At 36.7% G+C, this 137,707-nt stretch overlaps 2 protein-coding genes and 2 long non-coding RNA genes across 5 annotated transcripts; 2 read left to right on the forward strand and 2 right to left on the reverse strand.

Annotated features, from left to right (window-relative positions):
- Positions 1–5,387: 5,387 nt before the first annotated feature.
- LOC126828161 (uncharacterized) lies at positions 5,388–16,192 on the reverse strand. Of its 2 annotated transcripts, XM_050557758.1 has the most exons (6): positions 16,106–16,192; positions 12,035–12,485; positions 10,737–10,842; positions 9,583–9,793; positions 7,981–8,088; positions 5,388–7,356 (listed from the first exon to the last, which is right to left on the reverse strand). In XM_050557758.1, the coding sequence occupies exons 2-6, from the start codon at positions 12,468–12,470 to the stop codon at positions 7,168–7,170; spliced, it is 1,050 nt and encodes a 349-aa protein (XP_050413715.1). In that variant the 5' UTR covers positions 12,471–12,485; positions 16,106–16,192; the 3' UTR covers positions 5,388–7,167. The 2 variants fall into 2 exon arrangements, with proteins under 2 accessions (XP_050413715.1, XP_055958075.1); XM_056102100.1 differs by lacking the exon at positions 16,106–16,192 and having other exon boundaries at positions 12,035–12,575.
- Positions 16,193–19,036: 2,844 nt separating this feature from the next.
- Positions 19,037–74,395, reverse strand: LOC126828606 (serine/threonine-protein phosphatase 6 regulatory ankyrin repeat subunit A). The gene is made up of 5 exons (XM_050558481.2): positions 74,258–74,395; positions 52,110–52,337; positions 37,966–38,163; positions 23,538–23,610; positions 19,037–22,976 (listed from the first exon to the last, which is right to left on the reverse strand). The coding sequence occupies exons 4-5, from the start codon at positions 23,558–23,560 to the stop codon at positions 19,736–19,738; spliced, it is 3,264 nt and encodes a 1,087-aa protein (XP_050414438.1). The 5' UTR covers positions 23,561–23,610; positions 37,966–38,163; positions 52,110–52,337; positions 74,258–74,395; the 3' UTR covers positions 19,037–19,735.
- Positions 74,396–76,159: 1,764 nt separating this feature from the next.
- LOC126828608 (uncharacterized) lies at positions 76,160–87,680 on the forward strand. Its single transcript, XR_007683173.1, has 4 exons — positions 76,160–76,251; positions 83,018–83,169; positions 85,016–85,138; positions 85,440–87,680. It is a non-coding gene; the product is annotated as an uncharacterized LOC126828608 (long non-coding RNA).
- Positions 87,681–113,163: 25,483 nt separating this feature from the next.
- LOC126828607 (uncharacterized) lies at positions 113,164–122,026 on the forward strand. The gene is made up of 3 exons (XR_008788675.1): positions 113,164–113,220; positions 118,636–118,730; positions 121,562–122,026. It is a non-coding gene; the product is annotated as an uncharacterized LOC126828607 (long non-coding RNA).
- Positions 122,027–137,707: the final 15,681 nt, after the last annotated feature.

The following is a 137,707-nucleotide window of genomic DNA, read 5'->3' on the forward strand; positions in this document are numbered from 1 at the left end:
TATTCATATTGATAATATTTATCAAAATATAAATATAGATTATATTTATATTGATAATATTTATCAAAATATAAATTTAGACTATATTCATATTGATAATAGTTATCAAAATATAAATATAGACTATATTCATATGGATAATATTTATCAAATGTAAATTATATAACAAATATAGATTATAATTCTATAGATACTATATTAAATAAGGATACTATTTATCAAATGTAAATTATATATCAAATATAAATTATATAACAAATATAGATTATAATTCTGTAGATAATATATTAAATATGGATAATATTTATCAAATCTAAATTATATATTAAATATAAATTATATATCAAATATAAATTATATAACAAATATAGATTATAATTCTGTAGATAATATATTAAATATGGATAATATTTATCAAATCTAAATTATATATTAAATATAAATTATATATCAAATATAAATTATAATTCTATATATAATATTTATCAAATATAAATTATATAACAAATATAAATTATAATTGTATGGATTATATTTATCAAATATAAATTATATATATTATTGATTAATTTAATAGGCCTATAATAATACACACAATTGTAAATAAATACAGATTAGATTATTTGTATTCATCCTTGGGTCTGACAATTTTACATCATATTGTTATTGTTTAATTTCTAATTTACCAAACAGAATATTTACATTTAGTTTATAAGTTATATTTATAGCACGGCTTTCATGAGTTAACAGGTTTAAACATCGAGGCCGTATAAATGACTTGTAACATTGACACCTACTCAACATGCGTGTTGTTATTGCACAGAAAACCCACCCCACTTCTCTATATGATTTCTACTAAAACTAGTGTAAACCAGCAAAAGAGTGCAATAACATTGAACATGTCTAGTTATTGCTCGGTTAAGCCCCACCCAATCTACTAGAGGGAAAACAATCTGCTTGTTCAACGAAAAGAACAAAGGAAGATTTCCTGTCCATGTAACAATCGGTTTTAATGCATATCATTACCTGTACCTATTTAATTATTTGGTTTTCTGTGTGGCCAATTTTTATTATTTTATTTGTTATTATTGTATACCCATATGACAAGCACCTTAGACATAGGAAGGCCATTTATCTTTGTTATCTATCAACTAAAGGAACCAGGGGATTGGATGGCTGAGCGCATACCCGCTGTATCATAAGGTCTGTCATTGAGTCATCTGGCGTGGTTTTGATTCCCTGGTTATACGTGACAAGGAGTAGGATCGCCTGTCCAACCTTGCTTGTCCTACCTTGCTTGTCCTCCCTTGGTTCCCCCCCCCCCCCACTGCTAAAGACCCCCACACCAAATAAAATTGAACCATATGTTAGTCCCGAAATAACCTAGTTTTATCGAGTTGACCTTAAACCACCACCACCCCCCCCCCCCCCTTCCACCCCAAGGAACCACATTCCAGATACTCAAAGTTTAAATTGACAGTTCAAACCAAAAGCCAAATGTAACAAAATAGTCATATTTTCGTTTTTTATATGAAATACATAATTTGTAAGTACCCAATTTGTGTTTATCTTTAGTAATTTGTTAAATTTGCAAACTTTTACTTACTATCAGTATTTATTTTTTGCTTTTTTCTGAGACCAAAGTTTAAAAGTGAGTGCCATTTTTGTTAGATTTATACAGCAGTTAGTGAATATATTTCGTTACCTTGGTAACATAGATCATGTGATATATGAATATAAAACTAAAGGTGAACTTTTCAACAATCTAATAAAAGTATCTCGTTTCATCTTATCATGACTCTGATATATCCAGATGGCGGCTGTTCAGAAAGCTAGACACGAGACTTGATTGAGTTTAAAAATAGATCAGATGGCAATGATTGTAACGGCTGTGTTTTAATTAACTATTTCACTGGGCTTATGAGAGAGGTCACCACTTATCGCTGGGTGTATGAGGGAGGTCACCACTTGCCACTGGGTGTATGAGAGAGGTCATCACGTATCACTGGGTGTATGAGAGAGGTCCCCCCTTGTCAATGGGTGTATGATTGAGGTCCCCATTATTCACTTATCACCAGGTGTGTGAGATTGGTCATCAGGTGTATGGAGGAAGCCACCACTTGTCACTGGGTGTATGAGAGAGGTCCCATAACTTGTCACTGGGTGTATGAGGGAGGTCCCCACTTGTCAATGGGCTTATGAGAGGTCATCACGTATCACTGGGTGTATGAGGGAGTTCCCACTAGTCAATGGGTGTATGAGAGAGGTCCCATAACTTGTCACTGGATGTATAAGAGAGGTCACCACTTGTCACTAGGCGTATGAGAGAGGTCACCACTTGACTCCCCCCCCCCCCAACTCTTGGCGCCGCCACCGATCGGACATTTCGGGGAAACGGGTAAAGTAAAAAAAAAAATATTTCATCTAGTTGGCAAAATAAAGTGCCCGAAGTGTAATAAAACGGTAATTTTACTTTTCTTTTAATTGAATACCACGAAATTGTACTGAATTAATTATGGATTAAAACATTTTGTCTGGAATCACTCTACTTTGTGCGACATTTATCGGGCTTCGATTATTATAAGTGAATGCAGCTGCAACAGTCTGATTGGATGGTTGGAATTCAGGTCGACATATAGTGGGATTTCGGTTACAAAACCATTAGATAACTCACGGGCTAGAGAAGCAGAAAAACGCATTTGCGGTAGTTAGTTTCAAAATTTTCTCCTGGAGGGTGAGGCCCCCATACCCCGAGACGATTGATTGGTTGTTGGGGATTCAGGCCAGCCACCCAAAGGTGGGCTATATTGAACCATATTGACTTTACTTTATTAACAGACCGAAACAGCAGGAAAACGCGTTTACAGCAGTTAAATTTTCAAACTTTTCTGCTGGCGGCCCCGTCTCCGTGGACTGTAAACGATTGATTGAAAGTCGAGTCAGCCATCTTAATTAGGCTATATTAGACCAATTTGAAGTTGCTGTATTCACAGGATGAATAACAGGAAATTGTTTCGGCCGTCAAATTTTCCAAAATTATTACTTGTGGGAGGGGGGGGGGTACACCGGCCCATTCTGCCCCCCCCCCCCCCCTAACTGTCATCGAGCCCGTGCGCCACCCCGGTCTGACGGGGGTATAACGTGCGAAGCATTGCATGCGCATGGGCCGGAATCCGCTCAGATGTGATGGGTACTTCATAGTTTTTTATCTTGGATTTAAACAAACTCGTCAGTAGCAATACATGAAGCATTAAATTAGTCAGAAGAATTGGAGTAAAACTGTATTTATCGCAGTGAGTAAAGCGCAGGCTCATTCTTTCACATGTAGATCTCGTTTCAATTTGGTGTTTGTTTTGTCAGCGTGGTCACCCTTGTCAGTCAGTGGTGCAGCAAGTCGTTAGGATGGGACGTTGACGTGCACGTACAAGAATCCTTGTCAGTTGGAATTCGATGGACCAAGGCGGACAGAATTTACCTCACAGTACACTGTATGACGTAATTTTGTTTTTTTAATCACGGTGATTTCGTTGATTCAAGTGGCGTGGTTTCGATTCCTAGCTTGAACGTGACAAGGTGTAGAACCACTTGTCCAACCTCGTGAGTTTCCTCAGAGTCCCCCGGTTGCCTGCCACGGCTAATGACCCCTACGCGCAAACGAATTCTTGAAATAATGTCCTAGTTTGTGTCGAGTGGACGTTAAACTCTCTCTCTCTCTCTCCATGGAGGGGGGGGGGGGGTGGCCGAATCATACGGTCTGTTATTGAGTCAACTGGCGAGGTTTCGATTCCCAGGTTGTACGCGACGAGGAGTAGGGTCGCCTGTCCAACCTCGTGGGTTTTCTCCGGGTCCTCCGGTTTCCTCCCACTGCTAAAGACCCCTACGCGCAAGCGAATTATTGAAAAAAAAATGAACCATGTGTTAGTCCCACAATGACCTAGTTTATGTCGAGTGGACGTTAAACCCATCTCTCTCTCCCTCTCTTCATGGATGCTTTTGTAATCCAATATTACACGAGTCGATATTATTGCCAATAACACTACCTAGAAGTCAATAATTCTCTTACAGTGTTCAATCGTTTGATGAGATGACTCCCAACCTATTCCAGTATTTTATAGCCTATTTGAATCATTCCAGCACTCATTCGTCTACCAGAATGGCCATCAAGATAGAGGTTGGCACAAATCAATCGGGTAGAAATCATTACTGTTTCCAGTGATCAGAATAAAGATGGCGAGATGACGACAAACTGTCATAAATCTCTAGGGATAGACATTACTGTCTCCACAAATGGCAAGTTTGTCCGTTTTCCCGAAATACTAATAATTTCTGTCGTGGTTTCCATTCCCCGTTTTTATGTGACAGGGAGTAAGTTTGTCTGTCCAACCTTGTGGGTTTTCTGTGGGTCTCCCGGTTTTCCCCCAACAGCTTAAGACCCAAACGAGCAAGCGTATTATTGAAATAAGATTGAAATGACCTAGTTTGTGTCGTGTGGAAGTTAAACCTCCCCGTCTATATATATATATATCACACGCCCTATTCATTGAGTCAAGTAACGTGGTTGCGATTCCCCTCTTGTACGTGACAAGGACTAGGGTCGCCTGTCTAACCTCGTGGGTTTTCTTCGGGCCGCCGTTTTCATGCCGCTGCTAATTAAAGATCCCTACATGCAGCTGAATTATTGAAATCACATTAAACCACATGTTAGTCAGAATATGACCTAGTTTTTTATCCAGTATAAACGTTAGCGTGCACGGAAAAGACCCGTTGGCAGTAAGAATTCAATTACTACCCGGACATACACCACTTTCTCTTATCAATCACTGTATGGTGTAGGCCATAGTGCCGCTGCCCGGGCAAAAATTTCCCTCATAGCACAATGTATGGCGCATGTCCGTCTTCATTAGTCCGGTTCGTACAGAACAGTAGGAAGATATTATTTCATTAATATACATTTTTAACCGTTGAAATTCGATATAATACCATAGTGTCGCTGCCCATGCAAAATTTCCCTCATAGCACACTGTTTGAACATTAAACCACAGTCCATTTACTGTGTCGAGTGGACGTTAAATCTCCCTCTCTCTCTCCCCCTAGTCGGTAGGGTGGTACTAACCGTACTATAACCAAGGTCCACACTCGACACTGGTGTGCATTTGGAAATCAAAAATTCAAGCAAACGACAACGACGCTATCCGGGTCGACGCCACACAGAAACAATCTCTCGGACTCGTTCCTACTTCACCCCTATTGCTCGTTTCCCTTTTTTCAATTTTCATACTGACGTCAAAATAGCCTGACGTCATTTCCAGTATGTTATCCCGACATCATTCGTTTAAAACTTCAATTCGTTAAACGGTAAAAAATATACTGAGACAAGCCAAGTAAAACAAATATTGCCTTTCTATTTATATTTGGGAGAAACTTTAATAATGACGTCTACGTGTATAATTGATAGAAAAACGTATACTGAGACGTAATGAAAACATACCACTGATTTGACAGGAAGGGCTGGCGAGACATAATACATCTGAAATGTTATTGTTGGTATGATTGTTGGCTGGATAAAGTTATCCACACAAGAAAATCAACAACAATCCACAGGGGCCACAACAAAAGGTACAAACATCAAATGTCAGTAGCCGCGCTAGATCCAACAGTACGACAGTTAACACAATCTGATTAAAACACAGATTCTATTTCGTTTCGTTTTTTATAGTTTAAAATTTTGTTTTACTTGTCTTCACAACACTAGTATCTGGAAGAGTTGTTATATAACCCGCGTTCTGGATGATGTGAGGGATTTGCCAATGGAGCGGTCTGTTACCACTTTTTGGCGTCAGGTGCACAGAACTGTGTGTAACCCACTAGAAACATCAACGGGAATTGAATTGGTTAATCAGTTGTCTGACGTCATTGGGTCAAAAACTACTCGTATGACCTCTGACGCAACCTTTCACAACAACCGGCCAGATCTTCGTGTAGTAGAGACCATCGAAAGTATAAAAAAACGAAACGAAATATAGATCTGTATTTTAATGAGATTGAAGTGAACACAGATGATTGATGAACCCTTGTGGACTCACAGCTTGTGGACTCACAGCTTGTGGACTCACAGTATCAACAGTACCACCCTTGCGCCTTGTGGACTCACAGCTTGTGGACTCACAGTATCAACAGTACCATCCTTGCGCCTTGTGGACTCACAGCTTGTGGACTAAAAGGTATCAACAGTACCATCCTTGCGCCTTGTGGACTCACAGTATCAACAGTACCATCCTTGCGCTGGTGCTGGTCTTGTCGAGCCCGGGCTTGTTTCATCTCAATTGGACTCTGTCTCCTGGAAACGATCATCCTGCCGTCTCAAGATGGCTTCCAGATCTTCTGACGGAGGATATTGTAACAGTGCAGTCTCTAGAAATTTGGCGTCTTTCGTAATTGGTCTTCCACCAATCAAAAAATGAGTTCAATCCTACACGTGGCATCTTAAGAGTTGCAGGTACTTTTGGAAGATATAAATAATTTTGTTAATTCACCATTATCTTCACTGAATAAATTACTAAGAAACGACAATATTGGATTTCTCTTATATTCAAGATAATAAACCAACCAACAGAAACCATTTTTACAATATAATGATTCTATCTAGCTGTTCAGTTGTCAACTCTGGCATATGGGTGTGTCTTCTACTGCTTTCAGAGTATGGGTGTGTCTTCCACTGCTTCCACAGTATGGGTGTGTCTTTCACTGCTTCAACAGTATTGTAGGACTTGTTCTGGCCATAGCGTCTTAGAGCCACATTTTATACCCAATGTCTGCAGCTTATATCGTGAATTTCAACTTTCCTATTTTTTGTTTGAGACAATTGTTCCGTGGGCGGGTTTAAGTGATCGCGATCTATTTTATTAAAATACAGATCTATATTTCGTTTTGTTTTTATACGTTCGATGACCTCTACTACATGCAGTAAAGGCAAGTAAAACGAATTTTTGAACTATAATAAACGAAACGAAATAGAATCTGTGTTTTAATCAGATTGGATCTGATGTTGCTATATTCAGGATTACCCGATAGTTAGTGTTTCCCTCAAACGAGATTTTCAATCAACCATTTATAAAAAGTGATGAGTTTTCATTGAGTCTCGGTATATATTATAATATATTTCCAGTTTTATTTAGTACTCGTATTAATGTTTCTAATTGGACGAGAATGAGGCATCCATGAGTTGACTGCCTGCACCTTCCGATGAGCCCGATATAATTTGTGGTTTCCATGGGGACTGTCGCTATGGTGACTCAAACTTCTAACATCCACGGATCCTTTCCTCTTCTTGTCGAAGTCCATAGTATTGCTCCGTATCTGTAAAAAATTAAAATATAATTCATATATTATGAAATACACAAATTGAACGTAAACACTAATCTGATTTATATGGCTGCTCCAGGACGGAGTATGGAACATCCATTTCTTCAGATACGAACGTCTACGTCTGATGGAGTGTGCATATACCGCGAACGTAACTAACGTGCGAAAATTAAATGGCAGCTAGCTCTGCGGGTGGGTCTGTCGTTCAGATTGCATATACTGGTGCATTTTTAAGGGATTTACTGTGGTGGGTCCTAAGTAAAAAGTTGTTAGAGGGTGATTTAATACATTCATTCATACGTATCTCACTGGTCAAAGGGCTTCCGCCATTCCATCTAGAACCAGCCTTAAATGCCTCTGTGGCTGAAACGTCGGCCTACCAAAACGATCATTTTATGACTAACATAAATATGGTCTAATTTTATTACGATTATTCGCTTGCGAGTTGAGTCTTCAGCAGTGGTAGGAAATCGGATGACCCGTAGAAAACCACGAGGTTGGACAGGCGAACCTACTTCTTGTCACGACAGACCTTATGATCCAATGTGCACGCGTTAACCCATTCGGCCATCCAACCCCACCTCTACTGATACAGAAACGATTTGAGATTTTTCTTACCTGAGCAGCTGTAAAGTTATTATAGTTAGTGACGTTTGGTTGATGAACCAATTCTTCGTTATAGTTGGTAACGAGGCTGCCATTTGGTTGATGAGCCATATCATCGTTCTGTACAATATATATTAAAGCGATAATTTCATATTTTCTAAGAAAGTCAAAACATAATTATTTCTATATGTCTGCTCAATAGTTTGTCAACTCACTATTATACGATCATAGGTATTATTCTCCCCCTTAAAAATCCTTTGACCCCGGAAATAATAACACAATTACCTCCCATGCTTTTCTATTCCCCCCCCCCCCCCATGGAATAGCTATCCTCAAACGTTTGAATTTAAAGTTGAAAATAATATTTTTGCGAATTTCTCAACTAGCAAAAGTGAATTATAGGATTAATAGGATTATTCTATAACAAGGTCTGACTGTTTATAGATACCATCTATTTTTAGGCTTTATTTTAATAAATTTTAAAAATATAACTTAAAAATATGAAATTGCAGCTTTAAAGGAGCTAAACCTCTAACTCAATATTATCCATTTTAAATCAAAATTTAAACACCAATTAGAATTCAATACTGGTCCATTTCAACTGCTGTTCCATTTGGACTGTTCACTAACATAGGGGTCTTTAGCAGTGGGAGGAAACCGGAGGACCCGGAGAAAACCCACGAGGTTGAACAGATGACCCTACTCCTTGTCACGTGCAACCGGGGATTCGAAACCACGCCAGATTACTCAATGACAGGCCTTATGATAATACAGAACGCACTGCTAACCATTCGCCCCCCCCCCCCCATATGTGCTTTAGACCCATTTTCATCTACTTTAAGGTTCCAAAGAGCTAAATCGCTTATATTTGGGACCTAGAAATAAACACAAGTGAGTCAGAACACATAAAATAATGTAATATGAAAGTAAATCAATTTCTGTCTTTACTTTAATTTCAAATCAGTTATGTTCAGCGAAATACGCCTTAAGTCTCAATCGAACGACAACTCTAGCGTCTGGTTATTCCAGTCTACATAGTATTTATTGCTTATGTTCTCAAGATAAGAATATGCGTCACCATCTAGCCTCGTTCTTCAAGTTCCTTGTTAGGAATGGGCCTGAAACGCATTCTGGTACACGATTCGTGTACCATTGGTAAAATTTTTACTTTGTCTAATATTGGATATCAGAAGCCCATCTTTTCTCGATAAAATCACAACATCAATGTTGATTTAATTTGAGAAATAATTTGTGTTTTCATTGTCGAAGGCTTTGGATGATATTGAGTTAGAGACATAGCTACTTTAAGAGTACTAAAATAAAATTATTGAGGGTCTTTTGAAAATTGTTTTTTTTTTAATAAACTGACATTGATGCTGGTTGTGATTTTTGTACCATCCTAGAGACTAGTCACTTTTCATTGTCAGTCATTCTGTCATGCACCACTGATAAGAGGAAACCACACTGGGAAATCCCGAGGTACTTTCTCGGTGTTTTCCCGCGCGATTTCGACGTCTCATGGAAACGGCGCCATTACATTTGAATTAGACAGACTCTTTCGCCGTCGAAAACGCGCTGCGTAAATGCGTACATTTATAAAAGGTCTTAACTTACCGGAATATCAGATGCTTTTCTGGGAACAACATAGCGACCACTCTCCAGATCAACTAAAACGTCGCCGCTGTCGTAAAACGTATGTTCTACGTTACTGTGAAATATTCTTACATCTCCGTTGGATATCTTCCTGTGCATTCTGTCAGTTTGGACAGCCTGTTGCTCTTTTTCTACCGGACGACGTCTTCCACCACAAATAGGTGTACCACATCTGTCTCAAAAAATATTTATACAAATAAAAAAAGTAAACTTCTATTTATTGACACAGATTCTATTTTTACTACACTACTTTCGATCGCCTTTATTACATGAAGATCTGATCGGTTGTAGTGGAAGGTCGCGTCAGGGATCATAAGACCGGATTTTGACCCTATGACGTCAGACATTTGATTAACCAATAAGCGTTGATGTTTCTATTGTGTTACCCACAGTTCCGTGTGCCTCACGCTAAAAACTCGCCGTAACAGACCGTTTCATTGGCTAATCCGTCACACCACCTAGAACTCTTCCAGATCTTAGTGAAGTAAAGACGTGTAAAACGAAATTTTGAACTATAGAAAACGAAACGAAATAGGATCTGTGTTTTAATCAAATTGTCATTTTTATTAAAACCAAAACACAAGAAAATTAGAATTTTAAGGAAATTGTATTTAAAATCCCAATACTGGGAAGATTTGACAAATAAGATCGTGGAAGGAGGGTGACGTCACAGATCCTATTGCCAGAAATATTAGGGTACATTCTTGGTAAAGTAACAACTCCTGCCAAGATGAGAAGTTTGTTATTTTGAAGGTTTGGACAACTATGTGAAAAACAGAGTATGGTCGACGGGGTCTCCAGGAACCGCCAATCACCACAATACGTTCATGAAATACGGTTAGGGAAGGTATTGGACATTTTCAGCTTTATTAGTGGTTGTTAGCGCGATATTTCGCCCTGGGTAACCCTAACCCTATTCCCATCCTCTAAGCATTTAGCTTATATTCACTGAAGTTGGCATATATTTCCCTCTCCGTAATCGTGGTGATCCTATTAGGTCTTATCCTATATTGAGGTCAGTTGTAACAAACCTGCACGTACCAGATCGTGGACTCAATAGGCTAGATCTAGGTTACCGGAATCTGCCGAGGTTTGCCGAGTGATGAGTAACTTACCCACAGAGATGTGTTATAAACAATAGTAAACCAATGAGAGCAATCAAGCCCAATAAACCACCCAATACAGCTACTATCAGTTTGATATCTTCAGTTTTTATAGCTTCTACAAATATATACAAAAATATAGAAAACAAAATGATTGTACTATTCTACACTTCAAGTTTGGCGTCATCAGAGTCATCGTGGAACTGTGAGGCCCGTCAACTGATCCGCAGTTGTCCAAGGAACAAGCATGCAAGTTTTATTTCGATCGTACTTGAAACGGCGGTTTTTGAAACCCAGATGAGGAGCACTCTAGGCCCAGTTGCTGATCCAAAAAGGGCTATAAATAGGACTAGAGTATGCTCAGGGGCCACTAAGGAAACTAATGTTCTCAAGTAGTTTGTCCCCCCCCACCTTTTTTTTTAGTTTGGGGCCCTTTTCAGCTTTTCAGTCTTGAAATTACGTCGTTTTGGATGAATTCTCGCGCTCGAAGAAGAGAGCCCCCACCCCCTTACGGGGCCATACTCAAAGGCCTCCGGTTCCTAGTCCGTTCCTGACCAAACCGCTTTGATTTATGTGAAAATGAAGTAATATGTTAGGTTGTGATGGAGGCAACCTCTGTATGGTTAAAAGAGGTCGAGTCATTTTAAATTGTTAAACGGTTAGTCATATTTTATATCAACCAATAAGCTAGCCTGCTTTACAAAAGCATTACGCTTTAAATAGAGCTCCAAATTGGACCAAATATGTTTACATAACGTTACGTCATAGCAGACTATTGCAGAAAAACTAATTGCTTGACAAACGAGGCTATCAATTTGGATAAAATGTAAACAATATTGTTTTGAGACGAACAACAATTTCACCGTTTTTTAATACCTTAAATCACTGTCCAAAGTTTTAGGAAAGGCCCCTGATTAAAAGAAGGACTGTCATGTTTCAGTGCTTGGGGATAGATTTGATTGAACAGGAAGAATACACACACTCCCTCAAAAGCTCAAGTATCAGAAGCCAATCCAGCAATGACCAAAGAGGGATTTCTCGGGCAATTGCTTCAGGAATATGATTTTATATAGAGAATCTGCTTTATCCCGAGCTCAAATTATAGAGATAAATAGATTGGAAGAATCCGGTTTCAGTACGAATTGAGAGATGAGAAGTTCCCACACTCCGAGGTAGGGCCAGGGGGCAGATATTCCTAACTCTATCCATAACTCTAACACACAAGATATCCGATAGATGCAAGATTCCCGCAATCAACTTGATTTCCTCCTTACTCTGTAACCAGACATCCTCAAATAAATTTATCCTACCTTTCGTTTCCGGAATATTGACGGTATTGTGTACTTGGGGTCGAAGGTCAAGAGGAGAGCATGAAGGGGGGCTGTCAACCCATTGACCTTTGGTGACGTCACAGTCAAGTCTTGACGCACCACGCATAGTAAATCCACTGTTACAGGTATAAATGACGTCATATCCGGTAAATGTAAATAAGGAGTTGCTGACAGCAGGGGGTTTAGTGCAGGCGATAAGAAGTGTTGTTATCACAGTTGTGGTAGTTGCCATGGTTGTCGTTGAGGTCGGCTCTGTTGTTATGGTAACGATGCCATCTGTTGTCATGATAGCTGAAGATGTAGTATTTAGATCGAGGTAATCTGTGGTTAATGGTAGATTGGTTGTGATAGATGTGGTGTCCTGTGACGTCAGCGACGTCAAAAATATTGACGGCGTCACGATCGTGGTATCCATTGTATTTACGATTAACTAAAAAAAGAAAAAAATTAAAAGTTAAACATACATTATGCAAGAGCTAAATCTGTTTATTACAGATCTTTCTTTAGGCCTGAAATGATATCTAAATTATTAATTAGACATTAATTAATTAATCCAGACCATAATCAACTCTCTATGACATCGCTAGCCTGCGATCTTTAGTGGATTATGAGCCGATTTACTGCATAACTTTCCTTCATGATTTAACGATTAAATGGATAATCGAGACTAGTAATGATGATCGAAGCTAGGTGGAACTTTCAATCGCTCGGTTCTCGGTTCATAGTGAATCAATTTGAATGAAATTTTAGGCAAATTTCCTTTACATTATCTATTTCAGTGCCAACTCGTTATCTAATCTCCCATAATGTATCTTTAATAATGTCAAATTTAAATGTAGTAGTAGAACAGGGAGATCTGGTCTTTATGATATGGAATGGAATGAGGTTTAACGTCCTACTGTTCTGCTCCGACTAAGCTACTGGAGACGGGCATTAGCCATGGAGTGTAATAGGAGGGACATTTTGCCAGGACAGCGCCATTACGGCCTACTCTTATGTCGATTTCCAATTATAAAGGGTTATTTAACGTACAGGCCTATGTGTACACGTGACCTCGGTTTTCCCAATCTAATTAAAATACAGATCTATATTGCGTTTCGTTTTTTTATACTTTTGATGGCCTACACTACATGAACATCTGACAAACTGTATTCGAAGGTCGTGTCAGGGGTCGTATGAGCGGCTTTTGACCCTATGACGTCACACATTGATTAGTCAATCAGCGACAGCGTTGACGTTTCTAGAGGTTTACCCACAGTTCGGTGCTTGACAAACCAAGAGGTCGCCGTAACAGATTGTTTCATTGGCTAATCCCTCACTTCAATCAAAATGCCGGTTATATAACAACACTTCCAAATCCTAGTGTAGTAAAGACAAGTAAAACGAAATTTTGAACTATAAAAAACGAAATGAAATAGAATCAGTGTTTTAATCAGATTGTCGGTTTTTCGTACCATCTGAACGACTGTTATAAGATTGGAAGATCGTAAGCAGATCGGCCAAACACAGGGTCGTTTTGTTATCAAGCGAATTATTGAAATAAAATTAAACCATATGTTAGTCCTAAAATGTGTCGAGTGGGCGTTAAACTCTCTCTCTCTCTCTCTCTCTCCCTCTATTTCATGATTAAATCATGAATGGAAGCTGAACAGGAAATCTGAACATAATCCAATAAACATCGCTGGCTAGCGATGACATCGAGAGTTGATTAAGGCCTGGATAAGTTAATTATTGTCTAATTAATAATTTATATAACATTTCGAGCCTATACAAAGACCTGCAATAGGCAGATTTAGCTCTTGCATAATGTATGTTTAAAATAAATACTACTTCACCATTAACTACTGTGTTATCAATCTGATTAAAACACAGATTCTATTTCGTTTCATTTTTTATAGTTCAAAATTTCGTTTTACTTGTCTTTTACTACACTAGGATATCGAAGAGTTGTTATCATTGACGTGTTCTGGATAATGTAAGGGATTAGCCAATGAAACGGTCTGTGACAGCGAGTTTTTGGCGTGAGGTACACGGAACTGTGGATAAATCACTAGAAACGTCAACGCTGATTGATTAATCAATGTATGACGTCATAGGGTCAATAGCCGCTCTATAACCCTGACGCGACATTCCTTTACAACCGGTCAGATTTTCATGTAGTGTAGGTCACCGAACGTATAAAAAAAACGAAACGAAATATAGATCTGTACTTTAATCAGATTATTGTGTTACAAAACAGTTGTTTATAAAAGTTGAAGGCAGCTTAGAATTACATAGTAATAGTGCACGTACAGAATCACGGAATCAGAATTACATAGTAATAGTGCACGTACAGAATCACGAAATCAGAATTACATAGTAATAGTGCACGTACAGAATCACGGAATCAGAATTACATAGTAATAGTGCACGTACAGAATCACGAAATCAGAATTACATAGTAATAGTGCACGTACAGAATCACGAAATCAGAATTACATAGTAATAGTGCACGTACAGATTCACGGAATCAAAATTGGTAGATTGCGGGGAAAGTGAAGGTTGCATGGAACACCTATAGGGTGTAATTGAAACAGGGGACTTCCCATTAAAATAATTACTGTTGTCTCTTAATTTCAGCCATTTTGTTTTACAATGATTAACATTATCATTGACCATTAGGAGAGAGAGAGAGAGAGAGAGAGAGAGAGAAATGATGTTTAACGTCCACTCGACACAAACTAGGTCATTTCAGGACTAACATATGGTTTTAATTTTATTTACATAATTCGTTTGCGCGTAGGGGTCTTTAGTAGTGGGAAGAAACCGGAGGACCTGGAGAAAACCCACGAGGTTGGACAGGCTACTCTATTCCTTGTCACGTACAACCGGGGATTCGAAACCACGCCAGTCGACTTTACGATACAGCGCGCGCTAACCATTCAGCCATCCAACCCCCATTGACCATTAGGATAGTTTGAAAAACAACTATACCAGTCGATTTGAAGATAAACTTTTGCACACTAACATAAAATATGAAATAAAATGGGGTTTAACGTCCTACACATTTTCACTAACCTTGATACACAAGACGAGCATATCATCAAATCAGACTTAAGTTTAAAAATTTACTCAATTTTCAATCACTGTTTATGAGAAATATCTTTAATCCAGAAACACTAAGCCTTGTACATAGTTTCTTATTGATGTATTTGATACATTAAAACAACAAACGTTTTATAAATGGCTATAGTTTAGTTAAAATGAGGGGAATAATTTTGAGTAAATACTTAACTTAAGTCTGCGAATGTTTTGTGATCTCGGGGCCAGATCTCAGTACAAGGGCGTAATCCCCCCCCCCCCGCCCTCTCTCGTCAGGTTTATCCTACCCCCCCCCCCCGCCCTCTCTCGTCAGGTTTATCTAGGTGTGGAACGTATTTTACAAACATTTTTTGTTAGCTATTTTGTAGCCCCTTATCCTGGCTTCAGCTCAGACAGCCCCCCTATTAATCCGTCACTGATGTGGGATTGTGGGCCCCGTTTGCTCCAAGGATATTAAAAATACTTACGCATGACATGAAATGAGGTTTAACGTCCTACTGTTGTACAATGACTGGGATACTACAGAGTCCTATGTGAGAAATGTTTGCCCGGACAGCGGCACTGCGGTCTACTCTTATTTCGAATTCCAATTGCCAAGGGATCTTTTACGTACACGCCGATGTGTACACTGGACGTCGGGTTTATGTACCATCTTTGTCAGCCCCTCCGTCCTGCACCACTGACAAGAGGAAGCCACACGGGAGCGTTGTCTGCTATTGAGTCAACTGGCGTGGTTTCAAATCCCCGGCTGTACATGTACGTGACAAGTAGGATCGCCTGTCCAACCTCATGGGATTTCTCCGGTTCCTCTGGTTTCCTTCCACTGCTAAAGACCCCTACGAGCAAGCGAATTATAGAAATAATATTAAACCATACGTTAGTCCCCAAATGACCTAGTTTGTGTCGAGTGGGCGTTAAACCTTATTTCTCTCTCGATCTATCTTTCGAAAAGAAAAACAAAATACTTACAAGATATTCCTTAGAAATCCACTCTCAAAAATTATATTTTAGTCCAGTTTCTTTCCCTGTACATCGTGATTACTTTCATCAAGTGAAATGAAGAGCGCGCGAGAGAGTTCTAATTCATTATTCCGGTCTCGTACTCATGTTAATGTCCATCATAACAAAGTATATCGGTACCACGTGGTTCCGTTATTTCAATCGATCACTTTTAAAGTAGATATCAATAATACTAATATCGATTATATCTTAGAATTATATCACAGAATCTCCCTATCTTGTTTATAATCTGTAAAAGTTACACAGTTTTTAATCAATTCCACCATATACACGACACATTGACTTATTAAGGCCAGCGTTGTAGACTCCTTGATTACTTTCTACGATGGAGAGGTTGGGTGATTTCAACTCGCTAATTCGTTTTCCATCAGATATAAAATCCCTTGATTTTAAAACAAGTATCTAAATAAAGTTGTGGATCCATAAATTTGTTGAAGAAATGAAATGGGGTTTAATGTTCTACTGTTCTGCTCCGAACTGGGCGAATGAAGACGGGCATACATCATACAGTGTGATATGAGGGAAATTTTACCCAGACAGCGGCACTACGACCTACTCTTATATCGAATTCCAATTGTCATTTACATGCAAGCCAATATGTACACGGGACATCGTTTTTTCTTCCCATCAGAAGGACTAGACAGCTGTCCTTGTCAGGCTCTCCGTCGTGGATCACAGACTAGGGAGAACCACGCCGGAAAATCTAGATGAACTTTCTCGGCCAATGTAGAGATCGACCTTCAAGTTAGCGAGCCAGCGTCTTACCCATTTTGTTGAAGAGGACGTTTCCTTCAGACAATCCCTTCACTTGGACTCGTGCTTTATCCTACACAGATTCAAGGAGCTAGAAAAATTTATTTGGCTGGGTCCGCCTGAGGTTCTTTCTTTTCTCATATCTATCTGTGGGGAATAATGGGGGTTTCAAAATTCCTGTTATTCGCCCCAGTGCCGGATTAACCTTGTGGGGGGCCCGGGACATACCAACTGTGCGGGGGCCCCATTGTTGTTTGTTCAAATTGTTCGAACTGACCGCGGATCGTACTAGTATGTACTCCGCCCCTTTGAGTGCCTGGCGCCCCCAATATCCCTTACTGCCCAGGGCCCAAATCCTTGCCCCTCAGCCCAGGTACTGGTTGGCTCCGTCCGGGATAAAATATTAGTATGACCCAGAATTGTGGGGGCCCCTAAATGTGGGGGTCCCGGGACATTTGTCCCACTCCCCCCCTCCCTAAATCCGGTACTGATCCGCCCTTGTTGGGAGTTGACAGAACGTATAAAGGGACATAATGTAATTGAGGATTTGGGGCGTGTCATCATCAATATGAAATATCGGTAGGCCTATTATAATCATCATAGTTATCGGTATTATAATCATCACCATCGTTATCGGTATTATAATCATCATCATCGTTATCTTCTTTATGTGACATTCAGTAATTTATTGCACTGTAACACACTAAACACTATATGGATAACAATTACTGATTTATTAGCAAGATAAAGTCCTCGATTTCGGTTATGCTGGCGAAGAAAGATTTCAGAAAAAACCCTCGAAGAAAAACCTTTATCTTCTTTAAGTGGCATTCAGTAATTTATTGCACTGTAACACATTAAACACTATTTATGGATAACAATTACTGATTTATTAACATTGAACGTTTCGACGATGATACCCTCGTCTTTATCAAGCAAATGATAACATATATATAAAACATCAAGTATTTATATATAGTAAAAAGAAGCCATAAATATAGAAAGTATATATAACAAGCACTGGTCAAAGCAATGATGACAAACCCTAAATGGTTACAGTAAACCGAAGCCATCATTAATTACATATCTAAAGAACTGGAAGCAAGTGTTAATTGATAATCAGTATTGCTTATAATAACGAACAAGTGTTAAACAATCAATGAGGTATGCAGTGTAAAGCTTCACTATCTTGCATATATATTATATATAATAACGAATGGTAGGATGAATAGACGAAACGTTATATCGTGTATGTAAATAAATAAATAATATACATGATTCTTATATTAAATAAAATAATGATTCAATCTAATTACCACAATCCTGATTAACATAATGAACTACTAGAAAATGATTCTATCCTATGCATGGGGGAGGTAGACTCCTACATCTCTGTTAAGGGCCGGGTTGTGTCGTCTGATCTGAATGCTTTCCATGATTTTCCTTGTCTTCTTTACATGTTGGTTCGTGTTCAGTACTTCTACTTCTGACCATTGAATTCTGTGTCTTTTGTTGTTCCTTACGTGTTCGGCGACTGCAGATTGGTTGTCTTTGGATAACGATAGGTGTTCCTTAATTCTGATGCTTAACGGCCTTTTAGTTTCCCCTATATACTGGTTTTTACAGGGACAGGTCAGTTTATATATGCATCCTGTTGGTAGTGGCGAATTTGAATGGGGGGGGGGGAGGGGTCTTCCCGTTAGCCTTTAACAATTGTTTTATTGTGGGCCCAGTGGTGAAACTGGCGTCTATCCCTGCTCTACTTAGTAATTTTCTTATTTCATATGATGTCTTGCCTATAAATGGGATGGAGATTCTCACTGCAGTCTCTGGTTTAGGTGGGGGTTTAAGTGTCTTCTGATCCTTGTTGATTGTATTTTCTGTCAGATGGACTGGGTATTGGTTGAGTTTGGTGAAAACCTCTTTCAAGTGCTGTATTTCGGGCTATACCCGAAAATACCGAAAAACACCATGTTATACTGAATACCGGAAAACACCAGAAAAACACTAAATCCCGGAAAACACACTAAATACCGGAAAACACCCTAAATAGGTAACTTGGAGCCTGGTTCTCTGGAAAACACCGGAAAACCCTACCCCCCCCCCCCCCCCGCAAACAGAGGACCAGGCTCTGGGTTACCTATTTAGGGTGTTTTCCGGTATTTAGTGTTTTTCCGGTATTCAGTATAACATGGTGTTTTCCGGTAGTTTTCCGGTATAAAGTATTGTCGCTGTATTTCTGCTTCTAGTTGCGGTGGATCACAAATTTTAAGGGAGCGACGTGTCAGGGTTGGGTGGGGTTGGATGACCGAATGGTTAGCACGGCCTGTCATTGACTCAACTGGCGTGGTTTCGAATCTCCGGTTGTACGTGACAAGGAGTACGGTCGCATGTCCAACCTCGTGGGTTTCTCCGGGTCCTCCGGTTTCCTCCCACTGCTAAAGACCCCTACGCGCAAGCGAATTATTGTGAAATAAAATTAAACGATATATTAGTCCCGAAATGACCTGGTTTGTGTCGAGTGGACGTTAAACCCATATTCCCTCTCCCTTCTTATCTTGAGTAGGGTGGTTAGATGAATGGTATATATACTGATCGGTATGGGTAGGCTTCCTGTAAATTGTGGTGGTAATTTTATTGTCTCCTCTTTTCACTAGCTCATCAAGAAAGGCTCTTAGCATTACAAATGCGTCGTCGAGGGGTTACATAGAGGGGTTATCAGCATTGTAATCATCAACATCGCTATCGGTTTAATATTCATCATCATCATCCCTATTGGTATAATAATCATAATGATCGTCATAGGCAGTATAATCATCATAATCATCATCGTGGGTGTTTATCACCGTTAGGAAATATCCTGGGTTTTTTTAAATATTGCCTTAGTTCATGATCCGTATTGAGAGTAAAATACTGGTAGTTATATTGACTATAATCATCATCTCTATCTCTATCTATATCATAACCATCATAATCATCATCATCAAAATCATTACAACCATCATCAATATCATCTATGTTGTAATCTTTAGGATGAAGAACATCTTTTAGTAGAAGAAAATCCTTTAATTCACGAGGTAATTCTAGATCCCTAACCTTCTCCTTTATTCCCAATCCAAGATTCTGTCTGATGAATCTTCTACACAGTGACTTGAGAGATATATTACTACAGAAACTAATGAATTCTTCTCTGCCTTGTGAATGGGTAGTGTGATCTTCCCCATCAAAATTCAAAGTTGTTATAATTCCCCACTCTTGGGCACCACTAAGATATAACAGTTTTCTCAGTTTATCTCTATCTGAACTACTCAGTTCAGTAAGATCAATTTGATTATAGCGACTCTCACCTGAAGACGTAATGAGAGTCTGAACACAACAGTTTTCAGCAACCAAATATCTAATAAAACGAACAACGCGGAGTGGTTCCCAGAAGAAGGGAAAACGTAGGGCTGTTTGGATAATCGTGTTACCATCGATACAGGGTAAATTGAGAAGACCAGTATTACCATTAGATAGAAGTAATTTAAAACAAGTCAAATCAAACACACTCTGATAAATATCAAGATATTGTAGAGCAGATCTTCCTGAATAGTCTAACATGGTAACTATGGCACCAGCTTGAAGTAGTTTCCTTGTAAGAAATCTGTCGTTTTTCATTGCAGCCATCATTAAACTAGTTCTACCTCCATTATCGGGAATATTTACATCTATTCCATCAACACCAAGTAAAATATCAATACAAGCCATGTATATTGGATATATCTGTCTACAATAATTCTTAACAACATCATTTACCTGTCTCTTGTTCAAACCATCTTTAAACATAGTAAATCCAATGATACACAGATGGAGAGCCGTATGACCCTGGTTATTTTGTGTATTGATCTCTAGTCTAGGATGATGTGTCAACAGTTTTAAATATTTACTGTTTAATAAAAAGGCAGCTATCATAGTAGGTGTGTTGGTTTTAGAACAGGGATGGTTGATGTCTAGCTCGTTATTTAACAACCATTTAAACTTGTTTATAGAATAATCATAGTTAACACCAGCTAAAAGATGAAGCATATTTTCTCCTTCATCTGTAAGACCATTAACAATCAACTTACGCCCGATGTAATAACTGAACACCCCCGACCTCTTACATTTTAAAATATCATGGAATAACTTAACTCCGTTGTTACCTGACATCAGATCTGAATCTGAATCTACTAAAAGTTTAAAGACGTATGTTGAATTGATCATGTGATATTGAACACAATAACTAATTGCTGTTTTACCCTTATTATCAGTTAAACTTAGATCAGAATGTGGAATTAACAGTTTTAATATACTGATATTAGTTTGGAATTGTATATGGTGCATTAAAGCCGTTTGTCCCAGCTTGTTTTGATGGTTCACATTACAACCAGCATCTAATAACATGTTAATCAATTTACATTTTAATGGAACATAGAGGTCCTGTTCTGTCACTTTATCCAGATTAATCACGGGCACGCCGTCAGAATTGTCGTATATACCGTACATACCGAAACAGAACAACGGGGTTTTACCATCATAATCAGGTTGGTTTATCTCTAATCCTGTTTTTATTAAAGTATTAACGACCTGTAAACATTTCTCTTCAAATTTAACATAGGAATATATATAACCCACAACATAGTGAAGAATGTTGGATTTATATCTGTCAACATGATATATATCTACTCCGTGTTTTAACAGATACATTACAACTTCATACAACCCTCGTCTAGCAGCTATAAATATAGGTGTGTGTTTATCATCATCCTCCTGGTTGACATCTACACCAGCATCAACTGATTTAAATACACATTGTATCAACAAATCACGTCTATCTGGCTTGTGATATCTATCATAGTTATATAAAAGTTGATTTATCAGGTTTCTCTTATATCTATCAACACCATGTACATCTACCCCGTGTTCTAACAGATACATTACAACTTCATACAACCCTTTCCTAGCAGCTATAAATATAGGTGTCACTTTATTATCATCCTCCTGGTTGACATCTACACCAGCATCAACTAATGTAACTACACATTGTAAAAACAAATCACATCTATCTGGTTCGTCATCACTGTCATAGCTATATAAAAGTTGATGTATCAGGTTGTTCTTATATCTATCAACACGTTCATAGCTATATAAAAGTGGATTTAGAAGGTTTCTCTTATATCTATAAACAACATGTACATCTACCTCGTGTTTTAACAGATACATTACAACTTCATACAACCCTCGTCTAGCAGCTATAAATATAGGTCTATCATTATATACATTCTCCTGGTTGACATCTACACCAGCATCAACTAATGTTTCTACACATTGTAATAACAAATCACATCTATCTGGTTCGTCATCACTGTCATAGCTATCATAGTTATATAAAAGTTGATGTATCAGGTTGTTCTCATATATATCAACATGATATACATCTACCCCGTGTTTTAAGAGATACATTACAACTTCAAACAACCATTCTCTAGCAGCTACAAATATAGGTCTATATACATTCTCCTGGTTGACATCTACACCAGCATCAACTGATTTAAATACACATTGTATCAACAAATCACGTCTATCTGGTTTGTCATCACTGTCATAGTTATCTAAAAGTTGATGTATCAGGTTGTTCTTAAATCTATCAACATGATATACATCTACCCCGTGTTTTAACAGATACATTACAACTTCATACAACCCTCGTTCAGCAGCTTTAAATATAGGTCTATCTTTATATACATTCTCCTGGTTGACATCTACACCAGCATCAACTAATGTAACTACACATTGTATCAACAAATCACGTCTATCTGGTTCGTCATCACTGTCATAGCTATCTAAAAGTATGTTTAACAGGTTATTCTGATGGCGATCAACATAATGTACATCAACAATTCCATGTTCTAACAGATAAACCATAACTTTATAAAACCTGTTACTAGCAGCTATAGGTAAAGCTTTCATCTTATCTTGTAATGATAATCTTTCTACGACTTCCTGTATATTTCCATACTCTTCAGCTTGACGTAGTTTAAACCGCAACCTAAAATATATTAAAGATGTTGTTTTAGTTTTAAAGATGATATAAATACAATAACAATGTAAAAATTCAACGTATTCTGTCTTATTAATCACGAATTAATCAATACATCTATATTATAAAACAATTCTTATATTTGAAATATGTAATTGTCTAAATATACATGAATTATTTATACCGTTTAGTTAGAGAGAGAGAGAGAGAAATGGGGTTTAACGTCCACTCGACACAAACTAGGTCATTTCGGGACTAACATATGGTTTAATTTTATTTACATAATTCGCTTGCGCGTAGGGGTCTTTAGCAGTGGAGAAAACCCACGAGGTTGGACAGGCGACCCTACTCCTTGCCACGTACAACCGGGGATTCGAAACCACGCCAGTCGACTCAATGACAGACTTTATGATACAGCGCGCGCACGCTAACCATTCAGCCATCCAACCCCCCCGTTTAGTTAGAGTGTTATTACAATTATATGTATGGTTAACTATATCTTACCCCAGTCAACCCTGATGTATAGACAATAGGTTAGTGTTTATATATATATATATATAATATACTAACCTCTCTTCATCAGATTCATCCATCTTATTTCTCTGTTGGTTAATATCGAGTGGCCGTTATTATGTCAACTTCACTAAAATACACAAATAAATATAGACTATTAGTTATGTACATATATATAACATACTTGTGTACAGATTCTACAGTATACCAACTAAACATGGGATCAAAAACAAACCATCAACTTTCACTCTCCTATCAACCATCTTGTTTAACTGTTGTCTGTATGAAATATGTTGAAGTGTTGGTCCATGTCTACAAAAAGAAAACTTATTCTGTCTGATTTTTCCTTTCAAATAATTCAATTAAATCAAAGATAGGTTGCCAGGCAACGAAACATACGCCCAAAGCAGCTAAATCGTCCGAGCAGTCAACATGAGATGTCGCATATTTTTACTTTTGTTGGTAATGAAACATTTATAATACGCTAAAATCTGATTAAGATTAACAACTCATTTTCAGGAAATCATTAGAATTTGTTTGGTTTTTATAAAGTTCTGCCAAATGCTAGCGGTTAGTATACGAAACATTTAATATCATGAAATGAGCTGTTCAAGTTATCAAAATTCATTGAAAATCAATATACTTGTTCGTCTCAAAGACCTTAAACTCTGTATATCAATCTGAAGTCAATCCGATGATAACTTTAGCCTCTAGAGCGTCACTAGATTTTTCAAAGTGATCAAGGGTCATAACTTTGGCAGTAATTATCGGAAATCGTTGAAAATCACAAGGATTCTTCGTCTCATGACCTCAAACAAAGCCATAACTATGGCAGTAATTATCCAAAATTGCTGAAAATCAATTTCTTCGTCTCATGACCTTAAACACTGTGTATAAATTTAAAGTCAATCGGATACTAACTTTGGCCACTAGAGTGTCCACAAGAATTTTGAAGTGATCAAGGACAATAACTCTGACAGTATTTATCGGAAATCACTGAAAATCAACAGTGTGTATAAATTTAAAGTCAATCAGAGAGAGAGAGAGAGAGAGAGAGAGAGAGAGAGAGAGAGAGAGAGAGAGAGAAGAGAGAGAGAGAGGGGGAGTTTAACGTCCCATGTCATTTCGAGACTAACACATGGTTCAATTTATTTCAATAATTTGCTTGCGCGTAGTGGTCTTTAGCAGTGGGAGGAAACCGGAGGACCCGGAGAAGACCCACCAGGGAATCAGGGAATCGAAACCTCGCCAGTTGACTCAATGACAGACCGTATGATACAGTGCAGGACTGGGGCCATTACATTGCCAATGTAATTAATTACATCATAATTACTTTCTCAATTTTAGCAATGTAATTAATTACCATTACCCATTACATTGAAAGTAATTAATTGCCATTACCCATTACTTTATGAGTATATAAATAAAACAAACATTTTTCATAGAAATTAAAAAGAAAACCTAATTTTTCTGCAATGAAGCGCCTACAAAATCAAACTCCATAATAATTCTCGATTCACAATAATAGATATTTGTGTATGAATTGTTATTTCTATATATTATAACATTCAAGAGACGGGCAGTGGTGACAACTGATGTTTTCACTGTACGAATTGAAAGTATAGTTAATTAACATTATTTTTTTTAAAAGTTATTTTATAAAATTCTTTATCAATCAATCCAAATAGTTTTTCTATAATAATTGTATTGCTGATGAATTATTCAGCATGACTCTAAAACAATATAATATATATGTTTTATATTATGTAACCATAAAATGATGAGATACTTGAAGACCATTGTTTGGTATTTCACTTGTTACCTTGAGATTAAGATTAAAGTGTAGTAAGACTATTGTCTTTTAATTGATTGATTGACTATGTGATTGCCTGCAAATTAGCACTAATCTTTGATTACAATATACATCTATTCAGAAATCAACATTGTACATAATAAAATTATAAAAGAAAATATTTAATGCCTTCTTATTCTTATTATAATTTGTAAAAACTGATCTAAATCTTTTTTAAAAATTATAATGAATTGGATTTGTGTCAGATACATTTAATTTATTTCTTTGATGCTATACAATTTGAGGCTAGTTATATTGGAAATATTTATATGTGCCATAAAATGTAATTGAAATGTAATTGACCATTACATGATTTTTCGAATGTAATTAATTACATTTCCATTACTTGTTACTTTAGAAATCTTCCATTACTCATTACATGGCCATTACTTAAAAAATGTAATGATTACCTTCCATTACCATTACCCCAGCCCTGATACAGTGCAGCGCGTAAGTGCTAACCATTCGGCCATCCAATCCCCCAAAGTCAACCGGATATTAACTTTAGCCTCTAAAGCGTCCACAATATTTTTTGAAGTGATCAAGGGCTATAACTTCTAAACTAGCTTTGGTGGCTCGAGCATCTTTATTTCATAAAATCGACAGATACATAACTTGATTTTTTGTCTTATTATATATACCTTGTTTTAATATATCTTAAAATGTTATTTTCTAAAATAAAGGTAACAATTATTTTCGTGATAAATTTATGTAGGCTTTTATTCGCGCTAGGAATATGTTTGCTAACTTATTTCGTATCCAGGTGCTGAAATACAGGTGAGAGATTCCGCTGGGTACATTCTACAAGCCTTGATTATAGGGTCAGATCTAAATATTAAGGTCGCCTGCAGATTTCGTCAAGGTCACAAGATGTAAACAGATGTAGTAAGATTGTCCAGTTTCTATTGGGCTAAAAATCATGTTCACTGCTCTCTTATTATTTGTCCCCTTGCTATAGTTATTACTTTAGATGATCTGAGTATTTATTATTTCCCCTTGCTATAGTTATTACTTTAGATGATCTGAGTATTTATTATCCCCCCCCCCCTTGCTATAGTTATTACTTTAGATGATCTAAGTATTTATCATTTGTCCCCTTGCTATAGTTATTACTTTAGATGATCTGAGTATTTATTATTTCCCCCCCCCTTGCTATAGTTATTACTTTAGATGATCTGAGTATTTATTATTTCCCCCCTTGCTATAGTTATTACTTTAGATGATCTGAGTATTTATTATTTGTCCCCTTGCTATAGTTATTACTTTAGATGATCTGAGTATTTATTATTTCCCCCCCTTGCTATAGTTATTACTTTAGATGATCTGAGTATTTATTATTTCCCCCCTTGCTATAGTTATTACTTTGGATGATCTGAGTATTTATTATTCCCCCCTTGCTATAGTTATTACTTTAGATGATCTGAGTATTTATTATTTCCCCCCTTGCTATAGTTATTACTTTAGATGATGTGAGTATTTATTATTTGTCCCCTTGCTATAGTTATTACTTTAGATGATCTGAGTATTTATTATTTCCCCCCTTGCTATAGTTATTACTTTAGATGATCGGAGTATTTATTATTTGTCCCCTTGCTATAGTTATTACTTTAGATGATCGGAGTATTTATTATTTCCCCCCTTGCTATAGTTATTACTTTAGATGATCGGAGTATTTATTATTTCCCCCCTTGCTATAGTTATTACTTTAGATCATCTGAGTATTTATTATTTCCCCTCGCTATAGTTATTACTTTAGATGATCTGAGTATTTATTATTTCCCCTTGCTATAGTTATTACTTTAGATGATCTGAGTATTTATTATTTCCCCCCTTGCTATAGTTATTACTTTAGATGATCTGAGTATTTATTATTTCTCCTTGCTATAGTTATTACTTTAGATGATCTGAGTATTTATTATTTCCCCTTGCTATAGTTATTACTTTAGATGATCTGATTATTTATTATTTGTCCCCTTGCTATAGTTATTACTTTAGATGATCGGAGTATTTATTATTTCCCCTTGCTATAGTTATTACTTTAGATGATCGGAGTATTTATTATTTCCCCTTGCTATAGTTATTACTTTAGATGATGTGAGTATTTATTTAGAATCTAGTGTTGAAGAGTTGTGTTGCTGCCTATTGTGTAATAACTGTGTTATTGAGTAACATCTAGTGTCTAGTGGTGATGAAGAGTTGTGTTGCTGCCTATTGTGTAATTGATGTGTTATTGAGGTGGTGTTGGGTTATATTTACTTATTATGTGATTAACTTTGCTGGACTGAAGAAAGAGACACCCCATAACCTATTATTGGCCATCACAGGTCAATACTGGGTATCAGAAAGTAGGTGTTGTTATTTTTATACTAGATACAAGTCTATTTTTACTTTACAGGGCTAGGGCACGTAATTGTTGCCGAGGATTGTGGGTTGTTAGGGTTAGCATTAGCGCTAGCCCTGTTTACATCTCGTGACCTTGACGAAATCAGCAGGTGGCTTTAAATTATTTAAATCTAACTTTCATTATATGCAATATACATTAAAATGAATACAGGACTTGATAACGGTGGTATAAAAACTGGTTTTCCCCTTACTATAAATAGATAGTTAGTTACACGTTGCAATCGATTGAATAACACCGATTTAGAAATTGTTCTACTATTTATTTAGGTTATATTTTCCCTAGATGTCATCCGCTGGTGTATGTGGCAGGATATGCTTCCTCTTTATATAACATCTGATAACACTTCTATATTGAGCTCATATTGCTGATAAATTTGGTTGTGTTGTGTCGAGATCAAACCAGCCCTCACTAACCAGCCCTCCTTCACTAAGAATACTCACTCAGTAAACCTCGACAGATTCCGTTAATCTACATCTAGTCTCAGCTGTATGACGGTAAGTGATATGTACCTACGCCTATGCAATTGCGATGCGACACCGGTTTACTTATTAGGCAAAACTTGCCGCTTTTAAAAAGAAGTTATCAAAATTGCGTCGTTTGAAGCGTGTTTAGAATTTTCAGTGCAAAGTTGTCCTTGTTTGAAGAAAATCGGATAAACTTGAAAGAAGAACAGCTTCAGACTTTGAAATATTTGTATGATAAAACATTCTTCAAAAGCTAGTCATGGGCAATCCGGGAACTTGAAAGTAGTTCCAATAGCAGACTTCGTCATACAGCCAAGGCCAGATGTAGGGTAGTACACTGTAATCTGCTGAGGTTTGCTGAGTGTAAGAATACTTACCTTTCACTAACTAGGAATCAAGCCAGCCCTCACTACGATATGGGCTAATCCAAGCCTTCGATAAATATTAGTAACCCATTTCTTTGCTCAAAATAAAAATGCTTTTATCTCTTCTAAAGTATGTAATCATGAATGTACCAGAAAATAACAAGTAGATTTAAAGAGCCATAGAAACCTACTTTTCGGTTATGTATGACACAATAACAGGAATTTCGTTAAGATCCTTATTTTGACGTTAAACACTTGCCCCACCCCCACCACTCTTTAATTTAGCCAGTGCAGGCTAACCAACTTGTATTAATTTCAATTCAAACCAGTGGCTGCCAGGCAGGATACGCCCACATTTTCGAGAGATAGATAGAGAACATGCTAAAAAGAAAGTGATCTTTCGTACAATCAGGGGCCATAATTCAGGAAGTTACGGTCCGATATGCGCGAATATCGAAAGGAACCACGATCTTTGGGTTATATAAACTTACATTTCAAGTTTCAACAAAATCAGATAAAGATAGGTTGCCAGGCAACGAAACATACGCCCACAGCAGCTAAATCATCCTGGCAGTCAACAAGTGTTGTCGCATATTTTTTTACTTTTTTTGGTAATGAAACATTTATAATACACTAAAATCTGATTAAGAGTAACAACTCATGATGTAATTATCAATCTGAAGTCAATCGGATGATAACTTTAGCCTCTAGAATGTCACAAGATTTTTCAAAGTGATCAAGGGCCATAAATTTGGCAGTAATTATCGAAAATCAATGAAAATCAATAGGATTCTTAGTCTCATGACCTCAAACACTGTGTATAAATTTAAAGTTAATTGGATATTAACTTTGGGCTCTAGAGTGTCCACAAGATTTTTGAAGTGATCAAGGGCCGTAACTCTGGCAGTAATTATAGGAAATCCCTGAAAATCAATAGGCGTCTTTGTCTCATGACGGGGGCGACGACAATATACGCCCACATTTCAATGTGGGCTTATAAAAAGGCGATTTTTCGGAAAATCAGGCGCCATAATTCGGGAAATTACATTCCGATGGGCGCAAATATCGAAAGGAACCAAGATTTTTGGGTTATAAACATGCATATCAAGTTTCATCAAAATCGGTTCAAAATTGTGACCTCTCTATAGGGACCACAAGCTAAAAACGTGATTTTTTGTACAATCAGGGGCCATAATCCATGAAGTATCGATCCGATTCATGCCAATATCGAAAGCAGCTGAGATCTTTTGGGGATAAACCTATATTTCAATTTTGGTCAAAATCGGATAAGAATTGTGACCTGTAGAGAGTCCACAAACAATTGTGGATGGACAGACATCCAGACATACAGACGGACAGGGGCGACGATAATATACGTCCACATGAAAATGTGGGCATATAAAAACGTTTTAATATATCACCGTTATACCCTAAGGATGGTTGAGTTCGATTTTCGTCAAAATTGGGCCAAAACTGACAGACAAAATGGCCGCCCCTCGTTCTCAAATAGCGTAAATCATCTGAGCGGTCGACAAGAGTTGTCGTATATTTTTCTTTTGTAGGTAATTAGGGGGCATTTAACAGACAATTTCATACAGATGACATTATAATTTTCGTCGTTTGAGGGTTCACAAGGTTCTAAAAACTAAAACAAGGGCTGTAACTCTGGAAGTAATCTACAGAAATTGTTGAAATTCGACAGACTTTTTCGTTTTACTAATTCAAATAATACATATCAATTTCATACAGATCGGATGATAACTTTTGTCATTCGAACATTCACAAGGTTCAACAAAGTAAAACAAGGGCCATAACTCTAGAAGTAATTGACAGAAATTGCTAACATTCAATTGGCTTCACTAATTTAAATGATGCATATGAATTTCATACAGATTGGGTGATAACTTTTTCGTTCAAGTGTTCACGAGATTCAACAATGTGAAACAAGGGGCATAACTCTAGATGTAATTAACGGAAATTGCTGAAATTCAATAGGCTTCTTTGTTTTACTAATTTAAATGATGCATATAAATTTCATACAGATCGGTTGATAACTTTTGTCGTTCACAAGGTGCAACAAAGTGAAACAAGGGCCATAACTCCAGACGAAATTAACGGAAGTTATTGAAATTAAATAGGATTCTTCATCTCACTAATGCAAACAACATATATCAATTTCAAAACAATCAGATGATAAATGTAGTCTGTAGAGTGTTCACAAGAAATTGTGGACGACGGACGGACGGACTGACCGACAGACGGACAGGGGCGATGGCAATATACGACCACATTTCCATGTGGGCGTATAAAAATCATGTTTTTAGCTTGTGGACCCTCTAGATGTCACAATTATTATCCGATTTAAAATAAAACGTTCGAATAAATCACTGTTACACCGTAATGTCTATTGAGTTCGAATTTCGTGAAAATCGGGCCAAAACTGCCAGATAAAATGGACACCCTCGTTTGCAAATAGTGTAAACATCTGGTAAATCAAGGTTGTGGACCCTCTAGAGGTCACAGTTTTGATCCGATTTCGATGAAACTTGAAATACGTGTTTATAACCCAAAGATATTGGTTCCTTTCGATATTCGAGTATATGGGATCAAAACTTCCTGAATTATGGCCTTTGATTGAATAAAAAAATCACGTTTTTAGCTTGTGGTCTAAGTAGAGGTCGCAATTTTTATCCGATCTAAAAAAAGCGTGAGATCTTGGTTCCTTTTGATAATCGCTGATACCCAAATTTAACTTCCTGGATTATGGCCCCTGATTGTTCGAAAATTGGCATTTTTAGCTTGCAGATTCTCTAGAGGTCACAATTATTTTTTCCGATTTTAAAAACCGTTTTAATATTTCACCATTTCACCATTCCACCATAATGAAGGTTGAATTCGAATTTCGGGAAAATCGAAATGAATCTGCCCAACAAAATGGCCGCTCTTTGTTCGCAAATTGTGTAAAACTATGCAATACGAAGGTTGTCGACCCTCTAGAGGTCACAATTTTTATCCGATTCTGATATCTTTATATCACAAAGATCTCAGTCCCTTTAGATATTTGCGCATTTCAGATCATAACTTTCTGGATTATTGCCCCTGATTGTACAAAAAATCCCATTGTTTTAGCTTGTTCTCTATCCATCTCTTGCAAAATGTGGGCGTATCCTGCCTGGCAGCCACTGGTTTTTATGTATGATGAGTAACCCCTCAAAACCCCACTGCCACAATTTTAGATCAATCGACCCATTTTTAGGGTGTAGAAAATAAGGGTCTTAGTACGAAATTCCAGCAATGATGTTACATATCACTGAAAAGCCTGTTGATGGCTCTCTTCAAATATATAAATAATTTTCTGGCACATTCATATTTACTTACCTTACAAAACGATCAAAGTTGGGTGGTACAAACCCTATCAAATGACAAGGGTAGGGGTATTTAAAGTAAAAATACGGGTCTTAAAACGAAATTACAGTAATCTTGGTACGCATCATTTAAAAGTCTATTCCTTGGTCTTTTCAAATATACTCAGCCAAATTAAAAACTTGACACAGATGAATTTCAACAAATTTTTTTTTCTGGTAAGTCAAATAAATTTTAAAGTGTTTCTAACGATAATAAGTAGTAAGAAGCCTTTAATTTCATAAAATTGCAAAGTCACGTGACTTTTGAGCATATAAAGATGAAAAACCTGAAAAACACGTGCAAACACAAACTCGTGAGGTCAATCGATGCAAATTTGCTTAAACTGAACACGCACACTGGAAAAACAAATTAAAATTGTTATTTTCATCTTTGTTAGAAAATGCAGCGCCTTTCAAATGTAGAACGTCTACGTGCTATAGGTAGGCTCTATGCTGGTCAGTCTGTGGTCACTGTTGCAAGAGCCTTTAATTGTTCACGCCAGACAATAATTAATCTTAGAATGAGAGTGCTTCAAACTGGAACTATTGCCGACCGCCCAAGGGCGGGAGAGCCACGTGTGACGTCACTCCAGGAAGATCAAGCAATACGATTACGTCATCTTAGAAACAGATTTGTCACTGCAACCTCCACAAGTAGAGAGATGTTTGGTAGAAGGGTAACTGCACAAACTGTTTGAAATCGCTTGGAGGCTGCTGGTCTTCGAGCTCGGAGGCCCTATAATGGACCAATATTGACACCTCTTCATCGCCGTAACTGACTTGTGTGGGCCACAAGACACATAAGATTTACTCAAAGACAGTGGAATTCGGTTGTCTTTAGTGACGAATCTCGATTCACTTTTGAGATTTGCCGATGACAGGGCCCAAGTGTACCGCAGACAAGGTGAACGTTACGTTCAAGTATGCATCAGAGAAGTTGACCGATTTGGTGGCGGCAGTGTCATGGTTTGGGGTTCTTTTTGTGCACATGGACGTTCTCCTCTTGTTGTTGTCCAAGGGAACTTAAATGCTGTCCAGTACAGGGATCAGATTTTGCAACCTGTTCTTCTGTTTATGCAGAGACATGGGCCTGGAGTAACGTTTCAACAAGACAATGCTCGACCCCATACAACAATTGCTACCCAGAATTTTTTAAGAAATGCCGGTGTCCAAGTCCTGGATTGGCCGTCGCTTAGCCCCGACCTTAATCCTATTGAACACATCTGGGACGAACTGGGTCGATGTGTTCGTCAGCAAGTGAATCCACCACTGACGTTGCAGGACCTTCAACATGCTCTTGCTGAGCAGTGGCGACGTCTTCCTCGGGTAGTGTTTACTAATGTTCTGAGATCCATGAGAAGACGTTGATTGGCAGTACGAGACGCTAGAGGAGGTCACAACCGTTACTAAACACTTTATTCCGATTGTTCTCCAAGTCTGTGAATTTCATTTTGGGGGGTACTGTGACATCACGAATGTTATCAATGACAAGGACTTTCGGCGAGACGTATTCTTGCTTTCTGTTGATGTCAAGGTCGTCTTCGTTGCACAACATAAGCCTCAAATAGTTGCCTTAAACCAAATATTAAAAATCTAGTCCCAAAAATCCTGAGTGTCAAGTTTTTAATTTGGCTGAGTATATGTAAATAATTTTCGGACACACTTATATATACATACCTTGAAAAAAGATTAAAGTTGAAGTAAGAATGCGGGACTTAATCCAAAATAATTATATCTATACTGAAGATTGAAGTCAATCCTTTCTTTAGTTTATACCTTTATTTTTAGGCACAATGCAGGTACATTTTTTTTAAAAATTGATCAAAGTTAGTTAGCCTGCACTAACTGAATTCGAGTGGTGGGGTGGGGCGAGTGTTTAATGTCAAAATAAGGGTCTTAATACGAAATTCCAGTTATTGTGTCATACATCACCGGAAAGTAAGTTTTAATGGCTCTTTGAATATACTTGTTATTTTCTGGCACATTCATAATAACACACTTTTGAAGAGATAAAACCCTTTTTATATTGAGCAAAAAATTTGTCACCATCAAACAATAACCTAGTTACTAAAAATAGACTAGTTTCAATTTATTTTATTTATCAAGGGCTCGGGTTAGTTAGCCCATACGGAGCATGTGATTTCACTGAAGTCATGGTCATCCAGCGAATTCCTTATTATTGTATGCTCACTTGATTGTCCCTTTTTGTCTGGTGAGTGGTCTTATTGTACGGTACACTTCAAGCGGAAGTACTAAATTTCCCCGAGGTCCGACCTGGGCGGAAATGAAAAATCGCGGACGTCAGTTAATCAATCCGCTCTGGCCACGCTCAAAATTCCGCTCTAAAATTCCTCCGCGAATTTAAATAAACCGCCGACCTCCGCGATTATTTTAATCCGCCGCCCACCGCGAAATTTTAAAAAGTCAGACTTTCCACGCATGTACAGTCGGCACATCCATAGCTGGTTTGAAATGGGTTTATTTATCGTGCGATTCCACGGCAGTGATATCGTAGTCGAATATCCGCATGCCAAAAGAAAGATTGTTAATTTAACACGGTTAGACACGCAGATTTAACTGGCTTATATTGAAAAATAACAAAAATCAAACAGGCTTTTAAATAATAAAATTAACAGAATTATGGCTGTACCGTACATTACTTCATCAATATGTTCGACATTTTCTTCTATTTCAAACTCATTCAAATTACGAAAATTTCAAAATTTACACACATAGATGCTGGTCTTACCGTTAGCGAAAGTTTTGTCCATCGAAATAGCCATTTCCATTCGGACAAATATGTCACACAATGCATTTTAAATTTATAAATCACACCCGAACAAGTAATATATGCCTTCATCTCCTGTTTTCAAGCACACATAGCCAGAAGTCACCGTCAACCTTGCTGAACACATGTATCAGTCGGCACCAAAGAGTCTGGGTCAATGCATACTGTCAGTCAAGATTCCTAATTAATTACGTGAATTCACACGTGTCATCAAAAGGAATTGATAATTGACTAAAATAGAAGCCCCTTTAACAACAAATTGTTACCATGTCGTATTCTTGTAAACAATACTTTCTATTAATTTTATTTACGATAAAACTCGGGATTTAAAAATGTGGATATAAAAGATAATTCAATTTTTGAATCGGTACAGACTTAAAGGTTAGCGTATGCGCCGTGTGAAAAGAATACTTAATCATCATATTCGCAGGTGACATATTCTGTTAAAATCATTCGTTGAACCGGTGGTGATATTTTTTTTAATTTGGCACAAAAACCATCCCTTATATCACACCGTGCCCCTTTAAGTCGGACTTTCCATGCATGTACAGTCAGCACATCCGTACATGTAAATGTTTTAAAATAGCTAGGTTTATTTATAGTGCAATTGCACCGCAGTCATCATATCGTAGTCGAATATCAGCTAATACGGCATGCAAAAAAAAGATTGTTAATTTAACACGGTTAGACACGCAGATTTTGCTGTCTTACATTGAAAATATAACAAATATCAAAAATTGGCAGGCTTTTATATAATATAATAAACAGAGTTATGGCTGTACGATTCATTACTTCATCAATATGTTCGACATTTTTAAGACATTCAAACTCGTTCAAATTACGAAAATTTCAAAATTTATACACATAGATGTTGGTCTTACCGTGGGTGAAAGGTTTTGTCCATTAAAATATCCATTCCCATTCTGACAAATAAGTTTCACAATGCATTGTAAATCGGTAAATCACACCTGAAGTATTATATCTTCGGATTTAAATCACAAATGAATTAAATGCACACCTCGCCAGAAGTCAACGTCAACCTTGACGCAAACATGTACATAATACCATGACGACCTATTCATTTCGGCACCAAAGAGTCTGAGTCAATGCATACTGTCAATCAAGTTTCCAAATTATTTGAATTCGCACGTGTCATCAAAGGGAATTGATAATTGACTATAATAGAAGCCCCTTTAACAACAAATTGTTACCATGTCGTAGTCTTGTAGACAATACTTTCATTCTGAATTGTCAGTAAGTAATCATTACCCAAAATAGTTGACTTCATTAATAAAGAATAATTACAATTGGGACGCGAACAAACTGGATTTTCACACTAAATAGGTGCGGTTGTCACGGCTAAATTACTAACAGGCTACGATGAATTAGGGTTAGGTTAGGGTTAGGGTTTCGATATCTTTATTTAGGGTTAGGGTTCATTAGTCCACCGATATCTATCATTAGGGTTGAGTTAGGGTTAGGTTTATTGATACCCACATTATAGTATTTCTTATAGCGGCGGACTAGTGAACCCCTATCGGTGATAATATTTTTAATTTGGCACACAAATCATCCCTTATGATGTTCACTCTTTGATCAGTTACTATTAATCTAAGTTCTGTCCGGACAAGATTCCATTCATAAGATCTGGTTGTTAGGTGTTTTATTAAAGGTTCTTCGATATGTTCATTGATAATTATTGGAAAGAAACCGAACCGGATTATTATTTAGGATATTTATCGTCAACTGTATAAATACGGTAAGCAGTTTGTGTGTTGCACTTATAAGTTAAAGTATAAAAAGAAATATTTGAAGGGGCTATTTAAGACATGATATTTTTAAGCCTTATACCTGTAACTGAAACGATTTGACGTGTTGATCTGTTTTCCAATGTGGGGAATGGGGAATCTGTAAAGTCAAATACGAAACTGAAATAAGTAAACTATCTTCCAGCTTCTATCCAATATGACTTTTAATTTTGGGGACATAAAGTACGTATGTATATATTGAATGTTGGGAGCCGAATCGTCATTTTAATTGAATTACCGTTAAAGGAGAAAATATTCCTTCCTAGCAATTTATGCTAATTCGTTTATTTCTACGAATATCATTAAATTGTTGTTCATAATTAAAACGGATAATAAATCAGTCTATAAAAAAACAGCATATTTTAAAACACCCACGTGCAAATCGCTGCCTTCTATATATGTTTATTGTCGTCCATTTTCAGACATTGTTATCAGAATTCACGAAACATGGTTTCATTGTCTGCTTGTCGGATCAACTAATGACATAGAAAATTGCTATGTGTCTGTGCTTTATGGTGTGATTCACGAATTAAATACCGATGTAGATGTACATTATAAATGAATAGAACATAACGGACATTTTAGGATATGAATACAATAATACATTGGTACACTTTAGTTAATAATCAAAACGGAATTTGAAAAGAGTATTATGAATATATGAATTACCGGTGAACTAAAACGACTAATATACTCGTGATATCGTTCCATTAAATATTTGTTTCTTTCTAATAACGTTGTGGCAATATGGACTAAATTACTCTGACTATTTCAAATCACTATGGACTATAATCCGCCGCGAATTTGATATTTCCACCGACTATAATCCGCCGCGAATTTAATATTTTCGCGGGCGATAATCCACCGCGAATTTTATATTTTCGCTGACTTTTTTCCGCCCAGAACGTCTCTAATTCCGCGGAGTGTATATGGGTAAAACACCGCGATTTTTGAGCGGAAAAAACGCCCACAAGGACTATTTTCATACTTCCGCCTGAAGCGTACTGTATGGTAGCTATTGTAGGACAGCCTTGATCTCGGCTGATTGACTCGACCTACTTGAAATTGCTGAATCGGCACTTTCTTCAGTCGATAAACCAATATTCAATCGTAGTCGTAGACGAATGAATTCACGGCGACGCGTATATTATATTTTGTGACTTACTATGTTGAACCACCAAACACTCAAGACGAGCTGTAGTAGCGACGTGTTGATAGTTTGGTAGCTGTACGTCACACTATTCATTCACGTGACCTTTATAAAACTCCTCATTTACAACAATATATCATTATGATTTGACTAATCAAGTTCTAGAGCATGTGGTAAACATACCGCAGTATATCGATATACCTATATATTCTGTTTGACGTTTCTACAAACTTTTACTATAACAACTCACCTATTTACTTGAACAATCTTTTAGTTGTCTCTTGATGTCTTCCCCTCTCTTAATGGCGATTTCTTCCTGCTTTCAGTTCATGCAAGGGAGATCAGTCTTTTTTAATGAAAAGTCCTACGGATGCAGACCACTGTTAATTCTGGTCTCTTTGCCCGGCTCCACTTTTCCCCAAATTTTCGTTGGGCTGAACGCTTTTCACTACAGAGAGAGAAAAAGATAGGTTGCCAGGCAATGAAACATACGCCCACAGCAGCTAAATTTTCCGGGCAGTTAACAAGTGTTGTCGCATATTTTTACTTTTTTCGGAAATGAAACATTTATAATCCACTAAAATCTGCTTAAGAGTAACAACTCATGAAGTAATTATCAGAAAATGATTAGAATTTGTTTGGTTTTTATTAGTGTTGAAAATCGGATCGAGATTTGTGATCCGAATACTATTCGGATAATTCAGAGACGTGAAATTCTGGAACAAAATTACATCAAAAGTTCATATACCAGTACTCATAATTTCTTACTTGTTTCAATGTTTATGAGTGTCTGTGTATTGTTACGTCACTTAAAACAAGGCCAGAAATAACCTATTCATGAAATACGCCCCGTCAGCAGAAATTATAGAAAACGTCAATGTACAATTAATAACATGATTTATTACAGTGAACGGTAAACAACAATCACAAACATGGTAATACGAGAGAATCATACAAAAACATACGTAACGGACTTGTAATGGACATTAAATATTAGACAGTATTATTAATTATATATTAAAGAATCAGTTCATAACACACATGTTTCGTCAACACACATTCCGATGTCACGTGGGTCGAACTATTCTGGAATCTGCGTTGATGCTGGAATCTTCTACTCTATCGCGAATTACTTACTATAATCATGAAACGAACTTGATACGAGTTATCAACGACGATTTAGACATATTACCGAACATTCACACGGTAAAAAATAATGCAATAACTTATATCTAACTATGCAATGAAAGAATTTACACACGAAACTTCACAACAAAACTCCACCATGCCGCTGGTTGCCATGCCTCTGCCGCAACCCCAGCATCACGTGGTCACCAGCACGCGCTCGTCTTGATTAAAAAGTCTCTAAATTCTGCAACAATGCTAGCAGACGAATCACACCACAACTTTAGTAACAACAATGAACTGATTATTCATTATAATCATAGAGACAATTATACACACATAACAATATCATGTAATACATGACACCTCCCCCCTTTAAAAAAGTTTAAATGTAATGTAAACTTTAAATGTAACACTTAATTTACTCTAGATAAGGTATCAGGTATAACATTATCTCTACCTTTTATATGTTTAATAACAATGTCGTATTCTTGTAACATTAAACTCCATCTGAGCAACCTCTGGTTCTTATTTTTCATTTTATGAATAAAAGTAAGTGGGTTGTGATATGTACATACAATTACAGGATATAAAGTTGTTCCCAAATAGAAATCAAAGTGTTGCAGAGACAGTATTAATGCCAAGCATTCTTTTTCAATGGTAGAGTAATTCTTTTGATATCTATTAAATTTCTTTGAAAAATAACATATAGGATGTTCAATGTCATTTACATCATTCTGAGACAAAACTGAACCTGCACCTATATCACTTGCATCTACCGAAAGTTTAAACTGTTTAGTAAAATCTGGTGTGATAAGAATTGGAGAGGTAATTAGTATGGCTTTAAGTTTATCAAACGCTTTCGCACATTGATCAGACCAAATAAATTTAGCATCCTTTTTTAATAAATCTGTCATGGGATTAGCAATAACTGAAAAATTTGGACAAAACTTCCGATAATAACCAGCCATACCTAAAAATCTCATCATTTCTTTCTTATTATTCGGCTGAGTAAAATTTACAATAGCTTCAACTTTTGCTTTAATAGGTTTTACTTGTCCTTGACCTACAATATGGCCTAAATATTCTACAGTAGCATGACAAAATTCACTTTTCATGAGATTTACAGTTAATTAAGCATCAGATAATTTCTTAAATAAAGCATCTAACTGATTCTTGTGCTGTTCCCATGTATCACTATAAGTAATAATGTCGTCAATATACCCCTCACAATTTTGTAAATCGGCAATAATTCCGTTAACTAATCTTTGAAAGGTAGCTGGTGCGTTTTTCATACAAAACGGCATTACTTTATACTGAAAAAGACCATCTGGTGTTACAAAAGCTGATACCCTTTTAGCCCTTTCCGTTAATGGAACCTGCCAATATCCCTTTAAAAGATCGAATTTACTAACAAATTGTGCATCACCAATTTTATCAATACAATCATCTATTCTAGGGATAGGAAATGAATCAGTTATTGAAACAGAATTAACTTTTCTAAAGTCTGTACAAAAACGATATGACTTATCAGGCTTTGGAACTAATATGCATGGTGAACTCCAGTCACTGTAACTGGGTTCAATAATGTCATTTTCCAACATATACTTAACTTCATTTCTCAAATGTTCCAATTTAAGAGGATTTAAACGGTATGGGTGTTGTTTAACAGGTACAGCCCCATCCACGTCAACATCATGATATATAGCCTCCGTTTTACTTGGAACATCAGGAAATAAATGTATGTATTTATGTATTAAAGATTTTAACTCATCTTTTTTAACATCACTTAAATGATTAAGTTTAGTATCAAAATTTGAAAGTATAACAGAATTCTTTAATTTAATATCACATTGTATAGGTTCTATAACTTCTTGTTCATCATTCGACTGAACAGCAGATAAATTAGCAACAGGTCTACTAATGTTTGAAGTTTCTCTCTCAATATATGGCTTTAACATGTTAATATGACATAACTGGTTTTGTTTTCGACGACCAGGCGTTTTAATAACATAATCTAAGTCACTAACTTTAGATTCAACTTCATAAGGACCGTGATATCGGGCCTGTAGCGGACTACCAGGAATAGGTAAAAAGGCAAGCACCTTGTCACCAGATTTAAAAGTACGATTCTTGGCTTTCTTGTCATACCAGTATTTCATTTTGACCTGGCTATTTTTAAGATTTTCTTTGGCAATTTCACATGCTGCTTTAAGTCTTTCTTTAAAACTAACAACATAATCTAACATATTGATATTAGTATCATCACCTAACCATTTCTCTTTAAGTCTTTCTTTAAAACTAACAACATAATCTAACATATTGATATTAGTATCATCACCTAACCATTTCTCTTTAAGAAATGTAAGCGGTCCCCGCACTGAGTGGCCAAATACTAATTCGAATGGGCTGAATCCAAGGGACTCCTGAACGGCTTCTCGAGCGGCAAATAAAAGAAGATGGACGCCTTCGTCCCAATCTCTTTTGTGCTCTAAACAATATGACCGAATCATATTTTTTAAAGTTTGGTGGAAACGTTCAAGCGCCCCCTGCGATTGAGGGTGATATGCACTAGATTTAAATTGATTAATATCTAACTGATGCATGACTTGCTGAAACAAATTAGACATAAAATTACATCCTTGATCTGACTGTATAGATTTAGGTAAACCAACTAATGTGAAAAATTTAATTAAAGCTTTCACTATATTTGGCGTTTTAATATTTCTAAGAGGAATCGCCTCTGGAAAACGAGTGGAGGCACACATAATTGTTAAAAGGTTTTCATTGCCTGTTTTTGTTTTAGGAAGTGGTCCCACAAAATCGATAAGTACTCTACTAAAAGGTTCTTCAAATGCTGGGATAGGATACAGAGGCGCAATAGGAATTTTCTGATTAGGCTTTCCAACAACCTGACAGTTGTGACATGACTTGCAAAATTCAACAACATCCTTTTTCAGATTCGGCCAATAAAAATGGTTTAAGATCCTTTGGTAGGTCTTGTTAACTCCCAAATGACCAGCCATGGGCAAATCATGGGCTAAACTTATAACCTCTTGACGATATAATTTTGGCACAACAATCTGATGAACAACCTTCCACTCATCACTAACATTCGCATCTGGCGGTCTCCATTTCCTCATCAAAACATTATCATTTTTATAAAAACAAATAGGGACATTCTCCACCTCGTCTAAAGATAAACACTGACCATAACAATTGACAAGATCAGGGTCATTTCCTTGTTCAATAATTAATTTAGAACGACTTAAAGGGTCTGGACCTAAACCTTCAAGATTATTAGGGTGAAAAGAGGTACTGTCGTGTAAAATAGGAACTTGGTCCTTATCAAATGAAGCATCAAACTGAATATCAGGAATATTCGCCATAAAAGTGTCCTCTAACACATAAGAATCTTCATTAATAGACATATCCTCATTAAGAGATTTCTTTTCAGACATCTTACTCATAGCCCTAGTAACTGCACAAGCCGGGTAAGTAAATAAATCAGAATCCTGATTATCGTGAACAGGCTTTTCAAAAGAAGGATTATTTGATAGAATCGGGTTAACAATAACTTTATCACCCGCTAAGTCATTCCCTAGTAATAAATCTATACCTTCTACAGGAAGAGTAGGTCTAATACCCACAGTAACACGCCCAGAAACTAAATCTGACTTTAAGTTAATATCATGAAGAGGTACACTAACAAAGCCTAAATCAACACCCTGAATAAGAACATTAGCATCTACAGAAGACTTTGATGAAAAGGGTAAAACTTTTTCTAACATCAAACTTTGTGAAGCTCCTGTATCACGTAATATCCTAAGGGTTTTTAAATTGGCATCGTCACCTACAAGTGACACTAATCCTTCAGACACAAAAGGCTTAAACTCCTCAATAATAAATTCAGACGCAGCATTATCAACAATCTTTTCAGGGAAGTTTAATTTAATTGGCGCTTCAGGGCTTTTTAATGAAACACAAGCACTGGATTTTAAACTAGTATTTTTATTTTATTTTCTTTGAAGAATCCAGCACTCTGAAATAATATGCCCTTTTTTATGACAATAAGAACATACGGGTATTTTATGATGATCCACCCCTTTATATGCTTCTGGCTTAGGCCTAACAGTGCTATCACTATTTGACTTGAGCTTATCATAAGTTTGAGGGTTAAAGGGTGATCTACTCTGTATTACTTTATTTGGGGTATAATGAGAGGTAGCGGCATGGGGAGATTTGTCTAGCCTTTGGCTACTTTTAGTAGAAATTAAATCATGTGTGAGTGAATAGTCATCAGCCATTGTAGCTGCTTCACTTAGTGTGCTTACTTTATGTTCGTCTAGAAATGTTCTAATATCAACATGTATACAATGTTTAAATTCTTCTAGTAACATAAGTTGTCTAAGTTTACTAAAGTTTCTATTAATTTCTTTAGAATCAAGCCACCTATCAAATAAGTGTTCTTTTACTCTGGAAAATTCTACATGTGTTTGTTCATTAACTTTGATTGAATTTCTAAATTTTTGTCTATATGCCTCTGGGACTAAAGCATAGGCATCAAGAATTGCATGTTTGACTGTATCATAATTAGAACTTTGTTCAAGGGACATAGCTGAAAATATTTCTCTAGCTTTACCTAATAATACACTTTGTAATAATAGTGTCCAATTTTCTTTTGGCCATTTTAAACTAGCAGCTATCTTTTCAAAATGTAAAAAATACTGATCTATTTCCTTTTCTTGAAATTTAGGAACTAATCTGATATGCTTTGCTGCATCAAAATGATTTAATAATGACTGCTGTGTGGAGTGTGACTGATTTGCCAATTCAATTTCTTTTATCTTAATTTCCTTTTGAATTTCTAATTCTTTAATATGTACTTCTTGCCTTTGTTGTAATTCTAGTCGTTTTAACTGATGTTGAAATTCTAACTCTTTTAATTTTAAAACATCTACATCACCTGGTATCTCACTAATTAAATCTAAGGCATCTTCATCAAAAATATTATTATCAACCAAGGTTTTAAGTACTGCATTTTTAATTATGTTCTTTCTCATAGATTGATTTACTTTAACTTTGAAATGAATGGCAAGTTCTAACAATTCAACCTTCTTTAATCCGTCAAACTCCACTAGAGTTGGTTTTGACAAAAATGTTTAGACAGTAAACACCATATTGACTTTCTACTTTCTGCTGATTTATAAATATACCAAAACACAAATCTGTGTATTATAAATTTCGTTTACATAAGAAATTTAACTAATATCATAAATATATACGGATTATCCCGGACTTAAGCCCCCAATTTCTGTTACGTCACTTAAAACAAGGCCAGAAATAACCTATTCATGAAATACGCCCCGTCAGCAGAAATTATAGAAACATCAATGTACAATTAATAACATGATTTATTACAGTGAACGGTAAACAACAATCACAAACATGGTAATACGAGAGAATCATACAAAAACATACGTAACGGACTTGTAATGGACATTAAATATTAGACAGTTTTATTAATTATATATTAAAGAATCAGTTCATTACACACATGTTTCGTCAACACACATTCCGATGTCACGTGGGTCGAACTATTCTGGAATCTGCGTTGATGCTGGAATCTTCTACTCTATCTCGAATTACTTACTATAATCATGAAACGAACTTGATACGAGTTATCAACGATGATTTAGACATATTACCGAACATTCACACGGTATAAAATAATGCAATAACTTATATCTAACTATGCAATGAAAGAATTTACACACGAAACTTCACAACAAATCTCCACCATGCCGCTGGTTGCCATGCCTCTGCCGCAACCCCAGCATCACGTGGTCACCAGCACGCGCTCGTCTTGATTAAAAAGTCTCTAAATTCTGCAACAATGCTAGCAGACGAATCACACCACAACTTTTACAGTGCTAGGACTATCTAGGAAAAAGTGCTAAATTTTGGATGTTTGGGTTTGGTCCTCCGGTTCACTGATTTTAATTGCTTGGTATGCTGATCTAAACAACATGTCCGTCTTGAGTAGCATTGCCCTAATATAAATTACATAAGCATTGACAACTATTAACCGGCCAGTGGGAGTATCAAATAACTTAACATTTTAATTTCTAAAATAAAAATCTCATTTCATATAAAGTCTTTGATATCAGTTGTTTAGTCTTCCAAAAATCAAGTTTTATCATGCTGAGCTATTTTTGTACGCCCATATTTTCAAGTGGACGTGTATTGAGTCGCCCCTGTCAGCCCACAATTTATTTGTGGACATGCGGTTCCTTTCGATATTGGCATTCTATCCAATATTAAAAGCTGTTTTAACATATCACCATATCACCATTCCACCCTTATGATGGTTGGGTTCGAATTTCATGAAAATCGGATTGAAACTGCCCGCTCCTCGTTCGCAAATAGTATAAAAGTATATAATACCAAGGTTGTGGACACTGTAGAAGTCACAATTTTTTTATCCGATTTTGATCAAACTTAAAATATATGTCTATATTCCACGGATTTTTGTTTCTTTCCATATTCGCACATATCGGTCCGTAACCTCCTAGATTGTGGACCCTGGGTGTAACAAAAATTACAGTTTATACCCGATTTTGAAAACCGTTTAAATATACACCGTTACACCCTGGGTTTGAATTTTGTGATAATCGGATCGAAGGCTGTGGTCCCTCTAACGATTTGTATCCGGTTTTGAAAAAAACTTAATATTATATGTTTATGTATCAAAGATCTCGGTTTGATGTTCGCGTATATCGGGCCTAACTTCTTGCCTTGTGGCCCCTATTGTACGAGAAATTGTAAGAATAATACTACGAGTTCTTGATGTGGAAATTTACACGGAAATATTTATTTATGGCTAGGGATATGATATCATATCTTTCTTATCTAAATTACATCCTGGTTATATATAATTGAAATTAAAGATGGCAAAATAAAACTACATTTTTATGCTAACGTTTTCACCGCGATAGCGGCTCTTCGGGCATTTATTAAACAATAATGCAATTAACAATAGTCTATGACGTCACAATGTCATAGTTACATTATTATACAGGCAAGGGTAGTAATTTCTTAGCCTACAGGCTACAAATATTCAATCCCACCACTTTCTTTATTTTATTTCATTTCATTTAATTTAGTGTTTTTCCTTTATATAGACTTAATAGCAAAAACAACGACCTCTTGGAGGCAAAAGAAAGCTATTTTATTGAGAAGTACCACCCGAAACTTAATTCTAATTCTAAATAAGAGAATAATTAAATTAAATTAAATAAAATAAATTGCTTGAACAAAGCTCTTTTCCGGTAACACAGGAGCATATTTCTGACGTCAATGAAAATAATTCGCACACTTTTTTGTTCTTTTTTTTTTTTTTTACAAAATTAATCATATAATTCAGATCTAAATTAAATTCAATTCGGAAAAACGAGATTATTTAAATTACTTGTATCACTTGAGAATCTTAATTATGAAGGTTTTATATTTGACAATAATCAGCTTCGCTCTACTCAGGCAATGCCTGTTACATATTAATGTAACTATGACATTGTGACGTCATAGACTATTGTTAATTGCATTTAGGAGATAAACACCTCCTGTTTCGCATTTAGAGGGGTGTTATTGTCCAATAGACATGTCCTGAGATCATTAGGACCCAAGACGCATTAGCAAATCGGTTTTAGTGACGTAAAAACCAAAGAAATCAATTTTGACGCAATGAAAACGTCGTGACGTAGCGGGGTAACTGGCTGCTCATGTTACATTTGGCTCACTTATCGTCTGGTTGCTATAGTAGCCGTATGAGTATAGACACACAAAAAAAACCCCTAAAATTCTCACTTCATTTTTTAAAAGTACTTTTTGAAACAAAATTTATGTTTTTGTAATAGATTTTTGAATATTTTGTTGTTTGTAGCTGTTACCTGACAAGGGGGTGGCGTTTCAAGTTCATCTTCGGACATATCTCCAAATTTTTCATCTAATGTACCGAGATCAAAATTGAGTGTCTCCATTGTGGTTATCTCCATTAAAGTAGTGCGCATAATATTAATACGCAGTGATTTTTCTATATATATATATAATATATATAAGCAGGATCTAATTTAGATAAGAAAGATATGATATCATATCCCTAGCCATAAATAAATATTTCCGTGTAAATTTCCACATCAAGAACTCTGTGGTGACAGAGAATATAAGTAATATTGTTATAATACATTATTAAAGGTGTACTGTTTTGTTGACATTGACAATAAATTCGCGTTAACAAAATAGTTTATAAAGTCTAGTATTGATGGCGATATTAGCGACCTTTGATTTTGGCTTGCTGTCGTACTGTTGTCTTTTCGCCTCAGAAGTTGATGTAGTCTCTACTTTCAAGGTCACTTTTCGACTTTCGTGTTTTGAAGGGGCGAAAAGTAGAAATTATGAATCGTAGTTATAGGCTTCCATAAGATTGTAAGACAAAATAAACATTTTACCATTGGTTCACGAATGCCTTTAAGTGCCATTTATAACAAGGGACTCGAAGGACGGGGCTAGATATATTCCACAAGTAACTCAAACGGTTATGTCATATTCCTATCTGGAGAGCATGCGCAATAAATACTAAATCAGTTTATGTACATTCATATTACATTATTATTTGTGTTGCGAACCATTTGTGTCAATTTCTAGGTCCTAAATATTAGCGATTTAGCTCTTTTAAATAACAAATACATGTAGATTGTTTTGGGTGACCTTTTCCCTGTATGTAAATAATCAGTAAATGTTCATATTTTTGCACCAAAATAGATAATTTTGGATCAAATTTTCTTTTACTGATAATTGATAAGTTCGTAAATAGTATTGTACGATGGATCAATAGGCCATTAATATTTCGATATTGACCCCTTTCTATAGAAATCAATATATAATTGGCAAGAGTTATACAATCGTAATGTGCTCAACAACCCTTGTTTTACTTATGAATATTTATCTCCCCAAGAAAAAGTTCCAAAATCATTTAATTGGTTAACATCAAATTGGTCAATATCAAAGTATATGGGTAAATAATGTAAGATATTTTATACCCTGGCTTAGACAAGCTGCTGTAGATATTACATCAAATTAATAAGCTTATTATTACATTATGTAATATTTGAATCAAATTTTTTTAATTTTATTAAATTGTTATTAAATTTGTTTATTTCTGTGTTTAATTTGATTAATTTTTCTTATTCTCTTATTCAAATTTCATAGAATATGATTCCAAACCCATCTAGCTTTAGTTTTACATTCTAAATATAGAGCAGTGTAATATGACACTTATACAATAAACCATCTGAATAGATAATAATTGGGCTACAATTTATTGTCTTTGAGAGGTTGATGACAGGATTCTCTTCAACAAATCTTTGAGGTCACATTCCCAAACTTGAAGAAATCTGGCTGATTTCTAGTTGGTCTTAAGACTGTTTAGTAACAACAATGAACTGATTATTCATTATAATCATAGAGACAATTATACACACATAACAATATCATGTAATACATGACAGTATGCCGAGTATGAAATCGTACTTTCGATTTGCAAATTGTTTGAGCCGCGAAGAAAAAAAACGTGCCTACTTTTAGCCGTAATTATTAAGACTATCTATGACATCGGTCTGACATCCCAAAAAATCAATGAGGTGAAGGAATTTGTATAGTATAACTACTCCTGTTATTCGCACCCTCCCACTTATCATTTTGCTCAATCAACACGAATGAAAAAAGTAAAATAAAACCATGTGCCATTTATTCCGGCAAGGTCGTTTGCCTCATTCTGATAATCTACTACTATTGAACCAATCAGTGAGTGGGAATATGCGTGACCTAGGTCGTTATGAATAAATTTCATTGTGGGAAGTCAAAACACGGTCTAAACTAGCGCAAGGAATGAATGAATATTTTTTTTATTTAGACTACTGTTTTCGTTGCACTGCATTAATAATTTTATTAGTTACTATCACTAAATAATACGCATAATGTTGACATTTATGCTCAGAGCTGCTTACGTGATCAATTGCATTGGGGAAAATTTCAAAGTAATCAGACGTAAAATGGCTAAATATAGAGCATACGGAATGTCAGAATATATTTTAACGAATAGTAAACGGATAGTAAAATGATTCGGATAACCCTTATTTTGTAATCGTTAACAAATATCCGAATAGTAGTTTCAACACTAGTTTTTATAAAAGTTCTGCCCCATGCTAATGTTTAGTATACGAAACATTTAATATCATGGATTTAGCTGTTCAAGTCATAAAAATTCATTGAAAATCAATATAATTGTTCGTCTCAAGATCTTAAATCTGTGTATCAATCTGAAGTCAATCGGATGATAACTTTAGTCTCTAGAGCGTCACAAGATTTTTCAAAGTGATCAAGGACCAGAACTTTGGCAGTAATTATCAGAAATCATTAAAAATCAATGAGATTCTTCCTCAAACACTGTGTAAAAATTTAAAGGCAATCAAATATTAACTTTAGCCTCTAGAGCATCCACGAGATTTTTTGAAGTGATCAAGGGCCATAACTTTGGCAGTAATTATCGAAATTAACTGAGAATGAATAGACTTCTTCGTCTGATGACCTTAAACACTGTGTATAAATTTAAAGTCAATGAGATATTAACTTTAGCCTCTAGAGTGTCCACAAGATTTGTCAAAGTGATCACAAGGGCCATAACTCTGGCTGTAATTATCGTAAATCGCTGAAAATCAGAAGACTTCTTCGTCTCATGACCTTAAACACTGTGTATAAATTTAAAGTCAATCGGATATTAACTTTGACCTCTAGAGAGTCCACAAGATTTTTCAAAGTGATCAAGGACCAGAACTCTGGCAGTAATTATCGGAAATCACTGAAAATCAATAGGATTCTTCGTCTCATGACCTTAAACACTGTGTATAAATTTAAAGTCAATCGGATATTAACTTTGGCCTCTAGAGCATCCACAAGATTTTTCAAAGTGATCAAGGGCCATAACTCTGGCAGTAATTATCGGAAATTGCTAAAAAATCAATAGGCTTCTTCGTCTCATGATCTTAACCACTGTGTATGAATTTAAAGTCAATCGGATATTAATTTTGGCGTCTAGAGCGTCCACAAGATTTTTTGAAGTGATCAAGGGCCATAACTCTAGCAGTAATTATCGGAAATCACTGAAAATCAATAGGCTTCTTCGTCTCATGACCTTAAACACTGTGTATAAATTTAAAGTCAATCGGATATTAACTTTAGCCTCTAGAGCGTCCACAAGCAATTGTGGACGCCGGACCGACGGACGGACGGAGGCGACGACAATATACGACCACATTTAAATGTGGGCGTATAAAAACACTCTGACAGACATTTCTAGTGGTGGGGTACCCCTGACAGAGCTATGTAACTGCCAGACATTTGTAGTGGTGGAGTATCCCCGACAAGAGTTATCTAATATTTAGACCAAAGCTAGGCTAGATTAGCTCAAATCTGTACCACCTAAAACAGCTTTGAAGTTGTTGAGTACCACCACAGGAGTCATGAATGACCACTGTCAGACAGTTTGTGCGGTGGGTTACCCCTAACAGACACGCCCCAAAATGCCATGCCCCTCACTAGGCTAACATCGCAAGCACTGTTCCCGTGTTTTAAAAAATTAAATATTTAGCTAGGATACGTAGAATACTAATACCTAGCACGTATGGAAGAGGCGATAAACTGCGGTTGCAAGAAATTGATTTTTGGGAAAAAAACGTTTTATGGGGCTAAAAATGAGTTTTTGAAAAAAAAAATGGTTCCTGCAACCACAGTTTATCGCCTCTTCAATACGTGCTAGGTATTAGTAATCTACGCATCCTGGCACAATTTTAAAATTTTTGGACCACGGGAACAGTGCCGGCTAATCTATCCTAGTTTGAGGGCGTGGAATTTTGGGCATGTCTATTAGGGGTAACCCACTGCACAAACTGTCTGGCAGTGGTCATTCATGATTCCTCTCGTGGTACTGAACAACTCCAAAGCTGTTTTAGGTGGTACAGATTTGAACTAATCTAGCCTATCTTTGGTCTGGAAATTGGATACCTCTTGTCAGGGATACTCCATCACTACAAATGTCTGGCAATTACATAGCTCTGTCAGGGGTACCCCACCACTAGAAATGTCCGTCAGAGTGTTTTTGTAATACCTGAAGATGTAGGGGACATTGCTGTGCAATTTTCATGTGGTACACTGTTGAGCTAATCTAGACTAGTTGGGGGGGGGGGGGCATGGCATTTTGGGCGTGGAATACCACACCCACCACCAGAAACCCGGCAGACTTACATACTGATGATACCAGATATACATACATTGATACCATATAGGAGAAAATTGGTACACTTTTCAGCTAGGTTACCCCCCTGGGTTCCCGCTCTATTCACTGCTTCTTTCAAAGATGTAAATAATTTTTTGGCACATTTATATTTACTTGCCTTAAAAAGTGAAAAAAAGGGGGGGGGGGGGTATTTGAAATAAAAATGCGGGGCTTAATCCAAAATTCCGTAGATCTATACTCAAAAGTAAAGTTAATCCTCTTTTGAAATGTATTTATTATATTTTTGGCAGAATGCATATATACTTTTTAAATTAAAATTGATACAAGTTTGGCAGCCTTCACTGGCTGAATTAAAGATAGTAGTGGGGGTGGGACGAGTGTTTAATGTCAAAATCCGTGTCTTAATACAAAATTCCAGTTATTGTGTCATACATCACCGGAAAGTAGGTTTCTATGGCTCTTTGAATCTACTTGTTATTTTCTGGCACATTCATGATTACATACTTTAGAAGAGATAAAAGCATTTTTATTTTGAGCTAAGAAATGGGTTACTAAAAATAGACTACTTTCAATTCATTTTATTTATCGAAGGATTGGATTAGCCCATACCGAGTACATGATTTCACTGAAGTCATGGTTATCCAGCGAATTTGTAAGTGACGGCCAGCTTGATTCGCAGTTAGTGAAGGGTGAGTATTCTTAGTGAAGGATGAGAAAGTGACGGCTGACTTGATCTCGGCTGAAGGGTAAGTATTCTTAGTGAAGGACGAGATAGTGAGGGCTGGCTTGATCTCAGTATTGATATATCATTATGATTGGACTAATCAAGTTCTAGAGCATATGGTAAACCTATCGCAGTTTATCGATATACCTATATATTCTGTTTGATGTCCCTACAGTCTTTTGCTATAACAACTCACCTATTTACTTGAACAATCTTTTAGTTGTCTGGTGAAATATTTCTTCCCCCTCTCAATGACGATTTCTTCCTTCCTGCTTTCAGTTCATACAAGGGAGATAAGTCTTTTTAATGTAAAGTCCTATGGATGCAGACCACTCATAATTTCCCCATTGACTTCAATGTTAATTCTGGCCTCTTTGCCTGGCTCCACTTTTCTCCAAATTTTCGTTGGGCTGAACGCTTTTCACTACAGAGAGAGAACAAGATAGGTTGCCAGGTAACAAAACATACGCCCACAGCGGCTAAATCGTCCGAGCGATCGACAAGGGTTGTCGCATATTTATTCCTTTGTAGGTAATTGGTGGCCTTTACAAGACAGTTCCATACAGATCAGATTATAATTTTTGCTGTTTGAGGGTTCACAAGGTTCTACAAATTGAAACAAGGGTCTCAACTCTGGAAGTAATCTACAAAAATTGTTGAAATTTGACAGGCTTTTTCGTTTCACAAATTTAAATGATGCATATAAATTTCATACATATCGGATGATAACTTTCATCAATCGAGCATTAACAAGGTTGAACAAAGTCAAACAAGGGCAATAACTCCAGGAGTAATAAACCGAAATTGCTGAAATTCAATAGGATTCTTCTCTTTACTAACTTAAATGATGTACGTAAATTTCATACAGATCAGCATATAACTTTTGATGTTAGAGCATTCACAAAGTTCAATAAAGTGAAAAAAGTGCCATAACTCTAGACGTAATAAACCAAAATTGCTGAAATTCAATAAGCTTCTTCGTTTCACTTATTTAAATAATGCATATAAATTTCAGAAAAATCGGATGATAACTATTGGCGTTAGAGCTTCCACAAGGATCAATAAAGTGAAATAAGGGCCATAACTCTAGACATAATACACAGAAATTGCTGAAATTAGGCTTCTTCGTTTCACTAATTTAAATAATGCATATAAATTTCTGAAAGATCGGATGATAACTTTTGGTGTTATAAAGTGAAACAAGGGCCATAACTCTAGACATAATACACAGAAATTGATGAAATTCAATAGGCTTCTTTGTTTCACTAATTTAAATAATGCATATAAATTTCAGAAAGATAGGATGATAACTTTTGGGGTTAAAGCGTTCACAAGGTTAAACAAAGTGAAACAAGGGCCATAACTCTAGAAGTAATAAACGGAAATTGCTGAAATTCAATAGGCCTCTTCGTTTCCCTAATTTAAAAATTTCATATAAATTTCACAAAGATCGGATGTTAACTTTTGGCATTACAGCGTTCACAAGGTTCAACAAAGCGAAACAAGGGCCATAACTCTAGACATTATTAATGGAAATTATTGAAATTCAATAGGCTTCTTCGTTTCCCTAGCCTGTATATTCATGACCCAATTCGAAGAAGGGATACTCAACAGAAGTCCCATCAAACCACTTGTTTGGTGGCGATATATTGATGATATATTTTTTCTGTGGCCTTCCACCTTAGAGAATCTCACTAGATTCATGGAAGGGATCAACTCTACAATACCTAGCATCAAATTAACACTAGAACACAGCTACACAAGTATCAACTTCCTAGATGTCACCGTTTATCAAGACGAATTGCAGCACCTTCAAACACGCCTCTACCAAAAACCCACTGACAGTTTCTTCTATCTCCATTACAACAGCTGCCATCCAGAACCCTTGAAAAGAAGCCTCCCATACAGCCAAGCTTTAAGAATTTGCCGTATTTCAAGTACGCCAGAAGACCGCCATCATTCGCTAAAGATCTGCCGAAAAAACTTCTTGAAAAGGGGATACCCATTAAATTTAATAGCATCGTGCTTCGACCGAGCCAGATCACAACCCCGAGCGTACCTATTAGTCCAAAAAGAAAAAAGAACTCAAGACGCCATCGTATTTAGCACCAAGTATATCCCAGGATTCAACCACCACAAACTCATCAATAATCAACTCAGTATAGTTAAATTAAACATGGAAACTAAGTTCATAGCTGACAGGAAAATCGTTGTATGTTACCAACGAAACAATAATATAAGAGACATGCTTATCAAATCAGACATCGCCCTCAGGAAAACCAGCCCAATAGGATGCAAGAAGTGCGGACTGAATTGCACATTATGCCGACACCTCAAGGAAAATACTTTTATAAAATCCAAAACTAACTCAAATATTTTCAAAATTAACCAACATCTAAACTGTTTTACCCCGTACGTAATCTATGCGATCATTTGCTCGTTCTGTGGTTCACAATAAATAGGGCAAACGAGCGATAACTGTAAAAAAAGATTCCTCAATCATCTTAGTGATATCAGAACGAATAAGGAGACCCCCGTCAGCAACCATTTCCAGGAAACCAATCACAAACCTGACGTCATTATTCTCAGCACAACGTCACGTAATTTGAATAAACGGCTAAGACATGAAGAAAGCCTCATCCAATTCTTAGGCACTAGCTACCCAGGAGGCATTAATGATCATTCCTAGGAAATAAGATTTTTTTTCAACATGCCTGTCAATCACTGCAAAGAATGCGGCCGCCGGTACCAATGGTGTTCTAATTTATACAGACACCTTTCTAAAGATCACAACTACAGCAAGACACACAGATTCTTGAAGTAAAGAAACAGTATACAACAGACCGCTCACTTCAAAAATTCGGGCACGACATCCATCCATCTTGCGTGCCGGCCAAACCTAGTGAGTGGGTCCCTCCTTTTGAGGCTCGCCCACGTCCTCCAATCATCCGAGTTGAATCCAACACCGAGGACACAGCCATCACCTTGAGCCCGGTCAAGGAGGATACCGAATTCAAAGACTTAGAAGAATTTTTTCATCAACTAAACAGCACGGAAGAATCCACAACATCAAAAACAGAGACACCACCAACACCGACAGTGTCAGATCACGATGTGATATCCAACGAATATCACCAGTTGAACTTTAACCAAATTTTAGAAGAATTTAATATATCTTTCTGATGAATAAGAACTGTTCCTGCATAATTTAATATTAAGAACTCTAATTCTTTAGATATTGTTTAACTTTTCAATTATTAATTTCAATTTTTAAATCAATTTGTATATGATAAATTTGTTAATCATCTGTATCAATCATATCATCCCATCATGTTACCGCGAATCGAGCGGTATATATACATTTTTATTCAAAAAACTTTAGATTTTATTATCAAAATTCTCTTTTATATGTAAACCTTCTTGAATAATCAATAACCAGCCCAAACTAAATGATCATGATTAATCAAATTCACTCAAACAATCCTAAATACTCACGTTACGTCACAATCAATTAGTATAAATACCGCCCGCTTCGCTTCATCCAACTCATTTACTGAGGAAGGATACCGTAGTCCGAAACGTTTAATAAATACCACCTATACTTCTACTAGGAGTTCATCTTTTTTACTGGTTTGAGGGGCTACTATTCTACTTATTTCTACTTTATCCTGCAACCCCTTGTGTATCGCTGAGATCCCAGTCTAGATGTCCTTCAGATACTAGCATCCTGCTACTTTAGGACCTATTGTACGAGAGTTGTTGTCGTTTTCTACTAAATATTTAAAATATAGTAAAAAATTCTGGACGAATACAACTGGCTGATTTCCAAACATTTTTAAAATCCAAAATCAAAACTATAATTAGGGGTGGCATCTTACATTTTCTTTTTCATCAGATGATTTTATTTTTTCCAAACAATGACTGATTTAGTATGTATTATCAAATAGTAATGAAAATGGTACAAAAGTCCATGCCTTACCCCATCATTTAATATTTTTTATTTTTAATTGATAAATTCAACGTTATTATCTGATTTAAGGCAAAATGTATGGTTTGCATGAGAATGTGTACTTTTAAGAATAAGATTAATGTTGTAATCGTTATTTTTTGGTGGGGTCTTTTTATTAATAAACACCTGTCATTGCATAGGCCTATATCCCCTTTTCTTTAAAAAAAATAATACTTACATTTTAGGCCTATATCATACTTTATTTGTTTAAAATATACTTACAGTATTGGCTTATATCTTATTTTTTAAAACAAATAACTATTTATATTATAGGCCTATATCACATTTTCTTCCTTACTATTTACAATGCTGTTTTTCAATCGTAATTTCAGAGAGAATAAAATCACAAATTTATTTGTAATAAAATATAGGATTACATTATATAACTATATTTTATGAGCCTGTATCCCAATTTTAAATTCGGTATTTTCACTGTTTATTAAATAAAAATTAGTCAAAATTTATTTTTTCACAAATATAGGCCTACATTACCATTTTCGATTTTACTTTTCTGTAATTTCACAGTTAATTTTAGAGGACTGTTCACATAATAAAACAAAATAGGTCTTTGTGTATTTGATATGTGTTTAGCTTGTTTTATTACTTTTTTTTTCACTGAAGCTTAAACAAACAAAAAGGGAAATAAATAAAAATGAACCAAATATAAACAATATATACATGCATCTAACAAGAAAGATTTTTTTTTTTTGGCTGCTATTCTGTGTTCTCTTATATTTTTTAAAAAATTTATTGTATGATAAAAAAAAACCTCCCATAGCTTAGGCCTATATCCTATTTTCTTCTTAAAAGACCCTTACTTATTGCATATCCCATTTTCTTCTCACACTTTACAATTCTGTATTTTCACTGTTTATTCACTGTCCAAATTTATTCTTTAAAAATACATTAGGCCTATGTTATTATAGGCTAAGCCTTAACTCATTGTCTTCTTTACTAATCTTCGAATCCCCGGTTGTAAGTGGCAAGCAGTAGAGTCGCTTGACCAACCTTGTGGGTTTTCTCCGGATCCTCCGGTTTCCTCCCAATGCTAAAGATCCCTACACGCAAACGAATTATTGAAGTAAAATTAAAAACATATGTTAGTCCCGAAATGACCTAGTTTGTGTCGAGTGGATGTTAAACCCCATATCTCTCTCTATATATATAACAAAAAACAAAAACAAAAGAAAAGAAAACTTGAAGAACTATATTAAAAATATATGATTGTTGTAGTTTAAGTTAGCCTTATGGTAGGCCTATAAATAGCTGCATGTTTGGCCTTAATGCTTAATCTATTAATCCGATCTGTTTTTATTTGCTTTTCTTTTCACCCGTGAATTCTTTTCTCCTTCCTTCCTCTATGATGTGAAAAGTTTCATTATAATAATAGGCTTTACGTCTATATACCATCCATGTGACAATATTTATTTATGATTATAAATGAACATTACATTGAATAGAAAGGGCACGGCATGTCCACGAAAACGGTAATTTTCACGTTTTTAGTTTATTTTATTTTCATTTACTGTTGCACATTTCACTCAGGATAACTTGTAATTAATTTTGAAAATTCATGATTATTTTAAAAACAGATATCGGTATTAATTATCGAAGTTTACCTTGAGGTAAATACAACTACGTCAACGGTAAAAAGCAATGTTTTGGGTGTGCTAACATGTCGGAATTGGTACTTCCAGTGACTTCATACTTCTCAGCCAATGAGCTATCCAGTTATTATATAGATCAGTGGATGTAGCCATAACGGCTAAAAACAGGTTTTGGCAAAACGACCCTACTTTGGTCATAACGGTCAAACAGTTTGGTCATAACGGCCAAACAATTTGGTCATAACGGCCAAACAATTTGGTTATAATGGCCCAAAAATTTGGTCATAACGGCCAAATGTTTTTAAATTAAAGAAAAACAATATATTTGAGCAAATATTACTCACCTTTGATAAAAATAACAACTGACTATTAAGAATGCGTTTGCGAGAGAACCATGCAGGGACCGACACATGGTGGGTGACCGATTTTCACCATTTTTTTAATGTATGATAAGTAACACCTCAAAACCCCACTGCCACAATTTTAGTTCAATCGACCCATTTTTAGAGTGTAGAAAAAAATTTGAAATTTTAAGACCCAAAAAAGCAAAAAAAAAAAAAATCGTCATTTTCAGGCCATTTTTCAAATATGGGGTACAACTAAACTACTGCGAGTAGATTAATGAAACTTTATAGGGTAGCAGATATGGTTAGGGAGTATACATTCTGAAAGTTTGATAGACTTTCATTGAGAGGTTTTTGGTATAGGGACTTAGTGCTGCAAGGTACCAGAATAGCTAAATTTAGGTATGTCATTTTATTCTATCTATATCTCACCCACTGCGGGTATAAGAATTTTTTGGGAATGCTGACTGAAAAGGCAATGATCCATAGAATTAAGATCAAGAAAAAATTGGGTGGCACTCAACCCGTTGAGTAGTAGTTCATCTCCATTTTTGTCCAAAAATAACGATTTTCAACAAAAATTAAGAAAAAAAACAACGCTTTATTTACACAATGAAAAGTGTAAGAGTGCACTGGAAACCAAATTAACGTGGGTTCCAGTTCCACTAAGAACAAGCCATAATAGAAATAAACAAATATATATAAACGCATTATATACTTTCATCAAATAATTCATGTTTAAAAAATGTTACATTAAGAAAACTACAAAAAATTATTTATTACCCCCACCACATTTAATTTCAGCCAGTGCAGGCTAACCAACTTGTATTAATTTTAATTTAAACTAGATCTGCTAAGCAGATATTTAAGCTTTCATATTCACATCACTTCCTGTTACATGTCAAGGGTCATATAAAGAATCTCAACAAGATAAAAAAAAACAATTAAAATCGGTCAAAAACTCGCGAAGTTAATGCGATTTTTCACTCGTAAACAACTCTGTCGGCACGAAAAACGACAAAGGCAAAATTGAAAATTGTGACATTTTCAAATACCATAAATTGGACCCTGATCTCGGCTATCCAGAAATGTATTCATTTTCGAAATAGGAGAAGTATTCTCCAAACCACGGCCTATTTTTTTTTATTTTTATGTCCGTTATCGTCGATTTTTCACTTTTTCAAATATTCAGTTCAAAATGGTTTCCATCAATTGACCTAGATAAAAATTCAAATCCGATAGATTTTTAGGCATTCCTTCAAGGATTCAGAAAATGTAACTCCCATGTCTGTATTAAAATATTGCAAAAGCCTTATGGATTTTTCACGTTTTGAGATGGTGGCACTTCCGGTTCAATCCGCAGACTTCATATTTTGTGTACACATCAGTACTGTCTTAGCTAGTACAGAAAAAAAAAAATTCAAGGCAATCTGACCTATATTTCGTCGATTTATTTTAAAAATTTGATCCTTAATTTCATCAAGGGGAGATAATTTAGAACATTTCTAATGAAATTTTTCAATTCGCATAGATAAGATCTACTTACATACTAAATTTCATGAAAATCGTGCAACTATTAAAGAAGTTGTCAAGTTGGTTTCAACTTCCGGTTCGAAATCACAGCGATTTGAAGTAAATGTTTCAAGGTACTCAAAGAAAAAAGAATTAGTAAAATTTAACCTCTAGAGCGTCCACAAGATATTTTGAAGTGATTAAGGGCCATAGCTCTAGAGGCTAAAGTTAATATCCGATTGACTTTAAATTTATACACAGTGTTTAAGGCCATGAGATGAAGAAGCCTATTGATTTTCAGCGATTTCCGATAATTACTGCCAGAGTTATGGCCCTTGATCACTTCAAAAAACCTTGTGGACGCTCTAGAGGCCAAAGTTAATAGCCGATTGACTTTAAATTTATACACAGTGTTTGAGGTCACGAGGTGAAGAATCCTATTGATTTTCAAAGATTTCTGTTAATTACTGCCAAAGTTATGGCCCTTGATCACTTTGAAAAATCTTGTGGACGCTCTAGAGGCCAAAGTTAATATCCGATTGACTTTAAATTTATACACAGTGTTTGAGGTCACGAGGTGAAGAATCCTATTGATTTTCAAAGATTTCTGATAATTACTGCCAAAGTTATGGCCCTTGATCACTTTGAAAAATCTTGTGGACGCTCTAGAGACCAAATTTAATATCCGATTGACTTCAGATTGATACACAGAGTTTAAGATCTTGAGACGAACAAGTATTTTTATGACTTGGAACAGCTAAATCCATGATACAGTATTAAAAGTTTTGTATACAAAACGTTAGCATGGGGCAGAACTTTATAAAAACCAAACAAATTCTAATGGTTTTCTGAGTTGTTGCTCTTAATCAGATTTTAGTGTATTATAAATGTTTCATTACCGAAAATAGTAAAAATATGCGACAACTCTTGTTGACTGCCCGGACGATTTAGCTGCTGTGGGCGTATGTTTCATGCCTGGCAACCTATCTTTAGTGTTGCGGTCATTTTAAAAAAAAATGTCTTTTAAGGATAATGTGTATAGTACTAATAGCAATCACATACGGAAGAGGCGATAAGATCCCTTTGCATTTGCAATTTCAAAATTAATTAAAACCAAATTTAAATTCCGAAAATCTTTTTTTTTTTTTTTGCTGAAACTCTTTTTTTTTTAATCAGATCAAAATGGGAGTAAGGCACAGAGTCCTGGGTGGTAATGGGCGTATTGTGTCCAAATTTCATGGTTTTCGGACAATCGGTGCCGGTGTCGTGGCGAAATTCCACTTTTTTAGCCCTTACTGAAGCCGTAAATGGCGGAAAAAGCCGAACGGCAGGAACCGTGTGAAGAACAAACGACCTGAACGAATGCAAATATCGCCTTGAATTTATCAGGGCACCTAGGTACCAACGTGAAAAGTTCCTCGCCGGAATTTGGTAGTCATGGTACCTTTGGCTCCAGCGTGGCACATGCGCGAATTCAAAACAAAATTACGGTCGATTTTGGGATTTTAGGTATATTTCGGATTTTAGTGTCGCAAACATCGTTGCGGTCATTTTAAAAAATTGTCTTTTAAGGATAATGTGTATAGTACTAATACCTATCACATACGAAAGAGGCGATAAAATCCCTTTGCATTTGCAATTTCAAAATTAATTAAAACTAAGGCTGCGGTTAATTAATTGTATGTTTCTCATGACCTGAGTTTTTGAAAACAACATGCTACATGAGGTAATTATTAATTATTGAGATGCAGAGATGGAATCCAAAACTTGTCGAAAAAACTAAAGCAACATAAACTCTTATAGCTATGGGCATGCTGTGGTTTATAAATAAAAAGCTCTTTAGTCCATTGATGAGTACACAGGAAGAGGTCTTTTTAAAGAAAACTCTGGGAACATCTGATCATCTACATACGTACACTGGCTATTAATATTATAAGGGGCTCAGGGTTAGTATAATTCATAAGAATTCTTAGGAGTATGCGATCTGTTTCTAAAATATAAAAATTTATTTGATTAAAGATAAAGTCTTTCCTAAGAAAGTTCTTTGAATTAAGTCCTTTTTCTCTCTCAAAGTACACTAATTTCGGAGTTGATAGTCTATATTTTTTTAATTTTTGAACACTATTAATATCAATACGCTATTTTAAAGTTTCCAACAACTTTAGAGTAATTATATCAAAAGACGTCTGATTAATAGCAGTTTCCATTTCTGACCAAAACTTCGTCAACTTCGAACGAATCTTGAGTCGGCATGAAGTCGAAATTATTGGCACCCGTACCGTTGTTTCTACTTTCAGTTTCATTATCGACATGTGCGAGTCAGTGTCTCGAATTTCTCTATGACTGAGGCACATACAGTTGTAATCGACTCATTCTCTGGGAAAATCATTGCTGTTGGTTTTAACAGTATAAGTGAATTTTTCGTCAGGACAACAGTACACGTGCAAACAAGCATTTTGTTGCGCAGAGCAGACGAAATTTATCAATTTATGCCGTCTGATTTACAGTTACAAAAGATGCGATTATCCAGTAAGGGTAAATCAAAGGAAAAACGTGACTGGTTAATAGAGTGTTATGAAATTAGATGGCGCAAAAAACGCCATAGTATTCTAGTTCTATGGATCTACATTGTATTACTGTTGTCATTCCTTTTTAAATACGTCTCAGCGATAAATGAGAAATTAACATAAATCCTTAAAGGAAAAAGTTTAAAACTATAAAAGCTGAGTTTATGGAATTTATTCGATAATATACGACACCATGTATTAAAATTTCTTCCAAGACGACAGTCTTGTCAAAACCACTGACTAAAGTGTGTCTGGGTAATCGCGCTGGCTTCATATTAGAACTTCATATTCAGTTACATATTTATGGATAAAATAAATAGATTGTTCATCGCTGAGGCAAAAAAAAAATGTGGCTTTACAAATATTATCAACGATGAACAAATTTTCTCCTTACTAAATTTGACCGAATAATTAATGAAGTGCGTGATTATTACGTACGGAAACAGACATGCGGGCGGGTCATGAGAAACAGACAATTAATTAACCACGGCCTAATATTAAATTCCGAAAATCTTTTTTTTTTTGGTAAAACTCTTTTTTTTTTTAATCGGATCAAAATGGGAGTAAAGTACAGAATCCGGGGTGGTAATAGGCGTATTGTGTCCAAATTTCATGGTTCTCGGACAATTTGTTCCGGTGTCGTGGCAAAATTCCCCCTTTTTCCCCTTAAGGAAGCCGTATCTGGACTTAGAAAAAATGAGAACGGCAGCCGACCTGGAGCCGTGCCATGAACAAACGACTTGAAGGAATGCAGCTATCGCCTTGAAATTTTCAGGGCACCTAGGTACCAACGTGAAAAGTTCCTAGCTGGAATTTGGTAGACATGGTACCTTTGGTTCCAGCGTTGCGCATGCACGAAGTCAAAAGCAGCTAAATATGTTTGTTATGAAGGGATTTTTTTACAAAATGGACCTATCTCTTCGAAGCTTCGGCTAACCCCCCATTTCCGACCTCGGCGCATCCAAAAATTGTCTCCAAATTAAAATCGAACACCTAGTTCCATCTCTATTTTCTTGTTTTACTTTATGTACCCCCGGGAAAATGGCCACTGCTCGCCCCCCATGGGTCGGGCCCTAAAATTTCTTGTTTGAAATTGTGCTTGGGACCATGAGCCAGATACCCGGTGAGTTTCAAGTTGGTGTGCACGATAGTAGGGTTGTGACGCGCATGCGCAGGCCTACACTCGAAAAACAACCTTGTCGGCACGGAAAACATCAAAGGCGAAATTCGAATTTTTGAAATATTCAAATACCAAACATTCGACCTGTATCCCAGCTTTCCCGAAATGTATTAAATTCAGAAATAGGAGACGTATTGAACATACTATGCCCTATTGTGTTTGTTTAGAAGACCGTAAATGTCGATTTTTCGCTATTTTTCATATTCACTTCGAAATGGCAGCCATAAAAATTCTGCTCTGAACGTTTTTTAGGCATTCCTTCAGGGATTCAGAAAATATAACTCCCATGTCTGTAAGTGCAATATCGCAAAAGTTATTAAGACATTTCACGTTTCAAGATGGGGGCATTTCCGGTTCGATCGACAAACTCCATATTTTGTATATGAATCAGTAATTACTTGTCTAGTATCGAAAAAAATTTTTTAGGTCATTCTGATCTATATTTCGACGATTTTTTTGAAAATTTTGATCCTTAATTTCATTAAGGGGAGATAATTTAGCAAATTTCTAATCATATTTTTGAAGTTGCATCGGTAAGATCTACTTACATGCTAAATTTCATGAAAATCGTACAACTATTAAAGAAGTTGTCAAATTGGTCATAAATACCAGTTCGAAATCACAGCGACGAATTTTCGAAATTCGAAAATCTGAATCTGCAGATTTGAAGTAATTGTCTCAAGGTACTCAAAGAAAAAAGATTTAGTAAAATAGGTCAAATAGTCATAAAGTTACAGCATTGTAGGTCAAATGCATTCGTTCGTAAAATTCGGTGATTTCGGATTCGTAAAATGTTTTGAAAATATATTTAATCAACAGCCACCACCCATTTTTGGGGGGATAGGTAAAAGTTTCAGAAAGATCCTATGGTTAGATTCTGAGAAATCCGATTTGTGGATGAAACACAAAAATAAAAAATAACTAGAACTGCGATGCAGTAATGACGGGTTTCACCGGTGCCACGTTACCCTAAACATATGTCACTTCCGGTACCAATAAAACCATTAAACAGGTTTCCACCTAATCATTGCACACATCAAATAAAATGGACGCGGAATCAACCAAATCCAGCAATGTCAATTCATTTTATACATTTGTTACATGTAAGTGTACAGAACTTTCGGTGATAATGAAAATGTCCAATTAGTTTTATGAAATCAGAAATGGCATAAGGCATCACAAAGTGAAAATTTTATGTAAATCGAATAATAATTGCCACTTTTATAGACCAAAAACCTTAAAAAGTGACTTGTAGAAAACCGTCTATTTCTCTGCAACCGTACAAGTTAGAAACCATTTAGTGGTATCCGTATGATCGTATGGGTTCAATCTATTTGTTGATTGGAATCAAATATCATAATTTTAAAAACATAACAACTCAGACTCATTTGAATAAAATATCTGTTTTGAAGGCTAAAAATACAGTTTTTGCCAAAGTGACCTTACTTCCCGTGATAATGAAAATCTTAAATTACTTGTATGAAATCGTAAATGGCATTAGGTATTACATAGTGAAAATTTCATGAAAATCGAATAATAATTGACACTTTTATGGACCAAAAACCTTGAAAAGTGACCTGTTGAAAATCGCCTATTTCTTCGCAACTGAACAAGTTAAAAACCATTTTATGATATCTATATGATCCCATGGGTTCATTCCATTAGTTGATTGGAATCAAATATCCAAATTTTAAACAAATAACAAATACGACTCATCTGAAAAAATTATATGTTTCGAAAGCTATAAATATAGTTTTTGCCCAAATTACGTCTTTACCGATGATATTGAAAATGTTAAATTGAGTTGAACTAGTCACAATTGATATTACGCATCAAATGGTGTCACTTTTATGAAAATCGAATAATAATTGACTCTTTTACAGACACAATAGCGTAAAGAGTGACTCATGCAAAACTGACCATTTCTCGGCAACTGCTCATATTACAAACTAATTTTGAGATAGATTTTCTTCTTAACGATTAATGCTACAAGTTTATGAAAGTTGCGAAGAAATATTTTAAAATATTGTAGTAAAATTGCCAGGTCTCCCTTGTGTCTATAATGGACTGGGCCAGTTTAATAGTGGGCTGGTCCGATGCATGTGCTTTTAGAAGTTATAAAAGGCCACATTGATATGCACATGCTCTCTCACTCTCAATAGCAAGTTCTCTGCCCTCTATGCTGAGTTGGAAACCTGTGTTTGACTAGAAGTGTAATAAGAGTTGGTGTTGTGGTGTAAAAGATATTAAAAGAGATCGGTTGATAAGTACCCTTTTATCTATAAATATAGTGGTGAAAATATACTTAACTGTACTGGGGAATCACCCCTTGACCCATCAAGCCTTACTTGGCCATCGCAGGTTAGGTCAATAGGGGGGGTGAAGCCGTGGGGCTTAAACCTGATCTAAGTCTCAGATAAACACCTGATTTTACAATAATATGAAAAGCCTGAATGGGTTGTAAATAGCTCATTTTTTCACCTTTTTTCACCTTTAAATCAAAATGACCAGAAAACGAAATCGAAATTAAAAAATTAATGAAATATGAAAGCTTAAAAAGTATATATGCATTCCGCCAAAAAAAAATATAATAAATACATTTCAAGAGAGGATTAACTTTACTTTTCAGTATGGATATACGGAATTTTGGATTAAGCCCCGCATTTTTTTTATTTATAGTATAAATCTATGAGTAGGGCTATGAATGCAAAATTTATTTATTAATGGATTTATTTACAAATAAGCCTATTTGATAAAGCTACATTTAAATAGCATAAAACTGTTTACAGATTGGAGATATCTTTATTAGAAGCCAAGATATGGACATTTATGTTCGGTGAATCGGGGTACTTTTTGTCTAAAATTTTATATAGACTCTTATAGAGAAAGTCTCAAGCAATTTAAAATAGACTGAAAGGTCACAGGGGTCAATGGCACAAAATTCAGGAATTAACAATGGATCAGAAGCACATAATAATGCATAATACCTGGACAAAATATCCGATCTTGCTGAAAATTGGCACAACGCATGCCCAATCGATACTCTAAAGTATGACGGAAAAAAAAACATAGGTCGACCACGATGTCGGCCATTTTGAATAAATTAAGAACAAAAAATGCGTAATATTGTTGAAATCGTAACTATTTATATTCAAATTCCTGTTACATTTACAGAATAATTAACAATTAATACAACATCTAACCAAATAAGAATCATGGTGATGCAAATATGCAAATTAGGTGATGTCAGCCATATTTGAATCCAAGATGGCCACCATTATATAATCTAGTATGGAGTTTATAAGTGTCTATATATGTAAAAAAAATAAGTGGTTTATTCATTAAAAAATCTTAAATCAAACCTTACTAAAAAAAATTATTGGTCGATATTGGCCATTTTGAAATTCAAGATGGCTGCCACAATTCCAAGATGGCTGCCACCAGCGTCCACAAACTATTTTATCGCAAACCAAAAAAACAAAAAACTGAACAAATGTCATCATCCAACATATCAAACTGAAGCAAATCTAAACAGCAATTCAAAAATAACACTTTTTCACTTCTTAAACCATTACAGTAATAACAGACAAGACAAATATAACTTAGAATTTAAAAAAAACTCAAAAAGTATCATGTTTAAATGTATTTTCTGTGATAGAAAAGTCATGCAATGATGTATTAGCATTTAGGAATCAAAGAGGTAATAGGACAGAGTTCACTCCCCTTAGACCACAAATATCATTAATCTGAGAAAATATCTGTAAGATTCTGAATATTTTATACAAAACTGATCATCTTTGGTGGATGCTTAGTGAACATGCTAAGTAACATTATAATCATTTAAATTCCATTTTTTGTCTGTCAAATTAAAATATTTACAATATCCGTCATTCTATTTACTGCATTTTAGTAATGATAGTGACCCTTGTGACATTGAGGATAAAATCAACAGATTTTACAAATCCACTAGCAAACTAATTTTACATATAATTATAAAGTGCAATATTTATATAAAATTGTGCTGTATAAAATACTATTCAAAAAAAGTAGGGGATATTTGATTTTGGGGGCATAATACTAATATATGCAAATGACTACGAAAAAAGTCACTATAGAACGTAACAGAAGAAACATTTCCAGTTACATGTGACGCCCAAACGCACCAATAGCTACCGCATGGAATGCAGGTGATGCTTGGGATCATCATGGGGGTCCAACCCAAAATTTGCACGACTCTGACTTTGAATGTTACAGTCATTGTGGCATTGAATTCCAGGGTGGAAACATCAGTTTAATTGTTTTAGTGACCAGAAAACAAATTTTGATATGCGTCGGCTTACCCAAAATGAAAGGTTACGTGCCCTTGGCATGCTACAGATCGGCACAACACAGGCGGTTGTGGCGCGGACGATGAATGTTTCTCAGTCTGTCATAAGCAGGCTATGGTCCAGATACCGTGATACACAATCTGTACAGGACAGACCACGCTCAGGTCGACCAAGGGCGACAACTCAAGCCCAGGATCGATTTATCCGTACCTTGGCCTTGAGAAATCGTGTCATCACAGCAAATCAGATCAGCGCTCGTCTTCAAACAGACACTGGTGTGAGAGTGAGTGGCCAGACGATTCGGAATCGACTGCATAGGGGTCACCTTCGCGCCCGACGTCCTCGCGTGATCCCTTGTTTGAGAGATCATCACATTCAGGCAAGACGTTGTTGGTGTAGGGATCGTCAACACTGGGATAATCGAGGCTGGAGCAATGTGATGTTTTCAGATGAGTCAAGGTTCACTGTGGATTTTTTGGACAGACGTAGGAGGGTGTGGCGTCGTCGAAACGAGCGCTTCCAAGACGTTAACGTCATCAGACATGATCGATTTGGGGGTGGTTCTGTTATGGTGTGGGGAGGCATCACTGTTGCTGGAAGAACGGCTTTACATGTTGTTGCAGGGCGTGTTACAGGCCAGTACTACCGGGACAACATCTTGGCAGTCCATGTTGTGCCGTTCGCACGACGTCATGGCCGCCGTTTCATCTTCCAGGATGACAATGCAAGATGTCACAGGGCCAGGATCGTTACAGGTTACCTCCAACAACAGAACATCACCACATTACCTTGGCCAGCACTGAGTCCCGACCTCTCCCCCATCGAGCATGTCTGGGACATGCTTGGACAGAGGTTACGTCAACGTCAACAACGTCCTGCCAATGTCCAATAACTTGCTGCTGCGTTGCAACAGGAATGGGACAATCTGGACCAAAATGACCTTAGACGTCTCATTAGGAGTATGCCACGTCGGATCAATGCTTGTTTGGCAAACAGAGGAGGATTTACCCGTTACTGACTTGGTTGTGATGCTGTGGTAACTTTGCTGTTTGACCCCGGGTATCATTTTACCCTTATAATGGTCAGTCTGTGCCTTACTTAGTCTAACGATCATTTGGAATAAATCGATGAATGTGAACTTCATTTCATTTTGTCATTTGTTTCTTCGTCAGTTTCATTAGGTGACTTTAATAACACTTAAAAATCAAATATCCCCTACTTTTTTTGAATAGTATAGTACTGAATCAAAGCATCACACTAATGATTATTTTACTGATTTGTTCACTTAAGTAATTGCAATATATCCTTTTAGTTTTACTGTTTATTTTGGTGGGGTTTTTACGGCCACAAAATGTTGTTTTACGTTGTAGGTTTTTGTAGCCTTATTCTCAACCCTCCTTCTTTCACAGCTCGTGCTTGCATGGGACCGGCCTCGGCAGATTTAAACAGGACAACAGTTGCAAAGACAACACACACAAGAAACCTATTACAATAACACACGATATAAGGAACAATTATGAAGATAAACACACACGACGATTGCTATGATAGTATTTTTTCATTCCTTTGTCATTAAAATGGATTTTGTCCATCAAAAGGATCATCAGGCAGGATGCAGAATATTTCTGAAAAAAAAAAAAAAAAAAGACATGAAACAATCATACAAAAGACGGTTAATTGCTTTTCTCTGAGATTCACAAACACTTAAGGTAAGACTGGGAGATTTTGAGAAATTTTCCCGCTCAACAATACTCCCCACATAGGCCTACATGTATGCAGATACATAATAGGCCTACTAAAATATTACTAAGTGTAAGTCTGCTGCTAACGTCTTTACGCGTACTATAAATAGGTAGCCTACTACGTAGGTGGATGATTTAGTTTTCTGTCGTAGGCCTACTGATTTTATATTTTATGAAAATTTTAATGTAAAATCTAATTAAAATTAAAATTTTCATTCAATCAATGATGCTATTTTAAGTAGGCCAACCTGTAAGGAAATTTACCAGCGTCAACAATTAAACGAGAAAACTGACAGTGACAAGATCAAGACTTCTATAGTCTATAGCTAAAAAAAAAAAAAAAAAAAAAAAAAATATTTTAACATGTCTTTTAATTGTATTGATCAAAATCAAAAGACAGTAGATGATTTAGTCTTCTGTCGTACTGATTTTTTATTTTATATTTTGATTCAAATTTGAATGAAAATTTTAATGTCGTCTAATTAAAATTAATTTAAATTAGACTTTAAAACATTAAAATTTTCATTCAATCAATGCTGCTATTTTAAGAAGACCTACCTATAAGTAAACTTACCAGCATCAACAAGAATTAAACGAGAAAACTGACAGTGACAGGATCAAGACTTCTATAGCTTAAAAAAAAAAAAAAAAAAAAAAAAATATTGAAACATTGCATTGATCAAAATCAAACTAGCTACTAAGATAGGCACACATTACAAAACAATGACAACTGCTGATTGAAGCAGAAGACTGTACCATCCAGACGTTTTTATTTCTGTTTTACTGTAGACAGACATACACGTCATAAACTGGATGAATAGGACTACATCAACTTCTAACGGCTCCTGCATTTCGAATGAGACATGCTGGTTTACCGTTTGTCACCAACAGCCATTGCAAAAACGCAATAGGAACCGTTTTATAAAGTGGAGAAATGAATTTCCAACATCGTTTTGCGATTAAGTTAGATTAAGACGAATTCTACATTTGAAAACTTACATAATGCTCCACAATCTTCTTCTGTGGATACGTCCTTGAAAATCTCGCGAAGATACGTAGCGCGGCCACGCCCCCTGGATTTTGTCTCGAGAATTGAGGACTACCCCTCACTCACATATTAGCTTCGTAGCTATTTATTTATAAATATTTTAGAATATTTTTTTTTGCAGTTTGTAGAAAACATATTCGTCTTCACAAATCCGCGTGCGCGTGTAAAAATTTTCTTTTCTAAATCGGGCGCAAACGGTATAAATAATTTTAGGATTTCCTCTTTTTGATTGGACAGGAAATTTGGTCCTGCGATGCAGTATGACGGGCGGATGCGGTCACAATGGGCCATTTATATGACTTACTAATTCCATTTATATGACTTACTAATTCCATTTATAAAGCTTTATAATTAATTACTTACTTAGGCACGTGCGAACGCTGAAACCCCTCGAAGCGTGTGACTGAATTGAATATTATTTTCATAGCTTGATAAATGATTTATAAAGTCTTGTAAATAATATGGTAGCTATATAAATCTATTTTCTAAGTCTTATAAATGAATTATCTAACGAACTAAATATTCGGGAAAGTTCGTACATCTGCCCGGAAATTCCCGAGGATGCTTCGGCCAGCCAATCACAGGTCGTCTTACTGAATGGCAAGCCCCTCCCACTCTCGTCCGCGGTTTTCGAGTTGTGTGCGTCGGTGTCATAGGGCCTACATCATTTTATTCGTACATTTTTTCCTTTAATGGAATTCGGACGCACTAATCTTCCTGCAGAAGATGACCATGGTCAGGATGAGGGTATGTTGTCTTCAAGGGCTTGGGCCCACGCGTGCCGCACAACATCCGACACGATATTTCGGCAAACTCGCAAGAAATTGTGAAAAGAACTACCCCGGTCGGTGGGTGGAGGGGGAGCGGTGACCTTAGCAAAGTAAATTGACTCTAGGATAACTAAAACATGCATAAAACTTATTCTCGTCATTTTATGTTTACAATAGCCGCCATGAAAGGTAAAACACCGCTATATGTAACGAGGGATTTGATTGGCCAATTGGCCGACTCAACGAAGGAGTACGGAGATTGCCGAATATTTTCTAAGTTATATAAATGGATTTATAAGACTTGATAAATAATTACGTAGTTTCATAATTATTTATCAAACTATGAAAATAATATTCAATTCAGTCACCCATTTCGATGGGTTTCAGCGTCCACACATGCCTAAGTAAGTAATTAATTATAAAGCTTTATAAATGGAATTAGTAAGTCATATAAATGGAATTAGTAAGTCATATAAATGGCCCATTGTGACCGCATCCGCCCGTCATAGAGGCCATTTTACATGTTTTAAGTACCTATGATTCTAGCGATGTTTAGCTTCATCTTTGAATTCTTAATAACAAGTTGAATAACGAATAACAGGCGGTATTATAGTAAATACCATCATCATTAGGAAAACTAGTGAAAAATATGTTTACTACGTCATAGTCGGAATCTTCGTATCATGTAGTAACAAGTATAATACAGTATTCTCCGGAAATAAGCTTTTACTCGATATACAGTGTCAATATGACTATAGTTAGGGATTATTTTCATAAAATATTTCTGCATCCATTCCCATTATACACAATTCTCCAGCAATCAGAAGACCATTCTATGTATTCTATGATCATATTGTAGCATCACTGTATACCGTAAACAACAATTGTTGTTTCTCCAGAAAGTGTTGTTTCTCCAGAATCTGCCATTTCACCGAAAATTGTTGTTGTTACGATCGCTTTAAATGTCTATGTTGGGTCATATGTCGCTATATTTTATGGGTATATACTAGAAAATATTGTATGGCTATATTTTATGGGTATATACTAGAAAATATTGTTCTGCCCGACTGGGGAGGGGGGGGGCTGCCAGTACGCCAATGCTCGTAACACACTTCAGAGAAGAAAAGTAGGACGTTAAACCCAATTTTATTTCATTTCCAAGAGTTATTTATTACGGATCCCCCGATTTCTGTTCCTGTCACCATGCATCGGTATTAGAGCACGATACACCATCATTTGTGTAACTCTGCTGGTTCCCTACGAATTTACCGTTAATTTTCTTATTAGGTTCAGAATTTTGGTGCATCTGTATAGTGTATACGACCATGTTGATGTGATGTTAATGAATATTGGGTGGACTATTATATAGTTCTATGTTTAGTTTAATCAATTTAATAACATCATGGACTGGGCATCGTTTTCATGTAATCACAACAATGAATAAACTCTACTTAAAGTCCGTAACTCAATATCATCAAAAATCTTCGACATTGCAATTTAAATCGGCATTGGTGTTGTGGTCTTACCTGGAAAAGATGGGCTTCTGATATCCAATATTTAAGACAAAATAAACATTTTACCATGGGTACACGAATCGTGTACCATAATGCGTTTCAGCGCCATTTGTAACAAGGTGCTCAAAGTATGAGGCTAGACATATTCCAGAAGTCATGTCAAACGGTGAAGTCATATTCTTATTTGGAGAGCATGCGCAATAAATACTATCGGTGTTGACTGGAATAACCAGCCTCTAGAAACTGTCTTTCGGTTGAGATTTCTGGCGTATTTCGCCATAACTGATGCTAATTCACAGTAAAACGGGAACGATTGAATGTAAAACAGTTTATATAAATTCATATTACATTATTATATGTGTTGCGACCCATTTGTGCCAATTTCTAGGTCCTTTAATACGGAAGGAAAATCCAATGGCCACGGTGTATCAACTTTACTACACAGCTCTTCTCATGAAATAAAATGAAATGAAATGGGGTTTAGCGTCCCGCTGTTCTATTGGGCTAATGAAGCTGTGTATTCGCAATGCAGGGAATTTTAGCCCTGGCGGCAGGGCTACGGCCTATTTCGAATTCAAGATGTCAACGATTCTTTTACATGCACGCCAATGTGTACACGGGTTCTCGGTTTTTCGTCCCATCCTAACGACTTTTACTGAACATTACGGCGTAGTGATACATCAATTTTTGACAGCAATTCAACCATTGCAAAGTCCTTTATATTGACCCAGTGTTTCCATCAAGGTCAATTGAATAACAATAGTTCATTTTTAATAAAAAAAAAGTTACTTTTAATAAGAAATGAACTGTTCTTTGAAAATAAAAAAGAGTAGTTCCTTTTCAACTGACCAATCAAATTCATGTAAAGCGATATCTCCTAAGGAGATTATGAAACATATCACACAAGCGATATATACTGTAGAAGGTATTATTGGGTGATAAATCAGTTTATATACATTCATATTACAGTATTATATGCTTTGCGACCTAATTGTGTCATTTCTAGGTCCCAAATGTTAGCGATTTAGCTCCTTTAAGTTGAGAATACCTTTGATCGTTCTTTAAACCCCATATATGTCTTTTATCGTGGCTTTCTGTGTTCTATTATTATTATAGCTTTTAAAATGTTAGACTCTATATTCAACCTCGTGGCTTTTCTCCGGGTCCACCGGTTTCCTCCCACTGCTAAAGACCCCTATGCGCAAGCGAGTTATTGAAATAACAAATTAAAACCATGTTAGTCCCGAAAGGACCTAGTTTGTGTCGAGTGGACGTTAAACCCCATTTCTCTCTCTCTCCGGAGAAAACCCACGAGGATGGACAGGCAACCCTACTCCTTGTGACGTACAACCGGGGAATCGAAACCACACCAGTTAAGGGGGGGGGGGTTGGATGGTTAGCGTGCGCGCGCTGTATCATAAAGTCTGTCATTGAGTCGACTGGCGTGGTTTCGAATCCCCGGCTGTACGTGACAAGGAGTAGGGTCGCCTGTCTCACCTCGTGGGGTTTCTCCGGGTCCTCCGGTTTCCTCTCACTGCTAAGGACTCCTACGCGCAGGCGAATTATTGAAGTAGGGTTGAACCATGACAGACCTTATTATACAAGGCGCACGCGCTAACCATTCGGCCATCCAACCTGCCTCCAAAAAACAGAGCCATATGCCCGTTAAACCCAATATTTCCACAGCAAATAACAAGTTACAATTAATTGTATAGGCGCTTACCTCCAATAGCCAAAAGACGCATCTTGTAAAGACCGTATATAATGATGACTAAAGCTTCTCTACAACTATAATATTAAAACGCGCAGGCTACTTCGAAACGGATGTTTTAAGTACCATTCGAGGGTTGCGTGCAATTTGAAGTTATGCCCTTTTATGGCATTGTATTTATATTGAGCAGATGAAAGAAAGACACGCCCACTTGACGTCAAACAATGACTAGTTCAAGGAATCGAATAGGATATTAAACTTTAGTAGATATAATCTTTTTTACTCACTTAATATCCCACTACAACGTATCTCATATATTGTATAAGTATAATTCGTCCTGATTAACAGGAAACTTGCAACACGAGGTTCTTTATCGGTCAACATCGGGATCGAACACGGGACATCCAAGTTAGTAAGCCAGAGTCTTACTAACCGAGCCACCGCGGTTCCCCAGGTTATGAGCGATTCGCACTAGAGCGGAGAAAGAATGAATAAATGAAATGTTGTTTAATGACACGTCAGCTCCAACCGGGCTATATTGCGTCAACCATATGGTGATATTTCTCCAGACAAACTAGAAACTAATAATCACAATATTGTCTATATATACATAAATAAAAACAAATATCACAGAAAATATCAAATAAAATTAAATATAAACTTTATGTATATATATTTAAAACATGAAACATGCAATATAAACCCGGTTGGGCAAACTACTGATGTAATGATTGGCAACGGTAATACCGTAATCTTGTATCTTTGAGATGCTTGTACTCAATCAAAATGTGCTTAACTGTCAAAATAACATGACAGTGTTCATTCTGGTTGAAGTCCCATAAAACAAACCCGTCCCTTGTCTTGAACTTGGCGGGGGGTGGGGTGGGTCGGGTCTGTTATTGTACTGTTGGACAGGCGCCCCTACTCCTTGTCACGTACAACCGGGGAATCGAAATCACGCCAGTTGACTCAATGGCAGACAGCGGATGCACTAACCATTCTGCCACCCCACACCACCCCCTGCTAGTTACAGGTTAATAATCTGATCATACCGGAGCCGATGTGGATCAATGAGTAAGACGCTGGTTCGCTAACCAGGAGGTCTCGGATTCGCTCCCTGTGTTGGCTGAGAAAAATCATCTGTGATGCAGGACGAAGGGCGTGGCAAGGACATTGTCTAGTCGGTCCGATAGTACGTGTACATTTTAGCGTGCAGGGAAAAGAACTCTTGACAGTTAGTACGAACACTGTAAGACGTATGTCCGTCTTCATTAGCCCAGTCGGGAAATTAGGATGTCAACTCCTTTTCATTTCTAAGAATTATATTCTTATAATAAGTGAAATGGGGTTTAACGTCCTACTGTTCTGCGCCTGTACCGGGATAATGAAGACGGGGAATACACATGTAATATACCTGGAGAATCTATTCAGGTCGTCTTTCAATATGTGTGTGTTGGGGGTGAGTTGGTTAGCGCGTGCGCGTTGTATCATTAGGTCTGTCATTGACTTAACTGGCGTGGTTTCGAATCCCCGGTTGTACGTGACAAGGAGTAGGTTCGCCTGTCCAACCTCGTGGGTTTTCTTCGGGTCCTCCGATTTCCTGCCACTGCTAAAGATTCCTACGCACAAGCGAATTATTGAAATAAAATTAAACCATATGTTAGTCCCGAAATGACCTAGTTTGTGTGGAGTGGACGTTAAACCCCATTTCTCTGTCTCTCTATTCAATATTGTGTGATTGCTGGGTACATCTCATGACGGGTAAAGATTGCTAAGCGTCAATGAACATGTTCTCGTCTATATCAAATTTCCTGGAATTTTCGAGGCCGTATGTTTAGTGTTTATTGTGTGTTGCCAGGCTCAAATGCGTAATTAACCCTGTTTTGATTTGTACTGCGTCAGTCCAAAAATCGACTACTGACAACACGTATATTTCTCACGTGTTTCCATGAATAGTAACCACAATTAATATCTTCTACTCTTTTGAAGGATATTCTAACGCTGAGGTCAGTTAGTCAATTCTAGAAACTATGCATTTAGCAGTGCTTAAAGCCAAGAGCAACTTTTGTCATTTATATGTTTATATGTAAAATGTTTATTTTGTTTTGACATATATTTAGGCCTATATTTATATATATATATGTGTGTATTATAGGCCCGCATAAAATAAATGCTTTTAGCTTTAGTAAATAGTGTTGTTGTGAAGCGCGTTGTATCATGAGGTCTGTTATTGAGTCAACTGGCATGGTTTTGATTCCCCGGTTGTACGTGACAAGGAATAGGGTCGGCTGTCTAGCCTCGTGGGTTTCATCCCACTGCTAAATATCCATATATCTATATATCCATTTAATGTTTTAGCTAAAATCTTGAAAAATCTGAAGACATCTTATAGTATTCACATCCGGAAGGCCAATGTTCAGATCCGCCCCCTTTTCCATATAATGAGGGCTACGATATAGCTATTTAAAATCCTAAAACTACTAAGGTAACTGGCCTTTTCTGGCTTTCAAAAATATAGAAATCTTTTAAGCTTTCGGTGTTAATGTGTAGTGTTTAGCTAATTACATATTCCACAAGATAATAAGCAAATTAACTCACTAACTCTAATAATCTTTGTGGTTATTTTTGACTATTCATTAACTAGCTCAACACTGTCATATTTTTTTTTTTATCTAATTAAGTTAATTAATTAGCTAACTGGGTGAATAATTATTCTGATGGTTAATTAGCTACTTATAATTGACTATCTATTCGTCAACCCACCCCCAGCAATGTTTGTATCGTTCTTGTCTACCATATTGGTTATTAAATATTCATTCAACTTATTATATCAATTTGTGTATGTCTGGTCGTTTGGATGGGGCGAGAATCATAGGCGTACGGGCTGGGGGGCGACCGCCCCCCCCCCCATTTTGGGCACCAAATGCTGGGAAAATTTGGGCACACAATTGTACTTTGTAAAAGTTGTATAAAAAAATATTGTGTTCTTGAATGTGTCCAATTTAACAGCGAATTTAAATTCAGAGTGTCTATAGTTAGGCAATTAAATAGAAATCTTAAGACTCGAACCCTCTATTGTTTGGAGTACAGTAAGCCCTAAGTTACAGTTACATAAACAACTGTTTTTATTTGTGTATATTACAAGTAAATAAAATTTAGTTCTCTTTTATTGATGATTTAGAAATTAAGAACTTATTCATCGCAAAAGAGATATTATTATTATTATTATGTAACATACTAAGAACCTAACTACATTTTTGGGGCGGGGATCACGTGGCTAAGTGGGTAAGACGCTAGCTCGCTAGCCTGGAGGTCGGGTGTTCGATCCCTGCATTGGCCGAGAAAGTTCATCCAGATTTTCCGGCGTGGTTCTCCCTTGTCAGTGATGCAGGACGGAGGGGCTGACAAGGAAGGCTGTCTAGTCGTTCGGATGGGACGAAAAACCGAGGTCCCGTGTACACATTGGCGTGCACGTAAAAGATCCCTTGGCAGTTGGATTTCGATATAATATAAGAGTAGGCCGTAGTGCCTCTGTCCGGGCAAAATTTCCCTCATAGCACACTGTATGGCATATGCCTGTCTTCATTAGCCCAGGTTAGGAGCAGAACAGTAGGACGTTAAACTCCATTTCATTTCATTTCATTTCATTTCATTCACATTTTTGGGGCACCAACCACCACCGCCCCCCAGTCAATCCAGGTCTACCCATTGTTGTGCTTTGGTAGAGTGGTTCATTCTCAATTTTTTTAACAACAAACACACACTATTTCGGGATTATTTTAACATTATATGATAAGACATAAAAACTTCATTTATCAACAATGGAAGTCTGACAACATTTGATTTTTGAGGATATAACCATTTGCAAATATGTTATAAATGCCTCAAAATCTACCCGTCTTCCATAATCAAGGCAGATAACTCTTAGTGAGAATAAGAGTTATGTCACTTGGTCGCGGTAAAAATGGTACGGAAGCCCCTGAAACGAAATTTCATTATCGCAGTCGGAAAACATCGTTTATTTCCTTGCTGCGAAGTAACGGAATACACTCTATGAGACGATTGAATTTAACATGTGTACGCATGGGCAAACGCTTAGTTGTTTAACAATATATCCACGCCTTCACATGTCTTGATATTAACTGTTTATAATGCTACAGTGAAAATTAAAATACACGTTTAGCTGGATATGAAACGATCGACGTTTGACATGAATTGTTTAAAGATTAGCCAAACATATGTATTAAAAAGAACAGTGCTTTCATTTCTGTATACCCACAGACACCGGGTCTGTTTAAAATGGCATGTTATATACAGACGGAGCGAGAGAGAGAGAGACGTCTATAAATCTAATAATATAATCCCAAAGATAAATAAATATATTGGGCAGCATGATATTTGTTATGAAAAATAAATTGTCGGATAAAGTACGAGGAAAATATAATGGCATGTAATGCGGAGAGTGAGGGATAAAGACCTCTATAAATCTATTAATTTAACACTGTATTTTTTTGCCCACAGATAAATAACTATATAGTGCCGTATGATGTTTGTTATGAAAAAAGAAAACATTGTAGGATAAAGTATGGGGAAGATATTCTATAAGTATTACAAATAAAATAACGATCGAAATTCAGGGAGATTTGAATTCGCATTTGGTATAGTGGGGAGGGGTAAATGCAACATAAAAGATAATATATTAACAACAAATTCAAAATTAGGACCACGTTCTCTCGTGTGGTATGCTAGCATTTACACACGAATTTTTATGCTGTTATCTGTTCTATTTCGTACAAAGCGCTCAATAACATTTACCAAAACACATTTTATCGTGACCAACGCCCCCTGAATGAATATGTCTGTATGTTAGAGCTGCATTTGCTACCGAATGTTGTCTTTTGCAACATCATTAAATCATATACATGTACTTATACAGTTTAACCATATATCTGTCTGTTCAGATATTTTTTATAACAATCAATGTTATCATGTCAGCTATTGTTCACAATATTTCATGGAACAAAAGGATTTACAACAAACTAATAAATTAATAAATATGCACAGGTAAAATGAACCAGAAAACAACCGAAACTGTAAATAGAGGGTATTAAATGTCTGTCTGCTGGGACACCTGGAATGAAAAATAAAATGGACATAGAAATAAAAAAAATCAATTAACTGCATTTCATAACCGCTAAGAAAGAGGCATTGTAAACTTCTTCCGATTAAGTAGGGTGAGCCATACAAATATTTTTTTTCTAAATTTGCCTTTAAATTTGGAACAGAACGTTCCTTACCCGCCGAAGAAAAATAAAAAAGTGATTTATCAGAAACTGGCTGATTCATGACGTATCTACGAAATCGGGGCTGTGCTTTCAATGCCCCTTTTGTTTCCCCGAGTGACGAAAACTTTGAAAGCCCATAATCCATTCCTTCTTTATTTATCCAAAGTCCCATCCCGGCAATTTCTGCTGTTAGGCGCTCTTTTTTCCTAATCTCAAGTTGTCCCCTTTCTTTTAATTTATCCCTTTTCGCCAAAAGAACCTCTAACCGTTTTCTCTCAATCTCTTCGCGCCTTTGTCTAAATTTAGAAAGTTGGTTTTTCGTTATAATTCGAGCATCCATTATGACCAAATTACGTCTATCAGGAGAAAGAGTTTTAAGCCATTCGTTAGATTTATTCATTTTATATAATATAGATGCTTCCTTGCCAAAAGTATTAGACGAGGGCGCGATCCTCATTAATCTATCGAGATGACTGAACAGGGTTTCCGGCAATTTGTTGTGACGCATGGCAGAACCCGAACATGAAGGATTAAAGTCATCTCGATACTCAAGTAAAGAATGGATGAGGGTTGAATTAATATCGGAATTAAAATCTAATTTCTTTAAGTGATCAAGGACCGGATCGTTTTCAATTTTAATCAGAGATTCAAACGGGTGTGATTTACCTTCTGCAAAGTCATCTAAATTTGCTGTTTCAAAAAAATCATGTAATTTTTTATAAATATGTTTCATATCAAGAGCATTAATACCGCTTTCTAATATGCGCCACAGTGGAGCAGTTATTAGTTTATTTATGGCTACAGAATAATTAAATAAGATACTATGATTATGAAAGTAATTTACACCAAGTTACCGAAAAGTGTCTGGAAAATAAAGACTACCACTAAAAAATTTGTTTCGGTTATTTTCCGGTCTCAAATAGTTCTGCGTATTTAGAGCTAGCAAATATTTATTTCCTAAAGTAAATAGAGCGCCACGTAAACGAAGGTTGTAACGACCAACATGCTGTAATGAGTTTATCTTGCCACGCTTATGGATTAAAAAGTTAGAAATGAAACGAAGCTATTACAGCTAACTCTGTACCGAAATCGCCAAAATCAAAAATTAAACCAAAGAGTTGTAATTGAAATTTTTGCTCACGTTCGCTATTAAATAAACACGAAAGTCGAAGCGCGTAATGCGTGTATTTTTACTTGGCTTCATATACTAATACATGTTTGTATAATACCACGTGGAAAGCTATTTGTGACGTATATTTGCTGCGACCTCCAAAATCACGTTCGCGGGACTAAACATTGCTCACTTCAGAAAGGAGAACGCTAGATCGAGGACGGTCCTACGCATTTCTTTACCTTGGTGTAAGCGGCCCGTGCATTCGGAGTTCTTTTGTTTGACCGAGTGTTTGGTTTGATTTTCCCCGCGAAATTCAATCAGATCAGACGACCAGTAATCTTAAAATGTCGGACTCGGAGCCTAAAATGCCACTGAAAAGAAAGAGGTACGGTATATACTGTTATCGCTGAATAATCCAATTTCCTTGCTCAATTAATCGACCATAGTAACGTCTCACACGTCAGATTATCTCAACGCTTCAGATTTATTATATATGTTCTCGCAGCTAACGTCAACGAACTTCCAAGTTCTACCAGTAGGCTACCACCACCAGTGGTGCAGGGCCTGTGAATACATTAGCCTATAGGATAGGTTATTGCCGGCTTTTAATAACCGATTTTTAATTCATTGTCGACAAAATGGCGAAAATTTAACCGGTTCATGGTGTATCGGTAGCCTGCATATGAAATGAAATGAAATGAAATGAAATGGGGTTTAACGTCCTACTGTTCTGCTCCTATACTGGGCTAATGAAGACGGGCATACGCCATACAGTGTGCTATGAGGGAAATTTTGCCCGGGCAGCGGCACTATCGCCTACTCTTATATCGAATTCCAACTGCCAAGGGATCTTTGACGTGCATTCCAATGTTTACACGGGACCTCGGTTTTTCCGTCTCATCCGAAGGACTAGACAGCTGTCCTTGTCAGGCCCTCCGTCCTTCCTGCATCACTGACAAGGGGAAACCACGTCGGAAAATCGGGATGAACTTTCTCGGCCAAAGCAGGGATCGAACACCCGACCTCCAGGCTAGCGAGCCAGCGCCTTACCCATCTAGCCACCGTGGCTCCAGCCTGCATATGACTTTTATATTAATCACACTGTCACTATCATATAGGTATGTGACTAAAAAAATTAAATTTATGGAAATTTAATAAAACTGTCATCATTGGAAAGGGCATGGAATATGCATTACTGTGGTGTTTAAATTTTGGTTCTACTCCAAATAGCAAAAAGTTACATCATTTTGAAAATTGGAAAATCGGGTCATAGCCTATTGACCCCATGGAGGTGTCAATATGTACACCTCTCTGATTGACCCTTTGTTTGTTTTAATTAGAAAACAAAGACATGAGTGTGATCACTTTTCGTAGGAAAACAACAAAGTACGCACTTTAAAACATCTCAGTTCCCTCAAAAGTAAACAGATGTGGCGCGCTTTTAATTTCTGTCTTTGGCCACGAAATGGTGTGGGGAATCTGCCGCAATTGTTGCTCAGGCCCCACACCCCGGTAATTTCTCTGTCACCAGTGATCTATTGGCCGATCACAAGCCGTTTAAAGTAGAGCCTTTTCAGAGGAGAAGACGGACTAGCTAAAAAGTAGTTGTGCTATGTTCGGCTCTCTCTCTCTCTCTCTCTCTTCGAACAAACGGAACAAAACTGTATAAAACTATAAAGTTTTATTATGTATTATAACATACATGTAAGTTTTAATGGACTGGGAAAACTCTTTTATACTATTTTTAAAGAGGCGAACTGTCCCAGTTCAAGCCGTTCTGTGATCTTTTCTGTGTAATAGCTAAAAGCTATACTGTTCATTAACTGCAAGCAGTTAAAGGCTGTATCTTTGCATTAAACGCAAGCGTTAAAGTCTGTATCTGTTCATTAGATGTAAGCATCTAAAGGCTGTATCTGTTTTTAAACTGCAAGCAGTGTTCATTAGATGCAAGCATCTAAAGGCTGTGTGCTCAAAGAGAATTCCTCAAGAACTATAGGCGTAATTACTAGAGCTTCGCTTCGACCCTGGAGCTTCGCTTCGACCCTGGAGACGGATATCCCAGTGGGAACAACTGACCCAGGGTACTAGTGCGGGGTGTCACGTTCACCGTTGTACTTAAAGGTAAGGACATGATATTACAAAAAGATGCCACATAAGTACTTTGTAAATCACCCCCAGGGGATAGGGGAGTCCCTGTTGATGTGTCGTGACTCCTTAATTTAAAATAGGAGAATGCATGAGATAGTAACCTGTTATGGCCTCTCCATATTTCTATTTGCAATGTCAAGAACACTTGACTACAACTAATATTGATGTAAGACAACCAAGGCTCTTTGTGAATACCATAATACCCTTTTTTTCTAATATTTTCAGAAGAAATTCACGACATTTAAGTATATCATGGTACCAATCAACACTGGCAACCACTGGATCATTTTGGTAGCCAAACCAGAAACAAAAACAGTTTCAGTTTTAAATTCACTTTCTTTGAAGAGTGTAAATAAAGAGTATATGGAATATTGGAGGTTAGTTCGAATACACATGTAGTTCAAATATACTATTCAAAAAAAGTAGGGGATATTTGATTTTTAAGTGTTATTAAAGTCACCTAATGAAACTGACGAAGAAACAAATGACAAAATGAAATGAAGTTCACATTCATCGATTTATTCCAAATGATCGTTAGACTAAGTAAGGCACAGACTGACCATTATAAGGGTAAAATGATACCCGGGGTCAAACAGCAAAGTTACCACAGCATCACAACCAAGTCAGTAACGGGTAAATCCTCCTCTGTTTGCCAAACAAGCATTGATCCGACGTGGCATACTCCTAATGAGACGTCTAAGGTCATTTTGGTCCAGATTGTCCCATTCCTGTTGCAACGCAGCAGCAAGTTCTTGGACATTGGCAGGACGTTGTTGACGTTGACGTAACCTCTGTCCAAGCATGTCCCAGACATGCTCGATGGGGGAGAGGTCGGGACTCAGTGCTGGCCAAGGTAATGTGGTGATGTTCTGTTGTTGGAGGTAACCTGTAACGATCCTGGCCCTGTGACATCTTGCGTTGTCATCCTGGAAGATGAAACGGCGGCCATGACGTCGTGCGAACGGCACAACATGGACTGCCAAGATGTTGTCCCGGTAGTACTGGCCTGTAACACGCCCTGCAACAACATGTAAAGCCGTTCTTCCAGCAACAGTGATGCCTCCCCACACCATAACAGAACCACCCCCAAATCGATCATGTCTGATGACGTTAACGTCTTGGAAGCGCTCGTTTCGACGACGCCACACCCTCCTACGTCTGTCCAAAAAATCAACAGTGAACCTTGACTCATCTGAAAACATCACATTGCTCCAGCGTCGATTATCCCAGTGTTGACGATCCCTACACCAACGACGTCTTGCCTGAATGTGATGATCTCTCAAACAAGGGATCACGCGAGGACGTCGGGCGCGAAGGTGACCCCTATGCAGTCGATTCCGAATCGTCTGGCCACTCACTCTCACACCAGTGTCTGTTTGAAGACGAGCGCTGATCTGATTTGCTGTGATGACACGATTTCTCAAGGCCAAGGTACGGATAAATCGATCCTGGGCTTGAGTTGTCGCCCTTGGTCGACCTGAGCGTGGTCTGTCCTGTACAGATTGTGTATCACGGTATCTGGACCATAGCCTGCTTATGACAGACTGAGAAACATTCATCGTCCGCGCCACAACCGCCTGTGTTGTGCCGATCTGTAGCATGCCAAGGGCACGTAACCTTTCATTTTGGGTAAGCCGACGCATATCACAATTTGTTTTCTGGTCACTAAAACAATTAAACTGATGTTTCCACCCTGGAATTCAATGCCACAATGACTGTAACATTCAAAGTCAGAGTCGTGCAAATCTTGGGTTGGACCCCCATGATGATCCCAAGCATCACCTGCATTCCATGCGGTAGCTATTGGTGCGTTTGGGCGTCACATGTAACTGGAAATGTTTCTTCTGTTAGGTTCTATAGTGACTTTTTTCGTAGTCATTTGCATATTTTAGTATTATGCCCCCAAAATCAAATATCCCCTACTTTTTTTGAATAGTATACATACATTATGGCATCCAACTTTCTGAGGTACCTTAAACTCCCATTGCGTTATTTGCATTTTTATATAACTCACAGATTAATCCACCTGTAGAGATACACCTTTCACAATGTTGTCGTTTGCAAGAGATTATATGGTGCTAAAATCATGCGTAGTCTTTAAACATTGAATTTTCGCCGGACGCAGGCGTCGAAAATATACGCCCACATTTCAAAGTGAGCGTATACAAATGGTTTTATTATATCAGCACTCAACCAATATTTTTGTTGTTTTTGTCAATCCAGGAAATTCATGAAACTTAGGGGAGAGAAGATAGAGGAAAGTCTGATGGAATGGGAAGAGGAGAAAGTTGTGGTCTGTCATCAAGAAGATGGAGAAAGTTGTGGGGTTTTATACCTGATTTTCAGGTCTGATTTTTCGATGACATCCAGTTCATAGATATTCCGCTTTCATTCTCAAGTTAATATATTGAGTAAATTGTTACTATGACAGGGTATGTCATTCTACTAGTAACCAGTTGTATGTTCAGCTCTTGCTTTGGTCACCAAGCTTTTATAGACAATTGTCCACGCATATTTTTTCATTTCTCACATTGATAGCTGCATTTAAGGGTCCATTAAATATTACAAATGTGGTAATGGTATGCCAGGTTTTCCTTTCAAAGATAATGCTTCATAATTGTATTTTTCGTTTTCTTTCTATTTTCAGTACGCGGAGGCGTTAATGATGGGCGTTCATCCTATAATTATGAGACAGCAACATGTTCCAATGTAAAGAAAATATATTGCTGGGGCATTAGTATATGCTGCAACCATCACGTCAAACCTTTGCGACCTGTCGACTACATGTATCAATCCGAAAAACAAATGTATCCAATGGATAGAATGCGACAATTGTGGGAAGTGGCAGCATGTCAAATGTGCCGGAATCGAAATGAAAGATGTGCCGGACCAATTTTACTGTGGTGACTGTCATTAATTAATTGGATCAATGTGGGAGATAATTGAAAGGGTATGTCACTCTGTCCATCCACCACACTTTATTGGGCAGAATAACTCTGTTTCTAATTGAGCTGGAATATTCAAACCTCTGTACCCATCAGATGTTTCAATTGTTATACGATTTTAAAAACCAGTATATCATGGTACGCAAATAATGTAAAAGTATATATTAGGTCACAATTTTTGGGTAATTTTTTATGCAAAATATTTTGATATTCACGCATGTTGGATCGAAACAACCAAGATTATGGTCCCTGAATGTACCGAAAATCACGTTTTTAGCTTGTGGTCCATCTAGAGGTCACATTTTATCCCATTTTAAAAACCGTTGTAATTTAGCAGCTTGTGGTCCATCTAGATGTCACATTTTATCCCATTTTAAAAACCGTTGTAATTTAGCACTGTTACACTGTTGGTGTACCTACCTACCCCTTGTTCAATACTGTGTTTTTGTTTATTTGTATGTATTATTTAAAGTAGTGAAATTGTTAATTGTGGATTGTTTGTTAAATGGGGATTATTGTTCATTGTGGGTTATTGTTAAATGGGGATTAGTTTTGAAAAGTTCTTTTTATACGCCCATCTTGAAATGTGGTCGTATATTTTCATCACCCCCGTCATCAAGTGCTATCTGTTTTTACTGAAAATTCAAATATATGTTTATATCCCGATATCTTGGTTCCTTGTGGACGCTCTACATACTAAAGTAAATACTTGAAAATTATATCGAGTGTTTAAGGTCGTGAAATGAAGAATCCTATTTTGATTTTCACTGATTTCCGATAATTACTGCTATGGTTACGTTCCTTGATCACTTTGAAATATCTTGTGGACACTAGAAGCTAAAGTTGACTTAAAAATGTATACACAATGTTTTGGGTCATGAGATTAGTTTTTAAATATTTCCCATAATTACTGCCAGAGTTAACGCCCTTGATTACTTCGAAAAAGTTTGGCAAAAGTAATCATTCGATTGACTTTAGATTGATACACATCTGTTAAGGTCTTGAGATAAACAAGTACATGTATGTGGATTTTCAATGATTAAAGCTTATCATTGGGCAAAGCAAGAAGCCAAACAAATTCTAATAATTTTCTATTAATTACTTAATGAGTTGTTACTCTTAATCAGATTTTAGTGTATTATAAATGCTTCATTACCAACAACTGTAGCATAATGTTGGTGTATGGCAACCGCTTGTTTAATACTGTGTTTTTGTGCATTTATAAGCTTATGTGTTTTTAGTTAATTGTTAATTGGAGATTAGTTTTTATATGGGGATTATTGTTACATGGGAATATTTTTACATGTGGATTATTTTTAAACACGCACATTGAAATGTGGTCGTATATTGTTGTTGCCCCCGTCTGTCCGGCGTCCACACTCTAGAGGCTAAAGTTAATATCAGATTGACTTTAAATTTATACTGTTTAAGGTCACGAGACGAAGAATCAAATTAATTTTCACCAATTTCCGATAATTACTGCTAGAGTTATGGTCCTTGATCACTTTGAAATATCTTGTGGACAATAGAAGCTAAAGTTAACATCCGATTGACTTTAAACTTATACAGATTGTTTAAGGTCATGAGACAAAGAATCGTATTGATTTTCATTGATTTCGGTTAATTACTGCCAGAGTTATGGCTCTTGTGGAGTCAACGTTAATATCCAATTGGCTTTAATTTTATATACAGTGTTTACGCCCATATATAATCGTTTCGATTGACTTTAGATTGATACACAGAGTATACTGATTTTCAATAACAGCTTAATCTGTGGTATTAAATGTTTTGTATACTAAACGTTAGCATGGGCCAAACAAATTCTAATGATTTTCTGATAATATGCGACAACTCTTGTTGACTGCCCGGACGATTTAGCTGCTGAGGGCGTATGTTTCGTTGCCTGGCGACCTATCTGTAATTATGATAAATAAAGAATTCTTGAAGGGAAACAGTAAACTTGTTGCTTTTTATTTTATTTTATCATATAGACTAATATTGTTCAATTTTATTTCAATAATTTGCTTGTGGAGTGGAATAAACCTGGGGAGAGAGAGAGAGAGATGGGGTTTAACGTCCACTCGACACAAACTAGGTCATTTCGGGACTAACATCGTTTAATTTTATTTCAATAATTCGCTTGCGCGTAGGGAGGAAACCGGAGAAAACCCACGAGGTTGGACACACGATCCTACTCCTTGTCACAGACAACTGGGGATTCAAAACCACGCCAGTTGACTCAATGACAGGCACGTGCTAACCATTCGGCCATCCAGCCACCCATAAACCTGGGGAACCAGGAGAAAACCCACAAGGCATGACATTGACATCTATGGACATAATGTTATATTATCATTTTAATCAAAGCAGGCATGTGCACGTATAATGCAGTGTTAGCATTGCTCTTGTTACTTGAAGGACATAGGAGAAGAGATCATAATTGTGTAATGTTGTGTAAGGGTTGGTATCCTCATCACGATGCATTTAATGAAGCTTAAATTATCGGACAGTTATTTGTGTTACATGTATTTTCCTACATGATTAATGGAACATGTGAAGATTACATAACAGTACTTCTAGGTTATGCAACATCATTATTTTTATTATTACTAGTATCCCCAAAACCATCAGTAAATTAAAATCTTTAAAGGATATATTTATAAAAATTAAAACACTTATATGGATGTACTTATTAACATACACATACATGTATCGTTATGGAGCAAATAATGATATTTAACAAAAATGTGGTGCAATATATATAGATATATATAGATAAACACTTTGAAAGACATTCTGCAGATAAAATGAAATATAGTTTAACGTCCTACTGTTCGATCAGCAGATAAAACAATAACAAATTAATTAACAAGATGAAAGAAGTAATATATAGATAACAACTAGAAATGAAATGAAATGGGTTTAACGTCCTACTGTTCTGATCCGAACAGGGCTAATGGAGACGGGCATGCACCATACAGTGTGCTGTCTGGGAAATTTTATATCGAATTCCAACTGTCAAGGGATCTTTTACGTGCATGCCGCCAATTTGTACACAGACTCCGTCCTGTATCACCGACCAGGGGAACCACGCCGGAAAATCTGGATGAACTATCTTCGCGAACTAGCGTCTACAGTGAGCGTCACAACTAGAAACCATTTAGCAAATGAAACAATAACAACAATTAATTAACCAGATGAACGGTGTAATAAATTTATATGGAGATCCTTACAATAGTATATTTAAATGGATACTACTGATGGATAAAAATTTTGACGCGTCAAAGCCCGACAGCTCTTTGAAAAAAAAATGAAAAAATTGGACCCATATACATGTCAAAGTTATACACCTATCTGAGGATTTCTACCCACCTAACCAGATTTCAGAAACTTTAGGTTACATTGCAGTTTGATAAAATATTTTAAAATCTGTCAACTGTTTGTTATAGATTTACGGTACAGCAAATATTTTTGACAGGAATGTCACGTGGTCAGCGACCGATTATACTGTGGAGAGAGAGAGAGAGAGAGAAATGGGGTTTAACGTCCACTCGACACAAACTAGGTCATTTCGGGACTAACATATGGTTTAATTTTATTTACATAATTCGCTTGCGCGTAGGGGTCTTTAGCAGTGGGAGGAAACCGGAGGACCCGGAGAAAACCCACGAGGTTGGACAGGCATTATACTGTGGACTTGAATTAAAAATCTTATTTTCTAAGAACACACGGCTAATTATGTAGTGATTTTGAAAATATTTCAATACAATGTCAATAGGGGAGCAGGTCATATATCTAGTTACGTCTCACACACTACTAACAGCCCTAAAAACATCGAGGGGTAATTAGCGCAAAGTGGGCAATATGCGCTCCAGTTTGACGTGCGATCTGCGCAGTCTGATCTGATTGAATTTCGCGGGGAAAATCAAACAAACACTCGGTCAAACAAAAGAACTCCGAATGCACGGGCCGCTTACACCAAGGTAAAGAAATGCGTTGGACCGTCCTCGATCTAGCGTTCTCCCTTCAGAAAATATCCCCGATGATGCAGTCAGGCAGAGACCTGTGCATGTTTATATAAGGACAAATAAGTGACCATTGAACCACTCTAGCTCTGGATGGGATGAGAATCAAGGTTTAGGCCTACCCATTGGTGTGCATGTAAAAATACATCCACACCAATGTCCCCAATGACCGTAGTATATGGACCAGCAACTGAACATGACGTCATGGTCACCATCTTTAAATTGTGACGTCATATACAATTGCTCAAGGAACAAGCATGTCACGTTTAATTCTGATCGTACTTTGATTGGCGGTTCCTTGGGCTTTTTTGGAAGAGGATCGCCCGAGGAAGAAGACGAGTAGCGCCTGGGATCCAGTTCCTTGTGCCCAATTCGCCTCACCACGCTAACCAACGATCGCGCTCTGCCCACAAGCATATGGAAGGATAACGTTGCCAATATTATTTCATTGTTCACGGTGCAAACTGCAATTATTGTCAGTAGTTCAAAATACGTATTTTAGTTTTATGATTTGCAATTTCCATTGTTCAACAATACTAATGTCACGGTGTTAAAATACAGAATACACCTTTTTTCCGTATGCAAATGAGGTTGGTCGTAGACCCCATATAAGGTATATGTTCTACTATACAATGTTCTATTATGCATTTGTCTATTATGCAAAATGCATAATGCAGAAGTGTAATGTGCAAAATAACTATTATACTGTATTTTGTATTTTTGAAAAGTGTATTTAGCTATTTCCCCCATTTATTTGGAGGCAAGTTTTTATTATTTTTATTCATTTCTTATTTTCCTAAATAATAGCCAATGATTAGGAGTATTTGTTTTCTTGGCGCGTTTGTGTGCTCTATTTCGTTTTCGAATTTTTATTCGTATGGCGTTATTCATAAATGGCTTATCATTAGGTCTTATAGTCACTACTTTTGTTGGGATATACTGCATTAATGCTTTATTTAAAACATCTAAGAAACTTTCATAAATTTTGTTAATATTATCATTTTTAAAAACATTTTTGGGCGAATCAGCAGTTAATAATTCATTATTTAAACCTTCATAATCAGCAAGTTTATAATTCCTAATAGTTCTTTTGTATGTTAATTGTTTGTATGTTTTTATATTTAAAGTAGCTAAGTCCGTAACTCAATATCATCCAAAATCTTCGACATTCAAAACACATTTTTTTTTCAATTTAAATCGGCATTGGTGTTGTGGTCTTAACTGGAAAAGATGAGCTTCTGATATCCAATATTTAAGACAAAATAAACATTTTACCATTGGTACACGTATCGTGTACCATAATGGGTTTCAGTGCCATTTGTAACAAGGTGCTCAAAGAATGAGGCTAGACTTATTCCACATGTTATGTTAAACGTGATGTCATATTCTTATTTGGAGAGCATGCGCTATATATACTATCGGTGTTGACTAGAATAACCAGACGCTAGAAACTGACTTTCGGTTGAGACTTCTGGCGTATTTCGGCGAACATAACTGGTGACAATTCACAGTAAAACGGAAAGGATTGAATGTAAAACAGTTTATATAAATTCCTATTACATTATTAGATGTGTTTCAACCCATTTATGCCAATTTCTGGGTCCAAAATATTAGCGATTTTGCTCCTTTTTAGATAACTGAACTTGCAAATTTATTCTCTGATTTCTTTCAAATAAAAATACAGAAAAAACGAACTGAACTTGATGATTGAAATAAAACTATTGACTTTAACGCTCATGATTTTGATAAGTTAGAAAATTCTGTTTATTTAGAAAATTTTAACTTGGTTAGTGAATCTTTTGTTTTAAAGCTAATTAAATCGTCTGCTCCTAAATCTTGTTCATTAGATCCTGTTCCGACTTCTGTTCTTAAGGACTGTCTAGACGAAGTTATTCAAGTTTTTAGCAATATTATTAATTCTTGTATATCATCCGCTACTATTCCCAACGTTTTCAAACGAGCTTATGTTACCCCTTTAATTAAAAAGTCTACACTGGATCCTAATGTTTTTAAAAATTACAGGCCAGTCTCTAACTTAAGTTTTATTTCTAAAATATCGGAGAAATGTATTGCTTCTCAGATAAAGGCCCATCTAGATGATAACTGTTTGTATGAACCATTTCAAAGTGCTTATAAACAATTTCACAGTACCGAAACCCGGGTTTCAAATGATATTTTAATGGAAATTGATAATAGAAAATGTACATTTTTAATTTTATTAGAGTTATCTGCTGCTTTCGATACGGTGAACCCTTCCATTCTTCTACGTAGACTTCAATTTAAATTCGGTATTTGTGGCTCTGCATTAAATCTTTTAGAGAGCTATCTTGTGGGTAGAAAACAGTGTATTTTAGTTAATTGCAAATCGTCGTCTGAATCTGTTTTGTCATCTGGGGTTCCCCAAGGTTCTGTTCTTGGTCCGATTTTATTTACCCTCTATACGTCACCATTAGGAGATATTGTCAGCAAATATGGTCTCAGCTTTCATTTGTATGCCGATGATACTCAATTATATATTTCATTTACACCTAATTGTCCATCTTCTTTCAATTTATCAAAATTGCAACTTGAGAACTGTATGAGTGAAATTAGAAAATGGATGTCAAAGAACTTTCTAAAATTGAATGATGATAAAACCGAACATTTGTTATTAGGCTCAAGGCATCAATTAAGTAAATCTGCACAAGATAACCCCCCTGTTGTAATTGGTAATTGTGATATATTTTCATCTTATTCTGCTCGTAATATTGGCGCCATCTTTGATAGTTTTATGCTTATGGGAGCTCAAGTAAATAATATTTGTAAATTGTGCTATTTTAATATTAGAAATATAGGTAAAATACGTAAATGTGTAACTGTAGAGGCCACTAAGCCACTTGTTAATTCTCTGGTCACTTCTCGATTAGATAACTTTAATTCATGCAATAGACAAACACAGGATATAATATATTGTGTGTTGTGTGGTTGTAAACATTATAAATTAGGAAAACTTCAGCTCTTCTTTGTGTTTGATGAACTCATGTCAGGTAAAAACTAGACGGACAACACTTCACCTGAGTAAACTGTTCAACATCTGATTGTGAGTATAATCCACTATACCAGGTTACGTTTACTAGAAAAATGAAAGGCGGTAGAAAACAGAATATTAAAAGAACGAGGGGTGATCTTTCAATTAGTACTTCTGATAGCATTAACGACTTCCTCGACTCTGTGCTTCAGGATGAAGATTCCGTAGAATCTCTTGTAGCCGAACTACTGAAACGTGAAACCATAATGAAACGGATCATAGCTGTGATAGAACCAGAAATTACCAAGCATATCGACAGCCGTATTGACGAATTAGAACAAAGGTTAGATGACCTCGAACAGTATTCTCGACGTACTTGTCTGAAATTCTCCGGAATCCCCGAAACTCCCAATGAAAGCACCGATAACATTGTTCTAACACTAATAAACAAGGTCATTCTTACTAAAGAAAACTGTCGTAAACTTACAGAACAAAACATTGGTAGAACCCATAGAGTTGGCTCCAAAGTGGATGGACGAAATTGGGATATTATAGTGCGCTTCATCAGTTATAGGGATAGGGCCAGTACTAGTGTGTACGCCAACAAAAGAAATCTGAAAGCCTACAACATTGAAAGACCTCACAAAACCTACATCAATGAGGCTCTGACAAGAAAGAGATCACAACTATACTCAAAAGCAAGAGAACTGTTCAAATCAAATAAGATCAAAAACTGTTGGACTTACGATAGTAGAATTTTTGTCAGAACCCTCTCGGACGAGAAGAACGTCTTAATCAATAAAGAAAGTGATCTTGGTGCATTTATTACTCGAACGATACCACAGGAGTTAACGGTAAATCAAGCGACAGCTACTGGTCAGCGTCAACAATCAGTATTTAGTACTTCAACGATACAAGATGGAAATGAATCGGAGTTGCGAGAGTTAACAGCAAATCAAGCGACAGCTACGGGTCAGCGTCAACAATCACTCTTCGACATGGGTGTAGTAATTGGGTCATCTTCTACTCCTGCACCAAGAACTCAAAACTTAGAATAATTGATGTGTGTGATGCTCTCATTCTATATATATCATCAGAAGTTTCCATGTCTCCCGTTTAAACGCCAGTAAGTCCTAAGTAATAACTTCAATTTAATTATATTATATTACAACCAATAAATTAAAGGGATGCCATGGCGCAGCTTATAAGAAATCGGCCTGTAAGGTACCCCAACGACGTTTGCTTTTCCTACTATTTGTATACAATATTAAACATACATTGTGCAAGAGCTAAATCTGCCTATTGCGGGTCTTTCTTTAGGCCTGAAATGTAGTCCAGATTATTAGTCAGACATTATTTAGCTTATCCTGATCATAATCAACTCTCGATGGATCATTTTGACTGAAATTTTCAGCGGATTCCCTTTGCACTGTCTGGATTTTAACTGTTATAGTTTAAACTGTCAGTTATTTATCTAATCTCCCATCATGTATCTTTAATAATATACTATTCAAAAAAAGTAGGGGATATTTGATTTTTAAGTGTTATTAAAGTCACCTAATGAAACTGACGAAGAAACAAATGACAAAATGAAATGAAGTTCACATTCATCGATTTATTCCAAATGATCGTTAGACTAAGTAAGGCACAGACTGACCATTATAAGGGTAAAATAATACCCGGGGTCAAACAGCAAAGTTACCACAGCATCACAACCAAGTCAGTAACGGGTAAATCCTCCTCTGTTTGCCAAACAAGCATTGATCCGACGTGGCATACTCCTAATGAGACGTCTAAGGTCATTTTGGTCCAGATTGTCCCATTCCTGTTGCAACGCAGCAGCAAGTTCTTGGACATTGGCAGGACGTTGTTGACGTTGACGTAACCTCTGTCCAAGCATGTCCCAGACATGCTCGATGGGGGAGAGGTCGGGACTGAGTGCTGGCCAAGGTAATGTGGTGATGCTCTGTTGTTGGAGGTAACCTGTAATGATCCTGGCCCTGTGACATCTTGCGTTGTCATCCTGGAAGATGAAACGGCGGCCATGACGTCGTGCGAACGGCACAACATGGACTGCCAAGATGTTGTCCCGGTAGTACTGGCCTGTAACACGCCCTGCAACAACATGTAAAGCCGTTCTTCCAGCAACAGTGATGCCTCCCCACACCATAACAGAACCACCCCCAAATCGATCATGTCTGATGACGTTAACGTCTTGGAAGCGCTCGTTTCGACGACGCCACACCCTCCTACGTCTGTCCAAAAAATCAACAGTGAACCTTGACTCATCTGAAAACATCACATTGCTCCAGCGTCGATTATCCCAGTGTTGACGATCCCTACACCAACGACGTCTTGCCTGAATGTGATGATCTCTCAAACAAGGAATCACGCGAGGACGTCGGGCGCGAAGGTGACCCCTATGCAGTCGATTCCGAATCGTCTGGCCACTCACTCTCACACCAGTGTCTGTTTGAAGACGAGCGCTGATCTGATTTGCTGTGATGACACGATTTCTCAAGGCCAAGGTACGGATAAATCGATCCTGGGCTTGAGTTGTCGCCCTTGGTCGACCTGAGCGTAGTCTGTCCTGTACAGATTGTGTATCACGGTATCTGGACCATAGCCTGCTTATGACAGACTGAGAAACATTCATCGTCCGCGCCACAACCGCCTGTGTTGTGCCGATCTGTAGCATGCCAAGGGCACGTAACCTTTCATTTTGGGTAAGCCGACGCATATCAAAATTTGTTTTCTGGTCACTAAACCAATTAAACTGATGTTTCCACCCTGGAATTCAATGCCACAATGACTGTAACATTCAAAGTCAGAGTCGTGCAAATCTTGGGTTGGACCCCCATGATGATCCCAAGCATCACCTGCATTCCATGCGGTAGCTATTGGTGCGTTTGGGCGTCACATGTAACTGGAAATGTTTCTTCTGTTAGGTTCTATAGTGACTTTTTTCGTAGTCATTTGCATATTTTAGTATTATGCCCCCAAAATCAAATATCCCCTACTTTTTTTGAATAGTATAATAATAATGCTTTATTCAGTAATATCTTATGAATGATAACATACACAAAACAGCTAAGTCGTACTGATCACATTCACGTTTTCCACCTCTTCCGAAGAGCTAGTTTATGTATTTGAGGGACAAATTTGCAAAATTGAGAAAGGATAGTATCAATCATAGCTCCATACTTCGGCCCCATACAACAAAGCGGGTTTAATTACCGAATAGAATATCTTGAAACTGATAGAAATTGAATTCCATTTGGATTTGCGAAGGAAGTCTTGTATTGGAAGAAATGATTTCCAAGCTTTAACTGTTAACGTGTAAATAGCTATTTGTATATAGCTATTATCGAGGGTACAATACGTTAGTGTGTTTATCTAGCTGTTCTTTCGATTGACAACGATAATAACTACATGTAACAGCACCGACTTTTGAATTACGTTAACTTATACCTAATGTAAATTAATTTTAAACCTGTTTTTATTGGGAGGGGGGGGGGGCCCTAAAAATCTTACTATAGTTCATCGGAATACAAGGAGCATCCGTAATAAAATTGATTTAATTGCTTCCGAGTTGGATAGCTATGGCATTATCTCGATATCCGAATCGTCGTTAGATTGTAGTATTCCTGATAGTAAAGTCTCCATTTCATCTTACCAAGCACCTGTTAGAAAAGATCGCACTACACACGTAGGTGGGGGTAGCCGTATATGTAAAAGACACTCTAGCTTACAAGAGACGCTCTGACTTGGAAGTTGACGGAACAGAGGGCATCTGGTTAGAAATACATAGTTACAATAACAAATTTTACAGACCCCCTAACTGTACATCAAATATTAACTACTCTATTTTCAATTCATTCAACTTGGCACTCACTGATGATATCTCACAATGTTTTATCTTAGGTGACTTTAATATTGATTTTTTCAGCATTTCTAATTCTTTTATCCACGAGGCCATTAATATTTTTGATCTTAAACAAATGATAACTTCACCTACCCGATACAGTGATAGTGGGAAAACACGTTATTAGATTTAATTTTGACAAATTGCCCGAGTTATGTCTCCAAAGCTGAATGCCTCGATAACTTCTGTAGCGACCACTGCCCTGTGTACTGTCAACTTTCATTTCAGAGTCCACAAAAACGATCCTTTAAGCGACTAATTTGGGATTATGGGAAAACGAATACTGATGCACTTTAACAAGAAATCCGCAGTACTGACTGGGACACACTCCTCACTAACAATACGGTCGATGAGTCATGTAGTAAATTTACAAGTGAATTAATAACTGTAGCAAAGAAATATATTCCAAATAAATTAGTAACCATTAGACCACGAGATATGCCGTGGATGAATAATAGCATAAGGAAGTTAAGTAAATTGAAAAATAAAATCCACAAAAAAGCTAAGAAGTCAGATTTGGCAGACCACTGGGCACTTTTTCGTAAGACAAGAAATCAATATATATCTTTAATTCGGAAATGTAAAAGTGAATATCATGAAAGTTTAGATAATAAAATTAACGATGTCAATAACCTTGGATCAAAGTCCTGGTGGCAGGTAGTCAACTCATTTATAAAAACTACGGGTTCATCGAACCATGACATACCTCCTATAAAAACAAATACTGGCACAGCATTCACACCTATAGAAAAGGCAAATGCACTCAATACTTATTTTGCTGAGCAATCAAAACTTAATGATCTTAATCACCCACTGCCATTAATTAACCGAAATACCAACAGTATAACTAATATTACTCTACAGCCGAATGAAGTTAAAGACATACTTGACTCTATCGATACTTCTAAATCCTCTGGCCCTGATCATATTAGCGGAAAATTATTAAAATCTATATCTAAGGAAATTTCTAACCCATTATGTACTCTGTTTAATCATTCCCTTAGGTGTGCTATCTTCCCTTTGATCTGGAAACATGCTAACGTGGTAGCGATATATAAAAAAGGAAATAAGGATATATGTTCCAACTATCGCCCGATATCATTACTCTCGATAATAAGTAAGATCCTTGAACGTTGTATTTATAAGCATGTCTTTAACTTCCTTCTAGATAACAATACACTTACACAATTTCAAAGTGGTTTTATGAAAGGAGACTCGACTATCTACCAACTTCTAGACTTAAATGATTTTTATTGTAATGCAATCGATAAGGGTTATTATACGAGAACGGTGTTCTGTGACATCAGCAAAGCATTCGATAGAGTTTGGCATGCTGGACTCTGTCTTAAGCTTGATGCTGTCGGGGTCCGAGGCACATTGTACAGTTGGTTTAAAAGTTATATAACTGGTCGATCACAGTGTGTTGTTCTGGACTATGTCGCCTCGGAGTCATCATTCGTCACTTCCGGTGTTCCACAGGGCTCCGTTCTCGGTCCGCTTCTATTTTTAATTTATATTAATGACATCATTGAAAATATTCAATCAAATATCAAATTGTTTGCTGATGACACGTCTCTCTACTTACTGATAAAAGATCCGTCGGAAAGTGCGAAAATAATGAATTCGGATATCGAGAAAATCAACGTTTGGTCCAAAAAATGGCTGGTTTCCTTCAACCCCACAAAAACAGAATCACTAACAATATCTATCAAACCACACAATAACATACCACCACTTTTTATGGATACTGTTAAAATAAATGATGTGCAAAACCACAAGCACTTGGGTCTTTTCTTCCAACACAAACTTAAATGGGATATCCACATAAATAATACTTGTAATAAAGTATCAAAATTAATCAATTGTTTAAGATCCCTAAAGTACAGGCTAAATAGAAAATCTCTTTGCATAATTTACAATTCTTATATACTACCGCATTTCGACTACGCGGACATTATTTGGGACAATTGCACTGATCACCTAGCGAACCAACTAGAACACCTTCAACTTGACGCCTTACGCACTATTTGTGGGGCTGTAAAGGGAACTAGCCACCGTTTACTCTATCTGGAAACTGGTATTATTCCTTTGAATGAAAGAAGAAAAAGACATAAATTACAGACAATATATAAAATTATTAATGGAATGGTTCCAAATTATTTATCCAACCACATTAAATTAAAAACATCTCCATATAATCTTAGAGGTAAACCAGAATTAGATGAAATATTCTGCAAAACATCTCTCTATTACAATTCATTCTTTCCATCAGCTATCCGACTCTGGAACAGCCTAGATCCGTCCATAACAAATGTCATATCACTCTCAAAATTTAAACAAGAACTCTCTAAACGTGATCCGAAAATACCTCTCTTTTATTATATTGGCAAACGTAAAAATCAAATTATACATACTAAACTAAGACTAGGCTGCAGTAATCTAAATTTTCATAAATTTACAAGACATATTTCAAATACCCCCGAATGTTTATGTGGTAATATAATAGAAGATCCTTATCACTATCTCCTTATATGTTCCTTGTATTCAGATGCTCGCCACAGAACAATCGACACTTTACCCCATACACAACAAAACATTAAAGTGCTACTATATGGATCGGAAACACTATCATACAACGAAAACGTGTCAGTATTTAACGGGGTCCATAATTGTATTGAACAAACCGAAAGATTTAGATTTTAAAAATATCTGATTTTAATTATTTCAAACTTATGTTTACATGTAAATATTTTTATTGGGTTATGTGTACATATATATATATAATTTCCTTTTATCTATTCTTTTTTCTTCTTTATTTTCAAAATATTGTAATATTATGTAATTTATTGTAACCGGGAGAGGGGTTTATATAGGCTTTGCCTGTTCCCCAATCCCCTCAGTTTTCTGAATAAATATTGTTTATATAAAAAAAATAATTGATTTTAAGATTTTATTACTTACTTTTAAATAATTTAGCTCCTGTTTACCTCTCAGATCTTTTAGAACTTTATACACCTGGCCAAACATTACGTACATCAGATAAACTACTTTTAAAGCCCAAAAGTGTTCAACTAGTCTCTTATGGTCAGCGCTCTTTTAGTTATCAAGCACCTATTTTATGGAATAATCTACCATTTAGTTTAAGATGTTGTACATCTCTATATTCTTTTAAAAAAACAACTTAAAACACATTTATTTAATCAGGCTTTTAACTGACTCTGTATACAATCGTTAACATGCCCATAATCTTGTGGATTATGTGTGATTTACGATTTACATTGTCACTTTGTAAAGTGCCCCTGAACATGTTATATGAAAAGGTGCACTATAAATATGCTGTAACAATAATAATAATAATAATAAGGTTATTGGTGAATAGGGGCTTTAACATTAGTATCCGATATAAGTGATTTCTTATTAGTAATGAAAAGATCAATACATGAACCTGGTAGCGTTGTGAAATTAGTCGGTTCTTTTATCAGATTTTCAAATTCAAATAAAATTGAACCATATGTTTGTCCCTAGTTTGTGTCGAGTAAGAATTTGGTGTAATCAGTAAATATGTCTATAAAATTAATTCAATATCAGGGTTTATGAGATCATGCCTAATCTGAAAGTGTGCATTATTATTTATATAAATAACAACCCCACCCCCATGCCTGTTTCTATCTAATCTAACAGGACTTCTATAACCTGGCAGTAAAATCAAGGAATCTTTAATAGAGTTGTCTAGATGGGATTCAGTAATACATATTTTATCATAGTTGGAGAATTCAGCTTCGATTATATCTAATTTTGGCAATAAACTACATACATTGTACATTATTGTGGACAATGGAAATATTACCTGTACTTAATGTATTAAACGGACCAGTGATTTGTTCTATGCAACCGACAATTAGCAAAGTTTTAATTACTAGCAATATATGTGCATTTATACTATAACACCAGGTAGGATGTAAGAATACATATAAGGCATGTTGATTGTTCCGTTTGTGAGGACAAATATTATTAGTTTTAATCGTGACTGTCGTTAAGTAATATCTTTCGTTCACATGTAAAACCGGAACAATCAGATATAAATTTGTATATATTTGGGTACGTATCAATAATGTGATATGACTTCTTATTAAAGATTATTTTAAATATGGAATCAATACAATTTACACTCCTAGAAGATAGATAAATGGAATAACGAAAACGTGACAAACAAACATACAATATATTACATGATAATAAAGAAAACATCAGAACAGTATTTACAATCACAATCACAAACCAATTGATAATTATATCCAGGTAGGGGTTTACATCTCCAACAGTTAAATTGGACACTTGGATGAAAGTGTGCTATTCGATCAATATCTCAAATAGTTTCAATGTCAGAATATACTTTTATATGTTGTAGAATACTGTTGAGTACAATATTTCTGTATAATTTAATTGATTCTAGTTGGTAATAAGATATTCAATATACCTATAATAGGTTGTGTCAATAATTACAATATCATCTTTGTATTAGTACAATTTAATTCAGTGAACTTTCATCAAGATTAGTAGACTTTGATTTATCATCTTTCATTCTTCACTAATCTCATTCTACACTACTTTCATTTCATTCATGCTAAGTAATTATTAAATCTTTGTAAATTGACATCTCATTTTGGTTTATAGTAATCAAGTTAGAAACGAGTAAAAGTTTGGGGGAGTAATGTAAGCAGCTTGCATTTTTGTTCTTTAAAATACATTTGGAAGCTCAATGGCGCACATAACATGTCGATGTTAAATATTTACTTGTAAATGAAATGAAATGAAATGGGGTTTAACGTCCTACTGTTCTGCTCCTAACCTGGGCTAATGAAGACGGGCATACGCACAGTGTGCTATGAGGGGAAATTTTGCCCGGGCAGCGGCGATAAGGCCTACTCTTATATCGAATTCCAACTGCCAAGGGATCTTTTACGTGCACGTCAATGTGTACACGGGACCTCGGTTTTTCGTCCCATCCGAACGACTAGACAGCTGTCCTTGTCAGGCCCTCCTTCCTGCATCACTGACAAGGGGAGACCACGCCGGAAAATCGGGATGAACTTTCTCGGCCAATGCAGGGATCGAACACCCGACCTTCAGGCTAGCGAGCCAGCGTCTTACCCACTTAGCCACGTGATCCCCATATTTACTTGTATGGTCATTTATAATCAACCTTATTTAACATTTTCATTCGGTTTTGGATTGGGTGTAGAAGTAAATAAACCTAGATCTAACAAAGACTGTTGTCGTAACAAGGGGCTTGTTTGATTTAATTCAGCTATATTAACGGGTTGAGCTGTGGATAACAGGGTTCAATTTTATTTCAATAATTCGCTTGCGCGTAGGGTCTTTAGCAGTGGGGGGGAAACCGGAGGACCCGGAGAAAACCCACGAGGTTGGCAGGCGACCCTCCTCCTTTTCAATGACAGACCTTATGATAGAGCGCGCACGTGCTAACCAGTCGGCCATCCACCCATTTGTACGCGACAAGAACATTATTCAAATAAAATTGAACAATATGTTTGTCCCTAGTTTATGTCGAGTGGACGTTAAACCCCGTTTTTCTCATTTGTAATTGTTGTAGCAGTTCCGTTAATTCGCAGGACATTTTAAATGTACATCATGCCGATTCTGTAAGCGACAGTTGATTTATTTCGACATAGGCTGTACGATGTCGCGACAAGCAAGGATTATTGATTCCTAAAGTGCCTTGTTAAATTCAGAATAGCGGGACATTCTGATGTAAGCATTTGAAGTGTAAATAACCGATAAACATGATAGACGTCAGATAGAGATTCCAATAAAAATGTAAATATTGCTTAATTTTCAGAGATATAATTTACTGTAGGAGCTGGAAATATAGATAGCTGTGTAACTTGTTTTGTTTTTCGTTATTCACCAATAAAGAAATGAAATGGGGTTTAACGTCCTACTGTTCTGCTCCGACTAATGAAGACGGGCATACGCCATACAGTGCGCTATGAGCTAGGAGATTTTGCCCGGACAGCGATGCTACGGCTTACTCTTATATCTAATTTCAACTGTCAGTGAGTGTTTAACGTGCACGCCAATGTGTACACGGGATCTGGGCTATTTGTCAATTTCTGTGTTTTATGCTGCTGGGGGATGCTTATCATCTATCATTCTATTGGTGTCTAATAAAGTGTTGAATAACGAATTAGCGGGACAGTATAAATAATAATCTGAGTTGTGTATCGATTATATGTCATTTAGGCTGTTTTATGCAGCTAGGTGATACTTGGTATCCGTCATTCCAATGCTGTCTACCTGTAGTTTGAACCTAAATCGCAAATTAATTGCTTTAGATACTTAAAATATCTTCACATTGAATCATCAATAGCGAAATGAAAAATAGCTCGTTGTTTTTTCGGATGGAGGCCATTTTACGTGTTTTAAGTACCTATAATTCTAGCGATCCAATGCTCGTAACACACTGCAAATGACGTATGCCCGTCGTCATTAGCCCAGTTAGAGAAGAAAAGTAGGACGTTAAACCCAATTTTATTTCATTTCAAAGAGTTATTTATTACGGATCCCCCGATTTCTGTTCCCGTCACCATGCATCGGTGTATTGTGCACGATACACCATCATTTGTGTAACTCTGCTGGTTCCCTACGAATTTACCGTTAATTTTCTTATTAGGTTCAGAATTTTGGTGCATCTGTATCCAATATTTAAGACAAAATAAACCTTTTACCATGGGTACAGGAATCGTGTACCATAATGCGTTTCAGCGCCATTTGTAACAAGGTGCTCAAAGAATGAGGCTAGACATATTCCAGAAGCCATGTCAAACGGTGAAGTCATATTCTTATTTGGAGAGCATGCGCAATAAATACTATCGGTGTTGACTGGAATAACTAGACTCTAGAAACTGTCTTTCGGTTGAGACTTCTGGCGTATTTCGCCATAACTGATGCTAATTCACAGTAAAACGGAAACGATTGAATGCAAAACAGTTTATATAAATTCATATTACATTATTATATGTGTTGCGACCCATTTGTGCCATTTTTTTAGGTCCAAAATATTAGCGATGTAGGTCCTTTAATACGGAAGGAAAATCCAATGGCCACGGTGTATCAACTTTACTACACAGCTCTTCTCATGAAACAAGCCAACAGTGAGGCTGATGTCCCCCGCCGAAATAGGAAAATAATTAGAGGACACATATAAATTTATCACAAATTATCTTTTACAAAGTATTGAACAATCGTAGGAGAGTTATTGTTTTCCAAAGTCTCGACCAATCAAATTGCGTATCGCTCTGCTTACCCTGAGCAGAAAATGCTCATTATCAAACTTAGTCAAGGTTTTACTGTAATGAAACTATACACCAAGTTTCATCAATCTCACTTAATTAGAACTAAAGTTATCGTGTCCCAAAGCATCAACCAATCAAATTGCTTATCTCTGCTTACCCTAAGCGGAAAATGCTCATCTTCGAACTCCATCAAGGCATTGACCTAATCAACACATACACCAAGTTTGAACATTCTAGCTCAATTAGGAAGAGAGTTATCGTGCCCCAAAGTATCAACCAATCAAATTGCTTATCTCTGCTTACCCTATGCGGAAAATGCTCATCTTCGAACTCCATCAAGGCATTGACCTAATAAACACATACACCAAGTTTGAACATTCTAGCTCAATTAAAACTTATCGTGTCCCAAAGCATCAACCAATCAAATTGCTTATCTCTGCTTACCCTAAGCGGAAAATGCTCATCTTCGAACTCCATCAAGGCATTGACCTAATCAACACATACACCAAGTTTGAACATTCTAGCCCAATTAGGAAGAGAGTTATCGTGTCCCAAAGCATCAACCAATCAAATTGCTTATCTCTGCTTACCCTAAGCGGAAAATGCTGATCTTCGAACTCCATCAAGGCATTGACCTAATAAACACATACACCAAGTTTGAACATTCTAGCTCAATTAGGAAGAGAGTTATTGTGTCCCAAAAAGTGTGACGGACAGACAGACGGACAGACGGACAGACAGACGGACGAACCCATTTTAATAGTCCCCTGCTTTCTTCGAAAGGCGGGGGACAATAAAATGAAATGAAATGGGGTTTAGCGTCCCGCTGTTCTATTATGCTAATGAAGCTGTGTATTCGCAATGCAGGGAAATTTAGCCCTGGCGGCGAGGCTACGGCCTATTTCGAATTCAAGATGTCAACGATTCTTTTATATGCACGCCAATGTGTACACGGGTTCTCGGTTTTTCGTCCCACCCTAACGACTATACGATGTCTCTTGCCAGGCCCTCTATTATGCACCACTGACAAGGGAGAACCACGCCGGAAAACCCAGGAATCGCACATGGGATCGCCAGGTTAGCTAGTCAACGTCCTACTCACTGAACCACCGTGACCCCACCTTCTAATAAGAACCGACAGCATATCAACATGTGATAATGCTTGTATGGTTTACAATATCCGTGTATTTGTCTTCTAGGTCTCTATCTAGTTGTTGTGGTCTTATCAAACTGTACTCTTGTTATTCCACCTCCATTCAAGGGTCTGGCATAGATCGACAGTGTTTAGGCTTGTGTGATGATCATCTTCCTTACCTCCTGGGTTTCATATTCATTTCTTTACAACCCAACTGGGTTTTAACCCATAACAATTAATTCCAACCAATTAATATAAAGAAGGATCCGTTAATTCACAGGACACTTTAAATTTATATAAAGCAATAGGGCTAGATCGTATAGATTCGAAAATGCTAAACTGTGGAAAAAATGTTATTACCTCAATTATAACTAAATTATTTAATGAAATACTTTCCACGTCAATATATCCCGATTCTCGGAGAACAAATTAGATTACTTCACTACATAAAACAGGTGACAAATCTGATCCCAATAATTATAGAGGTATTGCAATATCTAGTCACCTAAGGAAGCTCTTTAATTCTCTGATCAATACTAGGTTAAAAACTTTAATAGAAAGTAAACTCTCCAAATTCCAGTTTGGATTTAGAGAAAACCACCGAACAGCAGACAATTTACTTATATTAAAAACACCGGTTTCAAAATACGTAAAAAATAAACAGGATAAAATATATGTAGCCTTTGTTGATTTCCGTAAAGAGTTTGATTCTGTATGGAGACACACTCTTCTCCTTAAGTTAGCTAAGGTATTGGCAAAAAGTGCTTCAATATAATCCAAGACTTATATAAAAGAACAATATCAACAGTAAAAATAGAAGATCAGCTAAGCAGAGATTTTCAGATAGATACGGGTGTTAGACGGGGGGGGGGTTTGAGTCCAACCTTGTTCAACATATTCATTGATGATATAAACGAGGTTTTCAATGAAGAATGTAAACCAGCTAGATACTATATCATTCAACAGTATAATGTTTGCTGATGATATCGTTTTGATCTCGAAAACTAAAGACGGTCTGCAAAAATGTCTAGACAACTTAGAAAATTATTCTGATGAGTGGAGACTAACTATAAATACCAATAAAACAAAAGCTATGTGCTTAACACACTCCAAATCAACAAATAACTCCCATAATTTTATGTATAATGGAAAATATTTAGAAAACGTTCATGAGTTCAATTATCTTGGAACCGTCATTTCAGACACTGGATCCTGCTTAGCTGCCATGGATAACTTGACACAGAAAGGAAGTAAAGAATTTAACATTATGATTAACAAGTTAACTAAAATAAATCCAGATCCATATTTGTAAAGAAACTTTTTATCTCCCAAATTCGACCAATCATAACATATAATTCGGATATATGGTTTATGGATATGGATGAAAAACAACAGAAAGCTAAAAACAGATGTACTTTAAAAGACAAATATTTCTTATATAGATTCAACAATTATAGAAAAATTGAATATTAAAATGTGCAAATATGCCTTAGAAACAAGCAGAAAAAGTAGCAACATAGCTGTACGTGCAGAAATGGGATGAACACCAACTGAAAGCTTTATTAGAAGTTTAGCACTAAAAAATTATGAAAGAATTACAAAACTACCTACTTCAAACTTAACAAGACTTGCCTTAATTGAAAATCAAAAGATGCATGCTGACGGAAGATATAGCTGGTTTTCATTTATTACAAATTGTAAATCTATAAAATCCAATGTACATGTAGACTTAAAATAGATGGAACTTCCTTAAATAAGTTAAGGACATGTCCTTATAAAAAATGACATAAATTATGAAAATTATTTAGATGCGATAAGAAATTCAAAACACAGAAGAGCACAAACAAATCTTAGAATAAGCGCACATAAATTGAAAATTGAAACAGGGAGATATTTAAAGTTAGACTTAAAAGATCGTTTGTGTAGTATGTGCCAGGAGGTAGACGACGAAATTCATTTTCTAACAAAGCGCAAACGACATGACGAAAATAGAATAGAACTGTTCAGTTTAATCTTATTCCGAGAGCCAATATTTTATAAAATGAATGTTTACAACAATTTAAAATACTTATGATAAATAAAAATGTAGAAATTTTGAAATGTTTAGGAGTTTTTATTCGTTCATGTCTCTGTAAAGTATGTAAATGTATGTTTATATAATTATTTACATGTATCCTGTGTTTGGCTCATTTATATTTTTTATTATAATTTTATCTGTATGTGTACATAATCTTGTAAGTTTTTATGCAATGAAGTTTCTTCTTCTTCTATAATGCCGATTTTAATACATGAATGACCATTTTAAAAGAGTTCAAATTTACATTTGAAAAATGATTTTTTTTTTCAGTTACTAGAAAAAAATAGTATACTAAGTTACTAAAAATGATATTATGATTTTAAATGCAATTGCGCGAAATAAAAAAAACGCCATGGAGTGGTTTCAATTAGTACCGATTGTGACAGTATTAGTTCTTTAATCAGGTTCGGATGACAAGACTAGTTTCAGCTTCTATTAATACTTTTATTCTGCTTCTAACATATTATGTACAAACATCGTAATGTTAAAGACACCCAGGACTAAATTACATTAGTTGGCCGTTGTCCGGTCTTAACTCCATGACCTGCGTGGCCTGGAGTTAACTACCAGACGTCGCCTAGCCTCCGCCTGCTCTCCTGTTCTGCCTGGACCTCTCTGCCTATTTGTTTCTTAATCTGGGTTTATAAACCTTTCCACACACAAAGGAATCTCATTAGGCATCTGCTATAATGTATCATGTTTCATATCAGTTAAAGTTCAGTATAGTTTATCAGACAAAGAAGTAAGATAAGACATGCCATCAACAAGTTAAAGTTACATAAGTTACAAAATGCTACCAAGATCTATAGGGGTCGGCAGGTGGATTTGATATTCAAATTACTTTCACATGTCAAGATGGCAGGGGGCATAACATGTCATTTTGTAACATACCTTCCCTTTTTTTTTTCAATAAAGTTATGAATTATATGAAATAACTTATTTTAAGACAGTTACAAAATTAAATATAAATGGAGTCGAGAATAACTACCCTAATTAAAATATAAACAAAAATACGAAAAATTACAATATACTGATTAAAAGTTAAATAAACAAAAATAAAAATGTAAATGTCAAAGAATAAAACACTGGTTGAAAATATACTAGAATGTTCATACACGCGAGACATTGAAATCACATAATTATGTCGCAGATAATTTTACTGTTCACACACACGAGTTCTTGAAATCGCATATATCACACACACTATTTTAATTTGTACACACGCGAATAACCGAAATCACATCTATATAAATTATTTTCATGGTAACACACGCGAATATATAATATAAATTATTATAATAGTCACACGCGTAATGGAGCAATTATATCCATGTTCTTCTTCTGTACATCGTCGTTGTGGTCAACTGTATAAGTTTTCCGTAATATCAAGGGGTCAGTGTTTTCCGGGAGTCTTATCTTTTCCATACCGCCTGGCCGGAACGGTGCGACATGTGCTATGAAGAGTATTATAACTGCCACCCATGCGAAAGTTTTATCATCTGTTTATCATATCATGGAGTGAACTTAATTAATAGTTAATCAAATTAGCAAGTGGAACAGATTTGACTTTAGATATCGATCTAACGATATTTACAGTATTATTTACATGGATACAATTGAAATTAGGGGGTCATATTGTTTTATCTCAAGAATAATGAATGATCTGAACACATTTAACCAATCTTAAATAAGATATTTTTGAAAGAACTAACGGTTTATCTCTATAATTTTTAAACACAACACAAAACAAGACAATACGTTCGCTCCTAATTCTGAGCACGACCCTCTCCTGGGGTTAAACCAATCCCACCTGACTGGGGTTTCACATAAACCTTTTCCCGTAACATATCGGGACCTCCCAATCTATATTATTGGGGTATCACAAAATAAAAATAATAAAAAAAATCTCTCCCGTACATATCGGGTCATCCCATTAACATTTGGGGTACTACGTTAAACACGAATAAAATCTTTCCCGTAAATATCGGGCCATCCCATTAACACTTGGGGTAATATACACGTATAGACAAAACAAATAAAAAACCTTAGAGATAAACGCGGTAATACTGTGTGAATGTTATTGGGTTAAATTTCAAATTAGGATACTGTTAACCCAATTCTAGTTAAACAATCACAAAACATTTTACTTTTCGATATTAACCTATTCATACTAATTTTAAATGCCAAAATATGTGTTCAAAACAAACAATTATAATTTATAATCTTTTAAAAACAACATGACCCATTGTAAAACAAACAATATATATACAATTTTGTTTTAGTCATTTTCCTACAAATAGTTAAGGACTGTTCCACTACTAGCTTGAACGTTATATTAAATTAAGTAACTACACCATGATATTTAATAAAGCGTGATGATAAACTGCTGATTTCCCAGTTAAATTATAATACATTATAGCACAATGTCATTATTAACCGGCCATGGTAGGATTAGAAAAAAGACTTACCCGTGTAGATTTATATCTGAGGCCTGTGGTCTTCTAGTGGTGGACTTCAAACGTTGCTCTGGTCAGCGGCGCCAATTAATATGTGACAGTATTAGTTCTTTAATCAGGTTCGGATGACAAGACTAGTTTCAGCTTCTATTAATACTTTTATTCTGCTTCTAACATATTATGTACAAACATCGTAATGTTAAAGACACCCAGGACTAAATTACATTAGTTGGCCGTTGTCCGGTCTTAACTCCATGACCTGCGTGGCCTGGAGTTAACTACCAGACGTCGCCTAGCCTCCGCCTGCTCTCCTGTTCTGCCTGGACCTCTCTGCCTATTTGTTTCTTAATCTGGGTTTATAAACCTTTCCACACACAAAGGAATCTCATTAGGCATCTGCTATAATGTATCATGTTTCATATCAGTTAAAGTTCAGTATAGTTTATCAGACAAAGAAGTAAGATAAGACATGCCATCAACAAGTTAAAGTTACATAAGTTACAAAATGCTACCAAGATCTATAGGGGTCGGCAGGTGGATTTGATATTCAAATTATTTTCACATGTCAAGATGGCAGGGGGCATAACATGTCATTTTGTAACACGATTATTGACTGGTATTGGCCAGAAAGTGCAATGCACTACTATCTATAGTTCACATATAGATATGTTGTACTGGTTGGGGCAGTGGGGGGTATCAATGGTATCTATCAATATCTATATCTCCTCCTCTGGCATCGGCAGGTAGCATATGAAGTGTATGTATGGATAGGGAAGGCATAAACAGAGGGTTTATACTGCTTTTCAGCTGCTCACTTCTATCACTGGGCTCGTCCGGTGTATGGAGTTGGATGCCAGTATACAGGAACACAGTACTCAAGAACTGAGAAAGGCCATGTGCACGTGCTAGTTCTATTCAGATGGCGTACGTGTTCATCATTGACTGGACTGCTTTTTTTCCGCTTCCATATTATTAAAAATATTCAAAACCCGACAGACGGCGCGACCCAGCGGGCACGCAACGTTGTTACAACATTGTGACAACGTCAATATTGGTCGTGACGTTGTACAACGTGTTTTCGACCAATATTCGACGTTGTATTTACGTCATATACAGGTTGTTGACACAACGTTGTCACAACGTCATCAAAACGTTATCAAAACGTCATATACAGGTTGTTGTCACAACGTTGTCACAACATTGTCACAACGTCATCAAGACGTTATTCTAACGTCATATACAGGTTGTTGTCACAACGTTGTCACAACGTTATCAAAACGTCATATACAGGTTCTCGTCACGGCGTTGTTACAACGTTGTTACAACGTTGTCACAACGTTGTAACAACGTCTTCAAAACGTTATCAAAACGTCATATACAGGTTGTTGTCACAACGTTGTCACAACGTCATCAAAACGTTATTCAAACGTCATATACAGGTTGTTGTCACAACGTTATCAAAACGTCATATACAGGTTGTTGTCACAGCGGTTTTACAACTTTGTCACAACGTTGTCACAACGTCTTCAAAACGTTACCAAAACGTCATTATTATACAGGTTGTTCTCACAACGTTGTCACAACGTTATCAAAACGTCATATACAGGTTGTTGTCACGACGTTGTTACAACGTGGTCACAACGTTGTCACAACGTCTTCAAAACGTTATCAAAACGTCATATACAGGTTGTTGTCACAACGTTGTCACAACGTTATCAAAACTTTATATACAGGTTGTTGTCACAACGTTGTTAAAACGTTGTCACAACATTGTCATAACGTTATCGAAACGTCATATATAGCAGTTCGAACCTTGACCTCTGATTGTCAAACCAAGGTCACCACGATACTCCCAGGGGTCAATTTAGTTTAAATAGCCACGACCTCAAGGTCGTCGGATCCGATTTGGGATGGGCGAGTTATCTGCCCTTAGACCACACCGCTGTAATGCTCAGCTATTTCACTTTCTAGGGAAATTTGCCCCAAAAATGTCTTCCGATCGCCCCGGGGTTTGGTGACCCGATAGACTGACCCAACATTTGTTCTTCATTTTTTAAAATCGCCAACCAAAAGTCGTGACCTTGACCCGCTAGGGGCCCCGGAAGTATTTTGGTTTTTGAACCCTAGGGGCCCATCTAATAAAGTCAGGACCACTGGACCTTGACCTTCCAAAATGTCATCTTGGTCCACATGACCCCGGTAGGTCAAGGTCATCTGAAAGGGTCAAGGTCACCAAAATATCTACTGAGTTCGATGCTCCCGGGCACATGGTGGGGCCCCTGGTCTGCGCGGCAAATCAAAGGTCATGACCATGGATAGGCAACTCATTGACCTTTCGAATGGGGCCTTGACCTTTGACCTGACCCTTGACCTTGGGATCGAAAAAGTCCCAAAAATTCATGTACCATCCAGATATCGCGAATAAATGTCAAGGTCAAAGTCGTGACCCGCACCCGCAAGGTCAATTTTGGGGTTGTAACCTGAGTCAAGGTCATGACATTGCCTGACATTCCCTGTTCCCGGCAGCAATTCAGGTAAAAAGTCACATTCAAAATCCTGAGAGAAAGTGAAAGCGGAACTTTCAGAATGTTATTTGGAAGAAAATATTTTGCTTTCTTGTCAGTCAAATAAAGAGCCCCAAATTCGATGATTTTTAAGTATAATAAAACATTTTCACTTTCTTGTCATTGAACACGGCGAATTTGTACTGCATTGATCGCGGATTGAAACATTTCGTAGGGTCCCACTCGGCGGTGTGCGACATCGGTCATTTATTTGTTTTATAATTTTTCGGAAATCATAATTTCCTTTAATGCATTAAAGTTATTGGTGTACTAAATAGGCAATACTGGCTTGCTTTCATGTTGCTGAGCACACGGGTTGGGAAAGCAAGAAAAGGCGTTTGCGTTCTTCAAGTATTATAAAAATGTATTATGAACTGTAAACGAGATGCCTCTCCCGCACCTAAATGTCGCTGTTTTTACATCCGGTGTTTTTCAATTGAAATAATAACACAAAGCACAGAAAATGGTGATTAATGCATATTGTGTAGTGTGCAGCGTTTGCTACACAAATTCAGTGCATAAAACAGGAATTGCAATGCGCTTATCTATAGAAATTGACGTATGATCTTGGGTACAGTTGTATTGGTTAACGACGTACATGTAGATCGAGATTTAATAACACAATACAAACTATAATACATTTTATTTAAGGCTTATTGTAAAACAACTAGAAGCTGACAAATATTCCGGTTAATTCTTCAGTAAATTATCTGGTAACACTAGTGGTTTTTTTTCCCGCGGAAACTGATAACGTGACTCTAAATGTTGCCGCGAAAGATGCTTCTGGGACGCCATATTGGTTTTTTGGTTCGTGCCGAAGGTAAGTTCTATTATTTTAACTCTCAACCGGGTATGTGGAAGGGATATAAAAATCGTCAATTGCTTCTTCTAAGGCTAATATAAGATCAGATAAAATTATATTGTTGCCGCGAAAGATGCTTCTGGGACGCCATATTGGTTTTTTGGTTCGTGCCGAAGGTAAGTTCTATTATTTTAACTCTCAACCGGGTATGTGGAAGGGATATAAAAATCGTCAATTGCTTCTTCTAAGGCTAATATAAGATCAGATAAAATTATATTGTATCTTAACACCCCATTAGGCTATTAGAGACAGCATACAAATACAAACAAAACATTAGGCTACCTACGCAACAGCATTATCAATGGCTATAAAACAACAAAAACACCAACTATATTTACATGTATGTAAAACACGCGTACCTATACATACATCATGTAGTAACAGAGACTATTATTATTAAGTTGAATATGATAACCGGCAATGTAGGCATGGACTTTGTTGACGACCGCGATGTAAGTGGCGACGTTCATTTCAAAACACACTCAGACTGCAGCTGTGCCGAGTGAATTTCATATTTTTAAGTTATATTTTTAAAATGTATTAAAGTAAAGCTTTAAAATAGATGGTATCTATAAACAGTCCTACCTTGTTACAGAATAATCCTATTATTCCTATAATTCACTATTGCCAGTTGAGAAATTGGCCAAAATATCATTTTCAACTTCAAATTCAAATGTTTGCAGATAGTTTTTCCATTGGGGGGGGGGGTAGTAGAACAACAAAGGTGGTAGTTGTGTTATTATTTCCGGTGTGAATGATTTTATAAGTGTCATAATGATACCTATGATCCTATAATATTGAGTTGACAGCCTATTGAGCAAAAGATATAGAAATAATTATGTTTTGACTTTCTTAGAAAATATGAAATTCTTGCTTTAACTATTAAAACTAGCTGGACCAGCTGCATGATTGTGTCAGTCCGCTCAGAATACACGAGTCTAGGCCAAGCGACGTAGAATTTAGAACCGACGTGATCTGCACTAGTCTAGGCTAGACATTTGCGTTGATGTGTTGCGCAAGTAGATCTAATCTAAATGAAATCTCTCATCATTAGTTTTTTCATATTACTCATATACATAGCCGTTAAACGAATAATTTGCGACACATAGCAAGCCATTTGATCTATTCTACACGTCACTGGGCTATTTGATTTGACGGAGTTTTGTTACCCTGCACGGCAAAATCTCGATCGACGTAGACTTAACGCAATTTTTATCATTCGGCTTCACTAAACAAATTATTAATAAAAACAGCCGTAGATCGACATCTAATAGTGCTAATGTAAATTTAATAATACTATTCTGGTATAAAAAAAAGAAATAATAATAAAAGAATAATGAAATCAATTCAATCTCTTTTAAGTATTTAAATGATCATTTTAAGTAGATACCGTTATATTACTGAGCGCCATGGAAAACGCATCACTTTTTTTCCCAAATATTTTATTACTAGTTGGTTTTGTATGTATAATATTATGCAATACTATGAACTATTGTTTCACACAATGCTCCCAAACGCAAAAAAATTCGGCCCGTGTGCACAAAAAAAAATTGCATGAGATGCACATGAAAAACCCAATATTCGCGTGCAGCATTGTGTGTGAGCCCTTTAAAAGCATGTTTTCAACTTAATGTGTTGTACATGAACTGTGAAACGTCAATTTGTCGTAATTTGTTGTTGGACGTGTGAAGGAATCGAGCTAGAGATGCTGAGACTTACTGAAAATCAACGGAATGAAGCCATGGGAATGTCCAGGGCTGGCATGTCTACGCGTGCTATTATTGCCAGACACCTCAATTGTCATCAGTCCACTACTGTAAGGTTGGTGGAACGTATTCGAGTTACTGGATCAACGCGTCACCGTCAACGTCCTGGTCCACAACGCGTTACAACCCAGGCTCAAGACCGCTACATCCGGGTCACTCATCTGCGTGACAGATTCTGCCCAGCGACTCAAACATGTGCGGCAGTCGTCGAAAGACAAGGACCAGTAAGTGCCAACACCGTAAGACGTCGTCTAAGAGAAGTAGGACTCGACGACGACCTTATGTTGGATCTGTCCTCAGGGATCATCACCGTCAGCGGCGTTTGATATGGGCTCAAGGACACACCAGACACGGAGAAGAGTAGACTGGCAAAGTGTGCTCTTCAGTGATGGGAGTCGCTTTCATCTTTATCACGCTGATGGCCGTCAACGTGTGTGGAGACGTCTTGAGGAACGTCTTGCAGACTGCTGCGTCTTCGAAACGAATCGATGGGGTGGGGGAAGTGTAATGATGTGGGGAGGCTTCACATTTCATCACCGGACCGCCCTACACATTTGCAGGGGTCGCGTTAATGCTGTAGCCTACCGTGATGATGTCTTGCAACCAATTGTTGTTCCGATGTTTCGAGCGCACCCACAACTTCAGCACTTCCAACAGGATAATGCACGTTCGCATACCGCCCGTTTTAGTATGGACTTCCTGGTTGCTAACAACATCAATGTCTTGAACTGGCCAGCCATGTCTCCGGACATGGCACCAATAGAACATGTCTGGGATGAGATTGGACGCCGTCTGTATCGGAGACCACAGATGCACACCATTGCTGCTTTAGAAGCTGCTCTTGTCCAAGAATGGAACAATTTGCCCCAGGCCTTCTTTCAAACATTGGTTAATTCCATGCGACGTCGCTGCACAGCGTGCGTAAAAGCCCGTGGAGGACACACGCGCTACTGACATCTGTGTCGTACTTTTGGTTTTGACCCCTCTGACTTTGTACCGTTGATTACAGATTAAACATCCATAAGTGTACAAATGTGTTGTTATTGATGTGTTCCCATTTGAATATTGTTCACAATAAGAAGCAAAATAAATAAGATATGTTTACAGGATCATTTTGTTATACGAAAAACTAAGTGATGCGTTTTCCATGGCGCTCAGTATATATAAGTGTGAAACCTGGCCATTATTTAATTAATTACAGTTCTAAGTGAATCCCAGCAAGCACAAAATATTTCAAAAACGTTTTTTGTTTTTGTTTTTGTTATTTTTCTTGTTTCTAAAAGGTTATGTAAAAAAAAAAAATATTTATTAAACGTTTTTTTAAATGTTTTAAGTGTAAGTTTTTCAGAAGTTTTCGATAAATATTGATAAAAATGTTTAATATAATATGTTTAGATAACGTTCATAATTGATGTTTTCTTACAAAATTTTCCATTAAAACGTAGTACCGTAAATATGATTTTTTTAAACGTTTATGAACCGTTTATAAAGGACCCGCAATGAATAGGTAACAATTAATAATACACGCCATTTGAAAAAAAATTTTTTTTAAAAAACATTTATTAAACGTTTATTACACCTTTAAAACTTAATTACGTTCATAACTTAATTGCAAAATATCTATATTTAATGTACCGGTATATAAAAAAACCCCAATAAATGTCAAGATTAATTATCTTATACATATTTTATTTTAAAACACATCCAAGGTTGACAGTTGGCCCAATCAAATTTAAACATCTTTCCGCCAAAAAGGAATCCCAGCCAAACCTGTATGGCTGCTTTTTTAGAGCTGTGATAAACTATCGAGTTTTATAAGTTGCTAGAAGGCGTAACAGTTTAGAATTAGGTATGTTACGATTAATTAATATTTTGTGTCCATTTAGAAATAATTATGATATAAAAGAATTAATTGTTTCGGTAATTGTAGATTATTTTCTACTGGTGCCATTTCCACGTACGTAGCCGAACTTCTATTGTCATTTCATTATTGAACCCTCCTTGCAAAGTAAATTGAGTATTTTAAATATGTTTTATTATCTCTTAAATGATTTATTTTAGTTCTGAAACTTTAGTGTTTTTATTTTATAATTGTATTGCATTTTAATCATTTAGTTTTTGGTCATTTGCTATGTCTGGATTTGGAAAGAGCTATTTCAATCTATGTCTGGAATTGGAAGGGGCCATTTCAATATTTATAGTATTGTATAATGGACTTTCCCATTATCTATTATCTTTAAATTTATAGGGTTACCAATTTCATGAATTGTTTAGATAAGTTGATACTACCCCAAGCTTTGCAGGGAGTGTTAATAATAATGTAACGTGTACAAAACTTCGAGCGGGAATTAATAAGACATTAATTTCCCGTGATATATTACAAATGACAAATGCTATATGAACTTTGTGCTGTATGAACTATTTATATAGTCTTTAGTGAATGAAAACGTTTTTGGCTACCATTCCTGGTTTTGAATGTCAAATATGATATGAAAACGAATATCGGTTTGTAATTTTTTTAACCGCTTCACGAGTAGTAACCGATGAACGGTTAACCAAGTCGCTGTATACATCTTAATTATTAGGCAACCAAGTCTACGATCTTAATTAAAAAGAAAGGTTGACACGCAACAAAACATATATGCTCTGAAAATTAAATCTTGTACTTTGTCGATCTACGGACAGGTGGATATAATGCCGGGCTAGTGCGACTGTTAACACCACAGCTCTTTAATTACATGCTTGTGGGTTTTAGATTTAATTCAAGTGAAGGGTAATTTTATTATTAAATGTACAACATCAATATCCATGAGCATACACCTGCATAATTGAACTGACATTGATTGTAAATATTACAGTGATTGAAATATAATAATATACTAGATGTGTTTCATTTATTTCATGTTATAGCTATAGGTAACCCATCTGATGAGCCTTGGTGGTTACCAGTTTAAAGTCGTATTCTTTCTTTTGAAAACAAATTGATAAAATAATCGTACATTCGTTTTTCAATCGTCTTCGTCTTAAAGGAGTCAAGTCTCTAACTCAATATCATCCACAGTCTTCGACATTGCAACCATGGGACTCATTGTTTAATTAAACCCAACATCAATGTTGTAACCGTGAAAAGATGGGCTTCTAATGTCCAATATTTAACACAAAGTTAAAGTTTTGAAATTGCCACACGAATCGCGTGCAAGAATGCTTTCAAATTTCATTTGTAATAGAGAGACTCGAAGAATGAAGACGCCAAAGACTGGCATTCAATTTGGACTCTACGCGTATGGGGGGTTGGATGGCCGAATGGTTAGCACGCGCACGCTGTATCATACGGTCTGTCATTGAGTCAACTGGCGGGGTTTCGATTCCCCGGTTGTACGTGACAAGGAGTTTGGTCGCCTGTCTAACCTGGTGGGTTTTCTCCGGGTCCTCCGGTTTCCTCCCACTGCTAAAAAGACCCCTACGCGCTAGCGAATTATTGAAATAAAATTGAACCATGTGTTAGTCCCGAAATGACCAAGTTTGTGTCAAGTGGACGTTAAACCCCATTTCTCTCTCTCTCTTCGCGTATTTCGCCGAACATAACTGATTAGACATTACAGTATAAACAGAAACGATTGAATGTAAATCAGTTAATATACAAACATATTACATTATTATATGCGTTGCAACCCATTTATGTCCATTTCTAGGTGTCAAGGAATGGAAAGTCAAAATTCGTGGTATTGTCAAACGCATAAACAGTATGTCTTTTTATTTTAACAGGTTGATGTCTAATTCCCTAATGGCCCAATTTAATTTAAAGGGAAATAAAGGGAGGCGGTCCATAATGGACTTAGAAATTTACAAAGTTGTCCGAGGTTTGTTTTTATCATACTCAATTTACGAACATATCCTTAAATATCGGATAATCAAACATGGTATGGGCATACACGAGTTTTTATTACTTCATCGATGAGTGTTGATCTTTTTATACGCCGACATTGAAATGTGGTCGTATATTGTCCTCGCCCCCGTCCGTTCGTCCGGCGTCCACAATTGCTTGATCACTTCAAAAAATCTTGTGGACGCTCTAGAGGCCAAAGTTAATATCCGATTGACTTTAAATTTATACACAGTGTTTAAGGTCATGAGACGAAGAAGCCTATTGATTTTCAGCGATTTCCGATAATTACTGCCAGAGTTATGGTCCTTGATCACTTCAAAAAATCTTGTGGACGCTCTAGAGGCCAAACTTAATATCCGATTGACTTTAAATTTATACACAGTGTTTAAGGTCATGAGACGAAGCAGCCTATTGATTTTCAGCGATTTCCGATAATTACTTCCAGAGTTATGGCCCTTGATCACTTCAAAAAATCTTGTGGACGCTCTAGAGGCAAAAGTTAATATCCGATTGACTTTAAATTTATACACAGTGTTTAAGGTCATGAGACGAAGAAGCCTATTGATTTTCAGCGATTTCTGATTATTACTGCCAGAGTTATGGCTTTTGATCACTTCAAAAAAATCTTGTGGACTCTCTAGAGGCCAAAGTTATTATATCCTATTGACTTTAAATTTATACACAGTGCTTAAGGTTATGAGACGAAGAATCCTATTGATTTCCAGCAATTTACGATAATTACTGCCAGAGTTATGGCCCTTGATCATTTTGAAAAATCTTGTGGACGCTCTAGAGGCCAAAGCTAATATCCGATCGACTTTAAATTTACACATAGTGTTTAAGGTCATGAGACGAAGAAGCCTATTGATTTTCAGCGATATCCGATAATTACTGCCAGAGTTATGGCCCTTGATCACTTCAAAAAATCTTGTGGACGCTCTAGAGGCCAAAGTTAATATCCGAACGATTTTAAATTTATACACAGTGTTTAAGGTCATGAGACGAAGAAGCCTATTGATTTTCAGTGATTTCCGATAATTACTGCCAGAGTTATGGCTCTTGATCACTTCAAAAAATCTTGTGGACGCTCTAGAGGCCAAAGTTAATATCCGATTGACTTTAAATTTATACGCAGTGTTTAAGGTCATGAGACGAAGAAGCCTATTGATTTTCAGCAATTTCCGATAATTACTGCCAGAGTTATGGCCCTTGATCACTTCAAAAAATCTTGTGGACGCTCTAGAGGCCAAAGTTAATATCCGATTGACTTTAAATTTATACGCAGTGTTTAAGGTCATGAGACGAAGAAGCCTATTGATTTTCAGCAATTTACGATAATTACTGCCAGAGTTATGGCCCTTGATCACTTTGAAAAATCTTGTGGACGCTCTAGAGTCTAAAGTTAATATCCGATTGACTTTAAATTTATACACAGTGTTTAAGGTCATGAGACGAAGAAGCCTATTGATTTCCAGAGTTATGGCCCTTGATCACTTCAAAAAACCTTGTGGATGCTCCAAAGGCTAAAGTTAATCTCATTGACTTTAAATTTATACACAGTGTTTGAGGTCACGAGGCGAAGAATCCTATTGATTTTCAAAGATTTCTGATAATTACTGCCAAAGTTATGGCCCTTGATCACTTTGAAAAATCTTGGGGACGCTCTAGAGGCCAAAGTTAATATCCGATTGACTTCAGATTGATACACAGAGTTTAAGATCTTGAGGCGAACAAGTATATTGATTTTCAATGAATTTTTATGACTTGAAACAGCTAAATCCATGATACAGTATTAAAAGTTTTGTATACAAAACGTTAGCATGGGGCAGAACTTTATAAAAACCTAACAAATTCTAATGGTTTTCTGAGTTGTTGCTCTTAATCAGATTTTAGTGTATTATAAATGTTTCATTACCGAAAAAAGTAAAAATATGTGACAACTGTTGTTGACTGCCTGGACGATTTAGCTACTGTGGGCGTATGTTTCGTTGCCTGGCAACCTATCTTTATGACTTGGACAGCTAAATCCATGATACAGTATTAAAAGTTTTGTATACAAAACGTTAGCATGGGGCAGAACTTTATAAAAACCAAACAAATTCTAATGGTTTTCTGAGTTGTTGCTCTTAATCAGATTTTAGTGTATTATAAATGTTTCATTACCGAAAAAAGTAAAAATATGCGACAACTCTTGTTGACTGCCCGGACGATTTAGCTGCTGTGGGCGTATGTTTCGTTGCCTGGCAACCTATCTTTTTTGTAATTTAACACCCATGCCTTTCTTACACGTACAAATTTATGGAGAATATGAAAGTAATAACACAAGCGATGTCTCATATAGAATGTGTTATTGGGTCATATATAATATAATTCATATGGGGTTTAACGTCCTACTGTTCTGCTCAGACTAGGCTAATGAAGATGGGCATGCGCTATACCGCGTGCAATGAAGGAAAAATTTGCCCGGGCAGCGGCACTATGGCCTACTCTTATATCGAATTCCAACTGCCAAGAGATCTTTTACTTGCACGTCAATGTGTACACGAGGCCTCGGTTTTTCATACCATCCAAACGACTAACAGTTGTCCTTGTCAGGCCTACTGAACTTTCTCGGCAAATGTAGGGATAAAAAATGCGACCTCCAGACAAGCGAGCCAGCGTTTTACCCAATAAGCCACCTTTGGTCCATAATTCATGGGATGCAGAATTATCTGTTACAGCTTTAGGACCACCTTTTTGATTGGACTGAATTATATAATTTACAAAATTTGACAGAGTAAATATACAGTTTTTTGTATTCTTCAGATAGTGTAATGATCAGTCAGCCGAGCTGCAATGAAGCCGAGATAATAACAGCAGTTTCGGCTCATCTAAAATATGAGCCGGACAGAAGAGGGACCAATTAAGTACATGTACAGTTTAAATTTGTTTATTACATGTCATATTTTATTATAATCTTTATAAGCCATTTTAAGTTCTTTTATCATCCATTTAATTTTATTTTATTTTCTATGTGTGATGTCCACAAAATGTTAACTGCGCCATTGAGCATTGAGTGTTTTATATTGGTAATAGGCGCATTATAAATAATAAATTATTATTATTATTACAGTACCAATTGCATTAAAATTACTTTCTCATTTTTAGCAATATCATTCATTACCCATTACATTGAAAGTAAATAATTACATTTTATTACTATTTAAAGATTAGTGCTAATTTAGCATTTAATCAATCAGATTTAAAGACATGCATACCATTGGATAGTTCGCACTGATGTTTATATATATATATTCATATCTTTCTCATTTTATTTATTTGTGTATATATGCTTGAAAACGACTTGTGAAATCTTGTTGAAACGTTGCAGTGAAATAAACCATAGTAATTGTTATTCCATAAAAGTGCGTTATTTGATTATGTTCTAATCACTAAATGCCATTCAAAGAATGCGCCATTAAATGTAATTGAAATGTAATTGACCATTACATGATTTTCGGAATGTAATTAATTACATTTCCATTACTCATTACTTTTGAAATCTTCTATTACTCATTACATGACCATTACTTAAAATTTAATGATCAGATTCTATTACCTTTACCCATTACTGCAAAGTTATATGACTCTAGCATTAATATTGACTGTAATATAATCGTTTGAATTGAATGTTTTGAAACTACGTACTGTCCTATTAATTGATACTGATTGTATTCAGAAAGAAGCAATTAGATTGGTTGTGATGGGACACAATAACTTTGATTCTAATTGAGTGAGGGTGTTGAAACTTCGCGTATCGTTTCACTATGTCAAAACTGTGGCCCAAATCTGTCGGGCATTTAAGCAACCCCCCCTCCCTTCCCCGAACACACACCTAATTTAACTTCCATCGTGCCCGGCCGCCTATTCCCGTCTTCGTTAGTCCAGTGGGGGTAGAACTGTAGGGAGTTCGGATGGGGCTTATACTGGGTTTTATACAACCTCAAAACAACAAATTCTGACGTCGTGACAACTTTTCGCCAACCACCACACAACGTTGAAAAACAACAAATTCTGACGTCGTGACAACTTTTCGTCAACCACCACACAACGTTGTGACAATGTTGCTTGAACGTCCGTACAGCGTTGTCACAACTTTTCGTCAACCACCACACAACGTTGTGACAATGTTGCTTTGACGTCCGTACAACGTTGTCACAACTTTTCGTCAACCACCACACAACATTGTGACAATGTTGCTTTGGCGTCCGTACAACGTTGTCACAACTTTTCGTCAACCACCACACAACGTTGTGACAATGTTGCTTTGACGTCCGTACAAAGTTGTCACAACGTAAGAGTTTGTTGCAAAACAACCTACAGCTGACCTTTTTCAGACGTTGTGATACAACCCTTGAACAATGTTGTCACAACGTTGTGTGCCCGCTGGGGAAGCTTCCCGACAAACTGAGCATTCATTCCCGACAAGACCATAGCCTTCCCGGACAAGGCCATACCCCTACCCCCACCCCATTTTCAAAAACTCCTCGGCTAATGACCGATCTCACAATTCTGAGCTCTTTTCAGATTTTTTTTTTTTTTCATGAAAATATTTGGGGGGGGGGGGCAGGTGCCCTCCCCCCCCCCCCCAGCCTCGTACGCCTATGGAGATTTGGAGTAAATTTAGTTGAACTTTAAATACATATATTTAGAAACATGGGAGTTATATATTGAAACAACATTCGGGCAATTTATGTCTCACTCCCGACAATTAAACCACTCATAATTGTATCCTGTGTACGTGTTGTCTGAGAAATAAACCGGTGTCAAGGTCATGGGTATTTCCACTCTTATGTTCATGATATAGATATATCACACAGAAATTTTATATTTATCAACTTATAATTTCCGTTCCGTTTAAAATCCTTGACTCAATTGTTTGTTGTGAGTAATAAGACGACGAGATAGAAAATTCGGTTAACGCTCTAATGAAACGGTATAAAAATTGACATTAGGATATAGGTTATAAATACGGTAACCATTCCGTGTTCTTTTTTATTATTTGACAATCTATATAATAAGTGAAATGAAGTAAAATGAAGTTTAATATCCTGCTTTTCTACACCGACTCGGGTAATGAAGACTTGCATACGCCATGTCAGCGGTGAATTCCATCTGTCAAGGGTTTTTACATGTACGTGCACGCCAATAACAGAGGCGGGTTTAAGGGGAGCGCAAGGGGTGTGCCCCCCCCCCCTAATTTTCGACAGTGGCCTTTTTTACTGCTGAAAGTGCCCTTTCTCAGACCCAAATATGTCCGTTCCCAACCCGTTGCAGGGATCCCAAATGACTCAAACCATCGATTCAAACACACCAGTCTGGTCTAATTAATGCTTTCACTTTCAAACGAATTCTTGTTGTTTAGCTGACGTTGCCCTAATCCTATAGAGTGGCTATAGACAGACATCTTGTGGAATTGGCGGCGTATACACTCATGCCCATCACCGACGCACATGAGTGCAACTTGATGTAGCATTGTTTCATGTGTGGACAGTACAAAGTACAAGTTACAAGGCTTAAATAGTGAAGTGGCTAGGGAATAGATTCGTCTTTTTTCCCATCATAATGCCTCGCTCGCCTTGACAATTTTCGAGTCGCATGTTCAACTGGCTTTTTTGCTCGCTTTTAAGGCTATTTTTCAACGATTTCCGAACGTTTACTTAGACGAAAATATCAGCCAAATAGATCTTGGAATGGCTACAGATGCAAGGAAATGACGGATAATTTTCTTGGGAACCCCCATTTTGCGGCGCCCCCCCATTTCAAAATTCCTAGATCCGCCCCTGAATAAACCTCGTTTTTGTCCTATCTACACGACTAGACAACTGTCCTTGTAAGGCTTTCTATCCTGCACCACTGACAACGCTGGAAAATTCCGAGGAAGTTTGTCTGCCAACACAGGGCGCGAACCCGAGACCTCTAGACTAGTAAGCCTGCGTCTGACTCACTGAGCCACAACGGCTCCTTATGCTAAGTGAATATTCAGTACCAAAACAGGGAGTTGGGTCGTAGAGTTGTCTAGCTCCTGCGTTTTATATCATAAGTTCTGTCATTGAGTGAAATGAAATGAAATGGGGTTTAACGTCCTACTGTTCTGCTCCGACTGGGCTAATAAAGACGAGCATACGCCATGTGGTGTGTTATGAGGGAAATTTTGCCCGGACAGCGGCACTATGGTCTACTCTTATATCGAATTCCAGCTGTCAAGGGATCTTTTATGTGCACGCCAATGTGTACACGGGACCTCGGTTTCCATCCCATCCAAATGACTAGACAGCTGTCCTTGTCAGGTCCTCCGTCCTGCATCACTGACAAGGGTAGACCGCGCCGGAAAATCTGGATGAACTTTCTTGGCCATTGCAGGGATCGAACACCCGACGTCCAGGCTAGCGAGCCAGCGTCTTACCCACTTAGCCACCGTGATCCCCATTGAGTCAAGTGGCTTCCTTTCGATCTCACACTTGTACGTGACAAGGAGTAAGGTCGCCTGCTCAACCTTGTGTTTTTCTACGGGTCTTGCGGTTTGTTAAAGTAAAATAATTCCATGTTAGTCTTGTAATGACCTAGTTTGTGTCGAGTGGACGTTGATCTTCAGTTTACTACTACGCCACACTCAAAATCATGTTATGCATGCAAAAATGGTAGTCTTTGGCCGTGAAAAAGGGAATTTGAGGGATGTTCTAGTCACTGAGTATAAAACTGCCCATAACAGACCCTGGGAAGGCCCAAAAATGGGGTATACTCATCTCATACACATGAGGTACCGGTCAAAACCAATTTTAAATGAAAGAGTACATCTCACTGAGTACGAAATAGCCCAAAACAGACGATTGTGGCCCTGGGACGTCTCAAACTGACACCCTAAATATAGACCCCCTGGGCTTGAAAAAAAGTTATACATCCGAGGTAACAGTTGAAACTAATTTTAAATGATAGAGTACATCCCACTGAGTACGACATGGCCCATTTGGCTCTGGGATGGTCCAATCTGACACTCTAAATATTGCCTGTCCCCTTCTCTCCCTAGGTTTCAAAAAGGTTATACTGACAAGTTTTGAAATATCCCCCCCCCCCCCTTTATTCGCCTTGAATATGAATGTAAGTGCAGTGCATATCGATTTGGCTAGAACAACCATCTCCTGTCATGGAAGTATATCCGAAGTGGGGTAACCATTTTGTGCACACAGTTCATAAATACACTGGCTACATCATGTTCAAGTGTTGCAATGAAACTTGGAGGACAGTGCCACATACTGGTACATTGTTACAGCTAATATGCCCTGTTGCAGTTTCATAAGAGACGGGATAGAAATAACTGACTGTTCTAGTGTGTGGCGATGTCCCCCAAGTTTCACTGCAACACCTGAACGTGGAGCAGTGAGTGTAGTTATGATCTGAGTGCACCAAATGGTCTTGTGGGGCCAGATTGAAACAAACTTTTGCCACTAACAAGTACGCTCATTGAATGAATCATACACATAAGAGCTGCACCTGTAGTGTTATTGTTGTTTTCGTACCCATTGAAACCACAATAAATGTACAAAACTGGCTATAGGGCAGTCATCAAGTACCTGCAACTGAAAGCACTAACCCCAACATAAATACATGCCGACATGACGCCCCTTCTTTTTCCACAGTAAAGAAGTGGGCTGTGGAATTTAGGTTATGTAACTGAGCTTTTAATATTTTGGGACTGGGCCTGAGGGGACTTTGTCTCATGGAGGCACTTTCTTGGTCTCTGAAATGCCATTTACTGGATTTTGGGGTCTGGGGAAAGGTTTTGCAGAATTCTGATGGTCAGAAAATACTTACAACATGAGTAAAATACGTTTTAATTTCTACTGAGATTAAATATGCAACAAGTAAAAATTCTTAAGTTCAATAGATCGCCTTAACATTTCATAATTTTAAGATTTTTTACGTATTTCTGAAACAAACCATGCTTATGATAACTTATTACCAACTGTTCGACTAATGTTATTCGTATGACCTGTCAGTCAGATGTCTGTTAAAATGTTCAAGCCCGGGTGTTGGAATTCCATGATCTGCATCTAGAAAATCAACCCAATGATTTATATCAAGGTATGTTCATTGAATCATTAGTCAGACAAATGTGTGTTTAAATAATGTTTTGGGTTGTTTTTTTTCAAAAAGGAGAAATTGATTTAAAAACCTAAATATATGGGTAGCAGGAATTTACAATATTTTATTTTTTTTAGAAAAGAATTTTTGTGACATGGTATACAATTGAAAAAAGGTAGAGAAAATCAATGGTATTAAAGATATTTGTGATAGATCCAAATACACTAGATTCATTCCCAAGAATACCAGTGATGACAAGGCTGTCCGTTTGACATTAACCAAGAATACTGGTATAAGATATATTTTCTGTTTATTGCAGTCTATATACTGCATTTTGAAATTTTTACTGTAAATGAACACTTAATGTCAATTCTGGTTGTAATCACTTCACCTTTTCATTTGCTAATATGATAAATTGACTTTTATAACTTTTGTAGATGGTGAAGCTCTATTTTCGTCTTCAAAAAAGGGAAATCTGTGGCCTATATATGTGACAATAAATGAAATACCTATAAAGTTATACAAGTTCATATATCCTTCTCAAGTAAAGCGCATTAATAACAATTAGCTGGCATTGTTAGTATATGAACATTGTGACTTACATGAAACCAATGATGGAAACCTTAATGAAGTTATCTGACGGTAAGCTGAATTGTGTTCTTCATAATGATATAATTGATTTTAGATAATCTCCATATTTCTTCTCTATGTTAACAACTATATATTCGTTTCTATTGAAAGCATAGCAGTTGTTATTCCATATATCAGTGGGACTGTAACCGTTAAAGCTCATCTATTAGCAGTATATTATAGCCAGAGATATAAAAGGGCGTCGACAAGGAACTCCTACACAGTTTTATTAGATGATGGAAAGTGTGGAACTTTCAAATATTTTGTGAAAGCATCAGGACATTTCTTTGCAGTGATTGAGGACCTAACTGATAGACTTTGATATCGAAGTGTTACTGCAAGGCCTGCAATATTACAGAAACCACCCTCTTTGTCATCATATCCAACATGTGAGACCTTTCAATAACTTAAGACTTGTCCACATATCAAGACTTATGAAGAAGTGTATTTTTATGAAATTTAACGTTGATAACACAGATACATATGTGTCAATTCCACCAAATTTGTTAGAACACAATTAATTATGCAAAGCTTGCTTGCTCCAAATGAAGTATAAGGCCAGTTGATTTATTGCCTTTGAAAAAAGAATATTGTGGTACAGTTCTATTGTCCCCCGCCTTTCGAAGAAAGCAGGGGACTATTAAAATGGGTTCGTCTGTATGTCTGTCTGTCTGTCTGTCCGTCACACTATTTGGGACACAATAACTCTCCTCCTAATTGAGCTAGAATGTTCAAACTTGGTGTAGGTGTTTATTTGGACAATGCCTTGATGAAATTCGAAGATGAGTATTTTCTGCTTAGGGTAAGCAGAGATAATCAATTTGATTGGTTGATGCTTTGGGACACGATAACTTTAGTTCTAATTAAGTGAGAGAGATGAAACTTGGTGTATAATTTCATTACCTTGACTAAGTTCGATAATGAGCATGTTCTGCTCAGGTTAAGCAGAGCGATTAGCAATTTGATTGGATGAGACTTTGGAACACAATAACTCTCTTTCTAATTGAGCTAGAATGTTCAAACTTGGTGTAGGTGTTTATTAGGTCACTGCCTTGATGAAATTCGAAGATGAATATTTTCTGCTAAGGGTAAGCAGAGATAAGCAATTTGATTGTTTGATGCTTTGGGACACGATAACTTAGTTCTAATAATGTGAGAGTGATGAAACTTGGTGTATAATTTCATTACATCAATACCTTGACTAAGTTCGATAATGAGCATTTTCTGCTCAGGGTAAGCAGATCGATAAGCAATTTGATTGGTCGAAACCTTGGAACACAATAACTCTTTCGAATTCACCTAGAATGTTCAAACTTGGTGTAGGTGTTTATTGGGTCATTGCCTTGATGAAGTGCGAAGATGAGTATTTTGCAAATAAAATTAGTTTACTGAAATCAACAATAATCATATCATGGCAGAAAAATTAGATTTTAGTACCGAGTCTAAATGGCATGTTAAATCAGAACCCTTTGATTATAGGGAAGCTTTTCTGGAGGAGGCAGAGGTATTTTTAGAGGATCCCCGGTCATGCATGCAACCCCCTTTGTACCCAAGTCAAGATGTAAGATGTAGGGAACCCCAACCTTACCCCAATACATTTGAAAGGGAGGGGAGGTTTGTAAGACATGACAATAGATATCAACCAAGAGAGGATTCCTTTAACCCCTCAACGATTCCTCGCTCTTTAGTTTATAACGGGAAATCAGATGGAAGTTGGGATACTTTTAGTGATAAGTTTATCCGTTTTGCCCTGTCCCAGCCCTGGGGGTCTCATAGCTCTCGGTGTAAGGATTATCTATGTTATTGTTTGACGGATAAGGCAGCGGAATACTTTACAAGTATAACTCGAAGATTTCCTCGCATGAATTTTAAATCAACTTTAGAAATGATGCAAAAACGCTTCGGAGGTCAGACAATTCCGGAGGCTGCTCAAGTTGAGTTTCAGACCGCAACTCAAGGTCTCAATGAGTCGATAAGTGATTGGAGTGATCGTGTACAACAGTTAGTATTACGAGCTTACTCTGGTTTGTCGTCGGATGATTTTATAGCTAGGCAATCGGTTTTGAAATTGGTTTCGGGATGTAATAACCCAGAAGCAGGCAGATTTGTCGCTAACTTGAGGTTAATTGACATCGAGGAAGCGGTTAAACGCTTGCAGTGGTTTACTCATGTCAACAGCGTAATTCCGTTAAAATCTACTTCAGATAGGAATTGGGGTAGTGGTTATCCCGGGGGAGATAGAGAGGTAGGATTTCTTAATGCACCCGAGATTGGAAATTGTCCCCGAACAGATAGGAATGATGACTATGATTCGGCTAAGTTTAATTCTCGCCAATCTCGGTCCTCGCTCTCTCGACGAGTATATAAAGACCCGAGATCTCCTCGTGTTAGTCGTACTTATTACTACCCTGAGTCAAGATCACCCAGTCCCTCGCAAGTAGGATTTAGGGAATTGCCTCAAGCAGATATGCAAACAGCAGTGGAATATAGTCCGGCATATCCCCATGTACGTAGAACTAGTCCTTCGCCTGTGCGCAATCAAGTTAAACCTCCCAGTTTAAATGTTAAGGCCAACCCTGAAAAACCTAAAGAGGAGTCTGAAATAGGTCAGATGAAGACGGAAATAACTCAACTTAAAGACATGATAGCCATTTTAATTTTAACTTTAAATAGGAGAAGGTCCTCCCCTTCACCTAATAGGACAAGTGTGACATGTTTCGGATGTGGACAGGTGGGACATTATAAGAGTGAATGTCATTTGCGACCTTCTAATTCGCAATTACCTCCCTCTGCAATGAAACAATTAAGCTTTAAAGACAGTGATAATTTAAACGATCAAGGGACGAGGCAGTAGGCCTTCCCTCGATCCCTGTTGAACAAGGCCCAAACCTGAAACAAGCACCCCTACCTGAACCCGTAGACAAATGTCATGTTGACATTGCCCCTATATCCAAGGTTGGGAGGAGTGATAGTGTTTCTAAGCCTGATGATGAAATTTCTGTTGCTAGATTACCCTCTGTTATTGCATATAGAGTCCCTTTAACAATAGAAAATTTAGTTACTGAGTCGTTAATTGACATTGGTACGGATTGTACTATAATATCGCCTGAGGTTTATGATCAGATCGGAATTAAGCCACCCAAACTTAGGGATATTACCATACATGCAGCAGCCGAAAATATGACATTTCCTGGATTCCTAATTGGCCCCGTTACTCTCCGAATAGGGTCTGTTACGTTCACAGATAATGTTTATGTAGCCCCAATAGCTGATACAGCCCTTCTGGGGTTAAATTTTCTTAGAAAATAGAAAGTTATCATTGACTTTTTACATGAGTGTTTACTAGTAGGTGATGAGACTATTCCCATAGTAACAGGACTAAGGCCTACGTGTAATACTGATAGTACTCAATATACTGCCCAGGTTATGGTCCCTACTAAAACTATTATTACGGCTAGGTCAGTCACTCGTCTACCTTGTAAAATGGATAGGACATTAAAAGATTATATGATAGAGCCTATAGAATGTGAACAGTTACTTATCGGTCGTACTCTTCATTCGAATACTGAGTATCCCACGGTATGTTTGATTAATGCGTCTGATAAGGAAATTGTTTTGAAATCTAATGACATAATTGGACAAGCCTGTGAGGTTGGAAAGGAATCAATATTTCCTATCCCCTTAGGAGATTCTTTCCCGGGGTCCCCCACCCTTAACCCTGTAGGTCCCTCCAAGGTCAAGGAGGTATTAAATGAAGATGGTATCCAGGAGATACCTGAACATTTAGTTTCTTTATATGAACGATCAATTAAGCATTTGTCAAGCGTCCAAGCAAAGCAATTAGCTGAATTATTGATTGAGTTTAGTGATGTTTTTGCTCAAACTGAATATGACTTAGGAAATTTCACTTCTATAGAACATGCCATTCACCAGGGCTTGCCACGAGCAAATTGGAGGCGAGTAGATGACTACTCACGCAAATGTAGACTTGCGCGAGTGAGGCGAGTACATGTATTTACTCACGCAGAATGATGTGCGTGAGTAGCCATTTAAATTTCATGTGCCTAATGGCAATGCTCTTGTCACTTCGGTGGAAGCGGACATTGAATAAAGCTATTTCACACACAATTAAGGGTGTGACGACTAAGCAAACCTTGAACCGGTTAGTCGGCGGCTAAAAAAACGAACCGATTAGGTTTAGTCGGTAATGAAAACTAACTGAAAAATATTAGTCTTCCATAGTCTACAATACACGCTAATATACTGGCCTTTATATACAGAGCTTAAAACTGTAATGGCGACATACATACAGTTCTATGTTTTATGTGTCCAGTACATTCAAAAATTTTGTTTTGTTTGTACTATGCAGTTTGTTCAAATCTCCTGTTTAACCTTTTTAATAAAAGTAATAAATACAACATATAAAAAACTTCAAACAATGACGTATTGATCAAAAATATTAGTGATAAACCGACGAGAAAGCGTATCTGGGGATCAGCTCAGTGCGCATGCCTATTGACCTAACCTGGAGGATTGCTTGTTTCTGATTGGGCACTTCAACCATTGACCTTAGCGACCGACCAATCAAATAATGTATTCTTAAAATAACTTCATTAGGTATGCAAAAACACACTCGCTTGTAATCGCGAGAATATCCACGACCGATTACGGAATATAGTATATATATACTGTCTCGTTATTATTATTGTCGACCATTTATCAATGATGTAGCTTATTGCTTATTCGCCCCCATAATTGTCAATCGTTAATACATGTAAGATGGTGCATTGACTATCGAGCTCTTAATGCAGTTACGACTAAGGATGTATGTCCTTTACCTATTATCGAAGAATGTTTAGATACCCTTGCAGGTAATCAATGGTTCTCTAAGTTAGATGCAAACTCTGCATATTGGCAGATCAAAGTCAAACCTGAAGATCAAAAGAAAACAGCCTTTCTGACTAAATTTGGGCTCTTCGAATTTAAACGCATGCCATTTGGATTGACCAATAGTCCCTCCACGTATAGTCACGCTGCAAATTTAGTTTTACAAGGTCTGAACTGGAATATATCGTTGCCGTTTATCGATGATGTGCTAGTTATGGGGCAAAAATTTGAAGATCACATATCTAATCTTAGAACAGTGTTAGCACGTTTTCGTCAGTACGGGTTAAAAATGAAACCTAAAAAGTGTGAATTATTCAGGCAAGAAGTAGAGTTCCTAGGCCGTATTGTGAGCAATAATGGTATAAAAATGAGTGATAAACACTTAGCCCCGGTGAGAGATTGGCCAATTCCTAGAAATACCAGGGAGGTAGAAAAATTCCTGGGATTCGCCAATTATCATCGTGTCTTTTTAAAAGGGTACGCAGAGAAGGCGCTGGCCTTATACGCTATCACGGGTAAAAAACCTTTTTATTGGGGGGAGGAGCAGCAAGAGGCTTTTGAAAATATAAAGACTGCTTTAATAACTACCCCAGTTTTAGCATTACCTAATCAAACAGATCCTTTTGTCTTGGATACTGACGCGAGTAATTTGGCAGTAGCTGCAGAATTAAGTCAGATCCAGGATGGGCTAGAGAGAGTAATAGCCTATTCAAGTTTTTCTCTAAAACCTGAACAGCAGCGTTATTGTACAACGTGGAAAGAATTACTTGCGGTTGTTCGATTTACCCGTCAATTTAGGCATTATCTCTTGGGTCGTCCTTTTACGGTCAGGACTGACCATAGTAGTCTTACCTGGTTACTTAAGTTTAAACGCCCTAATGGACAGTTAGCTAGGTGGATGGAAGAACTTGCCCAATATGATATGACTGTAAAATATCGACCAGGTCCCAAACACCTAAATGCAGACGCCCTGTCTAGGATACCTGTGTCAGGCCCGTGTCCTGATTTTGCCCTGAATGTACGTCCTAGTGATTTGCCCTGTGGAGGTTGTAGATATTGTGTAAGAGCCCATGAAAATTGGTATGAATATCAAACTAATGTCGAGGAAGCTGTCCCCTTAATTCCACCCAAAATTAATAGGAAACCCCCTATGGATATTGATCTAAATAGTTTTAAAGGGGAATGGCAAGATAAAATTAATGAAAATCTTGGTACTACCGATTTAGATGGTTTGCTAACAACTTGTGCTCTGATAGTTTCTCCACAAAATATTCAGGGAAATCCCCAAGTTGTAACTTTGACTCAGGACGATTCGGGAATAGATTTATCAGGCAAATTAGAGGAAGAAATTAAAGTAGGTCAAAGTCGAGATGCTGATCTTGCGATTTTGTTAAATTGGATGATTAATAAGATAAGAGCCAGGGGAGGGTGAATTATTTCTAGCTAGTCCTGCCTCTAAAAGTTATTGGATCAATCAGAAATTATATTATCTTGATGAAAATCAAATTTTATATAGGAAAGACCTGGACGGTCATTCTCAACTAGTAGTGCCCAAGCTCTTAGTTTCTGAACTTTTACGATTAAATCATGATGTCCCTCTGGCGGGTCATCAAGGTAGGGATCGAACTAGACATAGAATCAAAACAAGATACTATTGGTATGGGATGACTCAAGAAATTAAGTTGTATGTCGCGTCCTGTAAGCAATGTAACCAAAGTAAGAAGGCAACTAGGATAGCTAGACATAATTTGGTCAATTACCATGCGGGGGCACCTATGGAAAGAGTTCACTTAGATTTTCTAGGCCCTTTGCCTAAATCACATCAGGGAAATGAGTATATTTTGATGATGGTGGATCAATTCACCAAGTGGGTAGAATGTATCCCTTTGCCATCTCAAACTGCGGAAATAACAGCTCAAGCCATGGTCAATGAATTCTTTTCGAGATTTGGAGTTCCGTTCCATATTTTTATTGATCAGGGTCGGAATTTCCAAAGTGACCTATTTATATCCTTATGTGATTTATTGAAAATACATCGAGCCCGCACTACCCCTTATCGTCCTTCATCCAATGGTCAGGTGGAACGATACAACCGGACATTAATGGATGCCTTACGTTGCTATATGGGGGACACGCAAGCTGATTGGGACATTTATTTGCCTCAGTTAGCAGGTGCCCTTCGTTCTTCTGTAAACCGGTGTACGGGGTATACGCCCAATAAGTTAATGTTGGGAAGAGAAGTTAACATGCCCGCGGAGTTAATGTTTGGATCTCCATCGGAGGATCAGGAACCCTTGCCTGATGTGTATTTGAAAAATCTTAAAGAAAATATTACTAAATCGCATGAAATGGCACGTAAGACTTTGCAAACTCGCCAAAAAAGAATAAAAAAGGATTATGATGTAAAAATCTGGATACCGCATGCCTCAAGGGGAAGAATAAGAAATTAAGTCCATATTGGAAAGGCCCAGGGGTGATTGATAAGGTTTTGACCCCTTATCTTTTACGGGTTAAAACACGTAATGCCCAGTCTATTATGCATCATGATCAGGGCTGTCGGTAATTTTTCACAGTTGATTAGCAGCACTGCTAATCAAAAAGTCCAATTTTGCCAAATTTGATTAGCAAATTTAAAAATTGATTAGCAGTTTTTCAGTTTCAACGTAAAACACCTAAATAACAAGATATTACTTTAATTCATAACAAATATGATTAGATTCCATTCTGACTATTCTTTAAATTCTTAGATTTTTTAGCACTGCCACAATTACTTGTGACAGTTTGTGAATGTGATGTAGACATTTAGTTAGGTCTTATGTCTGAAGCCAATTCTTGACAGTGACTTCCGAAGCTCCACTCAATTTAATTGTTATTTTTTGTCACGTTAGAAATCTTCGTTAGAAAACAATTTGTCTGCTTTTTATCGTGTATTAGTTTACTATTTTTGTTCAATCGGGCGCACCTCGATTAACTAGACACACGCGATATAAACAATAATATTTTACGGGAATTTTTACTTTGATTTATCATTTTAAAACACGTTAACATGTATTTATTTTTTTATATTTTATTTACAATGCGTGGGGGATACACTGGATTTATTTCTTTCAAAATGAATATGATATAATTACTTGATGTCTCGCAATGTGTGCGGTACGCACAATACTGGATCTTCAATGAGTCGTGTTCTATTTTTCACTCGGCAACCCGGCATATCTCTGCAGATTTCACTCGGCCAACTTCGGTCATTCCTCTACACCAAACCATGTTTCCAAACAGAGTTATCTTTCCGTGACCCGCAAATTATATTTTTAACTGGTTTGCTTTTGGCGCAATATTCTGATGTTTAGGCTAACACTGTTTTTAACGGCGTCAGCTTCTTATATTTATTGGGCTACAAACACTAAACAGTTGTCTTTTATTTTCTGAGGAGATTTTCTGACCTGGGTAATGTAAATGAAGTTTGTTACTTTATAGTAGGCTAGTATTTGACTAAAACTGCATAAATCAAATCTTAATCATAGATGTACCGATTATAAATAATTTTTTTTGCTGACGAAGTCTTTTCTAACTTTTGGGACCAATCCTATGGGATACACGATGAATAAAAGAATGACCGAATAGACAAAGTTCAGCCATAACCGCTTAATTGCTTTTATTTAAAATGATCAAGAAATCAAGAAATTTCGTAAAATTAGGTAGAAGCTAAACCTTACGTCAAGTGATGGCAGTGTCGTAGTTCCAAATGGCGGCGATCGGTAGGGAAATCATACGATAGGCCTATTGTCTCGAGAAGATAACTCAGTTTGGAAAATGTATCAAGGATCAAGTGACAAGTCGTAGAGTTATATCATTGAAATATATACTGTCAGTATATATTTCTTTGGCTATATTATAGTTTCTATATACCGGTATATAGCTCTGCCGAGGTTTTCCGGAATCTGTCGAAGTTTGCCGAATGAAAAATAGAATTCAACTCATTGTTAAAAATATAATTTGCGGGTCACGGAAAGATAACTCTGTTTGGAAACATGGTTTGGTGTAGAGGAATAACCGAAGTTGGCCGAGTGAAATCTGCAGAGATATGCCGGGTTGCCGAGTGAAAAATAGAACACGACTCATTGAAGATCCAGTATTGTACGAGTGGTACTACTTGATTCCCTATTTCCGGTTTAATAGTCCCTATTCATAGAGTTATGTCCCTGTGTTATATAGTATTGTGTCTGGGTAGTTCGAGAAGAAAATGTCACGCGGAGAATTCAGTTTTGTTTATAAAATTTTATTCAACATTTTATACACATTGAAAGTGTTGAGTAAGCCTTCTAGTCTTCAAAATGTGGATTATTCTTGTGTCAATATCCAAAATGACAGGCATATTAGTGATTCGCAGTAACTGCGAATCAAAAACGTTAGATTTTAATTTTTGGTTAGCAACGGACAACATATGTATCGCAAATTGCGCTGCGATACTGGTTGTCGGCAGCCCTGATCATGATTCATGACCGAATAAAGCCTTGTAAAGCATTATAGGAATAAAATCATGAGAGGAGATAATCCTACCCCAGTGCGTCCTACACGTAAAATCTATTGTGTTTGCCGAAAACCATGGGGACGAGGATTTGGAATCCAGTGTGATCATTGTTTAGAGTGGTTCCATGGACGGTGTGTTAATCTAACCCCTGAGGAGGCGGAGTCTATAGATATATATACCTGTCCCATTTGTGATTCCTCTTAAAATTTTATATCCATGTCAATAGTTTTAAAATGAGTGTTTTTGTATGGGGATTTTTATCTCTGTCATTCAAGTTTAACTTTAGTTTTTAATGTTTATGCTTTTTTCCCTCCTTGAGTGTATATAGGACATTGGTTAGTCGGTGGTATTCTGTAGGGTTAATTTGTTTCCCCAAGGAGGGTCCCCTTTTATAAAGTTGGGGGGTGTTTAGTAAAATTGCCCAGTCTCCCTTGTGTCTATAATGGACTGGGCCAGTTTTAATAGTGGGCTGGTCCGATGCATGTGCTTTTAGAAGTTATAAAAGGCCACATTGATATGCACATGCTCTCTCACTCTCAATAGCAAGTTCTCTGCCCTCTATGCTGAGTTGGAAACCTGTGTTTGACTAGAAGTGTAATAAGAGTTGGTGTTGTGGTGTAAAAGATATTAAAAGAGATCGGTTGATAAGTACCCTTTTATCTATAAATATAGTGGTGAAAATATACTTAACTGTACTGGGGAATCACCCCTTGACCCATCAAGCCTTACTTGGCCATCGCAGGTTAGGTCAATAGGGGGGTGAAGCCGTGGGGCTTAACCTG

Source organism: Patella vulgata, chromosome 7 (assembly GCF_932274485.2).
Source record: "Patella vulgata chromosome 7, xgPatVulg1.2, whole genome shotgun sequence".
Classification (NCBI taxonomy): Eukaryota; Metazoa; Mollusca; class Gastropoda; family Patellidae; genus Patella; species Patella vulgata.

Bases quoted from the DNA above. Each gene is read 5' to 3' on its own strand.
- LOC126828161 (XM_050557758.1), bottom strand. From the start codon at position 12,470: ATGGATACCACGATCGTGACGCCGTCAATATTTTTGACGTCGCTGACG. The intron at 8,089-9,582 runs GTAAGTTAAGAC...TATATTGTACAG, and splicing joins GAAAAGCATCTGATATTCCG to AACGATGATATGGCTCATCA. The intron at 7,357-7,980 runs GTAAGAAAAATC...AATTTTTTACAG, and splicing joins ATAACTTTACAGCTGCTCAG to ATACGGAGCAATACTATGGA.
- LOC126828606 (XM_050558481.2), bottom strand. From the start codon at position 23,560: ATGGATGAATCTGATGAAGAGAG. The intron at 22,977-23,537 runs GTTAGTATATTA...AATATATTTTAG, and splicing joins GATGAATCTGATGAAGAGAG to GTTGCGGTTTAAACTACGTC.